Here is a 102,500-nt window from a genome sequence, read left to right on the forward strand (position 1 = left end):
TGTATTTTTTTTTTATTTATTTATTATTTTTTTGTGTATGTACATTTATTTATTTTACTTATTTATCGATTCATCTATTTGTTTATCTCTATTCATGTGTCTATCTGTCTTGTTGTCTGTATCTATTTCTCTCTCTATAAATCTTTTTTTTCTGTACTCTGTTAATTTCATATTTTTTCGGTGTATTTATTTTTTTCCTATTTTATTCGATTTTTGCTCTCTATGCTCAATTCATTCGCGTTTGCTTTTATTGTTCTTTAATAGACGAGACAAGTGGTTCCTGTTTCACCTTTGTAAAACTTCTATGAGCGACTATCATGCACACTGTTTTAGTCAAGAAGTGATCTTTATTATTAACCGTTTAGTTGAAGCAGTGTGTGTGTGTGTGTGTGTTTCTCTCTTTCTCTCTTACTTGAAGTGGCTTAAATAGAAAAAAAAAAGATACATCAGTACAGATGAACACACGCACGCGCACACACATACACACACACACACACACACACACACACACACACACACACACACACACACTTACACATAACACTGGTGTCTTCCCGTTGAGCATTCGTTGTGTATTAGAGAAAGCGAGAGTCACGCTGATTTTCCAAGGGTGTAGAGCGTGAAGAGGGTGGGGGAGCTTGGAAGGGGCGAGGACTGGTGAGGAGGAGGAGATAGGAGTAGAGGAATCCTAGGAAGCAAGGAGACGTTCAATAAACAGATGGTTAAATGTTAGCGGGGTCAGTTAGTTAGTTAATTTGTGTGAACTGTGGAGAAAAGGCAAGGATTGGGTGTGACAGGGGTGAGGTGAAGGCGTAACAGGCACAGGACGGCAGGGGTGAAGGGAAGAATAGATAGTGAAGGAGGTGGAACGATGTGGTCACAGGGGTGAGGCAGTGAAAGAGCGGCAGGGTTCTAGTGGCAGGAATGGATAACAGGGTGACACGGGGTAGGAAAGATGTGGCGGGGATGACTGGCTGACAGGAGTGAAGGGAAGTGGTGACGGTGTAGCAGGATGGCAGATGTGAAGGGATGAAAGGACAGGATAACAGGGGTGAAGTGAAGGGGTGACACTGGCAGGGTGACAGGCTGAAGTGAAGGAAAGGAGTGATAGGATGACAATGTGGCGGGGTGAGGTGAAGGGTAAGGGGTGACACAGTGACAGGGGAACGATAGGGGTGACAGGAGTGATAGGGATGACAGGGGGAAGCAGGGGTTAAAGGCAGAGAGGTCTTGAGGGCAAAATAAGCGTGTGAATGTAAGGAAAAGCTTCAAAGTTTTGCTCAGAATAGGGTACGGGAGCACGCACGCACGCACACACACACACACACACGCACACGTATACATGCATGTACGTACAGTCATACATATGCACGACACGCACACAAAATGTCACGGGATGAAAAAAATGAATGCGAGTAAAGGCGGTAGAAAAGATTTGACACACACACACACACACACACACACACACACACACTCTGCCATACATACATGTGCGTAGGAATACATGTAGCCATATTCACTTTAAAGTTCCGTATACACACACACACACACACACACACACACACACACACACACACACAGACGTTCAGCTTCCTTTTTGTATCACTTGGCAAACTTCTAATCAAGTTTTATCTCAGAGTGAAAAGAATGGCGAGAACTTGATGAAGATAGACAGACTCTCATTGCCTCGCCATTCATTCCTGCAGGACAGAGACTGATGCGAAATTAGACCAAATGAAAAGTATGTAGAAGAAAAATAGAAAAAAAAATATCAGCAGAGACACTTAAACTTGGTAGCTTGTGTAGAAGAGAGAGAGAAAAAAAGTATATTGATATTTCTGTAAACGTTATTTGATGATTCTTGATTTTTTTTTTTTTTTTAGTTTCTTCGAGTGAATAGAAAACAAGAAAGATTAAGATGGTTGTACAAAGAAACGGAGAAAAAAAAAATGAAAAAAAAAATATTATAAGCTTTTTTGACTAATTAGGAAAAAAAAGATGTGATAACTACGAAATCAGAAAAAAAAGAAAATTAAGAGAAAAGAAACCTGAAAAAAACATAAATGTAACAGAACTTTAATGAAGAAAAAGAAAAGAAAAGAAAAAGTTGTCCTGAAAAAGACAAAAAAAGACACCGGTAATTCAGAAAAAAAAACAAAGAAAAAAAAACACCCAAAGAAAACAAAAAAGACGCACAAAAACACACCAAAAAACGGATAAAAAAAAAACAAGACTGAAAGAAAAAAAAACACGAAAACCAAGAAAAAAAAAACAATATAAGAACCCAAAAACCCTTAAAAAATCGAAAAAAAAAAACACCCATAAATTTGCCCCAGAGACCCTGATGACCACGAAAGACGAAAGGCACAAGCGCCAAGATCATGTTTACCACTCAGTCCCTCGCAGGAGACCAGTAGTGAAGATAGCGAGCAGCGCGTTGGAGCAAGCAGGGCATCTTGGGTCCTCTGCCACCTCCCTACGTGCAATGTACTCAGGAAAACATGTCTGGCGAGGCGAGGGAGTCTCTCTGAGAGAAACAAACTTGACGTGTAGTTAGGTTGACTGTCCTTCCGCTGGTAAAGTTGCGAGGAGACGACAGGCAGTGATAGTGAAGGTGGCGGTGGTGGTGGTGGTGGTGCATGCTGCTGCCGCTGGGAAGGTTTACTCTCTCTCTCTCTCTCTCTCTCTCTCTTGGCTTCGTTGTCAGTCATGAAAAGGGGACATCGCCCTCTTCTCATCTTCTTTCTTCCTCTGCAAGTTTCTCATCTTCCTCCCTCCTCCTCCTCTCCCTCCTCCTCCCGGCGCCAACACCCGCCTATGATGAGTTCGTCTCTGCTGCTCTTCCTCCTGCTGGCAACTTCATCTCAAGGTATAAAGATAAATTGCTTTTTTTTTTTATTTATTCTCTTAGGATATACATGTTGGCAGGGTGCTTCTCTCTTACTACTACTACTACTACTACTACTATTGTTATTGATATACGCAGTCATTGTTGTTATGATGAGGACTTGTACCATAAGTATTATTGGGGTTAAGAGAGAGAGAGAGAGAGAGAGAGAGGTCTTTCCTGGGTTTGAAGCCTCGACCAGCTGCTTCGTTATGAAAATTTTTAAATGAAGCTTCGAACTGGCATTCCGAATCTAATTAAGAAGGGGAAGGTTTAATGTCCTGGGAGAGGGGGGAGGGGGGATGGGGAGGGATGGAAGGCGGGAAGGAAGGAAGGAGGGAGGGAGGGAATGTATACGCGGATTGGCAAAGGATGGAGGGGAGGGAGGAGGGAGGGATGGTGTAAGTGTATAAGGAATGGGAGAAGGGGGAAGAGGGAGGGAAATGGGGAAATGGAGAGAGAGTGAGAGAGGGAGTATAGCTTGGTAAGGGATGAGGGGAATGGAGAGAAGGGAAGGTGGAGAGAGGGAGGTATGAAATAGGAAACGATTGAGGGGGAGGAGAGGTAGAGAAGGAAAAGGAAGGAATGGGGAGGGATAAAGAAGGGAACAATAAAGAAAGGAAGGGTAGAAAGGACAAAGGGAATCAAAGAAGTAGGAAGCAGAGAAGCGATGGAAGAGAGAAGAATAAAAGAAGGAAGAGAAGGAGAAGGATTGAGGGAGGAATAGAAGGAAGGAAAGACGGAGTAAATGAGGGATAGAAGAGAGAAGAATAGAGAAAAGAAAGTGATAAATGAAGGCAAGAAAGAAATGGAAAGGTAAGGAAAAATGGAAGAAAGATAAGCAAATAAGGAAAGAAAGGCAGAGAAGAGAGAGAGAGAGAGAGAGAGAGAGAGAGAGAGAGAGAGAGAGAGAGAGAGAGAGAGAGACGAAGAATGAGGCAAAAGATTAAGAGAGGAAGAGAAAGAGAGAGAGAGAGGAAAGAAGGGAGAGCTTGATAACAGAAGATGGAGAAATGACAAAACAAGGGACGAGAGAAAGAGATGAAATGGAAGGAGAGGGAGAAAAAATAGGAGGAGAAAAACGTAGGATGAAAGGGAGCGAGATAGAGAGGAAGAGAAAGGAGTGATGTGATGGAAATAAGGAAGGAACTAAGACGAGCAAACAATGAATGAATAAATAGAAGGAAAGTCTCGAGATGAAAACAGAAAGGAGGAGAAAGAAGGAATGATGAGAGAGAGAGAGAGAGAGAGAGAGAGAGAGAGAGAGAGAGAGAGAGAGAGAGAGAGAGAGAGAGAGCCTGGCAAAGAAAGGACCGATCGACCTAAGATGGAGGTGTGGCCTTCTGTTACAAAGAAAACGCTCAATGTTAAGGTCATTGAACCGGCCAATCCTGTGCCCGAGGAGCTTGAATTACTAGTGTTAAAAGTCACAGACAGACAAACGGGAAAGGTTTATTGTGTGTTGGGTGTTATCGCCCCCCGTCACAGGGCACTTTACTCATTGACTACCTGACAGTGAATATAGACGCAATGATGGTACCAAATAAGTGTGAAAATGAGATAATTATTGGTGATTTACACCAAAACACAGTGCGCGAAGCATTTAACACATTCATGGTTGTGCACGACTTGCACAACCATGTCACCTTTCCCACCCACCGCTCTGGATCATCCCTCGATCCAGTCGTGACCGACCTTCCCTCCGATACCATACAGTGTTCTTCCCTAGACTTTGTAGGCACTTCGGACCATGTGGCAGTCCTCACAAGGATTAGTTTCAAGAGGCCGCGTGAGGAGTGCTACACTCGAACTCTGTGGAGGTGGGAGAAGGCAAATTGGCAGGCTATGCGAGCCTCCCTCAAAACTACTGACTGAGATGATGTGTTATGTGGAGACACTGACCAGCAGGTAGGGCAGTTCACCGAGCTGCTTCACACCCTGCAGGACCGCTGGGTGCCCCACTCCACACACCAAGCCAAGGGATCAGACCAACCCTGGTTTGGGCCAGAATGTCGAGCTGCCTCCGACGCAAAGTACCATGCCTGGCTCGCCTTTAAGAGGCATCCCACAGCCTGGAACAGACAGCGACACAGGGAGGCAACCAACCACATGAGGGCTACTCAAGGCTGGGCTTCTAACCAATGGGTGACAGATCTCAAGAGGAAGCTGCGGGGAGGCCAGGTGGGGTCCAAACGCTGGTGGAGTCTTGTTAAGGAGCAACAAGGTGTGTCTAGGGGGAACACCATTCCTCCCCTCCACCGGGATGACGGTACAATAGCGCAGTCTGCCCGAGATATAGCAAACCTCCTGGCCAAGCACTTCACTGATAAGATGTGCGTCTCCGACCCTAAAAGACCTCCACCCTCACTACCAAACATAGTGAAAGAAAAATTATCATTTGCCACAACGAGTGAAGTGGAAGTGAAGGCAGTGCTTTCAAAACTTGACGTGACAAAAGCAGTGGGTTCTGATAACGTTAGCCCACACTTTCTTCGCCAGTGTGCTGATGAGCTGGCTCGCCCACTCTCTACGATATTCAACCAGTGCTTACGGACCAGCAGGTGGCCAAGTATCTGGAAAGTGGCTAGTGTTGTGCCAGTACACAAGAAAAATGAAAAAAAACAGTGGCTAAAAACTATCGTCCGGTGTTCCTGCTGCCTGTGCTCAGCAAGGTGCTCGAGTCCATAGTGGCCTCAAGAGTCACAGAGCACCTTGAGAAGCACCACCTACTGTGTGGCCGGCAGTTTGGGTTCAGGCCGGGCAGATCGGCCGCTGACCTGCACCTGCTGCTCACCTCGGAGTGGAGTGCTGCTCTGGATGCAGGGAAGGCCACTGCAGTTGTTGCCCTTGACATTGAAGGGGCCTTTGACAAGGTGTGGCATGCAGGTCTCCTTGCAAAGCTCCGTGCAGCAGGTGTGGATGGGCCCCTCTTGTTGCTGTTTGGTGATTACTTGAGAGAGAAGAATCTCAAAGTGGTCATTGATGGCCAGGAGTCTGAACAGCATGCAGTAAGATCAGGTGTTCCTCAGGGAAGCTGTCTCGGCTCCCTGCTCTGGAACATCTGCATAAACGACCTCCTGCACTTAATCCCCAGTGTACGAGATTATGCTGATGACCTCACGCTGGCTCAGAGCTACAGCCCAGGGGAGGAGACTGACACGGCCGACCACATGAACGTCACCCTGAACCGCATTGTGTCGTGGGGCAGCAAGTGGCAAGTAAAATTTGTCCCAAACAAAACACAAATGTCAATCATCTCAAGGTCGAGGACGCCCCTCCAACTCAGCCTTGAGGGGCAAGCTATACGGCGGCAAGACGAGATGGATGTACTGGGGGTCACATATGACTCCGCGCTGACCTTCAGGCACCACATAGAGCGTCTAGCCAGGGAGGCCTCGGGTTAGCTGGCGTCACTCAGGAGGATGTCGTGGCTCCTTGACGACAAAGGCCTGGAGATCTTGTACAAGGCTCAAGTTCGTTCCTCCCTGGAGTACTCGTGCCTTGCTTGGGGAGGAGCGGCGAGCAGGCATCTTTCCCTCCTGGACAGGGTACAGGCTCGGGCAGTGAGGTTCATAAAGGACAGTGGAGGCAGAAATAAGCCAAAGCTCCACTCCCTTCAACATCGCAGGGACGTAGCGGGCCTCGCTGTGATGTACAAAATACAACAACAGCGAATCCCGCATCTCCAAGCTCTCCGCCAGCCCCTGCGGCGGGCACAAGTGACCACCCGGGCTGTCACTTTAATGCCTGCTGAATTATTTCAGTGTTGATGCCGTACTTGGCACCATCAACGCCAGTACGTCCATCATTATGGTAAACTATGGAACACCTTAATTGCTGCACAGATAGACTTCAGTAAAATGAATCTGCAGCAATTCAAGGAATGTGTGAACGTCAGGTTGCCATAAGCACCAGAGTAACAATTGTTAGTAACATTTAGAGTTAGGCTTTTAGATAGGAAACACTAAAAATGTTCCCTTTAGCTTGTAAAGTGATACATTATATGTAAAAATATTTTGTAACATTCTCTTTAACTATGTATTGATTGGTGTACAAAAAGAGAGAGAGAGAGAGAGAGAGAGAGAGAGAGAGAGAGAGAGAGAGAGAGAGAGAGAGAGAGAGAGAGAGAGAGAGTTTTTCTTTAATTTCCATCCTGAAGTGAGATAGTTTACCTTCTTTATTTGCTTTATTTTGACGTGCGTTATTCATTTATGCTGCAAGTCTTAATCTGTCTGTCTGTCTGTGTGTCTGTCTGTCTGTCTGTCATTCGGTGTGTACATGTCTCTCAGGTTTTTCCTTTGCTTGTCTGTTTTTTTTTGTTTTTTTATCTGTCTTCTCTTCTTGTTCTCTTAATTGTTTCTTCCTTTCTATTTTTGTTTCCTTCCTGTTCATCACCTGTCCTTTGTCTTTCTGTTTGTCTGCCTGTCTGTCTGTCTGTCTGTCTGTTTGTATATAAGTTAATTCGTTTGCTAATCTATCTAATCTCCCTCTCTCTCTCTCTCTCTCTCTCTCTCTCTCTCTCTCTCTCTCTCTCTCTCTCTCTCTCTCTCTTTCTCTCTCTCTCTCTCTCTCTCATTTGGGGATTAAGTGAAAAGTTAAGATAAGAAGATTCCCGAGCCTTACTTAATTGTGTTTTAATTCCCCAAATCTTTATGTTCGCACTTAACGGTGATTTCTATGGAGATGAAGCACAGAGAGAGAGAGAGAGAGAGAGAGAGAGAGAGAGAGAGAGAGAGAGAGAGTACTGACTTTAGCGCTGCAACAATGAGGTTAAATTTCGCCGGAGAGAAAGGAAGAAAGAAAGAAAGAAAGAAAGAAAGGAAGTAATAAAAGAAGGAAGGAAGGAAGGAAGGAAATAAGGAAGGAGGGAAGGAAGAAAGATAAGAAAAAAGCATCGAAAAGAATTAACTATGGAGGAAAGGGAGAAGAGATGGAACAAGAGAAGGGAAGAAGAAGAGGAGGAACAGGAAGAGGAAGGGAATGGGGAAGAGAAGGAGGAGGAGGAGAAGGAAAATTACGAAAGAAATAGAAAAGTGTGTAATCAAATAAGAGAAGGAAAAGGAGGAGGAGAATAAGAATAACAAGAAGGAAGACTTAAAACAATATAGAAGAAAATGCGAATACTAAATACACACAGAGAGAGAGAGAGAGAGAGAGAGAGAGAGAGAGAGAGAGAGAGAGAGAGAGTCGGAATGCCTGCCTAGCGCTCTGAAATCTGTGGCAATAGGAGAGAGGGGAAGTGGTTGTGGTATTAGCACTATTAGCAGAGAGGTGCCAGCAGCAGCAGCAGCAGCAGCAGCAGCAGCAGTATTAGTAGTGGTAGTAGTGGTGGTGATAGTGGTGGTATTAAGCAATACTTACAATTGTATTTGTGTAGTGGTGGTGGTAGTAGTAGTAGTAGTAGTAGTAGTAGTAGTAGTGCTAGTAGTAGAAAGAGAAGAAGGAAGACGAAAAGAGGAGATAAAACGAGAGAGAGAGAGAGAGAGAGAGAGAGAGAGAGAGAGAGAGAGAGAGAGAGAGAGAGAATTATTATTATTATTATTATTATTATTATTATTATTATTATTATTATTGTATTAGTAGCAGCAGCAGAAGAAGCAACAACAGCAACAACGATATAAAGAACAATAGCAATAATAACAACGCATCCCTTCACCTTCCACACACACACACACACACACACACACACACACACACACACACACAGCGTCAGTTGGGGAGACTTTCATGGAGGTGAACTTGAAACACCCCGGCAGGAACAACAGAAAAGTGGTGAGTGGAACGCCTTGCTTGTTTTCACGAGTTTTTCTTTTTTTTTTTCTTTTTTTTTCTGTGCTTTGATAACTTTTTTTTACTCTTTCTTTCTTTCTTTTACTAAGGGGGATGTCTTTGTTATTTTTCGATTATATTTTTGTTATGTTTTGTTTCTATTTTAACCATTTTTTTCTCTTCTTTTTTTGTTATTTATCTTTTCTTTAATTTTCTGTTACCTCTCTTGTTACCTCCTTTATTGAACTTCGTCACCTTATTCATGTCGCCTTTCACAATTCACTTCCCTCTCTATCACCTCAAATTTACGTTCATGTTTCCACTTTCTTATCCTCGCATTTTTTTTTTCTTATTTCCTTGTACTTTCATTCAGTGTTTGTTATCCTTCATATTATCCATTTATCCAGCTATTTATTTTATTTTCTTATTCAATGAAACAAAATACGTACGTTTATGTGTACGTATGTGCGTGTACGTGTTTGATCACTGTTTCGTAAAAATATCACGAAATTTAGTTTGTGTATTATTGTTACTTACTTTTGATTACTTTTTGTTGATATTACTGTTTGCAGTGCGCATGTCGCGTTTTGTTTGTTTCTTACTTCACCCCGGCGCCAGCAGCCAGCACCCAGCAGCCGCCACGCAGGTCAGTTGTCTGTAGTGGCTGCTTCCGCCAGGGTGTGTGGTGTGGCGGCCGTGTGACATGGCCCATGCTGGTTCCCTGCTGTTCCTTGGTATGTCATGTAAAGTGGAGCTTTGTGTACAGGTGCAATACAGACACGTGATTTGCAGGTTGTATTGTTTTGTTCCATACGGCAGATGCGGATACGTGTTTGGTACTGCTCCAGCCGTTCCGTGAAAATTTGTTTGATTGTTGTTCGCAGCTGTGGGTGGTCTGCTGCGTGTGTGTGTGTGTGTGTGTGTGTGTGTGTGTGTGTGTTAACACGTTGTGCCAGGCGCTGAGCTTGCGGGGAAGCTGTGTACCATGCCTGTGTGATGTGCCCAGGACTGTGGGCTATTTACCGCAGCTTGGTCAATATTGTAAGTGAATATTTGTTTAGGTTAGATAATTTTTGTGAACTTTCTAGTTTGATGGCTGAACATTTAGCATTGTATGAGTTTGGATACTTTGAATTTGTGGTGTTATGCTCTGTGATGTTGTGTTAGTTAGTTAATTGTTCTCAGGTTGGATCGACTTAGTAAAATAAGTTGAATGCAACGTTCGACCTTCTCTACCCAGCGGTTTTGACGAAACAATCATGTACGCATTGAGTCTTTGCACGTGTCCAGACGCGGCAGCACAATTGGTCCGTGTACGTAAACCCTGTAGGTGTGGACGCAGATGTGAAATTCTTCCAGTCCAGGTGTGTACGGCGGGTTACACGTGGAATCCATACTTCATAGAGAGAAGGAAGGAAATGAGGAAAAGAGTGAAAGGAAAAGAGAGAAAGAAGGATTAGAGAGAGAGAGAGAGAGAGAGAGAGAGAGAGAGAGAGAGAGAGAGAGAGAGAGAGAGAGTTACAGCAATACTGATGTTAGCTAGGTAAGGTGGTAGACAGATAGATAGATAGATAGATGTATAGATAGATAAGCTAGATAAGGTGGGAGACACAGATAGATAGATAGATGTATAGATAAATAGATGGATAGATAGATAAAAAATGTCACCTTTTCTCATCTCCCATATTTTTCTCCCTCCTTTCTTCACCTTCTTCCTCTTCCACCTTATTCCCTTTCATTTACCTTTTCCTCCTCCTCCTCCTCCAGGCCTACCTTCATGATGGACATGCGCGAGGTGTTAGGGGCGTCCAAGTGGTTCCTAGCAGCTGATCTCCAGACGGTGACCTTGTCCAGTGACCAGCAGTGCGTGACCTTCGTGGTGCACTTCATGGGTGAGTGAGTGAGTGGGTGGGGTAGTGGAGGGAGGGAATAAGAGATTTTTGTTTTCTTTAGTCAGTCCTTCAGTTCGTTTATTGGTCAGTTTTCTTTGATTATCTTTTCAATATTCCTTTTTTTTATATATTCCGATAATTCATTCTTTTATATTTTACTTTTCCCTCGTTCATTTGTTTCTCATTTCAGCCTTTTAGCCTATTTTTTTCTTTTCCTTTTTCATGTTTCTCATTTCTATCTCCCTTCGTCTATCGTTTCCTTTCTCTCATTTCTCATCCAATCACCTCCTTTCGTCTATTTTTTTTCTCTCTTTCATACCTCTCCTTATCAGTCATATTTAAGTCTTTCTTCCTCTTTTGTCCCTCTCCTTGTTTCATCTCATCGGTCACGCTGAGTCCTCATTTGTGTCGCTATTCTCAGTCTCCCCTCATTCCATCTCTTCCTCTCATCATCTCATCAACTTCTCTCCTCCTTTTACTTCATAATTGCATCACACTAATAAAGTTTCCTTTCATTTAGTTTACTCATTTTCCTTCCTCCCATACCCCCTCACACACACCTTCCCCTCCCATACACCCTCACACACGCCTTCCCCTCACCCTTCTCCTCTCCTGACGCAGGCCCCAGCGCAGGTCGTCTTGAGCTGGACTTATCCCGCGTGCTGGCTGGCCGCAATCTGGAGCCTGGAGGAGGAGACACTGCTGGAGGAGTATAAGAGCGAGTCTTGGGGATGGGAAGGGAGAGGAGAGTACAAGGTGTAAGGGTAGATGGGAGCACTGGAAAGGGGAGGGGAGGGGAGGTGAGTATGGCAGTTGGGGGGAGGAAGGGCAAGAAAATGGAAGGGAAGGAGAAAAAGGAAAAAGAAAATGAAAGGGAGGGAAAGTAGGAGGGTGGTGGCAGGGGATATGGGTGGTGTTTGGGTATTTAGTTCAGAGGTTTAGGCTGTTTGCTCAGCGTTTGTTTCCTTTAGGCATCTCAAATGTTCCTTTGCAGAGCACATCCCCAATCCCTTTGCAGAGGTTTCCTTTTGGTATCTCAAATGTTCTTTTGCAGAACATATCCCCAATCCCTTTGCAGAGGTTTCCTTTAGGCATCTCAAATGTTCCTTTGCAGAACATATCCCCAATCCCTTTGCATCCCCAATCCCTTTGCAGAGGTTTCTTATCAGGTTTTTTCTTTTGCGGCCAACGGCCAACACCCCGTGGGATCTCAAGGGCGGTGTTGCCGGAGCTGGCCTCGCCTCCGCCCTGCTGCTGCCTCTGCTTCACCTCATCGCCTGCGATAAACCCATCAACATCAAGGCATCTTGGTTTTCGCGTCCATCCCCGCCCCCCTTAGTTCCTCTCACCCTGCATAGGGGGCCTGTACATTATGTAGATAGGAGGCTATAATTGTGTGAAATTATAGATATATTATGCAATAATTATCTTTATGCATATATATAAAATGCAATAATGTTCGTTATGCATATATACAAAATACAATAGTGTTCGTTTCCCTTTCCTGGATGTGAATACGATGCCAGCTGTGGGAAGTGGATAGAGAGGTTGGCGAGTGCCAGAGTGTGGAAGCTTAAACTTTTCAACAAAACCACTTTTACTCAAAACGTGCAGTTACTCGTTTCGCTTACAAAATACCTCGAAGACTCTCCGGAGAAACACCACGACCATTTTCAGATATGAGCAAACTTAGTTTTTTTTTATTAAAAACTATACATATATTTTTTATTAAAAACTATTTTTTTTATTTAAAAAAAATTAACTAACTAAAAATAATATATATTTGGGAGCCTCTCGTACATCATTAACCGGCGGCGCGCCAGCCCACGAGTCGCTCACACGGCTGCTTTGTTACAGCAATGCAGGGGAGTGCCGCCGCCAGTCTGCAGCGTCACCACTCATCTGTGCAGGACAGACGAGGTGGATTTGAACTGGAAACAAACGAATTTAAAAAGACGGATTTTTACTATTTGATAACCAAACATCAGAATTAAACGATTTAAAAAAGTTCTCAACCGAGAACAACGTTCAATTGAAACAATATTTGAATTGAGCCACTCACCCAGCCAGACACCCCCGGCGCGTCACAGGCAGAGAGGAGGGCGCTCAGGGCAGGCTAGCACCTATGATGGCAAGCTAGAGCGACCTGCCAGAGCACAGCCTTCACCTTGTTGCTGGGGTGCGTGGGTCTTCAGGCCGCCAATAGGGAGCGCCGGCTGGCTGTGGCACGCGTGGAGCGCCTTGTGAAGCAGCGGAGCGAGGCGGCGGCACGTGGCTGGGATGACCTAACAGTAAATACACTTAGCACAATCAATTAGTAAATAAATCAATGAGTACAGACAGTAAAGACTTCAATTAAGCGACGCAAACAAACTAGGTCGTCACTCGACACATTTGTACAAAAATATTTACGCTAACCTAAATCCAAAATGACGAAAATGCAAGACGCCTGAATACCAATCAGTTACATAAGGACCAATACAAACACCTCAATATTGAGCTTTCTATAACTCCAAATGCTCATTACAATAAACGAGCCGTTACAAGTTAAAAGATTACACCAGTAAAATATTACACCTCGTTAAAAGATTACAGGTCACCTGGTAGTGGCTCCGTGTGTCGTGGGAGTGTCATGTCACTGAAGAGCAGGGCAAGGAGGGCGAGGGAAAGTGAATGATCTGAAGGTAATTACACTGAACACAGGATAACTTTGTACTCAGTGTTGGGTGTTCATGTTCCTGCTGCTGCCACTTCAACCCCGGAGAGACCTGACATGTCCTGAATCAGCAGAGCGTTACAGTATGACGCTAGGAGATTGTCACGCACCTGTCGACTGTCAACGCGACAAATGAGGGACAGGAACAACAAACACGGAGCACCAATAAAGCTGGATTCATTATACTTTCATTTTCACCTTTCCTCGCCCTCACCCAGCTCTTGCAGATACATCAAGCCCACCGCAACACAACACAACACAACCACCATCACCATCATCCACTAGCAAACAGAATAATCACAAAACAACACTGACCTTACCTGGGCGGCGGACGGAGGTAGAGAGAGCGACGCGGCTAGAGCCAGGCGTTAGTTCACGTCTGCTGAAGCTTCGTAACTTTCTCGCTATCTCGAACGCTTCAATGTCTTGTTTTTTTTGTTTTTTCATATCAGAGGGACACCGGGCTGAGGCAACAAAAGGGAAGAAAAGAAAATACCTCCACTACTTTTACCAAACCCGAGCTAAAGTTATTTGGTTTTCCAAGGATGTTTTCGTGACTTTAGTGATTGAAATTATGATTAGTGAGGTGACGAGTTTTGCAAGGGTATTTTCATGGTTTATTGGCAATTTCCTTTGATTTACTGGAAGTTATCGTGGTTTTACGAATGTTTTAGCAGGGTATAGTACAAACTGTTAGGGATTTACAAGTGTGTTTCCTTGGGTGATAGTTTTACAGCCTGTAGTGAAAGTCAACGAAGTGATAATGGCACTATCATGACTCAGTGATGGTTTGGTGAGGATCCTGCGTCATTAATGAGAACACCCATGAGAACCTGACTAATCACCTCTGTGGCATTTGTTAACAGTCCTGGTGAAAGAACCAAGAGCTTAACAATACGAACAAGATACAAATGGAGAACACAAACCAGAATACATCAACAATTACAAGCAGATTAATTTAACGAGGTAGTTTGAGGAAATATTTTATCCGCATGGCAAAGACTAACTATCTTTGCCCTTATTTTGAGATGAAGTGCTTAAGAATACAAGAATACAAACAAGATACAAATGAAGGATGCAGACCAGAATACGTCAACCATTACAAGCAGTTTAATACAACGAGATAGTTAAGGAATATATTAATCCACACGGTGGAGACAAACGAACCAGGTTGTTAGCGCTGAGTCATTAGGTAGTTTTAAGAGATTATACGAATTTATGGACAGGGATGATAGGTGGAAATACGCAGGCATGTTTGAAATATGGACCACCGCGTGTAGGCCTATTATTTTCTTGCACCAGCCCTTATTTTCTTACATTCTTACTTTAGCTCTTAATATGAAATCAATTATTCTTCAACTTCCCTACTCCACAATTAAAAATGCGCATGACAAACAGTATAATTAGCATATTTAGGTCATAAATATTGGTGGTAGTGGTGATGGTGGTGGTGACGAAAAACAGAATGGATAGAATTAGAGCTCACCTGTCACCTGGGGGCACTGATGTGATTCCAGGGATGCTGCAGGTGTGAGATGTAGATGTAGGTGTGGATGTGTAAGGCTTGGATGGTGTGAGAGATGAGGGATGCTGTGTGGAGGAGTGAAGGATGGGGAGGCAGGCTGTGTGCAGTGAGAGATGAGGAGGGAAGCTGAGTGAAAGATGAGGGAAAAGGCTGACTAAAGGAGTCAAGGATAAGGGGGCAGGCTGTGTGGAGTGAAGGATGAGGGGGGAGGCTGTGTGGATTGAGAGATGAGGAGGGAAGCTGAGTGAAAGATGAGGGAAGAGGCTGACTGAAGGATGAGGGGGCAGGCTGTGTGGAGTGAAGGATGAGGGGGCAGGCTGTGTGGATTGAGAGATGAGGAGGGAAGCTGAGTGAAAGACGAGGGAAGAGGCTGAGTGAAGGATGAGGGGGCAGGCTGTGTGGAGTGAAGGATACTGTGTGGAGTGAAAGATGAGGGGGAATGCTGAGTGTGAAGACCTGGAGATGCTGTGAGTAGGTGAAGGAAGGCAAGATAAGAATGAATGCTGAATATCTGAGAATACCTGAAGTGTGTGTGTGTGAGTTTGAGTGTTATTTATAAGTGGAGGAAGACACAAAAAAAGAAAAACAGTCAACACATGGAGAAACTGAGTGTGGAGTAACATAAGGATGTACAAAAGGGAAGCTGCAAGGAGCCATCAAGCCTACACATGGTAGTCACTGGGAAGGAAGGCATGGCAAGGACAAGCATCACAGAAAGAAACCACATCCACCGTCACAAAAACTGGAACTGACTTGTAAACTGTCCAACACAAAGAAAAAAAAAGACAAACAAAATAACAATAAAAAATAAATAAATAAATAAAGTGACATCTTGACCCCAAAAGCTGATAAATACACTAGAAGGAGAGAGAGTTTACAGTCAGTTTGCATACATTTATTAAGACAACACAAGGAATGATGGTCCAGCTTCATCAAACCTTCCTGCTGTGTTAACACCAATCTGTACACATACTTGTGGTGAAAATACACATCCTTATCTCCTGTAACATACATATCATTCTTAACACATTGTACCCACTACTACACATCCTACCTAATGCATCCTTCACACACTAGCTTCCTTCCAAATCACCCTTAACCATCCTGACACAGTGTACAGGATATCCTCAGCCTCTCCTACACATCCTTCACACACTAATCTGCCGTCCTACATATCCTTTGCCTCTCCCACACACTCCTGTATTTCAAATTTCCTTTCTTGCAAAATCTACTGACAAAACTAACATATTTATACTTTTTGGAATGGTTGTGAGTTTTTTTTATCATTAGTTTGTGCAATGGGGCCTGTTCTCTCTCTCTCTCTCTCTCTCTCTCTCTCTCTCTCTCTCTCTCTCTCTCTCTCTCTCTCTCAAGTACAACAGGAATGAGATGCAATCATACAAAAAACATTGGAATAATACCCTTAAAAATAACAAGAATCACATCTTAGTACTAATCTTCCAGTAGTGAACAAGATAGTAGCAGTAGTAAAAATAAAAGATGCTTGAATGAAGTACAAATCCCTCACACACACACACATACACACACACACACATCTATCTATCCATCTCTACACCAACCGAGCTCTCCCACATATGGAGCAGCCCAGACAAAGTACCACATACAAACCTAACCCACACACTTCACACTCTCCTCCCCCACGCCACACCCCTGCCCCTGCCTCGGCCCTTGGCTGCCTGCCCTGGGCCTTCCCCTGGGCTGTGCTGGATGCTGGAGTGGGTGCTGGGGGTGGGTGAAGGCTTGGGTGCAGGTGTGGGTGTGTCCTCAGGTGCAGGTGTGGGCTCATTCTGGGAGGAGCTGGAACAAAACACACAGGTGCATTAGACACACACAGGTGACAAGTGACAGGTGTGTGTGTGTGTGTGTGTGCGTGCGTGCGCGTGCGCGCGCGCGCACACACACACACACACACACACACACACACACACCTCAACAAATACAGCGACTAATATTTTTAACTTTTGGGGTGAATATTCTCAGCAAATACAGTGACTAATATCTTGGGGTGGAAATCAAGAGTAAAAACTGCTATTTTCTTTTGCCATACAAGCAGAAGTGTTGTGGCAGGTCTTGGCCCACTCACACCCTGAACAGGACAAGGATGACAACAGGAAGTATAAACTGATTAACTGTGAAATTAATGTACCAAAGCAAAAAATCTAACACATTACTTCTATATTTTTTTTTGTTTACAATGGAATAAAAAAAAATAAATAAATAAAAAAAAAAAAAAAAAAATATATATATATATATATATATATATATATATATATATATATATATATATATATATATATATATATATATATATATATATATATATATATATATATAATTATGTAATATAAAAAAAACACCACTATAATTTTTCACATTTATAATGATCTATAGAATGAAAAAAAAAAAAAAAACTTTATATTTTCTAGTTTACGACATAAAATTTAAAGAAACAATAATTTCTCCATTTTCTAGGTTACACTGATACATCAACTCAAAACACATTATTTTTTTTCTCTACTTTACACAAATTAATCTAAACTAAACAACAATCCCTTTCTTTTACAGCTTTGTACTGCTTTACATTCCAGTTCATTATAAATCTCTCTCTCTCTCTCTCTTCTAGCCTTTTTTCCATTCATATATAAACTCAAACCAAACTTATTTCTTCTGAACTAAAAAAAATTGCTATATATCCCACCATTATATTCATCTCTTATATTCTTTCTAATTAACAAAGATACATCCCCCCAGCACACACACACACACACACACACACTAACCCCACTGTTCTATATATTCCAAAACACCACATTTCTTTTTTTTTTTTTCCATTTCACTTATTCATCTTTTATCATTTTATCTACAGATTAGCAACTCAATTTCACTTCCTCATTATCCTTCCCAGACAAAACATCCTTCACCACATCCAACTGGCATCCTATGACCCTCCTGCCTGGCTCCTGTCTTGTCCTCAATTTCATTTCCTCATTATCCTTCCCAGACAAAACATCCTTCACCACATCTATCTGGCATCCTATGACCATCCTACCTGGCTCCTGTCTTGTCCTCAGGTGTTGCAGAAGTTAAATAATTGATATTCAAAATATCATCAGACTGATGATACAGTCTTATCCTCGGTTTCACACCACCAGCACCAGCACCACCACCACCACCACCACTTGTCTTAACCTCCTTAGCTCCTATTTTCTTCTTAGCCGGCAACGTTTTCTTCATCTTGTACCCCAGTCCTGTTGCTCTACCCCGCCCCCGCCCCAGCCGCCCTGGTAAAAAGCCCCCCACCACACCCCAGGAGTGTGCAGGGCCAATGTTAGGGTCGCGCCAGGGCAGTTAGCATGGGGGCATCCGGGGGGGTGGGTAGGATGCCGCAGCCAGACCCATAGTACTGGTCGTCCTGTTGGTAAAGTGTTGGAGTTAGTGTTGTTACTACTACTACTACTGCTGCTACTATTACTACTACTACTACTACTACTGTTGCTGTTGTTGTTGTTGTTGATGCTATATTAGTTTGGTGCTTTTTGTTTTATATAGTGAATTGTTATGGTTCTACTTCTGTTATTATGACCACGGTGTTCCTAATACTACTACTGCTGCTGCTACTGGTCCTGCCAATAAGTTTTATATATGGATTTAATCTTTCTTTTATACAGTTAAATAACATCCTGCTATCACTACTATTACCATTACTACTTTGACCAAGCTACTTCTACTACTGGTATTACTTCTACTATTGCTACTACTTCTAATAATACAACTAGATATTTTACTGCTATCTCTACTATGATCAAACTATCACTACTACTACTTCTACTAGTACTGCTGTTACTCATCCAGTCCATCCTCCTCTTCTGTCTGCCTTCCCAGTCCCTGTCTTGACCACTGTGCCTCTTCTTTCTGTGAGGAGACAGAGTTACAACCCACACACCCAAGGAACCTGACCCAGCCTATGCAAGACGACCTCTGTTAGCTGAGAGGAGAGGGAAAGAAGGAAACAGATGCACAAGAGGAAAGAAAACCAGAAACATTTAGGCTGATGCAAAGATATGGTTTGAAAAGTAATAATGAACAGGATATATCGTGATGCAATGCCATTTTCATTCTGACTCGTTGTTTGTTGAGAAAAACCAAGAAAACATTCAATTCTTCCTTAAAGTTGTGAAAATGAAAAAAAGAATAAATAAATAAATAAATAAAACTAAATAAAAAAATAAAGAAATAGACAGAATATCAATGAATAAAAAAATATACCTTGATACTTAAATAAGATCATCAAACAGACCCACAATTACCATAACATCACCTACAAAGACCAAGCTTAACCCCCAACCTTTATGCAACACACTCTAAGGCACCAACACCCAACACACCACCACCTCCACACCCACACTGGTCAACACCCTAACACTGACTGCCCCCCACACACACACACTTACATAACACACTCTAGGCCACCCCCCACTCCCCCTCCAGACTTACATTAGTCACCACAGCATTGAGAATATTAAGTGCCACTTCGGACTCCAGGTTATCCATACGCCATGATGCCCGGAGCAGTGGCCGTCCCCTGCAGCATAAGGCCGGCCACCCTGCCACTCCCCGGCACCATCTCCCCCTCCCATGGTTTCGCCATCAGCCCCCTCCCCTGTGACCACCCCCCAACTGCTGCTCCTGTCACATGAGTACTCCTGTGATGACCTGAAAAGGAGGAGGTTTTTAATGACTTAATAATAATAATAATAATAATAATAATAATAATAATAATAATAATAATAATAATAATAAATAAAAGGTTTGGGAAGTTTTGAATCATTGAACATAAAGAAATTGTCTCCTGTTGTCTTTTATGAATTTTCTTTACTTTTTTGTCTTATTTTGTTGATTTTAAGCCTTTTTTTTTTTCTTGCTGGTTATTTGATTATTTTTTGGATAATGATGAAACAGCACTAGTGTTTTTGATGTTTGCGTTAGGTTAAGATTAATTCTGTTCATTAGTCTCAGTGGCGGTCCCTTCATTCTGTAGGTAACAACTTGATAAGGCATCACACTCTGCCCAGAAACAAGCAGTCAGTGTCTGGAAATTACTAGGCAAGGATTACCACCTTATTCCCAAAACTCTCATTACTTTTCACCATATTTATTGAGTTTTTAAGCAATTATTCTACTTTCCTTTGCTGGTTATTTGATTTTTTTACATGACCACCTTAGCTGTACCTACCGCCGCCGTAGGAGTCACCATACTGCCGGCCGTACCCCTCACTGACCCTGCGGCGTGACTCTCAGCCTAAGCACCCATCAGACTCATCCTGCCTCACTCACTCCTGCAAAGAAAATAAAGATAAAAAATAACAATAATCATCTTCCTGCCTTTTCTTTCCTTGCATCTAAAATTACTAAACCACTTGGGGAAGATGACTGTTAGCAAGGCGCTAAATAATGCGTCACGGCAGCAGGGAGGTGGGTGTGGTGGCGTGTGGGTGTGGTGGCGTGTGGGTGGTGTTGGTCTGAGCGTTGTGGGGTGGTGCTGGGAGTCCTTGCTGAATGGTGTTATGTATTCTTATTCACACTTATGTTTCTTTCCTTTTCGTTGTGACAGCTATATCAAGCTTAGGGTGTTCTGTGGGGACTTCCGAGGCTTAAGGTAACTGTGTCCTGTCCTCTGATGGTGAAATATACGTCTGTGCTGTACAATAGTTCTTGAAATGCCCTTGCCTGTCACTCCACTACTACGCCGCGCCCTTCAAGTCACCTCTAACAATACAATAAATAAAATACAATTAAACATTCCGGAACTGACGAAGGTACTGAAGGAACCTCTACAATTGGACTTTTCTCATATCCAAGGCATGTTTCTTATATAATTCTCCACTAGCCTATAAGGTATAATTCATCTCTCACTTCACACATACTCAGGGACAGTAATTACCTTCTATTTGAGCTGTAATCGTGGAATTCTCCCGGCCCCAGCAAGCAATGCAAACATCAACAATGGCTGCCAGTTCATATAACCGTCCTGCAAAGGGTACTGTTTTCGTCTATATATTAAATCTCCCTTTTAAACTTAGAAATTTTCTTTTTTAGCCATTAAAAATTATGAATGCTATTAATAAGTAAAGAAATATTAGGTTTATAGCTATTTCATGACTTTGCTTTGAGCCTAAATCATCTCTTTCTCTTACATATTCATCTAAGTGATACAAAATTCCAGTCCTTTTAGTAATGACTCCATTTACTAGGCATAGATATTTTTTACAGCAGCGGAAAGAGGGTGGCCAACTCGGACTATATATTAATAACAGAGCTGTGTAAGATGATGGAACGGGTAATATTGAACAGGCTTATATAATAAGGTGGGCCATATACTCTCTGGCAATGTACATGGCTTCCTAAAAAGTCATTCCACAAGTCATTGTTTTGTTGGGTGATTTATAAATAAGGATGCTACCTGCAGAGCTTTCGTTGATCTTAAGGGTGCCTTCGACAGGGCCAACAAAGATGTTATTGTTGCGCCCATCCCTCACTCCGGACGGGCGTGTTATCCACACGGGTATAGGTAGAGCAGCGGAGTCACACTCTGAACGCCGGGACAAGGCGCGCGTGCACACACACACACACACACACACGAGGCCAGGCCACAAGGGAAAAACACGGGCACTATTTCCTAAGTTTATTGACAAATCCTCCGTAAGTACACTGCTTTACAAGTTCACAGGGGCACCACAAGTCTCCCAGGGCACGTCAGGCACTCAACAGGCAGGCACACGCTGGCTTCCTCTCCGGCCACGCGTCTACGCTCTCTATCTGTTCCCGCCTCTCCCAGTGCTACCACCTCCCACAGTGCTGCCACCCGCACCAATACCCCTGGTGTAACATTATTATGAATTCATTTTCAAAGGTGTCAAAGGTAGATATTTAGGATGGATCAGGGACTATTTGTACAACAGAACAGCACAGGTTTGATTTCAAGGTGCAGTCTCCTCTGAGGAAGTCTTTGAGCTTGGAACACCACAGGGTGGAGTCCTTAGTCCAATGCTTTTCAATGCTTTAATGGACAAAATTGCGCGTTGTTCCTTCCCACAGGGCACCCAGGTCCTCATCTATGCTGACGACATGCTCCTCCAATGCCCCACACCCAGGACTCTCCAGTCAGCTCTGTCACAACTAGCAGCATTGTGTGTTCAAATGGGACTTGTAACTAATGAATGTACGAGTAAAACCAAATTTCAAGCCAAAGGGAAGGTCTCTCGACCGCCCACTGTAAATAATGTTCCCATCCCTAGAGTTCATACACACAAGTACCTGGGTGTACAGCTGAGTTTCAGGAAGTCACTCCACGCTGTACACTATGTTCGAGACCTCTGTCTGCCACGGCTAGTGCCACTTCGGCTGTTAGCAAACAGGGGCCTGGGGACTGGCATTCCAGTTCTAAGGATGTTCTATATATCTGTCGTACGGTCCATCATTGACTACGCAGCTCCTATTTTAATACAGTTTAGTGCCACCCAGCTCTGTCTCCCTGGAGCTTGTTCAGAATGAAGCCATGAGAATAATTTTGGGATGCCCCAGGACTGCAAGGACTGAGGTCCTCAGAGCTGAACTGCACCTGCCGAGTATTATGTGTAGGATATAGGAAATTACTTGTCGTAATGTTGGTCGGATGCTATGCACGGGCTCCGACTCTCTGAAGGGATCACTGAGCCCCCTGTATCGTGATCCTCGGACTCCTACAACTCCATACCTCAGGAAGATCTTGGGAGTTCTTACAAGTGTAGGTATAGCCGAGGCCTGTATTAACGTTGTTATGTCACCGCTCCAACCCTCACCGTGTCAGTGTTGATATTCACTCACTGCATCAGCCCAAGAGGGACTGGCCCCCTCATGTGCTGCAAGACATGTTCATAACTAAATTGTCCAAGTACCCCCACGTTCAGGCTATTCATGTTTATTGTGATGGTTCAGTCAATGGCAGCAGGTCCGGATGTGGGCTGTTCATCCGCGACTACATTTCTGCCAATCACCACACTGACACTGAGGTTTCCAGGCGGCTCCCTGCACACATGTCCTCCACTAGGGCAGAACTGTATGCTGTTCTGGAGGCGCTCCATATTGTGGCGCCTCTCCGTAAGGATATATTCTTCTTTGTTGACAGTCAGGCTGCACTGTATGCTCTCCAGTCTACCTCCCCCATGGACTGTGATCTAGTTAATAAATGTCTTGATCTCATCCACACCCTAGAAGGTGCTGGTGCCACGGTTCACTTCACCTGGATACCCTCTCATGTGGGTATCCCGCTTAATGATAAGGCAGACCGCCTTGCTCAATGTGCTTTTCAGGACGACACAGTGGACCCTGGCGCTGAGTACACTCTGGGCTATATTAAGAGTAGCATTAAGGACTTTGTACATAGTAGCATTAGTGATCAGTTGTACATAGTAGCATTAGTGATCAGTTGTACATAGTAGCATTAGTGATCAGTTGTACATAGTAGCATTAGTGATCAGTTGTACATAGTAGCATTAGTGATCAGTTGTACATAGTAGCATTAGTGATCAGTTGGAGCTTTGTTTCCATAGGCAGTAGTCTTCTCTATGTACGTGTCTCCCAGAGCTGCGCTTACACCTATGGGAGACACACTGCATCACACGACAGGGTGGCAATGAGGCTCAAATTAGGCTATAAATACTTTTGGAAAGTCAGTGCTTCTCCTGGCGTGTGCTGTGTGCTGTGTGCTGCACCAAGGGGACACACTCTGCGTCATTATGTCACGGAATGTCCTCTCATTGGTAAATTTAGGCTGCGAGGTCAACATGACTTGTAAAGCCTCATTGACTATTTCATAGACTCAGCCACTCTCAGGGAAATACTCAATGAATATCCTACGTTTGGTCCCAGACTGTAGGATATTTTTACAATAAGGTGTACAATATCTGTATTTATTTATTTAATTATATTTTTGTAGTGTATACTATCTATTTTTATATTTTTGATACTTTACCTTTACCTCTGGAGCCTTTGGGAAGCAGGAGTGTTTCACAGTACTCCGCACCTCTCCCCCATCTGTCTCTCTCTCTCTCTCTCTCTCTCTCTCTCTCTCTCTCTCTCTCTCTCTCTCTCTCTCTCTCTCTCTCGGAAAAAAAAAGTGGTATTAGATTATCGCACGAGGAGGAGGAAAAAAGAGAAGAAAATAAACACAAAGAAGCAATAAACCAAAAAGGAAAACAAGGCCAGCATCTTTCCTTCTTTAATTTGAATTTCTTTACTTCGTAATTTTCTTATCTGGCGCAGTCCTTATATATGCATTAATTTCACTAGTACAACATTAATGAAGAGGAGGAGGAGGGGGAACAATCATATGCATTTCATAGCTAGAACCTTAACTTTCCTTCCTCCTCTCTTTTCTTATTTAATCATTCTTTTCACTAATAAGGAGAAGGAGCAGATAAACATGAAAGTAGGAAGAATAATGGCGTTCGGTAATAAGGAGAGTCTGCTTCCTCCCCTCTTTCTTCACATTTCATTCCTCCTTTCCTTATTTGATAATTTCCTTTGCTAACGCAGAAGGAAAAGGAGGAGAAGGAGTTAAACATGAAAAAAGAAGAAAAAAGAGGCGTGTGTTTTGTCCTTTCTTTCTTTACTTCATTCTTTCCTCCCCTGCCTGGCGCCTCTCTCTCTCTCTCTTATAGGTGCGGGCGGTGCTGCCTGTGGAGGAGGGCGCAGCTGTGTACCACTGTGAGGCGCAGCTGGACGGCAGAACCATTGTGACTCACTGCTTGGAGAAGAACAAGGTATTAGGCTTATCCCCTATGCTATTTTTAGTGTTTTTTAATAATATTTAACATGCTATCATTTTTTTTTATATCAATATATCAACCTGCCATTTTTGCTGCTTTGAACGTTTTGCAGCGGCGCCTGTGCTAAATGTGTGTGTGCCTTATTTCCTCCTATTTTTTTTTAACATTGAGACTTTTTTTTTTATATCTAACGAAGGCAAAGTGTTTACCATTAGCGTATATATGAGTAGACTCACAAGAAAATAATTATATACTGGGTAGGTACTTGACATTGCCCACAGGGAGAGACTGCCACGTGTAGGCCTGACAGCTTCCACCACTAACTCATTTTCCTGCTGTAAGCCCTACACACTGGTTCCCTTTCCTCACACAGGCAGAGAAGGTGTACAAGGAGGCTTTGAAAGAGGGGAAGACTGCCCTCATGACACGAGAAGACCCTGACTCAAGCGACATTCTCACGCTTAACCTCGGCAACTTTCCTGCGGGTTCGTGGTTGTGGTGGTGGTTGTGGTTGTGGTGGTGGTGGTGGTAGTGGTGGTGGTGGTGTGTGTGTGTGTGTGTGTGTGTGTGTGTGTGTGTGTGTGTGTGTGTGTTTGAGAGAGAGAAAGAGAGAGGTTACTGTCACCCGTACCTCTCCTTGCCTCACCCTTACCTCACCCTGTCTACAGAAATATCTAAAAACATTGTAGGTATGAGGAAAATAGCATTATAAAGGTTGCTGCCAACCTACCTCAGCCTTCCTCACCTTGCTCCACCCATACCTTAGCTTCCTCACCCTACCTTATGCTGCCTCGCCCTGACCCACCCATACCTCACCCTCTCTCACCCCGCCCGCTTCTGCTGCAGGAACGAGGGCCAAGGTCACCCTTCGTCTGGTGATGGAGTTGAGGGCTGAGACAGACGGCATCATCAGCTTTGTTTTGCCCACAGTACTCAACCCGCGCTACACCCCTGCTGACCACCCTCGCAGGCAAGGTAGGTCAGCTGAGGTCACAGGTCGTGTCAGCTCAAGGGAGTGTGTGGTGGGTTTGAAATGCACTAAAATACTTGTAGTTGTTATTGATTGTTATATTCCGGATTATACCAGATTGGTTTGGGGCGAGGAGAATTCGCTGAAACGCTTAGAATGCATTCACTTTTTATTTTTCTATTACCTACACTAGCAAAACACATGTAATTGTTATTTTCCATTACCTAAAGCTTCAAAACATGTAATTGTTATTTTTCTATGATTTACCTCAACAAAACACATGTAATTGTTATTTTCCATTACCTAAAGCTTCGAAACACATGTACAGTGGAACCTTGGTTTTTTAACTTAATTCGTCTATGAAAGCTGTTCTAACTCGGAAATGTTCAGAAATCAAAACTATTTTCCCCACAGGAATCAAAGTAAAAATTGATTAATCCGTTCCCGCATACCGTCGCAGCAGCTCAGGACAAGGCCTGGATTTTTTTTTTTACCCGGTCCACTTTTTTTGGGGGGGATTTATTGTTTTTATTTATTTATTTATTTTTATTCTTCATATTCATATGTAAATCAGTTTAAATAAGAAATTAAAAAATAATGTAGAGTGAAAGAAAAGGTGTGAAGTGTTTTCTTTTTTTCATGTAGGAGGGGCACCGGTAAAGAGCAACACAAATATAATAATTGAAAAAAAGAAAAGGCCACGCCACTGAAGTGACGTCCCCAGAGCTGAAAGCAGAAGACAAAAATTACAGGATAAGTGTTTTGAAACCTCCCTCTTGAAGGAATTCAAGTCATAGGAAGATGGAAATACAGAAGCAGGCAGGGAGTTCCAGAGTTTACCAGAGAAAGAGATGAATAATTGGGAATACTAGTTAACTCTTGCATTAGAGAGGTGGACAGAATAGGGGTGAGAGAAAGAAGAAAGTGTTGTGCAGTGAGGCCGTTGGAGGAGGAGAGGCATGCAGTTAGCAAGATCAGGAGAGCAGTTAACATGAAAATAGTGGTAGAAGACAGCAAGAAATGCAACATCAGGCAATCAGCTGCGAGCTTATAAACCCACCGAGGCTCCAGGAATCTAACTTAAGTGAACAGACTATAATCCAGTCATTCTGAAGCATCTTTACTGTACAACCATCTCTTATCTTTAACCACTTTGCTCCGGATGCTTAAAAACACACGTTGTTCATTACGGCGCAGGCCTGCGAGCGGTAATTTATCTCATTTATAATACTATAATTCTCTCTCTCTCTCTCTCTCTCTCTCTCTCTCTCTCTCTCTCTCTCTCTCTCTCTCTCTCTCTCTCTCTCTCTCTCTCTCTCTCTCTCTCTCTCTCTCTCTATATATATATATATATATATATATATATAAGAACATAGGAACATAAGAAATAAAGGAAGCTGCAAGAAGCCATCAGACCTACACGTGGCAGTCCCTGTATGAAATATACCTACCTATTTCCACCTATCATCCCCATCCATAAATCCGCCTAATCTTCTCTTATAGCTCCCTAATGTCTTAGCACTAACAACTTGATTACTGAGTCCGTTCCATTCATCTACCACTCTATTTGAGAACCAATTTCTTCCTATCTCTTTTTTAAACCTAAATTTTTCAAGCTTGAGCCCGTTATTTCTTGTTCTATCCTGGTTGCTGATCCTAAGAATTTTGCTTACGTCCCCCATGTTATAACCTTTATACCACTTAAAGACTTCTGTCAGGTCCCCTCTTAACCTACATCTATCTAAAGAATGTAAATTTAACAGCTTCAATCTCGCCTCGTAAGGAATACTCCTCATACCCTGTATCCTTTTAGTCAATGTCCTTTGTACTGATTCTAATAGATCTATAACCTTCTTGTAATATGGGGACCAAAACTGCACAACGTAGTCTAGATGAGGTCTGACCAGCGTCAATTATAACTTTAATATTACTTCAGGTCTTCTACTTTTAACACTCCTAAAAATGAATCCTAATACCCTATTTGCCCTGTTTCTGGCCTCTATGCATTGCTTTCTTAGACAGAGTTCAGAGCTAACTATAACTCCTAAATCTTTTTCGTACTTTTAACCTACTAGAGCTGAGTTGTTTATTGTGTAACTACTGTGTAGGTTTCCTCTACCTACGCTAAGTACATTGCATTTTTTTATGTTAAATTGCATTTGCCATCTGTCTGTCCATTCGTTCATCCTATCTAAATCTGCCTGCAAAGTGATGGCATCTGATTCTGACCTAACTAATCTACCTATCTTCGTGTCATCCACAAATTTACTAACATCACTACTAATTCCATTATCCAAGTCATTGATATATATATTAAAAACAACAATGGCCCAAATACTAATCCCTGTGGCACCCCACTAATTACATTACCCCACTCCCAGATTTGGAGCCGTTTATTACTACTCTCTGTCGTCTGTCGCTTAGCTATGACTTTATCCAGCCTAACACCCATCTATCCCACGTGCCCTAACCTTTCTCAGGAGCCTCTGATATCAATATTGATATCAATATTGATATCAATATTCTCGAAACTGCTATTCATATTCTGAAAAAAAAAACAAAGATTCATTGGTTCATATTAATAGAATCATGAATCTCCAACGAGGTGTATAGACTATCATATTGTGTCTGTTTTCTGTCATTCACACCCTCTCTCTCTCTCTCTCTCTCTCTCTCTCTCTCTCTCTCTCTCTCTCTCTCTCTCTCTCTCTCGTCGTTTGTCACTGTATTAGGATAAGCTGCTAAATACTTATGTATAGTGTAGATAACAGCTTTAGTGCAGCCACTTCTTATGTACAGTTGATGCCATTACATGTAGTGAACATAACTCAGAGCGGTGAGCCTTGACTCTCTCCTGGCTGTGAGCTTGGAGTTGATCACGCACCAGTCCACCAATCAGAGGACACCTTAAATTTTATTTTGCAATAAAAGAAATTAGCAAAATTTGAGGGGGTAGGGGCGAGGTTTGAGAGGGTAGTAAGGAAGGGATGAAAATGGAAACCTGGAGCGCAGAAGAAATTTTGCCCGCACCAGCCGACGACGACATGGAACGCGCCGCCGAAGAAGACATGAAAGAAGAACGCGCCGTCAAATGCTGTGGCTTCCTGTACCTGCTGCGGCGACTCTTCCGCAGGAAGAAGAAAGCAGCAGTGCGGGAAGCAGCCAAGACCGACAACGTTAAGGAAAAAGTCATCGAAGACACAGAAGAAGAAACTATTGAAGAAGAGACAGTAACGCGCGCCATCGTACACGCAGAGGAAACGATGGAAGATGACGGAGATAACGGAAATGACGAAGAAAAAGACTTTGTAGCAGATCAAGAAATGAAAACCTGCGAAGATGAAGCATTAGTAGAAGCGGAAAACAAAGCAGAAAATAACGAAAGCGACGATGGGAAAGAAAAACCCACCCACACTAGTAAGAAGAAGCGTAAGAGAAAGAAGCGAAAAGTGAAGGTGGAGAAGGCGCCTCCGGTTAAGGCAGATGAGGACCTGGCGATGGGCGTGAAGCAGGTGTCCGGCGAGGCCTCAGAGGCCCCTAAGGCCTCTGAGGCCCCCGAGACTCCTGAAGCCACAGAAGGCGACTCGGAGGGCTGGACGGTGGTTGCCTGCAAAAAGAAAAGGCCCAGGAAGGTGAGGGTACAGCCTAGCCTGCCTAAGGAGACTGTGGCGGAGACCCCTGAGGACCCAGACCCCCCTAAGAGGGACTCAGAGGGCAAGGAGGTGGTGGGCCGCGGCAAGAACAGGCCCAAGAAGGTGAAGGCACCTAGCCTGCCTGAGGTGAAGGCCGCCATCGAGTCTCCTCGACGCCAGCAGCTCGAGGCGAAGAAAGGAAAGCAGCGGGCTGAGAGAGCCAAGCAGCAGCGTGCGCTGGACAGCGTGCGCCGCTCTTGGCAGGAGGAAGAGAAGGAGGCCACTCTCGCCGTAGCGCCCCACATGCGGCGCTACATCGTTGGCCCACGCGGCGCCACACTGCGGGAAGTGTGCCAAGAGTTCGCTGGCGTGCGAGTGTGTGTGCCGCCTCCCTCAGACACCCGCACCGCCACCATCAGGTTGTGCGGACCTGCCCGGAAGGTTCCCGCCGCCCTGGCGCGCCTCGAGGCCTTGCTCCGGCAGGCCGAGGTGATCGAGGCGCAAGTGGCGGTGACGCCACGCCAGCGGTGCCACGTGGTGGGTCCCGCCGGCGCGACTGTCAGGAGATTACTGCAGGAGTTCCCTGACGTGCAGGTGAGAGTGCCGCCAGCAACAGACAAGGTGTCTCGCACCGTGCTGCTGCGCGGCCCGCGCACCCAGGTGGCCGGCGCGGAGGCATTTGTCAGGGGCTGTCTGGAGGCCGCTGGCCGCACCGCCCACGCCGCTCACGCTGGCCACCGTCACGCCCACCACGCCCGCCGCCACGCCCACAATCTCGCCCATCAGTGAGGCGCCATTTAATAAATTAAATGATCTATTATTCTGTGTCTATTAATATGTATTTATGTGTGTGTGTGTGTGTGTGTGTGTGTGTGTGTCCTGATGAATGTGTACATGTATAGCCATATAGAAGGGCATCATAACATTGACAATATTCCAAGTTATGATGACATATGCATGAATATGTACCCATGACAATATTCCAAGTCATGATAAAATGTGTGTGAATATGTACCTATATGTTTTCCCATGTAGAAGGCCATCATAATATTGACAATGTTCCAAGTTATGATGAAATATGTGTGAATATGTATATAATATATGTATATAATATATGTATATAATATATGTATAGCCATGTAGAAGTCATATGTATGAATGCGTGTATGTATTGGCATAACTTATATAATATTCAAAGTCATGATTAATTTGCTTACGTGCGTTTGTGTGTGCGTGAGTACGTGCGCGGGTGCATATGTGGATTCTAACATGGACGAAAGGAGAAAGTGTGTGTGTGTGTGTGTGTGTGTGTGTGGAAGAGAAAATAAAAGAAAACGAACAAAAAAAGTCATCAGCGACCAAAAATAAGAATGAAGAAACTGAAGAAATAAAATCAGAAAATGAACAAAAAAAGTCATCAGCGACCAAAATCAAGAAAGAAGAAATTGAAGAAGAAATAAAATCAGAAAATGAACAAAAAAAGTCATCAGCGACCAAAATGAAGAGTGAAGAAGTCGAAGAAGAAATAAAATCAGAAAATGAACAAAAAAAGTCATCAGCGACCAAAATCAAGAAAGAAGAAATTGAAGAAGAAATAAAAGCAGAAAATGAACAAAAAAAGTCATCAGCGACCAAAATCAAGAATTAAGAAGAAATAAAAGCAGAAAATGAACAAAAAAAGTCATCAGCGACCAAAAACAAGAATGAAAAAGAAATAAAAGCAGAAAATGAACAAAAAAAGTCATCAGCGACCAAAAACAAGAATGAAGAAGAAATGAAAGCAGAAAATGAACAAAAAAAGTCATCAGCGACCAAAAACAAGAATGAAGAAGAAATAAAAGTAGAAAATGAACAAAAAAAGTCATCAGCGACCAAAATCAAGAATGAAGAAGAAATAAAAGCAGAAAATGAACAAAAAAAGTCATCAGCGACCAAAATCAAGAATGAAGAAGAAATAAAAGCAGAAAATGAACAAAAAAAGTCATCAGCGACCAAAGTTAATAATGAAGAAATTGAAAAAAAGAAACTAAAAGAATAAAATAAAAAAAAAAGTTATAATATTTCTAAGAAGCATACTACTTTTCGTCTACCCCTTTTCACTCTCTGTTTCTTTTATTTACACCCAAGGAGGAGGAGGAAAAGAAAAAGCAAAAATGAACAAAAAAAGTCATCAGCGACCAAAAACAAGAATGAAGAAGAAATAAAAGCAGAAAATGAACAAAAAAGTCATCAGCGACCAAAAACAAGAATGAGGAAGAAATAAAAGCAGAAAATGAACAAAAAAGTCATCAGCGACCAAAAACAAGAATGAGGAAGAAATAAAAGCAGAAAATGAACAAAAAAAAGTCATCAGCGACCAAAAACAAGAATGAGGAAGAAATAAAAGCAGAAAATGAACAAAAAAAAGTCATCAGCGACCAAAATCAAGAAAGAAGAAGAAATAAAAGCAGAAAATTAACAAAAAAAGTCATCAGCGACCAAAATCAAGAAAGAAGAAATTGATAGTAAAGAAGAAACTAAAACAATAAAATCCAAAAAAAAGGAGGAAAAGAAAAAAAAACGTAAATGAACAAAAAGTCATCAGCGACCAAAGTTAATAATGAAGAAATTGAAAGTAAAAAAAACTAAAAACTGTGTGTGTTTGCTGATGCAAGATTGATAATTCACCATTAATGAAAAAAATGTCACCCCAGCTGTAATTTTGTAATGAATAATAAATGTGTCAATGATATAAGTCCTTTTTTTTTTTTTACTGATATTGTTTACTTAAGATTTCCCTAAAATAAAATAAAAAAAAAATAACAAGGAGGGAAAAGAGAAGAATGACAGTAACGGTATAAGAATGACAGCGGTAGATAGTATGAAGGTGTGTCTTAGCGGCATGATAGAAGGAGCGGCATGATTAAGTAACCAGTGAGAGGGAAAGTATGGCACAGAATAAAGGAGATGGAGTTATATGTAGGGATGGAGGAAAAAGAGGAGGAAGAGGAGGAGAGAAGGGCGGTAATGACTTCCCCTGAGGACTGTAATGAGGGATCCCGGACCTTTGACTGTTGGAAAATTAAACTGTTAAATGAGTACTGAAAAAAAAAAGGCTTGTATTTGCTACTTGGTGGTGATTGGTGTATATATGTATGTATACTCAGCATTGAATACTTATGGTGTAAATGTTTATCTATCAGCGTGAAAAAAAAAGACAGTGGAAAAAAATGTTTTCAAAATTGTTAAATATAGAAATTTCTTTAAAACTTCTTTCTTTCAGTCAGTCTTTATATATATATATATATATATATATATATATATATATATATATATATATATATATATATATATATATATATATATATATATATATATATATATATATATATATATTTTTTTATAGATTCCTCTTTATATATATTTTTCACTACCTTATTATTAATATTTTTTTTTCACCTAAGACGCATGTTTCTTTTCGCTTGCCTTTTCTCTCCCCATTCCTTTTATTTAAACACGATTTTTTCTCTCACAGAATTCAGATTTTTTTATTTTATTTATATTCTATCATAATTTTTTTTGTATATATTTCACCTATATCCTGTTTCCATACTTTATACTATTCTACTTAAGCCATATATTTATTTTATTCGTCTTTTCTCTCCCTATTTCTTTTATTTACACAAAATTGGTTTACCCCTCACTTCAATAAAAGCCTTTTTTTAGTTTATCTTTTACCCTCAAATTTCTGTAAAGATTACACGATATACCTGCAACTTATTTTCTATCTTATACTTTTTACTTAAGATTGATATTTCTTTTCGTCTGCCTTTTCTTCTCCCTTTCTTTTATTTACACCCACTTCTTTCTCCCTCGCTTCAATTGCAGTCCATGTTATTATATTTTTGTATAGATGTCGCTGTGTAGCACATGTATTTTCCTTCTCTACGTTATAATATTTTCAAGAAGCATACTACTTCTCGTCTCCCCTTTTCCCTCCCCGTTTCTTTTATTTACACCCAATTCTTTTCTCCTCACTTCCCTACCTCCCCACTCCTCCTGTAGCTGGAGTGGATTAGGGCCAGTTATGAGCTCGTGAGTGTTTTCATCATCACGGGTGGAGCTGAGCGGGAGCCAAAAGCTATCTCTAATTACTGTATCCTCCTCCTCCTTCTCATCCTCCTCCTCCTCCTCCTCATCCTCCTTCTCCTCCTCCTCCACCCCCGGGTTCTAATTGGCTCTCTTGGTGTCTTTGTTGACTCAAACTGCGATAATTATGGCAGCGGCAACAGTGCACGTGCTTCCAGCCTCCTGAACACCACACACCTGCCCCCCTTCCCATCCCCCCCTCACACACACAAACACACACACGCATGTTTTAATGTTAGCAATATTAATTAAATAAGGAAAAAAAGTAATCTGAGTATCGTTTATTTAATTTTAGTAGCTGTTAGTAAATATATAGAGAAATTGTGTAATGTCTCTGTCACGACACACACACACACACACACACACATACACACACAACCTTCGGTATTAAATGACTCGAACACAAGGCCTCTCTTAAGACAGTCAAACACTTTACCACCCAGCTACCATTAACACACACACACACACACTCACACACACACACACACACACACACATAGGTTGGTGAAGTTCAACAGAGCACCGCCAGACTCTCAAAGGTCTAACTTTAATGCCGCAAACACGAAGCTTCGGAACTTGCCCAGTCCAGCCTTTGATATCGGAAAGAATGGCCCCTGTTTTGTTGTGTTCTGATTGAAGAAGATGGATTACTTCTTCTTTACCTTGTTAAGTAAGTCCAATTGGTACCTCAGGTGAATTAGCACTCCAACACTAAATTCTCTCTAGTTAACGATATAACACACACACACACAGGGAGAGTATATATATATATATATATATATATATATATATATATATATATATATATATATATATATATATATATATATATATATATATATATATATATATATATATATATATATATATATATATATATATATATATATATATATATATATATATACACACACACACACACACACACACACACACACACACACAGAGAGAGAGAGAGAGAGAGAGAGAGAGAGAGAGAGAGAGAGAGAGAGGAGGGTATGAGGGCAAGGAATGAACGAGGGAATAGGGGAACTGTATCCCCCACCTTTTAGTCTCCCCTTCCTGATGGAGGGGGTATAAGATGTAGAGAAGGATAGGGGGATATGGAAGATAAAAGAAGGACCATAAGGAGGGGAACTATGATGTAATGCTCTGCCAATGAGACTTCCTTAATTTGGATAGAGGGTGGGGCATGGGGTAGCTCATTTACGTGACTGGTGGGAACAGGGAGGGTGGGAGGAGCAATAGAACCTCAAGGATATAATACAGAGACTGTCAAGACAAGTCAACACATGATACAGGATTGCTCAACAAGAAGTCACAACAGGATATGGGACTGTCCAACAACAACTAAAACAGAATCCGATCATGATGCCTATGTAGGTGTCATGGTATATTCCACTGGTGCTTCATGATGCCTACCTTGGAGTCATCATACTGAAGGGGTTAAGCTGGATACAAAATGCAAAATCTGTTCTTTTAATCCCCTTCTTTCTTGTAGATGCTTATAAAGATTTCATGCATTGCTTCTGGTGCTGGTAATTGTTTCGTATTGAAGTGAAATGGTTAAAATGCACAAAAAAAAAAAAAAAAAAAATTCATTAGATTTTGATTCTTTGGACACTGACAATGGATTTAAAAATGCATAAAAAAAAAAATCAGTCAGCAATGAAAACTCAGTGTTTCCTTCACCACTACCACCACAACCACCACCAAGATTGGGACTGGAGGTGGGAGGATCGAGGGGTGTATGTGACACAGCCTTACTCCATGGAGGTGAAGGCACAAGTATGTGGTAACCACCAGATATCTCGGATCGTCTCCCACACTGACCCACTCAACGTGACCCTGACTGATGATGCCATGTCTGCCCAGGTCTGCATGTGTGTGTGTGTGTGTGTGTGTGTGTGTGTGTGTGTGTGTGTGTGTGTGTGTGTATGTGTGTGTGTGTGTATTTACCTAGTGTTTACTTAGTTGTGGTTTACGGGAGGAGAGTAATCTCATAGTATCCTGTCTCTATATCTATCCAGTTTAGTCTTAAAAGCATGGACAGTTACGTCATTGACAACGTCTTCACTGAGATCATTCCATTTGTTCACACTTCTGTGAGGAAAACTATGCTTGTTGATGTCTCTTCTACAGTTAACTTTCTTCAACTTCATACTGTGTCCCCTTGTACTCTGTGTGTCTAAATTTACTATACATTGTTTGTCCACATTTTCCGTACCATTTATCATTCTATAGATGTTTATTAAATCTCTTCTCTCTCTCATATTTTCAAGGGAAAGAATTTCCAACATTCTTAATCTCTCTTCATAGGTCGACTTAACTCTGGAACCATCTTAGTGACTGCTCTTTGTACTCTTTCCAATTTTATAATATTCCTCTTTGTATGAGGAAACCACACCACTGCTGCATATTCCAATCTTGGTCTTATCATGGAAATCAACAACTTTTTTATCACTTCTTTATCCAAATATGAGAATGCCACTCTTACTCTTTTTAACAAATTCATCGTCTCTCCAGTAATTCTATCAATGTATCTGCCCGGAGTCAAATTTTCAGTAACTGTTACTCCTAAATCCATTTCTTTTAATTTCTTTAAGTTCACACCATCCATCCCATAATGATGTTGTATTCTTTTTTTACTCTTACCAAACTCCATTACTTTACATTTACTTTAAGTGAATTCCATTTGCCAAGATTTACTCCATCTATTTATCTTATTTAAATTGTCTTGCAGTACCATACAGTCATTTGCATTTTCTACCATTCTCATCAGCTTAGCATCATCTGCAAATAAGTCCATATAGCTGTCTATCTCTTCATTTATGTCATTCACATATATCACAAACATTATTGGTCCCAACATTGATCCCTGTGGGACACCACTAGTTACTTTCAGCTAGGATGAATTCTGGTCTTGTATTACAGTTCTCATCTCTCTATCATCCAGATAATCCTTCATCCACTCCAGCAGTCTTCCTCCAATTTTTCCATATATTTTTTTATTTTTTTAATCTTCCATAGCAATCTTTGGTGTGGTACTTTGTCAAAAGCCCTCTTCAAGTCTAAGTAGACACCATCACTAGTCTGTCTCTCTTGCACAATATCAACTGCCTTTGACTAAAAGGACAATAAGTTCATAAAGCATGATCTTCCCCGCCTAAATCCAAATTGACAATTTACCAAAACTTTATCTCTTTCCAAGTGTTCCATCAATCTTTCCTTTATTGTTCTTTCACATTCTTTTACTACACCACTAGTAAATGACACTGGTCTATAATTTGGTGGGTTTTCTTTATTTCCCCCTTTGAATATTGGTGTAATATTTGCTCTCTTCCAATCTTTTGGTACCCTTCCCTGCAACAATGATGTCACCACCATACTGTGAATTTTATCAGCCAGTTGATCTCTACATTCTTTCAATATCCAGTTTGATACTCCATCTGGACCAGATGCTTTATTTATTTCAAGGTCCTCAATCATCATAAGTATTTCATATAACTGACTGGTACTGTACTTAGCGTATTCCTCACCAAATTATCCCTTCCAGCATCAAACTCCCCTTCCACAGTAAATACTGATCTGTAACTTTTGCCCATAATCTCCGCCATGTCCTGTGCATCCTCATAGATTTTTCCTTCATCTTTCAGTTTTGATACACCTCTCTTCTTGATCCTGCCATTAATATGTCTAAAGAACAGCTTGGGTTCATTTATTCACTTTTTTATTATATCTCTTTGATTGTATTTTCTCTCCATTCTTATTATTTCAACATACTTGTTTCTAGCATCAATATATTCCTTCCATCTTCTCTCAGTTTTCCTTTTTTTCCATCTATTCCAACCATTTAACTTACAATTTCTAGCCTTTTTGCATTTTGTATTGAACTATTCCTTACCTTTTCTACATCTTTCTCCTCTAGGTACAAATTTCTCTACAGCAGTATTATATATCCTTATAAATTCATCCTATTTTTCCTGAACAACTTCTGCATGTTCAAAGTCTTTCCAGTCCACGATAACAAAGTACTTTCTTAATTTTTTTCAGTGTGTGTGTGTGTGTGTGTGTGTGTGTGTGTGTGTGTGTGTGTGTGTGTGTGTGTGTGTGTGTGTGTGTGTGTGTGTGTTTGTGTGTGTTGTAATTCCTTCTCTACGTCCATAAACCTTTTAGGTCTTGTTTTCTTTCTTCTGTCCATGAAAATAACATCAGCTGATCCAGCATTGCAACCTAACCCAACTGATGCCCTGACCTATTGCAGCATAACCTAACCTAACCCATGCCCCAACCTAATCTCCTGTCCATGCCGCAGGTGAGCCAGGACGGAGGGTTCAGCTGCGACCACGACTGGAGCATGCTTCTTGTACTACAGGAGCGCCTAACGGCCCCACCTGTTGCGGGAGACCGGTGAACGCTCTGCCACTGGGATCATGAAGGATGACCTGCTCATGCTGAACCTCTTCCCAGAGGTGCCCACCAACACCTACTCCAGCAGGAATGAGATTATCTTTGTCATCGACCGCTCAGGTGAGGTGGAGGCAGGTGGGACAGCTGGACAAGGTCAATAGGACCCAAGAACTGATATGATGGGATGCTGGAAGGCTTGTCAGTGCAGGACTAAGCAGATATGATGCCTTTCATAGCTTTTTAAACAGGCTGTGAGGGAGTTACTGGGGTTTTGAAGGATGTTTCCATGTTTCCAGTAATAGTTCAACAATAACTCCTTACTGTGACTCCTAAGCAGGATGTGAGGGAAGTTACTGGGATTTTCAAGGGTCCAACTCAGCAAGGTTGTACTAAGCTAACGTAAATTAACCCCAAAATTAGTTCGAGTCAGTGAGTTTGTACTGTAGTTGTGCAGTGCTAACCTAACCTAAACTGACCTCACCAACAGGAAGCATGCATGGGGAAAAGATAGAGAGTGCCCGGGCAACACTTCTTCTGTTCCTGAAGAGTCTGCCTCTGGGTTGCCTCTTCAACATTGTCAGCTTCAGCTCATCCTTCTCAGTGCTCTTCAAGAAGTGAGTGGTCAAGACTGGGTTAGGATAAGTGAGAGGTCATTCTTCCTCTTCCTCCTATATTTATCTTGTCTCATCTTTCTCATCTTCTATCTTTTAATTTACTTCCATTCCTCCTCCTCCTCCACCTCCTCCTCATAGCTGCAAGCGCCGGTTTGTAAAAGTCTCACTCGTGACCAAGACTCTAGGCAAGCGATTGGTCTTTGTGGCATTTTCAAGACCCAGTGTTGGAGGCATCTAACACAGCAGTATCTGATTTCCATGCATAAACTTTTCATTTGCTCAATTTATGGTCACATCTTTTCTGAAACTTCAAAAGCGCTCTGATTAATGAGTCATGCCTTCTCTTCTCAGTCAATGCGAAGCCTGTCGTGGCAAGTTTGCCCCTCAGTATTTCCGGAATTCTTCTGCCTGCAGGTTGTGTCACCTCCAGAGTAAGATAGAGAGACTCAACGAGAAATACGAGGAGAAGTGCAAGCAGTATGAGGACGTCGTGCAACAGCTTGAAGCACTAAAAGAGTTCGTTGTCTCTAATACAGGTTGCACCTCCACAGATGTTCCTGCCATCCCTGACAGACCTGCCTCCTCCACTCCAGGGGCTCCTGCCCGCCCACATGCTGTGCTTGCAGAGTCACCATTCACTTTAGTCAGTAATCGTGCCACCACCACTAATGTTAAGAAATCTTTGCCCATCTCAACACACAACAGGTACCAGATCCTAGCTGAAGAAAAGGAAGATGCACAAGAGACGAGACTGGTCGGAGACTCAATAGTCAGAGGTCAGCTCTCTGAGTTCTGTGGCAGGGCTCGTAGGACACGTAAGCGTCTATGCATGCCTGGTGGACGCTTAGACGACATCACGGCAGCATGCGACGAGGCAGCCTGCGGATCTAATAATAATACCCTCTTTATTACTCACGCAGGTACAAATGATGTCGAAAACACTAGGTCTGAAGAGCTCATGGAAAAGTTCAAGAGGATGATACAGCGCTAAATCCAATAACATTATTGTTTCAGGTATCCTCCCCCGGACCAGGGCACCGGCTGCCTTCTACAACAGAGCCTTCAGCACTAACAGCCGTCTTTGTTCTCTCTGCGCAGAGGAAGGTGTAGACTTTGTTAATCTTTGGGACAACTTTTACAATAAACCTTCTCTGTTTCAGCCGGATGGTTTACACCTGAATGGAATTGGAGCAGCGCGACTTGGCAGACTCCTTAGTAATAAAGTTTCTATTTTCAGACCAAAAAAAGACCAGCAAGATCGTGTAGCTCCAGACTCTTAGTAGACTCCTCGCACAACCCAACCTCCATGTGCAACACTATAAAAGCTTGCCTAATCAATGCTCGCAGCCTTAGAAATAAATTTTCAGATTTAGAAACCCTGGCAGCTGTAGAAAACTACCACATTATTGGTATTACTGAATCTTGGCTGAACTCTGCGAACAGAGACTTTCTTGTGGAATACAACTTGCCAGGCTATGAAATGTTCAGCAGTGAAAGAAAAGACAGGATAGGAGGCGGTGTATTGCTGTATGTGAAAGCCAGTCTTCAGCCAACCATACTAAAAACTGAAAAGATTAACAATATAGATTCAGTCTTCTTGCATTTAAGAGTACGTTCTAAGAAAACTGCTATAGGTCTTATTTATAGGCCTCCGGTTCACAATGTTTCCTCTGATAAGAATTTACAAGATCAAATTACTGAAATAAGTAACACTTTTGATAGTCATCTGTGGAGACTTCAATCTACCTGTTAACTCATGGGGAAATCCACTTAACTCTCACTCTGGTCACGACTTGTATAATAATTTATTAGAATGTTCCCTAAAGCAACACGTTCAAGAACCCACACGAGGTGACAACATATTAGATCTTGTTCTTTCAACAAACGATGACTTAATATCTAACGTTAATATTGGTCCTGAATTTAGTACGGGTGACCACAAGATTGTCTCTTTTAACATCAGCCTTCAAGCATATAAGGACATTGTTAGCAACGAAAAAGTTTTCATTTATAAAAAAGGAGACTACGAGAGACTCAGGTCAATTCTTTCTGTCGCAGATTGGAACGCTGAACTTGGCGAAAGTAACATTGAAGAATCATGGGCGAAATTTAAGTAGCTACTTTTTATAAAATGGTGTGAAGACATGTATCCCTATGCGTAAAAAACGTCCATGCAAGAGAAACAAACCTAAATGGTGGACAAACAACACTGAGTCACAACTACTGCAGAAAAATCGTGCCTACAGTAAATATTTGTTCTCTCAGAATGAGGCCGATAAACTAGAATATGACAGACTCCGACGCGAATCAAAAAAGCTCATTAGACAGAGTAAGAAAAATCTAGAAATGTATATTGCAAGCATTGCTAAATCCAGTCCCAAAGAATTTTACGGTTACGTTCGAAATAAAAAAGTCATTACATCTCACATTAATCACATTACACTAGATAACGGTAATTTTGTCACCGAAGAAACTCAGATCGCGGACACACTGAATGATTATTTTGCTTCAATTTTTACAGAGGAAAATATTCATACAATCCCCGAACCACTCCTTATGCTCCACAACATAACCCCCTTAATTGTCTGCGTTTTTCATGAAAAAGAAATAATCAATTGATAAAATGAAAACTGACAAAGCCCCCGGCCCAGATGGTATTGCACCACGTGTCCTGAAAGAAACTAGATTTCAAATTTGTAAGCCCCTTTCATTGCTTTTCACCAAATCATTTAAATGCGGTAAGGTTCCCGAGGATTGGAAGTTAGCTTACGTTAAGGCGATAATTCACTTCCAAGTCCAGTTCTGGTCACCCCATTACAAGAAAGATATAGACAAGCTGGAGAGAGTCCAAAGAAGAGTTACCAAGTTGATCCCACGACTGCGGAACAAGCCTTATGAGGAGCGCTTGAGGGAACTCAACTTGTTCAGCTTAGAGAAACGGCGAATGCGAGGAGACTTAACTGAGCTGTTTAAAATGTGTCGGGGCTTTGATAACGTAAATGTAAACAACTATATCATCATTGACAGTTCCAACACCACTAGAAATAATGGTTACAAGATTATAGGTAAGCGTTTCAGATCAGACGAGGCTAAGTATTATTTCTTCAATAAAATTATAAGTGTCTGGAACTCTCATCCAGCATATATTGTCGATAGTAATACAATAGAAACTTTTAAACAAAGGTTGGACAATCACCTCGCAGCAATCCCTCATATAATATACTTTGCGTACTTTTTTTTTTTTTTTTAGTTACTGTAGTGAATAGTATAATTTCTCTTTCATCCTTTCCTATCACATCTTAGCCTTTCCTTCTCCCTATGCTCTCTTGTTTTCCTTCCTTTGAACCCTAGTGTCCTCCAGCCTCTAACTCTTAGAATCTGTAGTGGTAGTGGTAGAATAGACACACAGACAGCCTCGTTAGGCCCAGTAGGGCTGTTGCTGTCTGTTCATTCCTTTGTATTCCTTTGTATTCCTCCTCCTCTTGTGCCAATAAAAAAAAAAAAAAAGCCCACTAAAATGCCAGTCCCATAAAAGGGTCCAAAGCGGTAGTCAAAAATTGAAGGATAAGTGTCTTGAAACCTCCCTCTTGAAGGAATTCACGTCATAGGAAGGTGGAAATACAGAAGCAGGCAGGGAGTTCCAGAGTTTACCAGAGAAAGTGATGAATGATTGAGAATACTGGTTCACCCTTGCGTTAGAGAGGTGGACAGAATAGGGATGAGAGAAAGAAGAGTCTTGTGCAACGAGGCCATGGGAAGAGGGGAGGCATGCAGTTAGCAAGATCAGAAGAGCAATTAGCATGAAATTAGCGGTAGAAGACAGCTAGAGATGTAACACTGTGGCGATGAGAGAGGCTGAAGACAGTCAGTTAGAGGAGAGGAGTTGATGAGATGAAAAGCTTTTGATTCCACCCTGTCTAGAAGAGCAGTATGAGTAGAACCTCCCTCAGACATGTGAAACATACCCTATACATGGATGGATAAGGATGGTACAGAGTTAGCAGATAAGGGGGGGGGGGTGAGAAAAACTGGCGGAGACATCTCAGAACACCTAAATTCTTAGAAGCTGTTTTAGATAAAGATGAGATGTCAAGTTTCCGGTTCAGATTATAAGTAAAGGACAGACCGAGGATATTCAGTGTAGAAGAGGGGGACAGTTGAGTGTCACTGAAAAAGAGGGGATAGTTGTCTGGAAGGTTGTGTCGAGTTGATAGATGAAGCCATGAGTTTTTGAGACATTGAACAATACTAAGTTTGCTCTCCCCCAATCAGAAATTTTAGAGAGATCCAAAGTCATGCGCTCTGTGGCTTCCCTGCGTGAAAGGTTTACTTCCTGTAGGGAAGTAAAGTCCTCTAGGGTTGGACGTCTATGAAAAGACGTGGAATAAGTGCAGGGTGGTATCATCAGCGTAGGAGTGTTTGGTTTAGATCATTGATGATTAATAGGAAGAGAGTGGGTGACAGGACAGAACCCTGAGGAGCTGCACTGTTAATAAAATTAAAACAGTGACTGTCTACTACAGCAGCAATAGAACAGTCAGAAAGGAAACTCGAGATGAAGCAACAGAGAGAAGGATAGAAGCCATAGGAGGGTAGTTTGGAAATCAAAGCTTTGTGCCAGACTCTATCAAAAGCTTTAGATATGCTTAATTCAACAGCAAAAGTTTCACCAAATTCTCTAAAAGAGGATGACCAAGACTCAGTAAGGAAAGCCAGAAGATCACCAGTAGAGCGGCCTTGACGGAATCCATACTGACAATCAGATAGAAGTTGTGAAGTGATAGATGTTTAAGAATCTTCTTGTTGAGGATAGATTCAAAAACTTAAATAGGCAGGAAATTACAGCAATAGGACGGTAGTTTGAGGAATTAGAACGGTCACCCTTTTTAGGAACAGGCTGAATGTAGGCAAACTTCCAGCAAGAAGGAAAGGTAGATGTTGACAGACAGAGTTAAAAGAGTTTGACTAGGCAAGGTGCAAGCACGGAGGCACAGTTTCAGAGAACAATAGGAGGGACCCCATCAGGTCCATAAGCCTTCCGAGGGCATGAAAAACATTATTGCGAAGAATTTCAATAGGTAGCATGAAGTAGTCAGATGGTGGAGGAGAGGGAGGAACAACCCCTGAATCGTCCAAGATAGAGTTTTTAGCAAAGGTTTGAACGAAGAGTTCAGCTTTAGACATAGATGTGATAGCACTAATGCCATCTGGTTGAAATAAAGGAAAGAAAGAAGAAGCAAAGTTATTGGAGATATTTTTAGCTAGATACCAGGCATCACAAGGGGAGTTAGATCTTGAAAGTTTTTCACACTTTCTATCAATAAAGGAGTTTTTTCGCTAGTTGAAGAACAGACTTGCCATGGTTCTGAGCAGAAAAAAATAAAGTGCATGAGATTCTGGTGATGGAAGGCTTAAGTATCTTTAGTGGGCCACCTCTCTATCCTGTATAGCACAAGAAGAAGCTGTGTTAAACCAAGCTTTGGAAGGTTTTGATCGAGAAAAAGAGTGAGGAATGTACGCCTCCATGCCAGACACCATCATCTCTGTTATGCGCTCAGCACACAAAGACGGATCTCTGACACGGAAGCAGTAGTCATTCCAAGGAAAATCAGCAAAATACCTCCTCAGGTTCTCCCAACTAGCAGAGGCAAAATGCTAGAGGCACCTTCACTTAGGGGGATCCTGAGTAGGGACTGGAGCAATAAGACAAGATACAGATATGAGGTTGTGATCTGAGGAGCCCAACGGAAAAAGTCAAGAATGTTGGGCATATCTCTAAGACAGTCAGGAAGACGAGTAGGGTGTCGCACCAATTGCTCTAGGTCATGGAGGATAGCAAAGTTGAAGGCTAGTTTACCAGTATGGTCAATGAAGGGAGAGGAAAGCCAAAGCTGGTGGTGAACACTAAAGTCTCCAAGTATGGAGATCTCTGAAAAAGGGAAGAGAGTCAGAATGTGCTCCACTTTGGAAGTTAAGTAGTCAAAGAATTTCTTATAGCCAGAGGAGTTAGGTGAGAGGTATACAGCACAGATAAATTTAGTTTGAGAGTGACTGTAGTCGTAGCCAGATGTTGGAAATCTCTGAAGTTTCAGGAGCGTGGGCACGCGAGTAGGATAGAGAAATTAGGAGAGAGCAGAAAAAGGGTTACTGTCAGTTGCCTTAGACACCTTTGTTTCAGTGAGGAAAAGAAGATGAGGTTTAGAAGAGGAGAGGTGGTGTTCTACAGATTGAAAATTAGATCTTAGACCGTGAATATTGCAGAAGTTAATGAAGAAAAAGTTGACGGGGGTGTCAAGACACCTCATAAGAGCAGTCCGACTTGGGGACATTTGAGGTCCCCTCCCCAAATGGGAACTCCGAGGCTGGTGTAGGAGTCGCCATGATAATTTTTAATTTTCGAGTGAAGGGTGTGTGTGTTATTAGGTGCTTGTAGTTTTGTGTGGAGGAAGAGAGTTGTCTTTAAAGGGCAGGCTCTGACTGCCCCCTTGTGTTGTGAGACACAAAGAGAAATGTTTAATGAGGTCACAGCTGGGTTTAATGATAAGTTCACAGCACCCCCTGAATAGTGTTTTAGACCTCACTGGGAGTAATTATTATTTCAGCGGGTGCCTACTGTCTTCTGTGTGTGTGTGTGTGTGTGTGCTTACCGTAATCCTTGTGGTGTGACTGTTGCAGGGGGAGTCGTGTGTACTCAGAGGCAACGCTGCGTGAGGCATGCCAGCTGCAGGCCGCGATGAAAGCCGACATGGGGGGCACAGAAATCCTGGCGCCACTCAAGGACATCTATGACAAGCCACCCATACCTGGCTACTCATGACAGGTGGGAAGAGCCAACGGATTTGTTTGTTTTGTTTATTTATGGGGCTTCTCTCTCTCTCTCTCTCTCTCTCTCTCTCTCTCTCTCTCTCTCTCTCTCTCTCTCTCTCTCTCTCTCTCTCTCTCTCTCTCTCTCTCTCTCTCTCTCTCTGTGTGTCAGGTTAGGTGAAGTGAGGTGAGGTGAAGAGTCAGTTTAGGTGAGGTAATAAGAAGAGTTGGATGATACTGAAGTAATATTAACGTCTTCATCTGAGGGTTAGATTAGGTTTAGGTTCACTCGGTTCATTAATCTCCTTGGTGATCCCTTCATTGTGTAGACCATGAGTTGCAAAGGCACTGTACTTTGCCCAGAAATAAACAGTATCTGGAAATGAGTAGGCTGTTTGGTGGTGTGTGTGGCAGGGAGACTGTTCAACATAAGTTCAACATGAGTTCTCCCTTCTATCAGTTTAATGAAAGCTGTGAGGGTTTCCAAGAGTGTGTTCACCACTAGTACTGACTGAACAGAGGTGATGTGAAGGGTGAGGTGGTGTGTGGCAGGGTGGGCTGTTGACAGTTTCACAAGGATTCTACAGTTTAGCGAAAGTTATTGGTATTTTCAAGAACTTGTTCAATTTTTTAATTGATTGAACAAAGAGTTTATACCTTCCACTTACAGTCTTTTATGGAAAATATTGCAGTTTCCAAGTGTTATTTCATGAATATAGTCATTGCCAAACACTGCCATCCCAGCAGTAAAAAGATCATCCTCAAGATTCTGATTAAAATAATCTGTTGCCTGTGAAAAACAGTCATGATGTGAGAACATAGAACACTTCTTACACAATACACAAGGACTGGTGCAGGAAGCCATCTGGCCTACATGTGGCAGTCCCTGTTTGAAGCACACCTGCCTGTTTCCACCTGTCATCCCCATCCATTCATGTGTCTAATCTCCTTTCAAAGCTCCCTAATGACTCAGCACTAACAACCTGATTCTTGAGTCCCTTCCATTCATCCACCATTCTGTTTGAGAACCAATTTCTTCCAGTCCTTTTTTAAGTATAACTTTTTTTTTTTCAAGCTTGAATCCATTATCTCTTATCATCTCCATCCATACATTTATCTCATCTTTTAAAGCTCCCTAATGACTCAGCACTAGCAACCCGATTCCTGTGTCCATTCTGTCCACCCAGCACTGTTTGACAAGGTGCATTTAGAAGTGCTATTCATTAGGTGCGCTATCTCTGTGTGTACTTATTTCCGTGCACCAGTCTTGCATCTTGTTGCTCTTGTGCTGCTCAAACCACAACACTTTTGTAACGTGTCTTTTTCTCTCTCTCCTCAGATTTAAGGTACATGTCGCATTCTTACTCACAGCAGCAGCGTGATTTGTCCGAGAGGGAAAAACAAAGAAAAGAAAATGTGAAAAATGTTAAAAATATATCTTTCAAGAGAAAGAAAAATTAAAAACGTGAAAATGTGAATAAAAGTAAAAAATAAAGAAGAAAAATAAGATATTGTAATACAATTATGTATGTGTGTGAAAACCGTAACGTAAAAAATAAAACAGAAAAAAGGAAATAAAAAAAAAATAGTAAAATGATGTATATCAATGGGAAAAACGGAACTTGAAAAGGACAAAAAAAAAAAAGGAAAAAAAAAAATTCAAAATTATTGAAGCATGTGTGAAAAAAAAAGTTAATTTGATGAAGAGGATAAATTAGCTTTTTTTCCTGCATAAACTTGAGCCTTGCTTTTCATGCGGCAAGAAAAACAAAGTAAAACAATGGACGTGTTTGTAAAAAAAAAATGCAAAGAAAAAGAAAAAAAAATGTAACAATTATGGATGGATTCATCTAAGAGAATAAAGATATGTGAAGAAAATCATTAAATAAAAAAACGCTAAAAAGAAAAAAAAAATAAGAAAAAGAAGAAGAAGAATATTATATAATAAAATTATGTATATAAGTGTGAAAACCGTAGCTTGTTCAAGAGGATGAAATAAAGAAAAGAAAAAAAGAGAATATATGTTCCTGAATATATGTATATAGTTTGTGTAAAAAAAAGAAACTTGAAGAATAAAAAAAAATGAAATAAAAAAATAAACAAAAATAAAAAAAAGTAATTTAAAGAGAATAAGGAAAAAAAAGATAAACAAAAATAAAAAGAAACAGGTGCTAAGATTATGGACGGATGCGTGAAAAACTTACTTGATGAAGAAGATAAATTGTCTTTTTTTTTTTTATCCTGCATGAGTCTGAGCCTTGCCTTTTATGCAGCACCAACATTATTGCGGTGGAAAAATGCGAAATAAAGGAAAAAAAAATTATAGTAAATATTTTATATATATATATATATATATATATATATATATATATATATATATATATATATATATATATATATATATATATATATATATATATATATATATATATATATATATATATATATATATATATATATATATATATATATATATATATATATATATATATATATATATATATATATATATAAAGAGGATTAAAAATAAAAGAAAACGAAAGAAAGAAGAAAATAAGCAGTAAAATAACGGATTGATATGTGAAAAATATAAAGAAAAAAGAAAAATCATGTACCCTAATTAGGGATGTTTGTGAGAAAAGGGTTACTTGTGTGAGACGATGAAATAAAACAAAGAAACAGGAAAACAAAGAAAAGGGGAAACATATGACTTACTGATGAGCAAAAAAACAAACTGAAACGTGAAAAAAATAAATAAAAATAAAAGAGCACAATCTTGCAATACAGTTACGTATGTATATAAGTGTGAAAGTCGTAAGTTGTCCAGAAGGATGACATGAAGAAAAGAAAAAAAAATAATGTTGTAGAAAAATATGTATATAGTATGTGTGAGTTAATCATGATGAAAAAGAATAAAGGAAAAAAGAATAAAATAAAAGGAAAAAATAAAAACACGTAACTTGAAAAATAAAGAACAAAAGATATATTTGTAAACAAGACGTAACACGTTCAAGAGAATGTAAAAGAAAATACAAAAAAAAAAAAAAAAAAGAAAATGCGCACTGTAATTATGGATGTTTGCGTGAAAAGCGGAACTTGTTGAAGAGGATGAAATATAACAAAGAAGAAAGAAAAAATGAAGTAAAATTACGTATATATGTCTGAGAAATGTAAATTGAAAAGGATAAAAAAATAACGAAAAAAAGAAAAAAAGAGACATTAATGGATGTATGTGTGAAAAACTTAACATGATGAAGAGGATAAAAGTATTTTTAACAAAAGAAATTGGTGTCTTGTTTTTCATGCACTAACAACATTATTTCTTTGAAAAAAAAAAACATGCAATGAAATTAAAAGGGAAAAAAAGAAAAGTGTAGTAAAAAAATGAATGCATATGTGAAAATAACAATTTCTCGAAGAGAACAACAAAAAGATTAAAAAGCATGAAAAAATAAATATATAGTAAAAAGAAAATATTTATATAAGAGAGAAAAAGACAATTTGTTCAAGAGAATGAAATGAAGAAAAAAAAAGAAAGAAAAAATCAACTTCAACAAAAAATTATTTAGGAAGTATGTGCAAAAAAATAAATAAAAAATGAAATAAATAAATAAATAAATAAATAAAAACAAATAAAGAAAAAAAAATAGAAAGATAATGAAAGTAAAAATGAAAAAATATATTGTAATAAAATTAAGTATATATATATATATATATATATATATATATATATATATATATATATATATATATATATATATATATATATATATATATATATATATATATATATATATATATATATATATATATATAATGATAATATTATTATTATTATACCCATTAATACTTCTACTACTACTACCACTACTACTACTACTACTACTACTACTACTACAAAATAACGGATTCATATGTGAAAAATATAAAGAAAAAAGAAAAATCATCTACCCTACCTCTAGCGAGGGTAGGGTGGTTGTAAACATAGTAGCAGTAGTGGTAGTAGCAGTAGTAGTGGTAGTAGAAGTATTAATGGGTAGTAGAAGTATTAATGGGTATGATAATAATAATATTATTATTTGATAATATATTGCCCCTTGCAGCTCTCACCTCCCGTGGGAGGCACAGGGAGGTGTTGCTCTCTCACCTCCCGTGGGCAGCTCCGTCACCTATTGTGTGTTTGTTAGGCCCACGTGGTGACGAAGCTCCATCACCACGTGGTGTTGTGTGCTTGTTAGGCACACGTGGCGATGGAGAGGATGCCCTTGAAGTTTCTTGTGAGTTCTGACTTGTGAGTTCTGAGTGGGGTTTGAACCTCGGCGTCCCTCACTCAAAACTCCAAAGTCCATCACTCTACCCACTGGGCCACGAGGACCCATAATAGTGGGTGTAAGGTTGGGGTATTTCCCCGTATTGTTTTCACGTCACTAAATATCACTGTAGCTTAATGATACTTTTTGTGTAGATGCGTACTGTCGTGAAACATGTTCATGAAGAGTTACAACCAGATTTATGTAAAAGAAAAAAATAGAAAAATAAAAATATGTAAAATAGAAGATGGTCTTGCTAATTGCAACATAACTCTTCAACATTTTAATTCAGTCAGTGTTTGAAGTAGTTCGTCATGCAGGGGAGCATTTTTTCTAGGTCTGTCAATAACTACTTCTTTAACAAGTCGTCGTAAAATTAATATTTATTAGAATAATTATTAGAAAACTTTTTTATTCGTATGAAAATATTTTCTTAAATGTTTTTTTTTATTTTGATAGAAAAAAAAAAGGGTCAGTGTCGATCATAGAGCATTTATCTATAAACAACAACAAAAAGTATGAAAAGCTGTTGATGAATGTGAAGGACGTGTGAGCAAGAGTGCAAATGTCTGCATCTCCAGAAAACGGCGCCTGCCCCTCGCTCTGCTGGCTGCTTGCCTCGCACTTTTCTCTTGGCGGGTGTTTCATCGTGCCATCCAGTACATGCAGGCGTCTCAAAGTGTTTGCTGAGACAGGTGTGCCAGTGTCGCTGTAGACATTGCTCTCTGTGTGCCCAGGCCTGAGATGTGACGCTGCCTGTGCCGCGGCAAAGTCCACCCTTGCTTTCATGGCTCTCTTGTGTTGCGCAAGAGAACCAAATGTTGTGGTGCACGGACTCCTTGTCTTTTGGCTTTTGTTACCTGGACATCACAGTACATACATGTGTACTTAGTGAAGTATAAACATTCTCTCTCTCTCTCTCTCTCTCTCTCTCTCTCTCTCTCTCTCTCTCTCTCTCTCTCTCTCTCTCTCTCTCTCTCTCTCTCTCTCTCTCTCTCTCTCTCTCTCATACAATTATGTGCATAATTATAAAAACCGTAACTTGCTCAGGAGGATGAAAGAAAGAAAAGAAAAACGTTGAAGAAAAATATGCATATATCATGTGTGAAAGAAAAAACTTGATCATGAAAAAAATAAAGAAAAGAAATAAATATAAGATAACACAAGTTAAAAAGAATGAAAAACGTAACTTAGAGTTAAAAAAAAAAAAAAAAAAATCAAAGAAAAAGTAAAATACGTGCTGTAATAATATTATCGATGTTTGTGTGGAAAGCGTAACTTGATCAAGAGGATAAAACAAAAACAAAACAAAAAAAAAATAGGAAAAAAGGAGAAGGTAGTAAAATTATGTATGGAAAACAAAACCTGAAAATTACAAAAAAAAAGAAAAAATAAAAACAATAAGATATGCAGTAAAATTAAGGATGCCTGTGTGAAAAAGAAAGACAGCGTGAAGAAGAAGATGAATTGTGTGTTTTCCTGCAAGAATCTGAGCCTTGCTTGTCACGCAGGAAGAACATTTTCTCTGTGAAATAAATGAAAAAAAAAAAGAAAGACAGCGTGAAGAAGAGGATTAATTGTGTGTTTTCCTAGAAGAATCTGAGCCTTGCTTGTCACGCAGGAAGAACATTTTCTCTGTGAAATAAAAAAAAAAAAACACGAAAAAAAAGAAAATAATGTATAAAAATTTTACATATGTGTGTGAAAAACGTTCCCCAAAAAGAATTAAAACAGGAAAAGAAAAACCAACAAAATATAAACCAAAATAATGGATGCATTTGTGAAAAAATAAAGGAAATAAATACGCAATGTGGATGTTTGTGTGAACAGCGGGATTTGTCCCAGAGGGAAAACAAGGAAAAGAAAATGTGAAATATGTGAAAAATATATCTTTCAAGAGAATGAAAAAATAAAAACGTGAAAATGTGAATAAAAAAAATAATAAAGAAGAAAAACAAGATATTGTAATACAATTATGTATGTGTGTGAAAACCGTAACGTAAAAAAATAAAACAGAAAAAAAAAGAAATAAAAAAATTAGTAAGGTTATGTATATCAATGGGAAAAACGGAACTTGAAAAGGACAAAAAAGAAAAATGAAAAAAAATGTAGTAAAATTATTGAAGCATGTGTGAAAAAGTTAATTTGATGGAGAGGATAAATTAACTTTTTTTCCTACATAAACTTGAGCCTTGCTTTTCATGCGGCAAGAAAAACAAATGTAAAACGGACGTGTTTGTAAAAAAATACAAAGAAAAAAAAAATGTAACAATTATGGATGGATTCATCCAAGAGAATGAAATTACACGAAGGAAAACGAAAATACGAAGAAATGTCAAAAAGATATGTGAAGAAAATCATTAAATAAAAAAACGCTAAAAAGATAAAAAAAAAAAAAAAAAAAAAAAGAAGAATATTTTATAATAAAATTATGTATATAAGTGTGAAAACCGTAGCTTGTTCAAGAGGATGAAATAAAGAAAAAAAAAAAAGAGAATATATGTTCCTGAATTTATGTATATAGTGTGTGTAAAAAAAAAGAAACTTGAAGAATAAAGAAAAAAATGAAATAAAAAACATCTTTCCCGACTGTTAACTTGGTGTACTCTTCAGGAATAACATAGCCAGTGCGAGTCAGGGGAATTGGAGGAGCTTGTTGAGCGTCCTGTCGTCACTGCCGCACGTAGCGGCTCGTAGTAGATGTCGACGGCACATGAGCCAGTGAATGTTCATCCACTTTTGACAAAACGTTAGCCACCAAAGCACGAGAACATTCTTGAGTAGAAGTAGCATCAGCTTTCAGCTCGCCCATGGCCTCCCTCGACTTCACAGCCGCAGCAGTCGTGGAATGATTGTGCCCGTTCGCACTTTCACGATAGTGAAGGTTTCATCCCCTACTGTTGTGTGAACAAGAGCCTTGCATGCAGTAGCCTCACATCGCCAGTATTGCTTGGTTCCATCGGCGTTTTTCTTCTGTGCAGCGTAGATGAAGTTAAGATCATCAACAAGCTTTTCCCTGCCACGCCTTGATGGGATTGTGTGCGGCATGCTGCTCTGACTGTGGTGGCCCACGTACTGAAAAGTGAAAATAGAAAACCGAACCAGTGAACGGTAGTCAAGCTAACAACCTGATGTATCAAATCATGATTCGAACAACACACTCACACAACATCACAAACACACACACACACACACACACACACATTGATGGTCGGATCTTGTCGTAGTAATGGAGTTTCGTAACTAACGCGACAAAAATACAGCCAAGGGAACGAATCACCCTAGGGGACAAATAACCCTAGGGTTCCAATCCTCCAGGGATGAATACCCCGGGGATGAAGCAACCGGGACATTTCACCCGGGGACGAATCACCCTAGAACCAGTAGTAGTAGTAGTAGTAGTAGTAGTAGTGATGGTGGTGGTGATGGTAATATTGATAATAGTAGTAGTAGTAATAGTAGTAGTAGTAGTGATGGTGGTGGTGGTGGTGGTAGTAATATTGATAATAATAGTAGTGTAGTAGTAGTAATAGTAGTAGTAGTAGTAGTAGTAGTAGTAGTAGTAGTAGTAATGGTGGTGATGATGGTGTTAGTAATATCGGTAGTAGTAGTAGTAGTAGTAGTAGTAGTAGTAGTAGTAGTAGTAGTAGTAGTAGTAGCAGTAATAGTAGTAGTAGTGGCAGCAGCAGCAGCATATGTTTGTTAATGGAATCGGCAGCGATAAGCTCATCTCCCCCATCCTAACAAAATAATACAACGGTAATCGGTAATAAATCATCAATGAAGTTTCACATTACAATAGCCTGTAACATGGAGTCATAAATATTCCTCATATCACATCATTAAGTCGTTAATAATAACAAAAACTTAACTATTGTAATATACAATTATATATAACACAAAAATAAAACGAACATCCCCCGTAACATTTCATAAACCACAATACAAAAATAACAAGCCTGAGTGCCCAGTTCTCTTGCAGTGCTTTTATTTATTGTTTTTTTTTCTGTAGTGTTATTAATCCCCAACCTATGTTCGTGCGCCCCTATGCACTGTTTTGTAACCAACCTTTCTTTAATAAACTGTTAAACTGCGACTGATGTACAGGCACAGTACAAGGTTTTCGGTACAGGTCAGAGTACGTTTCAGAAAAGATGGGATTGCTATTTTTGCTGTTCGAACTTTCTTGGGTTTCGAGACGTGAGCTCGAGGCGATGAAGGGTCGAGCCTGAGGGACTTCCCATTTTTCAGTGTGTGTGTCGTGGTGGCGAGGAGCGGTGGTGTAGCTTCCTTTGGCTGCTGCTTCTCCTTTCTTTTCCCCCTTTAGTCTTTTTTAACGTTTGTCCTCGTGTTCCTCTTCCTCCTCGTTGCCTTTCCATCGTTATCGTTATCATCATCCTCGCCCTCTCCGCTGGCTTTGTGTTTCTCACCTTACATCTGCAGATGAGGCTCACCCTCCTCTTCCTTTTTCTGCTGCTTCAACGCTTCTCGATTTTAATTTTCTTTCTCTTCGTTCTCATCTTTTATCTTGTCCTCCACCGCTCCTCTCCACACGAACAAGGACACACACAAGCCACATTGTCAATGTCGATCCGGTGTCATTGCAACGTCTTGTTCAGGTGAGTTTCAAGCCTTGTATTAAACAGTGGAAGTTTGCTTATCTCGTTGCAAACGTGTGTGTGTGTGTGTGTGTGTGTGTTAGTTTTCATGATGTTTATAGATAGGTTTGATAAGTTTTTATGTAGTTTACATGCTTTTTAGGGGTAAGTTTTGTTTTCATATTTCCAAGATACACGTATATCTATTTTATTTTTAAAAATGTTGGTAATGGTACTCAGACTCTTTACGTCCCTCCATCATCACCAGTTTGCTTGTTTTCTCCCTCGCTTCTCCACTCGTTGGCATTTTCTCCTCCTCCCTCACTGCTTGCTTGTTCTCTTCATCCATCCTTCGCTTGTTCCTCGTTTTGCACGCTCCCACTTCTTTATGTACTTCTCTATCTTCCCTCTTGCCTCTTCTCAAGTTAATTTGTTCCTGCATCAGTAGTGAGATTTTAAAATATTTGGTAGTATTCCCGGTATCACGTGAACATTGATAATTTCTCCAATAGGTTTACAATTATTACCCTTCATCTTCTTTCCATCCTGCCCCCTGACACCTTTCCTGCCTCCACCCGTGCCTCCTTCCTCAGACTCTACCCCCTGCTGGCCTCTGTTACTTCTTGCTGCTTTCCTCTCTCCTTCCTCCTCCTCCACTGTTCTTTCTTTGGCTGTCAGTTCGTTTCTTGCAGCATTCCACCGTTTTCCTCCTCCCTCCCTCCGCTCTAAACGTCAAGATGATAAATTTCGTTCTCTTGTTCGTTTGCTGTCTCCTGTCTACCACTTCTCTCTCCCCTTTCCTCCCTCCCTCTTCAGAGATTTATTTCCTTCACTGGTGGATGGAGAGTTGTGCATCGTGGAAGGAGGAGAGGCTGGGGGGGGGGAGTAAGGGAATGTTAGATGGCTAAGTTAGATGTACTTGGCTTCATTATCGCTTCTTTTCATGGTAATTTGGTGGTATTAGCTGGTGGTACTACTACTACTACTAATTATTATTATCATCATTATTATTATTATTATTATTATTATTATTATTATTATTATAGGATACAAGCTCTTCAGGGGTCATTCGGTCCCTCGTTTCCCCCTGATTCATGTGTTTCCTCCTTTACTCGTTAACTAGTTACTTCCTTTTCTCCACGCCTCCATCACCATCCTCCTCTTCTACTTCCTTACTTTCTCTCCTCGTCCCTCCACCTCCTCGTCCCCCTCCTCGTTTCCCTCCCTCCCTCCCTTCCTCCTAGAATTGCCTCCCAACTATTTCGGAATTAATCGTAAATCGTCCTTCTGGTGATTCATTGTTTAAAATATTATAATTTACGTGATGCTTGTTAATGTTAAAAGTTCCTTGAATACTGGCAATGTACGCGACGTGCGTCTCGCTGATATGTTTTTCATCATCCTCTTCGCGCTTCCAACTTCTGCCCTGAATGTTTCTCTTTCCCTTTCCCTCTTTTCTTTCTTTAACTAACCCTCTGTTATGATCCCCACCTTTGCGCCTTCCTTTTTTTTTTTCATCCGCCGCCACCTTCTCTGTCTGTCCGTCTGTCTGTCTGTGCCTCGCCCCTCTCTGTTTATCTTTATCTCTTGTCTGTCTTTCTTTCTCTGTCAGCGTCTACCTCTTGTCGATTCCCTTCCAATTTTCTGTTATCGCTTACTCGTGCGTGTGATAAATTATACAGATCTTTGTAATTTCTTGTTTCACTTCCAAAAGCTGCTAGTATATTTACTCCATTGCTGTCTCGGTGCAAGTTTTCAAGTCCTTGAAATAATTAGGCAGTCAGTTATTTGTTATTGACGAGGATTACGGAACAACAACAATAACGAATGAACGCTTTTAGATGGTTGTGATACGTATACCACCTGTTTACCAAATATAATAATAGGAGCTTCAACTCTTGCGATCCGTATTCAAACATTTGCTATAGTTCTTGTTAACACAAAATTAAGCAATTATAAGAGTGTTAGAGATTACACAAATTTCTTTGGTTTGTAACAGGAAACCGGAACAAGGAGACATGAAAGTTGGCGGTGCGTGTGGCTGTGATGAGCGGCGGCGGCGTGTGGCGTGGCGAGCGGGTTTCTGCAGTATCCTTCTCCTTCCCGTTTTCTGTTATTCCCCTTTCTCTTCCTCCGCCTACAGTACTAATACTCGCTCTTGTACGATGGCCTTTTTTTTTTTTCCTTCGTTGCAATATTTTGTCTGTTTTCTCTTTCTTTTCTTCTCGTGCTTTTTATTCACATTATTTCTTATTCTATTTTGTTTATTTTGTGCGTTTGTACGTGTGTATTTTCCTCTTCACATTTTATTTGGATTTTCTTAATTTTCTCGTATTTTTGCTTGATTATTCCTCCTATTCTTCCTTGTATCACACACACACACACACACACACACCGCGTAGTGTAGTGGTTGTTAGCACGTTCGGCTCACAACGAAAGAAGGCCTGGGTTCGAATCCCGGGAGCGACGAGGCAAATGGATGAGCCTCTTAATGTGTAGTCCCTGTTCACCTAACAGCAAGTAGGTAAGGGATGTAACCCGAGGGGTTGTGACCTCGCTGTCCCGGTGTGTGGTCACACACACACCTCATCGTCTTTTACTACCGATGCCGTTGCTATGACAAGTATTTTATACTTAATGAATTTATAATTTATTAATTTATTCGCTTATTATTATTATTATTATTATTATTATTATTATTATTATTATTATTATTATTATTATTATCATTATTATTATTAAATAGTTTAAATAGTTTATTTATTTATCTACATATATTATTTTTATTTTATTATTTTTATTATTATTATTATTATTATTATTATTTTTTTTTTTTGTGTGTGTGTGTGTGTGTGTGTGTGTGTGTGTGTGTGTGTGTGTGTGTGACGGGGATGAGTTTTACAGCTCGCATCGCAAGTTGTATTAAAATTCAATACCCACATTTGCTCGCTCGTGTATATATTGTTTAGTGTTATCAGCGCTTCTTAAGAACCAGGATTTTAATTTAAGAGATTATAAACTTTACGTGATATTAAGTTTTGTTTGGTTAACACTTGATGCGCTTCATCCTTTGTTCGTGTTTCATTCTCTTTCCTCGTGTAAACTGCTGTCCTCATTCGTTTGTTCCCTTCTTTTATGCACTTGAACCATCCAACCACAATTTTTCGGTTCCCTCTGCACTTGTGTTGTTGTCTTGTTCATCTTGTATTCTAAGGCAATGGAAGTCCGTTGATTTCTGTTGCTATTTTTAAATTCTTGCACTATATACATTTTTCATAGATTCTCCAGGAAACCATGATTTTAAGACCAATTGGAAAGTGGGTGAGTGTTCGAAAGCACACACAAAAGTTCCTAATATCACCGTAAGTCGCTAGAGGCAAACTTTAGAGATTCAGTAAATCTTTGTTTATGTTGCTTTTTCTCCCTTTACAGATTGCCTGTTCATCTTTGCCTTCCTCAACGTTTTGTTATTCTCGTCTTCCGCTTTTATTCCTGCTGCACTTCTAGTTTCAAGAGACTCGGTTTGTGAGTCGTATGCTTGCGTGCGTTGCAGTGGTGAGAGGGTGTGTGTGTGTGTGTGTGTGTGTGTGTTCTGGCTAGTGGACAGAGGACTTGTGTGTGGTGGGGTGGGGACAGTATTTAGTGAAGGAATGTGGTTGTGTGTGTGTGTGTGTGTGTGTGTTGGTGGGGGGTGGGAATGGTGGTGGGTGACGGGGAGCGCGTCGTTGCAGTCTTAACATTTTCTCTCGTTATCCACGTCCTCTTTGTCAGCCTCCACCTTTTTCTTGTCCCCTGAGTTTTCTGCTTCCTTTTCTGCATGAACTTACACATATCGTCGTCTCCTTTTACTTCTTCATCCTTTTGCTTTTCAGTCGTGATGGTCCTCGTCCAGCTCCTCGCCACCTCACCACACGCCACCACCGTCCCTGTTGATGCTGCGTCAACTTTATTGGTGAGCCTTGCGTCCCAAACCTTTTTTTTTCCCTCTCCTGTATTCCTCACCGCTCGTTTAGGCTGTCATCTTTCCCTTCCCCTTTCTCTTTCTTTTCACCACTTTCACCACTCTCTCTCTCTCTCTCTCTCTCTCTCTCTCTCTCTCTCTCTCTCTCTCTCTCTCTCTCTCTCTCTTGTTTTGGAATAAATTATCTAAAAATATCGTGTTTATTTACGTGATTTTTTTTCTCATTCCTTTCTCTCAGCTTCCATTTATTTTTCTTGAATAAATTCTAAGGCGTTAAAGCAAGAGAGCAAGATACTGAGAGAACAATATCTGCGTGTAATGTTCACCACCACGGTCTTGGAGATCACGTGTTAGACCAAAGCGAGCTATATATGTATACACCTCAGGGAAAGCGTAGAGTTCATGGCATCCTGATCAGTGAGTAAGCCTGGGAATTTTCTTAAACCACTCATCTAATCCTGTTTTTCATGTAGGAGGGGGTGAAGGAGAATATATCTGCTCCCTCTTCATGATCGCCTCTATATGTATGCTCAGGGAGATCAGTAACTTCTCGCTCATTAATTAATTTTCACTGCAACATGCAACAATTCACAGCACTAGAAACAATGTATGAAATATCTGTGAGCGTCTACAACAAACGAGAGAATTAAAGAGTATGTTCTGTAATTTCTACCCAGGATAATGTTTGGAGGCGGCTGTCAAAAAGGAAGAGATGTCTCAGCGTGCCAAATAGCAGTGAAGAAGTTAAGAATCCTTGGCATCAGAGTGCAAAGCGAAAATTGGCTTGTCAGACGATAGGTAAGGACGATACCTCACAGCTAGCGAGTAAAGTGGGGACCGGCAGCAATCAGGGAAGGACTACATGCACGCAGTTTCACTAATCTTGTTGTAGTCTTAAATTTCTTTCGTCCACTTCCACATCTTGTCTGCCTTTTCTGCTCTCTTCCCATGGACTTGAAAATATTTCCTTTTACTACTTCATCATTCTTTTCTCTTTTGTCTTGATGGTCCTTGTCCTGCTCCTCGTCACTCGCCGCCACCTCTCCCTGTCAGCTTTATTTATTGGTGAGTTTCAAGACGTGCAATCCCAAAGCGCGCTCTCTCTCTCTCTCTCTCTCTCTCTCTCTCTCTCTCTCTCTCTGTCGTGTGTGTGTGTTCTGATTCTGGTAATGTAACTTTAGATGATATAGACTTCGTTTACATGATTTTAGACAAATTCCTTACTCTTTTTTTCGGAATCAGATTCTGATGAAACTTTTATCCCACATTTTTTCTTCACTTTTTTTCTCTCCATTTTCTCACTCGGTTTTCGTTTTTGCAAGATACCGAGAGAACAATATTTAATTAAGAAAGGATAGTTAGTGTACATGCGTGCCTATGGATGGTATAGTCCAGTAGCAGTCTGAAGATGATCGTATAGTCCTGTAGCAGTCTTAAGATGATCATCCTGTCATCCACATCCTCCTTTTTATTGTCCTCCTTTAGGGATTCTTGCTTCTTGCACGTAAACGTATTGTCATTTACTTCCTCATTCTTTCTTCGTCTTGATGTTACTTGTCTTGCTCTTCGTCACACGCCGCCGCCTCGCCACCACGGCTGCTGTTGGTGCTGCCGGCAACTACATTGGTGAGTTTCAAGGCAAAGCTTTCTCTCTTTCCCGTATTCTTCACCGCTCGTTTAGGCTACCATCTATCTCCTCTCCCCTCCCCTCTCTCTCTCTCTTTTTTTTCTTTCGAGTTACTGTAACTTTACAAAGATTTAAAAGCCTTCATTCATATTTGTGCATTTTTGATTGTGTAAATTTCTTGGTATATTTTTTGTTCGGTTCCAGATTCCAATCAGACTTTCAAGTTTTTTCAACCTTTCTCTCTCCATTTTTCCTTCTCTTCACTCCAAGTTTTTAATTTTTAAGGCTTTGAAGAAAGAAATCAAGATGCCGATAGAATAATGTGTGTGTGTGTGTGTGTGTGCGTGTGTTTGACGAGTATTGTGCATTTGCTTATTGTTTTCTACTATTTTTGGTTTTCTCTTTTGACGTTCCATTTTTTTACACTTACCTGTCGAACTTCATTGCAGTCCTCGTCATTGCGTTCCCTCATGCGTCGCTGTCATGGCACCCTGGAACACTACAGCCACAACTGCTGCTGTCTTTCATCCTATAACAGGTGATGTGTACTACCAGTTCTCATACGTTATTCAGCAAGCGATGTTTTTCTGAAAATCATCGTAATTTTCCGAAAGAATGATAGAATTTTCAGCAAAACCGTGGACATTATATAATCTTTTCCTATTCCTGTCCCTAGATTTATTTTTCTCTCCCCTTGCAAGTCTACCACCCCCCACCTCCATCCTTGCGGTGGTATCTTTCAGTTAACACCTGTGTACTGTGTTTTTACTTTTTTTTTTTTTTACCTTTCATTGACTTATTCCTGTCTTCTTTTTCTGTTTCATTTTTTTTTTTTCGCTCCGATAATGATGTTAATTTCCTCACACACTACGGCTCTTTTCTAGCAGCTGTGATTTAGGATTAGGAATATCTACTGGATGGGGTTCTGTCCCTTGATATTGCTGAGTATTAACCTACAGTTTTAGCCACAAATATTGCTGATCATTAGTTATATTATGGTGTGGTGTGGTAGTGATGTCAGGCTGCAGTGGTGAAATGTTTTCTTGATGTGGTGGTGGTTAGGAAAAGACAGTGAGAGATAATGGTATAGTGATACACAAGGTACAGTCGGCTTCAAAATGAAACACACTTTCTTACCTCTGTTCCTACCAATATTTCTAGCCTCTTACCATGTCAACTCCAGGTTTATTAGGAGGTAGTAAATATGATTGGTTGGAAGTCTGAAGCTTCCTGTACATGCGGTAAAGGTAATAATGTGAATGACTTGTGATGATGAGGGGAGAAAGGTGGCGATAGATGAGGATGGTGGTGATATTGTTCAGTGAGTGAAAAAAGGTTAACGCATGGTGCTGGAGGTGGCTGGGGGTGTGAGAGTGAGAGTGATGGAGGATCAGAGGTGATGTGATTGTCAATGATGGTGTCAATGATGGGTGCTGGAGTGATGGAGGTCACGGGAGGTTGGATAACGGCGTGATGATTAGTGATGGGGGAGTAATGGATATGACGTGTTGTGAGGGAATGATGATTAATGATGGGAAGTGATGTGTACTGACAGCCTATTTTTCTTTAGGGCAATATGGGCTTCGGTTCCCTCCCATTGCTTCCTTGCAACCCTGTCTCCTTTCTCATTTACCGAGTTTCACATATTACCGTTACTGGTAATTTAAATTTTCTTTACTCTGAGTTGTGACCTTCGTTCTTTCACTCAACTGAGTGTATCGAATGATAATTTTTACGTAATGAAAAAAAAAACGAAATTATTTTCAAGATTATCACTGCAGTCTCTCTCTCTCTCTCTCTCTCTCTCTCTCTCTCTCTCTCTCTCTCTCAGTATTGTCGATTCTCTGTTTCCATCCTCTACAGAGCACTTTACACCGTCATTCGTTCTCTCTCCCTCTTCTCCTCCCCTGGGACGTAGTCTGTCCTCTCAAACGGTGTTTACGAACCACAGCCACTTACCAAAGACTTATTTAAAATCGATTTCTCTCCCCACCTCTTTCCCTATCATTGCTAGTTTTCTCAGCCTAACATGACTTGTTACCCAGCCAGGTGTGTCAGCGGTGTTGTGATCGTCGCCTAGAGGTGTCCATGTTCCGGGAGTCGCTGCCCTTCCAGTCCCCCTCCGCTGTCTGTCTGAGCAACCTGGGTGAAGAGCGGCGGACGCCGCGTTCCATGTTAATGTTTCCTGACCAGCCGTCCTCTCTTATTTTCCCAGTCCTAGCGAGGTGAAGGAGGGACGCTTGCTTCTGCGGCAAACAAGGACTGAGGTGAAGGAGGGACGCTTGCTTCTGCGGCAAACAGAAGCAATCCGCGAGGACGACAGGAAGGTGCGAACGTTTGATTGATGTGGATGAAAATGGTTAATTAATTGCTCAATATGTTGCTGACCAGCAGTCTTCAACGTTCGCACCTTGTCATCCTCGTGGGTTGCTATCTTAAACACCTTCACCACTTTATCAGAAGCCGCCTCCTTTACTAACTAGTAGGGACTGGAGAGGCAAAGAGGACGGGGCTGATCAGCAAACGGACGGAGAAACCAAGAGTATGTATGATAAGTAGTATGAGGTTGTTAATTCAGCTTGAAAACTTTGTAGTATGCAACGTAATATAGCAGGTAATGGCAGGGGGAACAGGTTAAGTTGCCTTTAAATGTGAAAACCATAATATGAAGTGAGGTGTAGTAGAGTTTTTTATTTCGTGCGTAATTTACAGTAGTAATTAATTACTCACAAAATTCTCCTCTCGAGTTCAGTTATTCGCTGCTCTCTCGCTTCCCAGATGCCATCTCGTGTCTCCAACCCTACGGGGTGGTTGTAAGCACCGAGGACGCAAGGATGGGGATAGCCCACGAACGCCCGGCGATGTCTTTAGTACGAAAACTCTGGGAGGGCGAAGGCACGTGGCATTCAGCGGGTGAGAACTCAGCAATGTTGCTGGAAGACAAGCAAGTGTTGCAACTGTGGACATCTAGCACCAGAGCGGTAGCCGGCCATCACGAATTACCCACACCATTTCGAGATGAAGAACCGGATCTGCCAAACAACAACAACGAGATGGCGCAGAAACGCTTGAAGGGACAGACGACGCCTCGCTAGGGATCCGGACTTCAGACGACGATATGCAGGAGAGAGAGAGAACAATTGCTATTAGAGAGTTATGCCAGCGTCTGAACGTGAAGGACCACGAGGAGTAACCTGGTGCCTGCCTCACCATCCACTCATGAACCCAAACAAACCTGAGAAAGTGAAGGCTTTGTTTGCGCAGCGAAGTACAACAACGTTTCCCTCAAAGACGGAGTGATGCAGGTTCCTGACCTAAATAGCAAACTGGTGGGTGCCCTTCTGCGTTTCCGAAGTGAACTGATTGCCGCGATGGCTAATGATGTGAAGGCAATGTTTCTCATCAAGCTGGCGTGACCCCTCTTCACCGAGACTCCTTAAGATTCCTTTAGTGGAAAGATGGGGACCTAAGGAGGGTAACGCGCGCCTACCGAATGACGGGTATGTCTTTTCGGATGTGTATGGAGTCCCTCCTGTGCTGCTTACGCATTGCAATGAACTTTGAGTTTGACCGACTGTGAGGAAGAATATCGCATGGCCAGTAGTAAACTAAGCATGGAGAGGCTTGTACGTGGACAACTTGATTCTTTCAGTACCTCCACCGAAAATGCCTCCAGATTTACTCGCGATCTTCAACAAATGCTCACAAAGAGAGGATTTCTGCTAACAAAGTGGGGTTAGTAGTAACCATAAGGAGACATAGTAGTAGTACACTGTGTCCTACAGAGAGAGACATGAATAAGAATAGATCTGAGTAAGGACGCACTGGCTACAAAACAGGATCTGGAAAGGGATCAATCAACTAGCTGTGAGGGGAGTACTGAGGGTGAGCAGTTCCGTGTATGACCCTCTTGGACTGGTCAGTCCTGTAATGATTAAGGCGAAGGCGAAGAAGATCTTTCAGGACGAGTGCAACCGAAAGGAAGGATGGATGCCCCCCTCCTGCTAAATCACCACAGGTCCTAGTTGGCTTGGCTAGAGGAGTTACCACGACTGACGGTCTTTCAAGTTCCCCGATGCTACAGGCGGGAGGACATGGGAGACGTTATCACTTACCAACTGCATCATTTCAGATCAAACATGCTGAGATGGTGATATTAAGAGTTGTTCAAACCACAACGTGCAAAGAAGAGATGAACCTAAAGTTAAAGTCAAAGAAAAAAAACTACAGAGGAAGCATTCGATCTGTCGAGTGGAACCCTTCATGGGTGAGGGTGGATTTTACTCCATGTGGACGGCTGGACCACGCACCGTTGCCTGCTACAAGTCGGTATCCCATTTCCACCATGCTCATACGGAGAGAGATCATCATATCACACAAAATTGATTCTACAAGAGTGCATGAGAACTTACTTACTTGACAGTTCACGCAGGATGGGAGCATGTTACGTCACACTTACTGGATTCCACACACACCACCTGCCTGAGGACCGAGACTAACCCCCATGCTGGCACCATTCTCGTCAGCTGGAGTGGATTGCTTCAGACCGTTCTTGGTCAAAGTGGAAAGAAGCAGAGTGAAAGTGTTGGGGATGCCTCCACGTGCACGCACATAAGAACATAAGAAATAAGGGAAGCTGCAAGAAGCGACCAGGCTTCTTCATGCAGGGACGTGGCAGTCTCTGTATGAAATATATCTACCTATTTTTCTCTATTTCTTATCCCTATCCATAAACCTGTCTAATCTTAAAGCTCTCTAGTGTCTTTTTTTTTTTTATGTAGGAAGGACACTGGTCAAGGGCAACAAAAATACAATAAAAAAATATGCCCACTGAAATGCCAGTCCCATAAGTGTCAAAAGCAGTGGTCAAAAATTGATGAATAAGTGTCTTGAAACCTCCCTCTTGAAGGAATTCTACTCATAAGAAGGTGGAAGGAAATACAGAAGCTGGCAGGGAGTTCCAGAGTTTGGTAGAGAAAAAAAACTATGAATGATTGAGAATACTGGTTAACTCTTGCATTAGAGAGGTGGACAGAATAAGGGTGAGAGAAAGAAGAAAGTCTTGTGCAGCGAAGCCACGGAAGGAGGGGGAGGCATGCATGCAGTTAGCAAGATCAGAAGAGCCGTTAGTATGAAAATAGCGGTAGAAGAGAGCTAGATATACAACACTGCGGCGGTGAGAGAGAGGCTGAAGACAGTCAGTTAAGAGGAGAGGAGTCGATGAGACGAAAAGCTTTTGATACACCCTGCCTAGAAGAGCAGTATGAGTGGAAACCCCCAGACATGTGAAGCATCATACTCCATACATGGACGGATATGGATGGCCCTTGTACAGAGTTAGCAGCTGGGGGGTGAGAAAAACTGGCGGAGACGTCTCAGAACGGCAAGAGGAAAGCCAAAGCTGGTGGTGAACATTGAAGTCTCCAAGAATGGAGATCTCTGTAAAAGGGAAGAGGGTCAGAATGTGCTCCTCTTTATAAGAAATTCTTTGACTAAACTTCCAGTCAGAGGAGTTAGGTGAGAGGTATACAGCACAGATGATAAATTTAGTATGAGTGACTCTGTAGTCGTAGCAAGATGGTGGAAGATTCAAGAGCGTGGGCACGAGAGCAGGTTAAGTCATTGCGCACATAAATGCAGCATCCAGCTTTGGATCGAAAATGAGGATAGAGAAAGTAGGAGGGAACAGAAAAGGGGTTACTGTCAGTTGCCTCAGACACCTGACTTTCAGTGAGGAAAAAGATGAGGAGGTTTAGAAGAGGAGAGGTGGTGTTCTACAGATTGAAAATTAGATCTTAGACCGCGAATGTTGTAGAAATTAATGAAGAAAAGTTGAGGGGGGTGTCAAGACACTTTGGGTCGTCGACAGAAAGGCAGTCCGACCTGGGGATATTTATGGTCCCCTCCCCAGATGGGGACTCCGAGGCTGGTGTAGGAGTCGCCATGATGATTTTAAAATTTTAGAGTGAAGGGTGTGTGTGTTATTAGGTGCTTGTAGTTTTGTGTGGAGGAAGAGAGTTGTCTTTAGAGGGCAGGCTGTGACTGCCCCCTTGTGTTGTGAGACACAAAGGAAAACAAACGTTCAGTGAGGTCACAGCTGGGTTTAATGATACAAGTTCACAGCACCCCCTGAACAGTGCTGCACACCTCACTGGGAGTAATTATCGTTTGGGCAGGTGTCTACTGCCTCCTCCTCTAGTACTGCCTCCTCCCCTTGCACTAACGTTGTTAAACTTGATTTATCATCTACCATCATCATCTCATCTACCACTCTGAGAACAAAACATAAACTTATGTAAATTTTTCAAGCTTGAACCCATTATTTCTTGTTCTACCCTGGTTGCTGATCCTAACAATTTTGCTTATACCACTTAAAAAGACTACTTTTATATCAGGTCCCCTCTTAAAATAGATCCTTCTAAAGAATGTAAATTTAACAGCTTCAATCTCGCCTCGTAAGGAATACTCCTCATCCCCTGTATCCTTTTAGTCATTCTCCTTTGTACTGATTCTATCTAACTGATTCTATCTAATAGAGACCTATATCACTGCGTAGTCTAGATGAGGTCTGACCAGCGAGCGCCAAGTATAAAACTTTAATATCACTTCCGGCCTTCTACTTTTAACACTCCTAAAAATTAATCCTAGTACCCTATTTGCCCTGTTTCTCAAGACGGAGTTCAGAGCTAACTATAACTCCTGAATCTTATCTATAAATCTACTGCCTGCAAGGCGATGGCATCCGATTCTGACCTAATCGATTCTGACCTAATCTACCTGTGTCATCCGCAAATTTACTAACATCACTACTAATTCCGCTATCCAAGTCATTGATGTATATTAAAAACAACAACGGTCCTAATACTGATCCCTGTGGCACCCCACTAATTACATGACCCCACTCGGATTTAGAGCCGTTTATTACAACTCTGTCACCTGTCGCTTAGCCATGACCTTATCCAGCCTATCACTCTCCCATCTATCCCGTGTGCCCTAACCTTTCTCAGGAGCCTCTGATGGGGTACCTTGTCAAAGGCTTTACTAAAAAGTCCAGATATAAGATATCATAACTATCACCATTATCTGCTGCCTCGTACACTTTACCGTAAAAACTTAAGTTTGTCAGGCAAGACTTCCCCTTCGTGAAGCCATGCTGTGACTGATTTATCAAGTTATATATATCTATCTGTGACTGATTTTATCAAGTCATATATATCTATATATTTGTTGTCTAAATGTTCCCTAATATTCCTCGCTATTATTGACTCTATAATAGTTTACCTACAACTTAAGTTAAGCTGACAGGTTTTATCTCCTTTATTAGAGATGGGTACTACATTAGCCTGCCTCCACATTACTGGTACCTCACCCGACTCCAGTGATTTCCTAAAGACAGAAACTAACGGCTCACTAATAATCTCTTTGCATTCCTTAAGTACTCTGGGATATATTTCATCAGGTCCTGATGTCTTGAACTTTTTTAGCCTATCTATCTCCTGTTCCACTATCTCCTCAGTTATGGAAATATGTCAGCTTCTCATTCTCATCTGCTCTAAACACCTGTTCACTATCTGACATATCCTGCATGTTTTCCTGGGTGAAGACAGTTAAAAAATAATAATTCAGAAGTTTACTAATGTCCTCCCCAGAACTAACCAGCTGCCTTTAATGGACCTATAGTATCCTTATTCTTCGTCCTGGTCCCTCTTCGAGTGGCTGGCTGGCTACCTTTAATTCATAATTGCCCTTTGCTTTCCTCGTTAACTTCCTGACTGTTCTAACTAATCCATTATATTGTGACCTTATAACTTAATCATCTGACCTTAATTTCTTTATATATATATATATATATATATATATATATATATATATATATATATATATATATATATATATATATATATATATATATATATATATATATATATATATATATATATATATATATATATATATATATACTTCCCTTCCGCCCTATATAATGTTTTACCCAGCAGTCATCCGGACAATTTTTCTGTGATCTTACTACTCTATACGGGATATTTGCTAACTGACCTGTATGAACTTTATCTACGAAATATTTATACAATTCATCTACATTTATTTCACCTAGTCCCCTCATCTCGTCCCCTACCATCCTCTCCACTCCCTCATCTACTCGCCTTGACCTCACCTCTCTCATTTCAGCATGACCTGACATTCCAACATACTCACACCTATCTCCCCATTCCTCTTTCCTCCTTCCTTCCGGACACATCTTCCCTCTTGTCCTACACCCTCACGCCTCACCTCACCTCTCTCATCCTGCCTTATCTCTCTGAACTCCGTCCCGGACCTGACCTCACCCTGCATCCGTTGCCAGTCCACTCCTTGGAGGTACCTTTTTAATTCCTCAAAATCTGCTGTCCTAAAGTCAGGTATTTTACTAGTGTTTTTGCTTCTAGAAGTTTCTACTCATTTTAAATTGTACCTAATTTCCTAACGGTCACTGTTACCTAGCTGTCCTCCAACCTCTACCTGCGTGACTGCTTCCTCCCTGTTAGTAAGAATTAAATCTAGATTATTATTCCCCCTTGTGGGTTCTACGACTACCTGTTTTAAAAAATTATCCTGTTAAGAAATTCCTCTGCTTCCTTGTTACCCACAATCAGGCTCCAGTCGATATTCCAAAAACTAAAATCTACCACACATACCTGACTGTACCTGCCTGCTCTATTTATTTCCTGCCACAGTGAGGTGTTAATTTCCTTTGTACTGGTCGGTGGTCTGTACACTACTCCCAGTACTACTGACTGCGATCCTACCCATATCGACTCTGTTTTGTGTTATCCGATTTAATTCTACTGTTAATACAACACTAATGTGTCCCTAACGTATAACGCGTCGCCGCCTCCTCTCCTGTTTCCCCTGTCTTTATAGAACAATGTGTATAACCGTCTATCTTAACCTCTGGATTAAATACTTTTCCTGACATATCTAACCAAATTTCAGTTAAAGCAATGATAAATTTCTCTACACACGCTATTCCTCTAAGCAAGTCTATTTTATTAAAAATACTTCTACAGTTTGCGTAGTAAACACTTAAGCTATTTCTCACCTTCCCTGAGCTAGCTACCTTTCTAGATTTAAGCTATTTCTCACCTTCCCTGAGCTAGCTACCTTTCTAGATTTAAGCTATTTCTCACCTTCCCTGAGCTAGCTACCTTTCTAGATTTAAGCTATTTCTCACCTTCCCTGAGCTAGCTACCTTTCTAGATTTAAGCTATTTCTCACCTTCCCTGAGCTAGCTACTTTTCTAGATTTAAGCTATTTCTCACCTTCCCTGAGCTAGCTTCCTTTCTAGATTTAACTCATTTGCCCCTCGCCTTCTCCTCACTACCCCTTCTTCCCTCCCGAATAACGAAAAAAGCGCTGGAGTGCAGTAACCTCCCGCTTGAGTGTTCCGGCCAAAACACGGAACAGCCTGGCGTGATAAATGCACTCCATCCCTGGCGTACAAGGTGTCCCTGCCATAGAAAAGGTCTCAGTTGTCGATGAACGTCCATCCATTACTCTTACACTCTTACACGAACGGAGCTCGACGAGGTTTGCCGTTATTTGTACGGCCATGCGACGATGGGAGAGAGAGACGCTAGAGGAACTTTACACAAGAAGGGATTAGAGTGGAGATTGAACCCACCAAGGGCGTCCCATATGGGTGGAGTTTGGGAGCGCCAAATACTGACTGTACGCAATCAGCTGCTGGACGATGAGAGGTTACATACACTTTTCTGTGAGGCAAAGGTCATTGTGAACAGCAGCAGACCGTTAACTCAGTTGTCAAACGACCCAGTGATCCATCTACAGGCACTGACGCCTACGCACCTAATACGTGCGTCATGGGGATGATGATACATGGGACTCATGAAACATTTACTGACGAAAGTGAATCTCTTAAATAAGGGAAAATGCAACCGCCATCCTGAGGCGGTGGAAGCACGCTCAGTACTTGGATAACCTGTTCTGGAAACGTTGGCCACATGAATACGTGCCATTGCTTCACCACCGCGAGACCTGATGACGCGTCGAAACCTCATCATTGTTACAGATGAAATTCTGCCTCGGAAATTATGGAGATTAGTGTGAACACGAGAGTCGTAGACACCAAGGTTAGCGACGACGGCTTGGTACTACAGGCACGAGTACAAAATTAAGAAAGGGATTGTGGTCCAGCGCCCTTATAACAAACTCTGCTTCCTGGAGCTCTATGACTAGAGGGATGCAACCCCTGCAAGTGAGGAGACCCATTCTTTTCCAAAGTTGTGTAACCAGACATTTTTCTTTACCTTGGAGGCATGTGAAGACAGGCAGGTGCCGGCAACATAGCAATGTTGGTCAAGACTGCCCAAAGGGAGTGTTACCGCTAGTGATGGAAGTCTTGAATATGGGAAGGTAAAGGAGAAGGTGGGAGAGTGAGTTGTGAGGTGGAAGTCTTGAATATGAGAAGGTAAAGGAGAAGGTGGGAGAGTGAGTTGTGAGGTGGAAGTCTTGAATATGAGAAGGTAAAGGAGAAGGTGGGAGAGTGAGTTGTGAGGGTGATGATGACCATGTTTACACTAAAAGATGCTGACCTATATATAGGATAGGGCCATAATGAAACCCTTGTAGTGATCGTGTGTTGCTCGCAACATTCCTAACGGCGGAAGGCAGATGGCCACCATTACTCACAGACCTGCGTTCTACACCCGTCGCCCGTGCTCATTCATGAAGCCTTCTCATTCATGAAGCCTTCAATACGTAAGTGTACAAAACAGATTAAGTGTGCGGTAGATATATATAGCTTAATACATTTTGTAGTGAGTAGATGAAATTTATTTATATAAGCATAACGGCAAAATATGCTTATGGTGCGTTACGTGTTCAATTTATATGATTACAGCCTTGACTGGATTCAGAATAAACAGTACTGTGTACAGTGTTGGTTCACTACACCTGTTATACCGAGCAGCGACATCAGGCATGAATGAACACCTGAGCCAACTTCAACTGACGGTATATTCTTACTGTCTTCCTAATTGCGTCTACACAAGAACACTTAGCAACTTTTTCATAAAGGATATAAACATTTTTCCACACAAACAAAAATACATTACCGAATAACTTAGAAATGGAGGACACCACCAAGACGACGTGTCAGAGGGCAGGCAGTCTTGTCCTTGTTGCTATGGGAGGTCCGTGAAGAAGTGGAGGAAGGAGTATCACTTTTCATTCTCTCACTTGTTTGACATACATCTGACGGATAAAACTTGTTGCATTAAAAAAATATATGGTTAAGGATGGGGCAAAAAAGCAGTCGAGGATAGAAGTCTGAGGTAGAGGAAAGAGGGAAAAAGTGAGACGGAGTTAGGAGGAAAAAAAATATGGAAACTAAGTGGAAGATGATGTGAGAAACATGGATGTGTAGATGAAAAAAAGAACATGGGGCCACAACAACGAAAAATAGAAAAAGGCGAAAATGGGAATCGGGAACAATGAAGTGGAGAGAGAGAGAGAGAGAGAGAGAGAGAGAGAGAGAGAGAGAGAGAGAGACTAGCAATGAATTATGGGATCAACGCTAATACAAATAATGCCGAATGATACAGACTTGCGTTAGATTACACAAATAGCAAGGAGGAGTACGAAGGAGTGACAAGGAGTGAGTGGTGGATGAGAGCGGAAATTGAGGAAGGACAAAGGTTAAAGGAATTTTAAGTGAATAGTCCTAAGTGGCGGATTCGGAGAAAAAAAAAAAAATTATATATATATATATATATATATATATATATATATATATATATATATATATATATATATATATATATATATATATATATATATATATATATATATATATATATATATATATACATACACACACACACACACACACACAATGAAATACAAGAGTGGTAATGGTAAATCCTATCATGAAACAAAAACACTGACTAAATATTCCATGCACGCTAAACAGTAACACACTCGAGACGCGTGATCAAATATGCGCCCCTCCACTGAGTGCCTTCCTCTCCTTCTACCATGACTACTCGCAAAAAATGTTTCCGGATCCATCACTGGAGAAAACGCCTCGCCGGAAAAGGGGGAGACTAAAGGAAGAGATGTGGAGAGGAAGAGAGCAAGCGAACAAGGTAAAGAACACAGCAAGTGGGTGGCGGAAGTGTTGAAAATGGAGGAGGAAGCGAGCGAGGAGAGCAAGCCGGGAGCGCAGTGGGAGAAAGAGAAAGGCAGATAACAATAGCAAACCACGACAATCACTTTTTTAACCATCTGAATATAGACAATGATGAATTAATTACTTGCGGCAATGGAATTTACTCTGCTATGCAAACTATTTGTCTGAAGAGTACTCCAGACCTCCAGCAGCAGTAGTGGTGGTGGAAGCGGCAGCATCAGAGGTGGGGTGGGGTACTGACAGGAACAGCAGTGTCTGGAGTGGTGATGGTGGTGGAGGAGGATGACGATGGTGGCCAAAGACAACAAAACACACGGTCAAACACTGCCTGCAACTCCAGCGGTCTTGTTTTCGCGTTTAAAAAAATAAATAAATAAATAATAAACTAAAAAAAAAAATAGCGTGGAAGAAGAGAGAACCGTGAACAGAAAAGATAGAAGAACAGGTGAGGCGAAAGATTTTCCGGCAATCTGAAACGCAGAAAACATTTTGGAATTTTGGCATAAATTCAAGGAAGTAGTTTAAAAATTACCCAAAATGCCAAGATTAAATTATTGCTAGTTTCTTACTAACATTTCTTTAAATAAAGGAAATCAAGGAAAATAAGTAGGGCAGGCAGCAGTGAGGTAATTACGAATGGAGGTAACAGCATACTGCCGAGGTTCATCGGGAAGAGGGAGAGACACTAAAGGTGACGGACGTGAGAGAGTGCGAATGAAGGGTAATTCTTTCCAAAAGGCCACACCAACCTACAAGTATTCCCATCCATATTCCTCCTATAACCCCATAGTCTTACCTAGGTCACTAACCTAACTCCACCTAACCTGGAGGTGGGACGAGGGACGGTGCGCACATTCTGTAAAGAATAACTAAAAAAATCATCTGCCTGGGAGCAAGTCGTCGAACGATTAATCGATTTAATTTTGTTCCGCAACACAAGTCAACGAGGCCTTGGTGGACGAACAGGAGACGTTATGAATGTGGGACGTTTATCATAATGCACACTATCTTACTGGAAATGCAAGTAACCATTCTGAATATTTATTTCCCAACAGCAGTGATAATGAAAAAAAAAAAAGTCAACACTAAATCCACTGTTTAGTACAAACCACTGAACGACGCAAGTAACAAGCCGCTGATTCCTCATCCCCCCCCAGACTCTTCCAAGTCCCGCCTCCACCTCAGCCTGCACCCAGACATGTCACCACCAGCTGCTCTTAGTACATAAACGGACCACCACAAACCTTACCCAAAACTTGTCATCATCAGCTACACCACCAACTAACAATTATCAACACCTACTTCCATGCATGATTAAGTTCTAACGATCATTCACTTAAGTAACTATCTTGTTCCCTTGTTACGTGATATCTTAACTTTTCTCAAACTCCATATACATTTATTGTACACAAAATTGCCACTACATGGAAAATTCCACTCAGTTTCGAATAGGCTGCTTAAAATTCACCAAAACTCACCAGACTGTTTGGGGACGACAGCAGGGTTGTGTTGAGGAGCGCGTGGCCGTGACGGGTGTGGGGGGAGGACGAAGCGGAGGTAATACAATGAGGAAGAAACTAGTAAAATGGAAAAATAAGGATCGGTAGAAAAAAAATAGAAAGCAAAGTATAGAAATTAAAACAAGATAGAGAAAGTGAGCCACAGAAGAGCAAGCACGTCCACCCCTTACCACAGCTGCTCGCGAACCGAGCCTCCCTGCCTGTCCTGACTCCCTCCTCTCCTGAACCTGTCTTGTCTCGCTTCACTGTTCCGAAATCTCGAGTACAATTACCACGCAAACCACCGTACGAGAACTTTCTTTGATGAGACCCACTCATTATAAGATGCACATTAACCAGTCGCTTTACAAATTAATGAATCCTTATAATGACAATGATACTAAAAAATGTGATTTCCAAATTAAGACAAAAAAGTATGATTGGTTAGAATGACACATGAGAACATAATCCGAAGCAGTGACATTCATTGGCTGTTCACCTGCTTCTTGTGAATGACTACTCGCTTGTTAAGGATAATTGCTTATCTTGTGATAAAACGTTTTTTTACAAATGGTTACGTGAACAAATTGTTAATTTTACATTCCTAAATAGTCATTAAGAATTTGCGTGATATCGAGCAGGAAACACTGCTTTAGGATAAGGAAATCTGCACACTTAGGTACGCATTAAACAAACACACACACACACACACACACCTAGTATCACTTAACACAAAGGTAATCATACATAGTTTCAAGTTTACTTTATTGTTAATACCATATAAATGTATAAAACATTTCGTATTCAATAATATGGTCACTCTGGCTTTTCTTATTCTTCCTCTGATTCATCAAATAAGATAAAGAATAAATAAAATAAAAATACTAACTAAACTCCTACAAACATTCCACAGCACCACAACGGGAGCCTAAGATAAATACATACGAAAAAAATAAACAACTAGTCATTCTTCTCATAACGAAACACGTGCCTAAATCTTGAAGAATAATTAAAACAAAACGATCACTGAAAAAAAAAAACTTCCATTGATATTAGCACACTGTAGAATACTCTAAGGAGGCTTTTCTGCTCCTGCTACCTAAAGGCAGCCTCCCGCACTCCTCCACTCCCTCCTGCAGCCTCCCGCACTCCTCCACTCCCTCCTGCAGGTGGTGAGTGCCGGGATGGAGGGCGCCAGGCTGAAGGTGAAGTGAGGGCCGTGACCGAGGTGCCACAGGTCATCGTCCGTGGCTGAGAGGACGCCCAGTAGGGAAGGCGGCGCGCCCTCCTTCACGTACAGCAGTGTGGGCGGCAGGAGACGCGGCGGGCAATCATTCACATCACTGACAGTAATGGTGAGGGTGGCGGTGGAGGACACAGGAGGGCGCCCTTCGTCCACGCCCACCACTCTGGCTACGCCAACCTCTCCACCAGGAGTTTCACGATCCAGGGCACGCCACAGCCTCACGCCCCCTCCAAGATCCACTCTTAGGACGCCCCAGCCTCCCTCCACGTGGTAGTTCACTCTTTGGTGGCCAGTCTGGGGAATGAAGAGAAAAACAGTGTTGAAACCAAGGAAGCTGAAACTAACTAACTAACTAACTAACACTCTCTCTCTCTCTCTCTCTCTCTCCACACACACACAATATATATATATATATATATATATATATATATATATATATATATATATATATATATATATATATATATATATATATATATATATATATATATATATATATACTCGTATATATATATATATATATATATATATATATATATATATATATATATATATATATATATATATATATATATATATATATATATATATATATATATATATATATATATATATATATATATATATATATATAGAAAAAAAAAAAAAATATATATATATATATATATATATATATATATATATACTCGTATATATATATATATATATATATATATATATATATATATATATATATATATATATATATATATATATATATATATATATATACATATATATATATATATATATATATATATATATATATATATATATATATATATATATATATATATATATATATATTTTATTTTTTTTTCTATGCTGGTGAATATCCCTATTACTCGTCATCACGCCATGGTAAGTCCCAGTAACACGCCCTCCACGGGCCGACCATCAGACTACCTTATCTATGGCGCATTTGAACTTATATCCAGCTCACACATTAATCTGTTTTAGCGCAGATGTGTTCCATTATGAGAAATTACTAAAATGTAGCCATGGTCACAGAAATTTACTGGTTACTGACAATAAATTTTAAGTTTTCTGACTCACTGGATACCTTTTAAAGAAAATGGGGGAATTCAAACATAACATAACATAACAAAGAGAGAAAAGATGGGGAGGGAGAAGTGGGGATAGTGGGAAGAATAGGGGGGTGATAAGAAGGGAATTGTAGTAGGAGAAATAGTCACTGGGGCTTGACCCAGGCGCAATTTGAATTAGGAGGGACATCTTTTTTTTATGTTTTTTATTTATTTATTTTTTTTTTTTTACGTGTTATATTCATTCTAAGATGGCCAGGAAGACAAGGGCTTTATCGGGGAAAGCAGGAGAGTCCTCCACCAACCGAGCAAGCCAAGCCCAACACAGCCACAGCCACGGACGCCGCCCACGCACCCAAATCCCCGGGCCAAACCACGCACAAGTTAGGGGCCAGACTATCCAGAGCCTGCATTATCAGGTTGTGAAAGAGGAGTGAAGGACAGTCAGAGTAAAAAGGGTTTTTTTGTGCTTTTTATTGGTTCAAAGAAGGACAGAGGAAGAATTGCATCCGTATAGCGGAGGGACCTACAGTTTTACGTGGGTTCCGAACCACGGATAGTAGTAGAGTGATTTGGTGATGGCCGGGATATTTATTGTATGATGTAATGTGGTGGGTGAAAAAAGCGGTGTTGGTCCTTTTTTCTTGTGTCCTGTGACTCGTCCTGCAAAAAGGCCACCCTGCTAAAAAAAAAAATAAATAAAAAAATAAATAAATAAATAAATAAATAAATAAATAAATATATATATATATATATATATATATATATATATATATATATATATACATATATATATATATACATATACATACATACATACATATATACATATATACATATACATACATATATACACATATATACATATACACATATACATACATATACATATATATATATATATATATATATAAATATAATATAAAAAATGTCGTGGTGTTATATGCATGGGGAGGGAGAGGATGGTTTGTGATAATGATTGACGTGATGGTAGGATGTGCAATGACAGAGGCTCGAAAAGGCTCCCTCACCGCAACGAGGGGTCAAATCTAATACCATCTGCCTGCACGCGGTAAGTCGCTGGTGGCGGGGGGTGAATGGGGATTCCTGCATGGATGCTTCCAGGGCCCCGCCCCACCATCTCTTGACTACCTTCCTGCCCAGCCCTTGCCGCACCCAACTACCTCTGTGTGGGGGGTGAAGTGGCTTCCACTGAATGGTGTGGTTACCGTCCCCATCATCAGTACTGGCCGCTCCTTAACTACCTCGGGGGGTACCGCTACCGGAACGTCATGCCGACGGCCGGGGGCCCCATTGCCGTGACGTCAGTGGGAGGAGTGCGGTTCGTGCTATCCCCGTCTCTCTGGAAGTGGTCCGGTGCCCTCTTGAAACCTAGGCTGCGAGGCAGGAAAATAATGTATAAAAAACAAAAATATGAATACAAAGCCATAAGACAAAAAATATGAAAAAACCACTAGGTGTTGGCACACGACCCCACTCCCTCGGTCAGAGGCATGGTATGTTAATGGCGGTGTTTTTTTGTCTAGTCCCTTTCCCAGGAGCGGTCCGGTGCCACCTTAAAACCTAGGCTGCGAGACAGAAAAATAATGCATAAAAACAAAAATATGAATACAAAACCATAAGACAAAAAATATGAAAAAACCACTAGGTGTTGGCACGCGGGCCCGCCCACGTGAACGAGAGAACGACGATGATGCCACTCAGACACCATGAGTGGTACAGAAAAAGGAGATAGTGAAGGGAAGAAAGGAGGAGTCCATTATTAGAAGACAGGTTCAGGAGGCACAGTGGGAGGATCAAGGAGATTGCAGTGCGGCAAGTGACGGAAAGCTGGGGGGAGGTTGGTAATGAAATTGTATGTGATTGTGTGTCTGTCGGAGAAGGAGCTTAGTTGTTTTTCGATTCTATTGTGGAGTGTTATGTTAAGAGGGGGGATGTTGGACTCCTCGTGAATGGAGAGAGAGGTTCTGAAGTCGAACCATTTCGTCCCAAGAGCGAAACGAATTGCTCGGTTTTGAACCTTCTGAAGTTTAGAGAGGTTGGAGGGAGCAGAGAGAGAGAGGGCAAGAGGGCAGTAGGTTAAGAGAGGGAGAATGAAAGCTTTGTAGAGGTGAAGTTTTGTTTTTGTGCTGCTGTCGCGAAATCTTTCCAGGTTGCTCAAGGCCTTGGCGGCTATGGTTGCTTTTTGTTTTATATGTATATTGAAGTTGAGGTGCTTATCTATGGTGAGGCCAAGCACTTTGTTGTTGTTACTGATGGGGATTGGGGTGGGGATTGGATCAATTCTGTTTAGTGAGATTTGGCGGGGCTGACTTCTTTTAATGTTGAAATAAGTGACTTTTGATTTTTCGGGATGGGAGAGAATTCGCCATTTCATCTCCCACAGGCCAGTCGCCATCAGTTCCCATTGAATTTTGTCGGTTAGGAGATCTAACGACCTGGCACGGGCCAATTGCGTTACATCGTCCGCGTATTGAATAGTTAGTGAGTCATTGTGGGCTGGGAGGGGTAGGTCAGCTGTGTACATGTTAAAAAGGGTTGGGGAGAGTACGGAGCCTTGTGGGACTCCAGCCTGAGGGGTAAAAAATGACGAAAAGGTGCCCTGGTGGCGGATTCTTGTCTGTCTCTCATCCAGAAAACTACATAAGATGCGTTGTGTTAGATAAGGGAGATTGAAGTTATTACAAATTTTATATTTTAAACCGGTGTGCCAAACGGTGTCAAAAGCTTTTTTGACATCTTTTGTCACGAGTGCTGTCTTGTAATATGGCTTGTTGAAATTTAGGTAGGCTACTATGCTGTTAAGGGCGTCCTCAGTTGAGGCGTTCCTCCGGAAACCGAACTGCTGTGGTGCCAGCAATCCGTTATCTTCGAGGAACGCTCTCAATCTTAAATTGATTAGACGCTCAAAAGTTTTTCCAAGAATTTCAAGTAGGCTTATGGGGCGATAGTTTTCTGGTAAGTGAGAGTTTTTTCCGGGCTTGGCAATTAGGGTGATGTTTGAAATTTTGAAAGCCTTTGGGAAGTATCCAGAGGCGAGGCAAGCATTGAATATTTTTGTCAGGCTGGATATGATTTCTGGAGGAAGGCTCCGCACCATTGGCCAGGTGACTCCTGAGGGGCCGGGGGCTCGCCGCGGAGTGTGCCTGAGCAACCTGGCGACATCTTCCTCCTCAATGGGTGTGATGAGAGGGTGTTGTGGGTCTAGTCGTGTTAAGTGTATAATGTTATGTGGTAGTGTGTTTGCTAGGTTTTGGCGCACAATATCGGTGATATGGTGTATGTGGGCAATACTGGGCTCATGAAGAGGGAGAGGGTGTGGTTGGAAGGAGTTACGCCAGTGTGTCTGGAAGGTGTTGGTGACCTGGTCTGGGTTGGTGACTCGATCACCGTTCACTAGGAGGTACTCGAATCTTTCCCGCTGGCTTCCCTTTAGCTTGTGCACCATGTGCCAGAACTGAGTAGGGTTTCTACAGCGAGCTCCGTCCATACGGGAGACTAGAGTCCTCCAGTGAGCGCTGTGATCATCCTGTAGGCTATTTAGTATGTGTGTGCGAAGGGTGCATAGGTCTCTGTAGATGGGAATGAGGCTGTTCATGTTTTTTAAAAAGCGTGTTCTGTAGCACACTAGTAGTCGTTGTGTTTTTATGGAGGGTCTGAAGTCTATGTGAATTGTGTGTTGTTTCTTTGGGGTGTGTCTGTTGGCTGATGTCAGGATGTCACTGTGTAGTTTCGCTAGGGCGCTGTCTATTTCTGTATATGGTTGGCCTTCGAGCTGTGTTGGTCGGTGTAGATCTGTAAGTGTTTCCCTGAATCCCTCCCAATCGGCGGAGCGGTAGTCGGGGACAGGTGGGGATGGGATAGATATGGGGTTGGAGGATATTTTTAGGATTATGGGAACGTGGTCTGAACCACAGAGGGGTCCTTGGGAGATGTGGTGGTGGAAAGGTAGGGACTGCCGATTGGAGAGAATGAGATCCGGCCTGCCATTCCCATTGTGGGTATAGCAGGTAGGAAAGTCAGGACCAAGGAAACGGAGGCGTTTTAGTTGTGTGAGTTGCAGAAGTTCGTGTCCGTGTTGGTTGTTCTTGTAATGTCGAAATGCTGTGTGACTGGCATTAAGGTCTGCCAGTATGTAGACTGGTAGGTTTGTGTGGTTGAAGAGATTGTTGAGGCTGGTGAGAGGGAGCCCAGTATCCGGTCTGCTGTACGTTGTGGCGATTAGAAATTGCCCGTGTTGTGTTTCGATCTTGGTGGCCAGGAAGTGAGCTGAAGGCCAGTCGGTTATGTGGATGTGTTTGATGGTACATTTTACCATGATAGCTACGCCATCATGGCGCGTACCTGTTGTGTAGCGTGTGTTGTATCCGTAAAGTTTGATGGGTTTAAGAGGTGTGCCTGTGTGGTTGAGAAGGACGATGTCTGGATCGATAGATCGAATTGCTTCTGAGATAAGGTGTCTGTTATTCCAGAAACCGCGACAGTTTAGTTGTACTACTGTGATCATTGTTGAGTGTGTTAGGTGTTTTTCCTACCCCTTAATGCGGTTCGTGTAGATGGGGGTGAAGGTTGGGGTTGGTTTGTGAGCAGGCGTTTTGTGTCAGTCTTTTTTGTGGTGTTGTTGGTTGTGTTGGTAGAAGTAATGGCACTGGTAATGGTAGTGGTAGGAGTGGATTGTGTTGGAGGGGACTTCTGGGGCTGCGATTCACCAGAAGCTGGGTCTTCTTCGGAGCCCATGTCCCTAGGTGAGAGGGAACTGGTGTCGTTGGGTGTGGTAAGTTCGGGTTGCTGAAGTGGGGGTGTTGGAGTGTGTATCTCTTCGTTTTGTTGGAAATGTTGTTTAAAGTGTTGTTGGTTGGTTTGTTGGAAGTTTGGTGGAAGCTTTATTGTGGGGCAACCGTTATATTCAAGCAGGGAATTCATGGTTTCAGCTTGCTTTTTTAAGTCGCCAAAAGAGGTCTGAATTGAATATTTTATGATAATTTCTGCAAGCAGAAGTTTCTCTGAGTTTGTGTTTGTGTTAGAAGTAGTTTGTGTGGAAGTATTGGGTGTGGTGGCTTGTGCATAGGTAGTTGTAATTGGGGTAGGTTTTGGAGAGTTTTGTTGTTGCTGACTCTCACGTTTTATGGGACATTTAAAGGAGACCGCTGTGTGTTCCCCTTCACAGTTTATGCATTTTAAGGTGGATGATTGGCAGTTCTTGTAGTCGTGGCCCTTAGCTGCACACTTAGAGCAGATCTGTTCAGTGTCTTTGCACTGGTTAGTGCGGTGGCTGAATTTATAGCATTTGTAACACTGTGTAACCGGTCTGTATTCTTCAATATTAATGTTATAAGAAGGTACTATTTGCGAAAATATTTTGATGCCTTTATTTTTGATGAGGTCGGCCTGTTGTTTCGACCGGAGACGTATTTTAATCATGTGAGCTTTTGGGATTGCGTGTATTTCTTCAATTTGGGTTTCGTTTCTAGCTTCAATCTCCATTCGGAGATCGTCGTTAGTTTTTTTCAGTAAATAGTCGTCCACACGGCGGGCAAGGATGGTCCTGGCGGATATTTCCTCTGGAGACTCAACAAGCTCGAAACCTAGGAGTTTTAAGTTTTCGTTTGCCTGGTGAGTGGTGTGTCTTTCGCGATCAGCCTCACTGGCTAGACCAACGATAATGTAAGGGCCAGATTTAAAGCATTTTGTGTGGGGAACCTGGGTCCTGGTAAAAAAGGCATTGCTGAGGTCGGCAGGGATGTTGGCAGTTTTAATCCGGTACCTTATTGTCCGGTCAGGGGGGCGTGGGGCGGCCATCTTATCATAGGGCCGGGCCCTATGATGCTGCAGCCCTGTAGGAGAGAATCTGTGGTGGAAAAGTGTTATTAGGCGTGAGTGGCGCTACAGCCTTTTGGCGCTACAGCCTTTAGGGTGCTACAACCACGAGTGGCCTATAAACAACCTATTGTTGTTTCCTGTCGCCCTAGAACCTATATCCCGAGGGGGATCCTAGATGGAGAGAGGAGACCCTGAATATCTAGCCCTGAGGTAGGGATTGTACGCTCACGGGGTGTCTCTAGGCTGCTCTAGCCAACACTAGAGGCCCCGGTGGCTAAAGAGCGCGGAGCGGGCTTGCCTAAGGCCCGATCCTGACTCTGTCGCCGGTACGAAGAAAAGAAAGGTGGAGTAGGAGGAACAGTTGGCAAAAGTCACTTATACCAGTGAGTTACTGCGATCTTCCAGCGATACCCTTAGGTGAGGCTCTCTCCACAGGGAACGTAGGGAAGACCGCGGCTCCTCGAAGTGACTGCCGGGTTGTCTATCGGTATTCTTTTTTGTCTAGCAGGCCAAAGCCTTTTTTTTTTTTTTTTTGTAGAGTCGTTGGAAGCGAAAATGCTCCTTTTTAGGCGGCTCGTGGGCGAGTGTGTGCGCCTTGCTTCCTGCCGGCCTTTTAAAGGACACAGGAGTGAGAGCAGGAGCGGAGCTGGGCGCCTATTGGTTCCTTCCGGACCCGGGGGGCGGAGCTTGTGACTCGGCGGCTCAGTGTAAGGCGGACCTTCTTCCTTCAAAGTTGGCTGCTGGTTGGTTAGCTGCTGCTGGGAGCTGGAGCTGGGAGAACCTTCTGCTACCAGAGTTGGAGGAAGTGTGCCGGAATTCAAAGGATGACTTTTATAACATGTAACTCGAATACTGATGCAGAAAATATTCTAACAGAATGCAATTAAAAATACATACACTAATTGGAATTTATTTTAGGAGAATTGAGCATTTCTCTCAGGATATATTGCTTCCTCTACTTCCACTGTAACTTATTTTCTTTCCTGTGAGGGGAAAGAACCTTAAAGATTTACAGACCTCGAAAAAAGTGGGGTTTATGTTTCAGAGCGAATAATTCCACCTGGATGTGAAGGAAGTACTCTGGATTCTCACACTAACTCGTCCCCACAAGAGAGTGTTGCAGATGTCTGGGTAATGACTGTGAATACTGAGTGATGGCCGGAGCTAACAACTGGTGGTTGCTAAATATCTGGGGCATCGAATTCTTACCGACACAACCATAAGCAGCATGGTTTGCTGTAATAAACACGTTTCCGTGAGAACAGAGGAACCTCAAGATTTAATGGCAGGTTTCGAGGGCAGGCAAAAAACGGTCAATCTAAAATAATAATGAAAGGTTCGTGAGAACTACATATCAGCGCAAACAAATGACTAAATTCTAACACCAAGAAAATATGGATAAGTGTTACACTTTGAAATTAATTTAATTTAAACGAAAATCTCCAACAAAATTAATATGTGTTAGTTTAGAACTTTAGAAGCATATGCTAGTGTTTTGAATGATACAATATATAAATAATGATAACAAAACATAATCCATTAATATATTTATAAAAAAAATCCATCAGCTTTTTAGAAGCCCTTGTATTAGAGGACAGTTATACCGACTGCATAGTGTAGGAACTGTGCAGATGAAGAGCGAATAGATTTTATAAATTCATGAGAGAAAGGTCTTCACCATTTCATTCTAAACGGGCTGTTTCTTCAAATTTGGATTTTTTTTTCCCCCCATTAGAAACAGTGATGTAGGATACCATTTGTGTGCATTTATGTGTATCTTTAATTCGTGTCGTCAGCTTTGTATGTCTCAGCGTCTACCGGTGTGCTCACACTCCAGAAATACAAGTTTCATGCGAAACTTGTATTTCTGGAGTAATGGAGCCTAACAAGGAGTTCACGCGATGTCTGTCTGCGAATATTGGCGAGCAGCAAGCGTACAGGCACTGCTGATCCATGCCGAGCACACGTTTTTTGGAATAAAGAGAAGACCACGACGGGATTTTTGTACGAAGCTGAAGGAACTTTATCAATTAGTAAAAAAACAGGAACAAACGGCTGCCGTTTACCTTCCCTGACCTACTTTTTGGGCCATTAAACTTTTCCAATAAAAACTCACCTTTACAAGCACAGATATCAACCAGGCAATCTCTCTCTCTCTCTCTCTCTCTCTCTCTCTCTCTCTCTCTCTCTCTCTCTCTCTCTCTCTCTCTGTGTGTGTGTGTGTGTGTGTGTGTGTGTGTGTGTGTGTGTGTGTGTGTGTGTGTGTGTGTGTGTGTGTCTCAACTCGCTTGCTTGTATGTTTTATACTTTTTTTAACATCAAATCTCAAAGATAACTGAAATAAAAGGATGAACTAATATATAAATAATCAAAGAGAATTCGTCTTGGCGATTGTCTCAGTGAAGTGCACCTCGGTTTCAATTCTGCCCATTTATCCTCAGCATCGTAGACACAAAGTTTCTTCGTCACAGACTGGAAGGAACAAGGACGTGTGCACTTGGATAAAATTCACAAACTCAAAAAAAAGTTGGAAATCTTGTTGTTTAAGAAATTCAAGGTTGACAAACCCTGTAACCTGTACTTAATTTCTACAAGAAGAAATATGCATTCTAGAATCTTAGCAAGGTAGAAACCAATTAATATGCGGTGCACCACATTCTATCCTTTAACAAATGTCACATTAAAATCGAAGTATTTAACTTTCCTGCAACGACATCATATAAATCTTGGACAAAAGCATCCTCGCTTTCGCATGCTTGACTTTACAGAAAAAGATAACAGTAAAAGATCGGTAAGTTAGGACAAGGTAAGCCAGGTGGCTCAAACATCTTAATAAAAAAGTTTTCCTGTAGAAAATATTGCAAAAGGAGGATAAGATTAAACAGTTTATACTACAAAGACATATAATGGAAGAAAATTAATCAAAACATATAAAATCACATTAACTTATTTGCGCATGTGAAGTTAATATAAAGTGTATGTATAATATATAGTGTATATGTGTCATTTATTGCTGTCGATTTGATTTGGCTGCCTGTCATGTTTTACGTGCCTGATGAGTGGAAGCTTGCTAACGTAACTCCGATTTTCAAAAAAGGCAGTATATCTTAACCATGTAATTACCGGCCAGTCAGCTTAACCTGAGTCGTATGCAAAATGCCTGAAACACTAATAAGAGATTAACTCGTTAATCACTTAGAAGAAAACAACTTACTTAAAAATATTCAACACGGCTTCCGCAACAAACGCTCTTGTTTGACGAACCTCTTACACTTGTGTGATATTCTGAACCAGTGTGACGAGAGTAAAGCGGTAGATATAATGTATCTTGATTCTCAAAAGTTCTTCGACAAAGTCCCCCACAAACGTTTACTGATCAAACTAAAATCACACGGTACCCAAGGCGACGTGTTGCGATGGGTTGCAAACTGGCTAAACAACCGTAAACAAAGAGTAGCAATGAATGGAAAACCATTCAAGTGGACTAACGTAACCAGCGGGATGCCACAGGGATCAGACTTAGGAGCTGTTCTTGTTCTCTTCCTTGTTTATATTAACGGCATAGATGAGGGCGTTACCAGTATAATATCGAAGTTTGCTGATGACACCAAAATAGCGAATTCCGTAGACTCTAACGAACAAGTAATAGAAATGCAGAAAAATGTAGACAAATTGACAGTGGGGGCAAACCTGGCAGATGAGTTTTAATGCAGATAAGTGCAAAGTGCTTCACATAGTGTATAGAAACGAGAAAGCAAAGTATATTTTTAAATGATAAATGTTAAAACGTTGCCTTTTAAGTTTTCAGCCATTATTTCTTGTTACTGAGTGCAAAGAGATCTGGAAAAGATTTTCGTAATCTATCTTATCGATATTTTTGAGTATTTTGAAAGTTTCGATGAGATCACCTCTGACTCGACGATCTCTTAGGGAGAACATATGTAATCTTTTCAATCGTTCCTCGGGTGTTTTACAATGGAAGCAACGCGCAATGAATCCCAAGATGGTGTTTGCTTCACGCCTTGCTGCCGAGCACTGTGTACCGCATTTCAAGTCACTTCTTACTGTTACGTCCAGGTCCTTCTCTTCAGTAACTCTCAGCAAATTTTGTTCTTGTAATTTATAGTTCTACTTAACATTGTTGTGGCCGACGTGCATAACTTTAAGCTTAGCTCCATTAAAATGTAACAGCCATTCCTCACTCCAAGTACTTAGGTTATCTAAATCCCGCTGGATGGCTTCACAGTCGTCTCTAGTCAGTACTTTACCGCCTAGATTAGTATCATCGGCAAATTTGGATATTTTCGATACAATTCCGCAGTCTAAATCATTAATGTATTCTCCACTGTACTGATTCTAATGGACCTATATCTTTCCTATAATGTCGGGACCAGAACGGCACAGCGTAGTCTAGATGAGGTCTGACCAGTGCCAAATATAACTTTGATATTACTTCGGACCTTCTACTTTTAACACTCCTAAAATTAATCCTAATACCCTATTTGCCTTGTTTCTGGCCTCTATGCATTGCTTTCCTAGACGGAGTTCAGAGTTAACTATAACTCCTTAATCTTTTTCGTATCCCGTACCTACCAGAGTTTCGTTGTTTATTGTGTACCTATTGTGTGGGTTTCCTCTACCTACGCCAAGTACTTTGCATTTGTTGATATTAAACTGTATTTGCCATCTGTCCGTCCATTCATTCATCCTATCTAAATCTGCCTGCAAGGCGATGGCATCCGATTCTGACCAAATTAATCTACCTATCTGTGTCATCCGCAAATTTACTATCATCACTACTAATTCCACTATCCATGTCATTGACGTATATTAAAAACAACAACGGCCCTAATACTGATCCCTGTGGCGCCCCACTAATTACATGACCCCAGTCGGATTTAGAGCCGTTTTATACAACTCTTTGTCGCCTGTCGCTTAGCCATGACCTTATCCAGCCTATCACCCTCCCATCTATCCCGTGTGCCCTAACCTTTCTCAGGAGCCTCTGATGGGGTACCTTGACAAAGGCTTTACTAAAGTCCAGATATAAGATGTCATAACTATCACCATTATCTGCTGCCTCGTACACTTTACTGTAAAAACTTAACAAGTTTGTCAGGCAAGACTTCTCCTTCGTGAAGCCATGCTGTGACTGATTTATCAATTATGTTTGTCTAAATGCTCTCTAATGTTCCTCGTTATTATTGACGCCAATAATTGACCCACAACTGAAGTTAAGCTGACAAGTCTATAATTAGACGCTAAAGTTTTATCTCCTTTCTTAAAGATGGGTACTACATTAGCCTGCCTCCACATTACTGGTACCTCACCTGACTCAAGTGATTTCCTAAAGACAGAAACTAGCGGCTCACTAATAACCTCAAAAAGAATTCGCATTATCTCTGCCGTGACCAGGATTCGAACCTGGGTTATTGCGGCCACAACGCAATGCACTAACCACTATACGATCACGGCCACTGAAGCTTGTAACGGCCACTGAAGATTGTACGACCACTGAAGCTTGCACGGCCACTGAAGCTTGGAAGGAGGAGGGGATGCGAGTGCGCAGCACCTCCCTATCCTCCCCAAAGCAGGTGAGTGCACAGCAGCAAGGAAGGCAGGTGAGTGCACAGCAGCAAGGAAGGCAGGTGAGTGCACAGCAGCAGGGAAGGCAGGTGAGTGCACAGCAGCAAGGAAGGCAGGTGAGTGCACAGCAGCAGGGAAGGCAGGTGAGTGCACAGCAGCAAGGAAGGCAGGTGAGTGCACAGCAGCAAGGAAGGCAGGTGAGTGCACAGCACCTCTTTACCACCCCCGGGGAGAGCAAGGAGGTGAGTGCACAGCACTTCCCTTCTCTCCCCACCTAACCCTGACAAGTCTACGGACTACCAGGTAAAATAAATAAATAAATAAATAAATAAAATGAATAAAATAAATAAATAAATAAATAAAACCAATAAAAGAAATACACAAAAAAATAAAAAGGTGCGGACTACCAACTTGACTGACCCTGGCACCACCAGCCTGACTGACCCTGGCACCACCAGCCAGACTGACCCTGGCACCACCAGCCTGACTGACCCTGGCACCACCAGCCTGACTGACCCTGGCACCACCAGCCTGACTGACCCTGGCACCACCAGCCTGACTGACTGACCCTGGCACCACCAGCCTGACTGACCCTGGCACCACCAGCCTGACTGACCCTGGCACCACCAGCCTGACTGACTGACCCTGGCACCACCAGCCTGACTGACCCTGGCACCACCAGCCTGACTGACCCTGGCACCACCAGCCTGACTGACCCTGGCACCACCAGCCTGACTGACCCTGGCACCACCAGCCTGACTGACCCTGGCACCACCAGCCTGACTGACCCTTGCACCACCAGCCTGACTGACTGACCCTGGCACCACCAGCCTGACTGACCCTGGCACCACCAGCCTGACTGACCCTGGCACCACCAGCCTGACTGACCCTGGCACCACCAGCCTGACTGACTGACCCTGGCACCACCAGCCTGACTGACCCTGGCACCACCAGCCTGACTGACCCTGGCACCACCAGCCTGACTGACCCTGGCACCACCAGCCTGACTGACCCTGGCACCACCAGCCTGACTGACCCTGGCACCACCAGCCTGACTGACTGACCCTGGCACCACCAGCCTGACTGACCCTGGCACCACCAGCCTGACTGACCCTGGCACCACCAGCCTGACTGACCCTGGCACCACCAGCCTGACTGACTGACCCTGGCACCACCAGCCTGACTGACCCTGGCACCACCAGCCTGACTGACTGACCCTGGCACCACCAGCCTGACTGACCCTGGCACCACCAGCCTGACTGACCCTGGCACCACCAGCCTGACTGACCCTGGCACCACCAGCCTGACTGACTGACCCTGGCACCACCAGCCTGACTGACCCTGGCACCACCAGCCTGACTGACTGACCCTGGCACCACCAACCTGACTGACCCTGGCACCACCAGCCTGACTGACCCTGGGGATCATGGGAGGTGATGTGCAGCACCTCCCTGCCTGTCTGACCACTTCTGGCAACTGACCCTGGCTGGTCATTACCGCCATCAGAGGAAGAAAACAAGAAAAAGCAGAATAACTACCACCAGTGCTATCGGAAAAAGAAAAAGCACCACCACCGCCATCAGAGGAAAAGAAGATCAAAGCAGCAAAAGCACCACCACCGCCATCAGAAGAAGAAGAAGAAGAAGAAGCGCCACCACCATCATTGAATTGGCTCCGATATATCCATAAATACATTATATTCATTTGTACTACGACTGACCAAACCTCCTGTGGCGCCAGGCAAAGTTCAACCTGTGATGGGCTGTGTTTAGAGAGGGGAAAAAAGTTCCAGGGGTCAATGTTGCATGGCGTTCATGAAAGGAAAGTATGCTGACTCAGTTAGTGGACTGCTTGACTGACTGCTGCCAGGCAAGGCTGCTGCACCGGCCTTCACACATCCACACCTCCACCTCAACTATTCATGCACCGCATTGCAACTGCCAAGCACCTGCACGTTCCCCAACAAAGTACACAAATTACACTTTTTTTTTTTTTCAGTAGCACATGGTTGCTCTTCTTTTCATGACATCGTCGGCTGGTGGTGGAGAGGAGCTGTTCCTTCTCCTTTTATTCTGTCTCCTCTTTCTTATTCTCCTTCTCCTCATCTTCTGTCTCCTGCATTACTTCTCTCTTGTTCCTAATTTTTCTCATAATTTATTCAATGTCAGTTTTTTTTTTTTTTTCATTCCTAGTTCTTTTCTAAACTGATGCACCTTCAGAGAGCTTTTAATAAACTTATGTACACTTGAGCTTTGGACAACTAATTACAAAAGAATTACATGAATATCTGACATTTTCTGTAGTCTTCAGACGCCACATCTCAGACACAAGTTGCGTCTCAGTGTACTGTGATATACTAATATAATACATGAATTTGTGACACTTTAAGCACAATTTATATCTTTTCCTACTCAGCACTCTTATGCACACTAGTCATGTGAGGTACACTTCCATGTATCCTACAATTGTGGGTAATATCATGCTTCCTGGTGTGCACCATGCAACCAGGCTGCCTCATACCACTCAAAGGCCTCTGTCAGGTCTCTGCTTAACCTACGCCTCTGTAAGGAATGTAAATTCAAAAGTTCAGTCTTCTTTCGCAAGGAATGGTCCTCATCCCTGTATACTTTCAGTCTTTCTCCTTTGTACTGAGAGTAAGGGGACTGTAGTGTGGGGACCACAAATGCACACCATAATCTGTGTAGATGTACAACTTTAATAATAGTTCTGGACTTGTACTTTAACAACAAAATTAATCCTACCACACGGTTTGCTTTATTCCTGCTCTCTATGCATTGTTTTCTCTGACAGAGCTTCCCTCACCCACTCATCAACCCCTTAACCCTTCACCTCTTCACAGCTTTCATCTTTGCTGCTTCATCCCTTTATTTTTGTCCTTATATTTCAAACATTCCTATTTACACGACGTCGTGATCAGAAACATCAAGAAATTAATATATATATTTTTTTTAAGAGCATAAGAACATGAAAAAAAAAAACAGTAGGTGTACAGGTGGCAGGTGTTGTACAACACATGCAAACCTGTGTCCACTTATCCTCGCTATCCAGAAATTGATCTAATCTTGTACAGTTCCCCATTAGGCAGCTACCATTGGATTACTGCCTTTATCCAGTCATACACGTACATGAGCATATTCACGGGCAGCAAACATGCAAGGTACACTCAAATACTGAGGAGCAAAGCTGTCTCACCTCGTTTCACTGATCACCTGACTCTTGCACACTCTTAAACCAAAGCCATTTTTCACTTGCAATCGACGATTTTATATTCGGATCAAAATTTAAATGATGATTGAGGGCTTTCGTCCTAATGGGGAGATAAGGGCTCCTTCCATAGAGTCTGGTGAATGATGACGCCGGGCTGAACAACTCGCCATGAACGAGGGCACGCCGTGCACCATGCACCAGACACTGGCAGTACGAGGGGTCCTTTAGGGGAGAAAAGGGCTCACTTCATGACAGTGGTTGGGGAGTGGTGTGTGGTGGGTCACCGCTCATGGCGACCCGTGTGGGGCGCGGCAAGGTTGCATCGTCACTGCCCTCACACCCACGGGGCTGGGAGCAGACATAGCTATCGTTTAGCTATCGCCATCGCCCGCATCATTATCGTGGAAACTCGTATCATTATCGTAGAAAATGTAATCGCATCGTTATCGTGGAAATTCGTATCGTTATCGTGGAATCGCATCGTTATCGTGGAAAATGAAATCGCATCGTTATCGTGGAAAATAAAATCGCATCGTTATCGTGGAAATTCGTATCGTTATCGTGGAAAATGAGATCGCATCGTTATCGTGAAAATTCGTATCGTTATCGTGGAAAATGAAATCGCATCGTTATCGTGGAAAATGAAATCGCATCGTTATCGTGGAAAATGAAATCGCATCGTTATCGTGGAAATTCGTATCGTTATCGTGGAAAATGAAATTGCATCGTTATCGTGGAAATTCGTATCGTTATCGTGGAAAATGAAATCGCATCGTTATCGTGGAAAATGGAATCGCATCGTTATCGTGGAAAATGAAATTGCATCGTTATCGTGGAATCGCATCGTTATCTTCGTGACACGGATCGTAAACATCGTTATTTATTTATTTATTTATTTATTTATTTATTATTTATTTATTTATCGTAACATGAAATTCGTAATCTTTAAAATAGTTATCATTATTTCAGTTTATATAACACATAACTCATACATGATAACAAATCCAGCAGTACAAGTCCTCTATGACAAAAAGTCCAGCAAGGCTCGATACTTTTTTGTAACATGTATAGTATAATTGCGGGAGATGAAATACACACTTTTCCACATCAAGGTGAAATGATGTTAAAATTCCCTTAAACTTTCTTATGTCATTTGAAAGACGCACTGAGCACTGCTCGTAAAGCTGCAGCTGTTACAAGATTTCAACACATCACCCTCCTCCTCCTCCTCCTCCTCCTCCTGCATGGCGCAGGAGGCTCTCTCTCTCTCTCTCTCTCTCTCTCTCTCTCTCTCTCTCTCTCTCTCTCTCTCTCTCTCTCTCTCTCTCTCTCTCTCTCTCTCTCTCTAATGGGTTTCTTTGGTTTTCTTCCGGACATTCTTCGTCCTACACACACACACAAAAAAAAAAAATAATAAAAAATAAATAAATAAATTAATTAATAAATAAATAAATAAATAATAAACACTCGTGACACTACAGACAAACAAACAGACAAAACAAACAAACAAACACTCTTCACACAGGCAGTGTGTATGACGTGTACAAAAATTAATAACAAACTTCATTAAGGAAATGAAGAAAAAATAAATAAAATTTTGAATTTCAATTACTTTCTGAGAGAGAGAGAGAGAGAGAGAGAGAGAGAGAGAGAGAGAGAGAGAGAGAGAGAGAGAGAGAGAGAGAGAGAGAGAATGAAGTAATGTTATATTATGAATTAGAAAATAATAAAAACAAAAACATCCATTATAAGTGAATATTTTAATTTAGCACATACTGACTGGGAAAATTGCGCATGTGACAATGAGGCATCCCGGCTACTCAAAATAGTGAACAAGCTACATCTTTCTCACTTCGTAAGAAAACCCACCCTAGATAACAATACACAGGATATTGTCTTGGCATCAGACGCCGAGTCAATAAATGCTGGTGAGGTTGGCGAGGTCCTGGCTAACAGCGAGCATAAAATTGTACGATGTGAAATAAATTGCGAGGTTGATACCAAAGAAAATGCACTTCTTGTCGCCAGTTATATAAAAAAAGGTAACATACTGGCCCTTAAATCAGAATTACAAGAAACAATTGGCGATCCGTGTTTGCAAATAAAAACACGGAGCAGATGTGCGCAAGTTTGACAAGCATTCTTCTTGAAGCTGCAAGTAAATGGATCCCTCAAATAAGAAAACGGATAAGTAACACTACAACTCCTCAGTGGATGAGGAAAGACACAGAACACATCCTCGCCAGAAAAACGAGCTTATATGTCAATTGTAAACAATGGAAATCAGATGACGACCATATACTTCATGTAACAACCAAACGATGTTGTGAGAGGGACATCACAAAATAAAAACGTCACCTTCAAATAAATGTATCAAAAAAGCCAAAACTAACCCTAAAAAAACTCTTTCAATAAATACGTAGTAAACAACTGTTAAAGGAAAAATTGCACCGACTAAAGATACTAATAACATGCTTGTTAGTGACAGCAATAACATGGCTGCGATTCTTAATAATTTCTTCCATAGCGTGTTTATCACCGAAGATATCTCGACATTACCGACCGCGATCAATATGTTCAAAAAATCTGACATTGAAAGGCTAAGAATAGGTGTAATTAGCGAAGACGATGTAACCAAACACCTACGAAGCCTAGATCCCAATAAAAGCACAGGCGCTGATAAAATATCAACAAGACTATTGCGACAATGTCAAGATGAACTTACGTTACCCCTGAAATTACTCTTCAGTAGATCGTTACGTGAAGGAACAGTACCGAGTCATTGGAAATGTGCAAATGTCACAACGATATTCAAGAAAGGTAATAAAAGCGAAGCTGGCAACTACTCACCCATCAGTCTTACCTCGGTACTTATTGAAATTTTAGAAAGACGTCGCAAGGCCTCCTGTCACTCGTATTTCCTGTGTATTCCTGTGTAAACACTCCATTCTCTTCAAGTTAGGCGTTCTGAGACGTCTCCGCCAGTTTTTCTCATCCCCCCCCAGCTGCTAACTCTGTACAAGGGCCTTATCCGTCCATGTATGGAGTATGCTTCACATGTCTGGGGGGGTTCCACTCCTACTGCTCTTCTAGACAGGGTGGAATCAAAAGCTTTTCGTCTCATCAACTCCTCTCCTCTAACTGTCTTCAGCTTCTCTCTCACCGCCGCAAAGTTGCATATCTAGCTGTCTTCTACCGCTATTTTCATGCTAACTGCTCTTCTGATCTTGCTAACTACATGCCTCCCCTCCTTCCACGCCCTCGCTGCAAAAGACTTTCTTCTTTCTCTCACCCCTATTCTGTCCACCTCTCTAACGCAAGAGTTAACCAGAATTCTCAATCATTCATCCCTTTCTCTGGTAAACTCTGGAACTCCCTGCCTGCTTCTGTATTTCCACCTTCCTATGACTTGAATTCTTTCAAGAGGGAGGTTTCAAGACACTTATTCATCAATTTTTGACCACTGCTTTGACCCTTTTATGGGACTGGCATTTCAGTGGGCATATTTTTTTTATTGGATTTTTGTTGCCCTTGGCCAGTGTCCTTCCTACATATAAAAAAAAAAAAAAAAAAAAAAAACGCGGCACCAGCAGGCTGAGGAAGAGAGAAAACGGGCATGACGAAGCGATGACTTGTACAAACAACCTTCACTACTGAACAGACACACCATTGTGGATGGGCCACCAACTTTTCCCTCCTTCTACGAGTATACCTCCTCTATACCTCGGAGTAGTTAGCTTAGTCAGTGGTTCTCAACCTTTTTCTCTCTATTCCCCCTTCATGGATTCTCAACATTCGTGTGGCTTCCCTTCATTTTTATCCAGAATCCCACGACAAAAAAAAAAAAAAAAAAAAAAAAAAAAAAAAAAAAAATGAGATGAGAGATGAGAACACTGCTTCATTACAAAGTGTACAGCCATTACTGTCTTGTATTGACACTAAATTTTCTTCTTCCGAGGCAGTGATGCAAGTTTTTTTTTTTTCCTTATTTAGATTATTAACATTATTTAGAAATGTATAACTTGAAACAGCCCGCCATGGCCCCCCTAAATTCTTGGCAAGGCGCCCAGGTTGAGAACCACTGGCTTACAACAACAGGTGAGGTGGTTAATGTCTAAACTGACGAGTGAAGTCTGCTTTGTGTCAACGATTGCCATTTGTTCACCATTCTGCCCCTGAGAACCTTTTCTTGTTTTTTTTTTTTTTTTTTTTTTTTTGGTATTACTGTTCAGAGGGAATTAAAGTAGGGAACATTTCAGATATCCATTGTCTACCAGCAGTGTGATTTGCCATGATGCACAGAACCATAATCGAGTGGATAAAATATGTGAAGGCTGTATGATATAATGACACACACACACACACACACACACACACACACACACACACACACACACACACACACAAGTGCATTTCTTGGCAGCTGTGGTAGGGCAGCAGCAGCAGTAGCAGCAGCAGTGATGGTAGTAATGGTAGAGGAGGTGCAGTCAGTCACTCCTCACTCAGTTTTCAGAGATATGAAGAGCAACTGTGTCCAAACAGTGAGTTGATCTGTTGGAAGGACACAGGACAATGTCAGTTTTGGATGTGTGGACACCAGGTCAGGTGATGCTGTGTGAGGGAATGGATAGTTTAATTCTCTGTACTTTTTGTGAGAATGTCTGCTTAGTATAGAGATAGATGCACATAAATTTATAAAACTTGAGGCTAACATGTAAACAAATACTGAGAATGTTATTACATTATTATATGAATGAAAGTATGGATGTATATTCCTTGCTTCAGCTGTTGGTGAGTGAATAGATGGCACTGAAATAGTTTAATGTAAGAAGGTGGTAAACCATACTGTTCATCATTTATTTTCTTGCCAAGGAAAATATGGCAAACAGTGAATATTACTCACATTATCAAGAAATATTCAAGAAAGATGGAAAAGAAAACCCTAGTCTTTCAGTGCCCCTCCACAAGTAAGGGCTCATTCATACCACTCAGTATTGTCTTGCTACTATTTTGTGGCACACTGGCCTAACATCCCTTGAACAAAAGGACAACCATAAACAGACCACTCACCAAGTGCTGTTCTGACAATTTTTGGCTTGTTCTGCCAGTACACAAAGAGGAAGTAGGCAGGCACCCCAGAGCCAGTGATGAGCAGGCCCATGCCCACCTCATATGGCCGCACATACAGCGGCAGAAACACCAGGAAGCCACACACCAGCAGGAAGGCGATGGGAACGATGATGTTCACCTGCACAGAAAGGGAGGCATTGTAGTCTTGTGGCATCTGTGTCCTGTTCTAATTATCAGCATGACATTGGTCTATATATTTAGTATAATTTCTGTGACAAGTATGTCCTCTTTCAGCTACTACCACATTATGTATCTATAACAGGTGTTCCTAATAACTCCTACAAAAAATGGTCACAACAAAAGTTTTTGCAACAGATGAGGTAATGTGTACCTCACCAATGCACACAGCAGCCTTCTTGGAGTGAAGTGGTTTGTCTCTTGTTCAACAGATCATCATGATAATTATACATTTCAACTATAAATAAGCTCTGAGGAGCTAGTATGTATTGATGTGGTGGTTGTGTGGCAGCAGTGGTACCTAACTCATGTTGGCGATGCATTTATTGATACATTTTCTTTATTTCTCACTAATTCATCTAGGGTGACACAGCTTGCCTAGTTCAGCTTTCAGTGAACAGACTTAATGAAACAGGTTTTCTTGTAAAGGCAGCCATGAAACCAAGTTGTTGGGGATTGACTCCCTGGGCCAGCACTCTCACACAGCAGGCCATGATTCCTGAAACTGGTAATCCACCAGTGTGGGGTTTTCACCTCTCCTTTCAGATCAATTGTTGTTGTTCCCAAGTAACATCCTATTCTCCTTCTCCTGCTAACCCTATTTTTCTCCTGCTTCTCCTCTTTCAGTCTTTTTTTTTCTTATCCTGTTATTTCATCTTCTTCCATTGCTCCATTTTCTAAGGCTGAATCATCATCATAATCCCATTCCCATATTGAGCTGTGAGAAAACACACACACACACACACACACACACACACACACACACACACACACACACACACACACACACACACACACACACACAACAAATAAATAAATAAACAAATAACAATAAATGAATAAAAAAAATATACGAGGTGTGTCATTAAAGTTCCAGGACTGGTGTCCTAAAAGATGAATTTCAAACCCAAGCCACAAACCACCATATTTCCCCTTCAAAGTAATCCTTCTGGAGTATACAACTGCGCTCCCAACCCTCTACAGTCACTAATCTTTTTCTTACGTGCTTTTAAAATCATGTCCTCTGTTGCAGGTCGTTTAACAATGAGCGCTGAACAGCGAACAAACTTGAAGTTTTTGGTGCAGTTGGGGAAAACGCCGTCAGAAGCACTGGGTATGCTGCAAAAAGTGTACGGGGATGAGACAATGTCACGCTCACGTGTTTTTGAGTGGTGCAAGAGGTTCAAAGAGGGCCGGGAGGACGTGGAAGATGACCCCAGGAGTGGAAGACCCTCAACGAGCAGGAATGAGGCCAATGTTGAGCGTGTCAAGCAGATGGTGCGTGACGATCGTCGGTTGACTGTTCGAAAGATCGCAGATGAGCTTGGCATGAACCACAACAGCGTGTGGAAGATTATCACTGAAGATCTGGGCATGCGGAAATTCTGTGCGAAGATGGTGCCGAGACTCCTGAACGATGACCAGAAGGGACGACGCATGCAGGTGTGTCAGGACATCCTCGAGCGTCTGGAAACTGAACCAGACTTGCTCAGGAGAGTCATCACCGGCGATGAGTCCTGGGTATTTGAGTACGACCCGGAGACCAAACGCCAGAGCCTTCAATGGAAGAGTCCGGCGTCGCCACGGCCGAAGAAAGCAAGGCAGTCCAGGTCCAGCTTCAAGGTCATGTTGATCGCTTTCTTCGATGTGAGGGGCATCGTCCACTGCGAGTTCTTGCCACAGGGCCAGACAGTCAACCAACATGTGTACAAAGAAGTACTGCGGCGTCTGCTTCGTGCAGTGCGCGAGAAGAGGCGGGAGTTGTGGCAGGGCAACTCGTGGCTGCTTCACCACGACAATGCGCCTGCTCACAATGCCCTGAGCATCAGAGAGTTCTTGGCCAAGAAGAACATCGCCGTGCTGGAGCAACCGCCCTACTCACCTGACCTCACTCCGTGCGACTTCTTCCTCTTCCCCAAGCTCAAGGAGGTCATGAAGGGGACCCGTTTTGATGATGCGGACGACATCAAAAAGGCCGTGACGACGGAGCTGAGGAGCATCCCGCAAGAATCCTTCCAGCAGTGCATGCAAGCCTGGCAGAGAAGGATGGACAAGTGCATGCGGTGCCAGGGGGATTACTTCGAAGGAGATAACCTATAGTTTGTAGCCTGGATGTGAAATAAAACTTGTGTGGCACCAGTCCTGGAACTTTAATGACACACCTCGTATATATAAATAAATAAAAATAAAACCACAGGCAAATCATAATCACAGCCACCACTGCTGTCTGGTGCTCACCTTGATGGGCCGCTCCATGTCAGGGTATTTCCAGCACATGTACAGCAGACTGGTGATACTGCACAGGATGAATGAACTCTCTACAAAGCTGGCGTAGTCAATGAGGCGGTAGATGTCCGTGGTGGAGAGGTAGACCAGTGACAACAGGCCCTGGAAGAGGAAGGAGAGGAGGTGGAGGTGAGTCTTTGTGAATATTCCAAGCTGTGGTTAAAATGGAATGCCTTGTCAACCTCTCATTCGGTAAGACAAACTGTTAATGACTGAGTGAAGGAGAGCAGGAAGGGGCATTACAGGCAGTTGTGCCAGATCTCATCATGTGGGGCTGTGGCACCAGGTACTTTGAACTAGTCCCACATGCTTTTGTTCTGATACAGGAGGTGATTACAAGAAAATAATAGACAAACTGCATTTAGACAAATATTCACTTTTAGATGCACCAAGCTAACTAAACATTCCAACCTAAATCTATTTTCTTCATTTGTGAGGATGTGTTCTGTCTGACTGAATAATATATAAAAACTGTGTGTGTGTGTGTGTGTGTGTGTGTGTGTGTGTGTGTGTGTGTGTGTGTGTGTGTGTGTGTGTGTGTGTGTGTGTGTGTGTGTGTGTGTGTGTGTGTGTGTGTGTGTGTGTGTGTGTGTGTGTGTGTGTGTGTGTGTGTGTGTGTGTGTGTGTAAATCTATTAATAACTCTAGGAAAACTCATCAATCACTTTTCATACAAATACATAAACTTGGAAACTAGAGACTGATGAAGTTAAGAACTAAAAATGTTTGTGTAGGTAAGCAATAATGTACACATAAGTACATTCACTTCCATACTTCTTTCCATCTGTCAAAATATTAGCTCACACTGCACATCCTGAGGGGACACCATATGGACCATGATGCATGCTCACACACACACACACACACACACACACACACACACACACACACACACACACACACACACACACATACACACACACACAGTAGTAGTGGTAGTAGTATTTTACAGACAAAAAAAACATTGAAAATAACACAAAAAATTATGTTGTTTTTGTCCAACTTCAAAAGAACACAACCTCAACATGTAGAGTACTAATTGAACAAAAGCTACTATTCACAAAAATTATGAAATGTGTCACACATACTGTTTTAAAATACATAAAAGCCACAGCAATGAATCTGTTAATGACAATAATAAAAAAAAACCTATAAACACACACACACACACATAGCATTGCACAATGTCTTACCAGGAAGATGAGAGAAGACATTGGAGTGTTGCATTTGCAGTTGATAAGAGCAAGGTTGTCTGGGAAGTGGCCTTGTCTTGCACCCACGAAGCACAACCTGTCAACATCATTAAGCTGGTGAGTGGGGCATTACTACCAGTCATAACTTGTGCTCTAAATCTGACAGAGAGTAGAGGGAGTGTATGAAAGGAATGGATTGTGGAGCTCATGGAAATCTTGCAATCAAGTATATCTAAATTCTTGAATAAAGTGGATTCTCTGTTAAAATAAATAAGATAACTTTAGAATTGAACTCCATCATCATTAGTGGTTATAACTGAAGCAGGAAATCTCTTAATATAGCACAGTGGTATTTTCACCAAACACTACAGCTATTCATATATGACAGAAAACCTGAAAGCAGGAGTATAACACCAGATGTGAGTTTAGGTATGAGAGAGAGAGAGAGAGAGAGAGAGAGAGAGAGAGAGAGAGAGAGAGAGAGAGAGAGAGAGAGAGAGAGAGAGAGAGAGAGAGAGAGAGAGAGAGAGAGAGAGAGAGAGAGAGAGAGAGAGAGAGAGAGAGAGAGAGAGAGAGAGAGAGAGAGAGAGAGAGAGAGAGAGAGAGAGAGAGAGAGAGAGAGAGAGAGAGAGAGAGAGAGAGAGAGAGAGAGAATTTCCTTACGTTTCTTATAATTGATGGATGACAATGAAAGATAGAAATAGATGTGTCAGTATGTTCCCTGCATGGACTGCCACATGTAGGCCTGATGGCTTCTTTTACAAGTTCTCTTAGTTTTCTTAATTGTGTTTTGAATTAAGAAAGCCTAAATTCCTCAGTCAAAAAGAGCTAGACAATCCTGAAGTGAAGTAGTATGCATTTGTGGTTATGATGAGTCAAGTGTATGAGAGGAAGAACAGTTAAATTTTCTCCAGACCCTCATGTTGATGCCTTGCCTTACCTATCTACCCTGAAGGATAAAACAAGCCTGGTATAGAGATAGTAGATAGCCTGAGATGTGTGGATGTAGTGAGATTTACCTAGTTTTTCCTATCTAAGAGCAGGTGGTCAGGAAGAGTGATGAATCAGCTGGGAAAATTATATATATATTACATCAACAAACAAAATAGGTGGTGAACAGATGAAAATAGATCTGAAAGGCTAGCCGGGAGCAACACCCACCTGGAGGAAGTCATGATGTGCACTGAGAGACCACCAAAGGCTGAGAGGGCCACCAGCAAGGGCATCACCCAGCTGCCGCTGCCCATTAGACGGTCACCAAAGGGTCTGTCATAAAGGCAACAACAACAACTAAGATTATGTTCTGTAACACTGACCATTAGCTTGGATAGTGTGTGATAAAATTATTAAAAAACAAAGGGGAGAAAATTTAGAAAGGTAAGTAATTTTCATATTATATAATGCTTGAAGTCTGCAGCTGCTAGATAAGCCAAACTTAATATTAATGATAATTCCTGATTATTGTCTTTTCCTCTAACATAAATACACTGTGGTATGCTAATAGGAGAACCAAAATATCTAAGCTATTACATATAATTGTAAAGTTTAAAGAATGGACTCAAAACACTAGAAAAGTCCGAGCAATGTCTGCTATAATTACGTTCTCTATAAAAATAATTACTGAATGATCTGACTAACTTCTCTATCACTTGTGCCACAACAGTCACATGGTGCCATCAACAACACAATGCAAATTACTCATGGAAGCTGTCAATGGTGTACTCACAACAGCAATGGCATCAGAGGCCAGCATGTCGACAGGGGAGAGCACAGCCAGGTAGGCAACATTGGCCATCGCGTAGACCAGCGTCACCAGTGGCAGGGAGATGTAGACGGCCCGGGGCAGGTTACTGTGGGCAGGGTGTGATGTTAACAGGACTGGTGGTGACTGGTGGTGATATCTGATCATTGAGCTCCTTGTATTTCTCAAAATTAATTATGTACTAACAGGACATAACCTTCACAATGTTGCTCATATTCTAGTAAAGCTGTTCTTAATTATTTCTTGTGAAGATGTAATGTATAGAAAACCCATAATGTGAACAAGATATTACTATTTCCTTCACATAAATTTATACAAAAATAGTTATACAGAATCCAAGGAAGGAACAAAAATACTTTATGAGGAAAACACTGTAACCAATGAAACAATATTTGTCACTCCAACAAAGAAATCAAAATAATACAAAAACAAAGGTAATTTGCATTCATGATACCTTTAGGTGGCATGTTAATTTGATACAAAGACATATAGATCATTTGCAAAATATACAAGTCCAAAATGGAAAAAGATGATTCACATATCACGATTTATAGATAACAGATAAAAAGCAAAGGTATATGCTTAAAAGATAGACCATTCTGTCACAACTCTACAAAGAAGTATGCTCTCCATTACAAAAACAGCAAGAAATTAATCTATCATAAATGAGCGAGGTAAACCTGACTAGAGCTTGAACCCAAATCTGACAACCCAAAAGGACAAGTTTTTACTGCTTGGACCATAAGGGAAGCACCTCACAGTCAGTCGTGCTTTGCCTTGTGTTTGTGTCTTGTCACAGTAAAGCTTGAGCCAAGGCCTACAAACCAGCTGGTGTGAGTGGCAGAGTGGTGCCAAGTGAGGGAGAGACGGTACTCACACAAATGGGTTCTTCAGCTCCTCCGTCATGAAGTTGAGGTAGTTCCATCCAGCATAGGAAAATATGCCTGAGTAGAAGGAGACAGCTATCTTGCCTGGCTCAGTGCTGGTGCCCTGGAAGGAGTTGTGGAAGTTCCCAGTGTTGCCTAAAAAGTGGAGGTGAAGATTATTATGATGTAGATTTTTTTTTTTTTGTGTACTTCAGAAAGACTATTAAGAATTTTTAATGTGTTCTGGAACTTGGATTTTTCACATCTTGACTATAAAGAATCAACAAAAGCACAATAAAGCAAAGTTCTATGCATAAAAATGGCTTACTAACAAGACTTAAACAAGGGTTAAAATAGAAAGCCATAGGAAACATGAACACATATAACTGAAGGCACTAAAGAATGATTAGATTGGTGTGCTACTACAATTAACAAGATTTCACAACAGGATCAATCAAACTTGCTATGTGAGGTCTCAGACACATATGATTTTGTTCTATCCCTACAAAAAATAAAGTAAACATCAGTCTTTTAAAATATACTTAATAGCTATGGGATACAAGACTCCCCAAAATTAATATAATGTAGACTGACACCTGACTGACTGACTGGCTGATGGCATTGCAGTGAAAGGCAACGCTGCTAAAGACACATTGACTCACTCACTCACTGCTCACTTGTTCAAACACTCACCCATGCAAAGGTGGACGATGCCAGCAATGAT

General features: G+C 41.6%; 1 protein-coding gene, 6 long non-coding RNA genes, 1 other non-coding gene and 1 pseudogene across 13 annotated transcripts; 4 read left to right on the forward strand and 5 right to left on the reverse strand.

Moving 5' to 3' along the window:
- The first annotated feature begins 8,636 nt into the window (after positions 1-8,636).
- Positions 8,637-12,035, forward strand: LOC135098180 (uncharacterized). Its single transcript, XR_010266647.1, has 3 exons — positions 8,637-9,390; positions 10,424-10,548; positions 11,170-12,035. It is a non-coding gene; the product is annotated as an uncharacterized LOC135098180 (long non-coding RNA).
- Positions 12,036-12,315: 280 nt separating this feature from the next.
- On the reverse strand, positions 12,316-13,731 carry LOC135098179 (uncharacterized). Of its 4 annotated transcripts, XR_010266645.1 has the most exons (4): positions 13,585-13,599; positions 13,149-13,381; positions 12,611-12,833; positions 12,316-12,450 (listed from the first exon to the last, which is right to left on the reverse strand). It is a non-coding gene; the product is annotated as an uncharacterized LOC135098179 (long non-coding RNA). The 4 variants fall into 4 exon arrangements; XR_010266643.1 differs by lacking the exon at positions 13,149-13,381 and having other exon boundaries at positions 13,580-13,731; XR_010266646.1 differs by lacking the exon at positions 13,149-13,381 and having other exon boundaries at positions 13,585-13,628.
- Positions 13,732-15,669: 1,938 nt separating this feature from the next.
- Positions 15,670-21,289, reverse strand: LOC135098173 (uncharacterized). Of its 2 annotated transcripts, none has more exons than XR_010266639.1 (6): positions 21,271-21,289; positions 20,752-20,838; positions 20,044-20,146; positions 19,305-19,523; positions 18,000-18,722; positions 15,670-16,607 (listed from the first exon to the last, which is right to left on the reverse strand). It is a non-coding gene; the product is annotated as an uncharacterized LOC135098173 (long non-coding RNA). The 2 variants fall into 2 exon arrangements; XR_010266640.1 differs by having other exon boundaries at positions 20,040-20,146.
- A 2,552-nt stretch (positions 21,290-23,841) lies between these two features.
- On the forward strand, positions 23,842-38,274 carry LOC135098183 (von Willebrand factor A domain-containing protein 5A-like). 2 transcript variants are annotated; one of them, XM_064000429.1, is made up of 6 exons: positions 23,842-24,610; positions 24,990-25,101; positions 25,463-25,591; positions 35,064-35,221; positions 37,662-37,876; positions 38,244-38,274. In XM_064000429.1, the coding sequence occupies exons 2-5, from the start codon at positions 25,038-25,040 to the stop codon at positions 37,758-37,760; spliced, it is 450 nt and encodes a 149-aa protein (XP_063856499.1). In that variant the 5' UTR covers positions 23,842-24,610; positions 24,990-25,037; the 3' UTR covers positions 37,761-37,876; positions 38,244-38,274. The 2 variants fall into 2 exon arrangements, with proteins under 2 accessions (XP_063856499.1, XP_063856500.1); XM_064000430.1 differs by lacking the exon at positions 23,842-24,610 and having other exon boundaries at positions 24,912-25,101.
- A 15,423-nt stretch (positions 38,275-53,697) lies between these two features.
- Positions 53,698-60,417, forward strand: LOC135098184 (uncharacterized). The gene is made up of 3 exons (XR_010266650.1): positions 53,698-54,103; positions 57,955-58,034; positions 58,721-60,417. It is a non-coding gene; the product is annotated as an uncharacterized LOC135098184 (long non-coding RNA).
- An 83-nt stretch (positions 60,418-60,500) lies between these two features.
- Positions 60,501-64,394, forward strand: LOC135098182 (uncharacterized). The gene is made up of 2 exons (XR_010266649.1): positions 60,501-62,212; positions 62,449-64,394. It is a non-coding gene; the product is annotated as an uncharacterized LOC135098182 (long non-coding RNA).
- LOC135098181 (uncharacterized) lies at positions 62,342-73,695 on the reverse strand. Its single transcript, XR_010266648.1, has 3 exons — positions 73,357-73,695; positions 70,803-70,941; positions 62,342-62,774 (listed from the first exon to the last, which is right to left on the reverse strand). It is a non-coding gene; the product is annotated as an uncharacterized LOC135098181 (long non-coding RNA).
- Positions 73,696-86,952: 13,257 nt separating this feature from the next.
- Positions 86,953-87,024, reverse strand: Trnah-gug (transfer RNA histidin (anticodon GUG)). The gene has a single exon. It is a non-coding gene; the product is annotated as a tRNA-His (tRNA).
- Positions 87,025-94,614: 7,590 nt separating this feature from the next.
- LOC135098175 (Y+L amino acid transporter 2-like) overlaps positions 94,615-102,500 on the reverse strand; it is a 95,017-nt pseudogene continuing 87,131 nt past the window's right edge.

Source organism: Scylla paramamosain, unplaced genomic scaffold, assembly GCF_035594125.1.
Source record: "Scylla paramamosain isolate STU-SP2022 unplaced genomic scaffold, ASM3559412v1 Contig49, whole genome shotgun sequence".
In the NCBI taxonomy this organism is placed as follows: Eukaryota; Metazoa; Arthropoda; class Malacostraca; order Decapoda; family Portunidae; genus Scylla; species Scylla paramamosain.

Bases quoted from the DNA above. Each gene is read 5' to 3' on its own strand.
- LOC135098183 (XM_064000429.1), top strand. From the start codon at position 25,038: ATGACACGAGAAGACCCTGACTCAAGCGACATTCTCACGCTTAACCTC. The intron at 25,102-25,462 runs GTTCGTGGTTGT...CTTCTGCTGCAG, and splicing joins CCTCGGCAACTTTCCTGCGG to GAACGAGGGCCAAGGTCACC. The intron at 35,222-37,661 runs GTCTGCATGTGT...TCCATGCCGCAG, and splicing joins ATGATGCCATGTCTGCCCAG to GTGAGCCAGGACGGAGGGTT.